The 142983-nt window shown below is 45.2% G+C and overlaps 3 protein-coding genes, 1 long non-coding RNA gene, 1 other non-coding gene and 1 pseudogene across 9 annotated transcripts in view; 2 read left to right on the plus strand and 4 right to left on the minus strand.

Moving 5' to 3' along the window:
* Positions 1 to 2540: 2540 nt before the first annotated feature.
* Positions 2541 to 27430, plus strand: SUMO1 (small ubiquitin like modifier 1). 5 transcript variants are annotated; one of them, XR_006740451.1, is made up of 5 exons: positions 2541 to 2974; positions 17891 to 17965; positions 19374 to 19446; positions 21153 to 21264; positions 22588 to 22659. XR_006740451.1 is itself a non-coding variant. In XM_045575333.1 (5 exons), the coding sequence occupies exons 1-5, from the start codon at positions 2556 to 2558 to the stop codon at positions 26345 to 26347; spliced, it is 708 nt and encodes a 235-aa protein (XP_045431289.1). In that variant the 5' UTR covers positions 2541 to 2555; the 3' UTR covers positions 26348 to 27430. The 5 variants fall into 5 exon arrangements, 4 of the variants coding, with proteins under 4 accessions (XP_045431289.1, XP_045431290.1, XP_036278250.1 ...); XM_045575333.1 differs by lacking the exon at positions 21153 to 21264 and adding an exon at positions 26279 to 27430; XM_036422357.2 differs by lacking the exon at positions 21153 to 21264 and adding an exon at positions 26279 to 27430 and having other exon boundaries at positions 2819 to 2974; positions 19369 to 19446.
* On the minus strand, positions 22774 to 23254 carry LOC118709968. Its single transcript, XR_004985220.2, has 2 exons — positions 23148 to 23254; positions 22774 to 22943 (listed from the first exon to the last, which is right to left on the minus strand). It is a non-coding gene; the product is annotated as an uncharacterized LOC118709968 (long non-coding RNA).
* A 2283-nt stretch (positions 27431 to 29713) lies between the features above and the next one.
* KIAA2012 (KIAA2012 ortholog) lies at positions 29714 to 118708 on the minus strand. The gene is made up of 19 exons (XM_045575472.1): positions 118186 to 118708; positions 116478 to 116744; positions 100971 to 101151; positions 99579 to 99721; positions 96748 to 96916; positions 95740 to 95886; positions 94555 to 94707; positions 88836 to 88911; positions 74410 to 74530; positions 59151 to 59288; positions 53705 to 53777; positions 45187 to 45268; positions 40600 to 40765; positions 38976 to 39093; positions 37831 to 38162; positions 35398 to 35600; positions 33533 to 33705; positions 32497 to 32716; positions 29714 to 30883 (listed from the first exon to the last, which is right to left on the minus strand). Exons 1-19 carry the CDS (start codon positions 118267 to 118269, stop codon positions 30745 to 30747), a joined length of 2985 nt encoding a protein of 994 aa, XP_045431428.1. The 5' UTR covers positions 118270 to 118708; the 3' UTR covers positions 29714 to 30744.
* On the minus strand, positions 38274 to 38377 carry LOC118710087. The gene has a single exon (XR_004985296.1). It is a non-coding gene; the product is annotated as a U6 spliceosomal RNA (small nuclear RNA).
* A 21444-nt stretch (positions 118709 to 140152) lies between the features above and the next one.
* LOC118709213 lies at positions 140153 to 140969 on the plus strand (annotated as a pseudogene).
* Positions 140970 to 142322: 1353 nt separating this feature from the next.
* FZD7 (frizzled class receptor 7) overlaps positions 142323 to 142983 on the minus strand; it is a 5620-nt gene continuing 4959 nt past the window's right edge. The window contains exon 2 of the mRNA XM_036422351.2: positions 142323 to 142983. This exon is cut by the window's right edge and continues 8 nt beyond it. Within this exon, the coding sequence (XP_036278244.1) occupies position 142983 (1 nt within the window). The 3' untranslated portion in view covers positions 142323 to 142982.

Consider the following 142983-nt stretch of genomic DNA (forward strand, 5'->3'; position numbering starts at 1 on the left):
CAATTTGCAATAATGTGGCTGTAATTTGCCCCTTACTCTTCAATAAGTATCAGATGTTTAAAGTTCATTTCCATTCACACACTTCTGCTGCTGAAGCCTAGTTCTTCTCAAAGACTCGAGTTGCTTTGCTCTTAGCCATCGTTCTCTTGACAGTGTTGTTTTGTAGATACTTTGTATTAAAAACCAAGGACTTTTCCTGAAACAAGCCTGGTAACACCTGAAGTTTATATAATATCCAGTGAGGGCTTTTACCTTACTGATTTTATGGAGCTTTTGGAGTTTGTTTTATAATTATATAAATTAGTAACAATGTAAACATTGTATTTGATATTAAAAGTTTAATATTGATAAGATAATGTTGCTGCTTATACCATTTCCTTAGCTGAAGCTAAGTTATAGGCCAGACTCTGTTCATATGAAAATCGTTGCAGTTCCATTCAGGAATTGTTCACTTAAGATTTACATTTTTTCAATTAACAGCAGATCTGAATGTGTTTAGTGGTCAGATGTTTGGGAAATGATACTGCAGAATTTCACATGATTTCCCAAATATTTGGCCACAGAAGCTTCCCCCCCCCCTACTTAACAGTTGTTAATCTGCAAAAAAATAGAATAGTCTTTAATGTGGCAGTGGTTCCCATACTTTTAGAGTTCATGGACCAGTAATATTTCCCAAAATTTTTGGATGGACAAAGATGCTGTTATCTGAAAAATCAAATCACTGTATTATTACTTTTTTTTTTTTCACGAGGACAATTTTAGAACAAGATTGTCCTTTAAATGGAATAAATGTAGCTTTTTGAAAAATAAATAAATAAATAAAAAGACATTTGCAAAAACAAAAAACACTGTTATTCTTCTCATTAGGTTTTTTATTTTTTGAATTTGAAAAATGTGGTCATTTTTTATACAAATATGGTCATTTATGCACTTCAAGGGCTTATTATTTTTTAACAAAAGACATATTTAAAATTTTTCTCAGTTTTAATTTCTAACATGTTAAATATTGATAGTAATAACATGTAAACAAAAGCTTTTTGGAATCTTCAGCAATTTTTTTAAAAAAATATATTTTTATTGATTTTTTACAGAGAGGAAGGGAGAGAGATAGAAACATCGATGAGAGAGAAACATCGGTCTGCTGCCTCTTTCATACCCCCTACCGGGGATGTGCCTGCAACCAGAGTACATGCCCTTGACTGGAATCGAACCCGGGTCCCTTGAATCTGCAGGCCAACGCTCTATCCACTGAGCCAAACCGGCCTCAGCTTCAGCAATTTTTAAAGGTTTAAAGGAGTTCTGGGACCAAAACGTTTAAGAATTGCTGCTGTAGCTGATTTCTACTTACCTTTTGGATTTCAACTTAGATTTTATTTTTTTGGAAACATTTCATGGACATCTGGTTGGATGTAGGTGTCCTATGTGCTCCATTAATAATACCTTAATTATTAGCAGCTCCTCCCAGCTCCATTATATATATCTTATTGATTTTATAGAGAGGAAGGGAGAGAGATAGTTAGAAACATCGATGAGAGTCATCGATCAGCTGCCTCTTGCACACCCCCTACTGGGGATATGCCCGCAACCAAGGTACATGTCCTTGACCAGAATCGAACCCAAGCCGACGCTCTATCCATTGAGCCAAACCGGTCCCGGCTGGATTATCTTTTTATAATTGAATTGTAATGGTTCTTTATGTGTTGTGAATATTAGACCCTAATATATATATATATATATATATATATATATATATATATATATATATATACACACATATATATATATTTGCAAATAATATTTTCTTCCTTTCCTTACGGTTATTTATTCAATACAAAAGACAAGTTTTTAATTTTGATGAAATTCAATTTATCTTCATAAATTGAAATAAATTGTCACATCTAAAAGCCATCCCTAATCCAACAGTAAAACATATGCCTTTGTTTCCTTTTAAGAGTTTTATAGTTTTGGCTCTTACATTTAGGCCTTTGATTCATTTTTAAGTGAAATTTTTCATAAATTCCAAGTTGGTGATCCAAACTCATTATTTTGCATGTGGGTACCCAGTTGTCCAGCAACATATGTTGAAAGATTTCTTTCACCATTGAATTGTCTTGGCACTCTTGTTGAAAATTACACTGATGTGTGAGTGCTGCTTTATTTCCAAATCTCTATCCTATTTCATTTGTCTACATCTTTATCCTCTATGCTTATGCCAGTAGGGCCATTGCATTTTATTATTTATTTATTTACTTTTTTAAAGAAGAAATAATAGAAAGACCATTCTTTAACTCAAAGCAACGAATTCCAGGGTGGGAATGAGCTCCTCCTCCCCCCAAGTTTAGAACTTTTCGGCAGCATCGTTTTCACCAGTAACCACCCAGACTGTGTCCAATGAGATCCTTGTTTTGTTTTGCCTCCTCCCCAGCCCCCCATCAAAGTCACGTGTTCGCGGGGTGAGGGTGGGGGCTGGTTAAGCCAAAACCTTAGCTCTAGGGCAAGGAGCGCTGGTATCCAATCCCGTTTATTTCGGGAGGTGGCCCCGCGAGGCGGAGACAATGGAAGTCTCCGGGCTCAGCCTTCCGAAACGGGCCGGAGGGAGGGGGCGGGGCTGTCAGCAAACCCCAAACCCCGAGGCGGGGGCCCGGACTTTCCCCGGTGTCGGGGGTCCGGAGTTGGGGGGCGTCGGGATCAGACTGTGGTTCACTCACTCGCACGCCCCCGGCCCGCAGCCCGAGCCCTCCCGCCGCGGCGCCCCCACCCCGCCCGCGCCCGCCTCGCCTCGCCTCGCCTCCTCCCCGGCCCGCTCCCTCCGCGGAGCGGAAGTGACGCGCGGCCGAGCGGAAGTGCCTGCCGCCGCGGTGTTGTGCTGTGGGGAAGAGGGACGGGTTTGTAAACCCCGGAGCGAGGTCCTGCCTACCCGAGGCCGCTGCGGTGCGGAGACCCCGGGCGAAGCGCCGTCACCATGTCTGACCAGGTACGGGGCCGGGAGCCGTCTGATGGCGGCGGCGGGGCCTCGCTGGGCCGGTCCGCTGGCCGCCGGGCAGGGGCTGGGGGACGGCGGCGCGGGGGAGGGGAGCGCGGCCGGGGGGAGGGGGCGGCCGGTGCGGGGACTCGGCGGGCTGGGGAGGGGAGTGCCCCGGGGCCCGGGGCGGCGGGGCCTCCCGGGGCCTCGGGGAGCCGTGTGCCCGCCCCTGTGCCATCCCCCTGTGTCCCGGCGCCTGTGGTCGCGGCCCTCTCCAGGCGTCCCCCCTCGCGGAGCCCAGCTCCCACCTCTCGGGGAGGGGGAGTCCTCGGGGATCCCGCCTGCCTCCCTCCCTCGTTAGACGGCTGATTGCTGGAGCAGGGCCCCGGGCCCCAGTTATGTAACGGGAGAGTCTGCCCCGGGGGCTCGGGGGCCCCGGAAAGCGGGGGGTCTCCACTTTCTGGTTCTGGTTCTGCGGACAGTCCCGGCGAGGGGGGCACGGGGGCGGGGGCGGGAGCCGCTGCCGGAGTCGCTGGGAACCTGCGGGCTCCGCTTTCCGTCCGGGTTGTAGCGGGGGACGGGCCGCCGCTGCTCTCTCCTGAGTCTCCTTCCATGTGGGGGTGCCGGGCTGTCGCCTCTTTTCTTGTGCCTTTCCATTTCTCACTCGGGATTGGCTCAGCAGCTCTCCGGTGGTGAGAGAGCACTCGGGGTAATCCAGAAACAAAAGTAGAACCAAACTACAGAAAAGCATTCCCTCTGGGCATGAACGGGGGAAGACTGATACTTTTTAGGGAGCGATAGGAAAGCTTCGTGCCGTCAGAGCCGTCGCAGGACCTTTGCAGAAAGCTGCCTATTATGGCAAAGGGCTCTATTTCGATGTTTAGTATCAAGGATTTTGTGTGTGTGTGTGTGTTTGTGTGTGGAGTTTGCACTCCCATCAGGAGAGCCCGATTGTCTGTGCTAAGTTTTTCTTGATCCTTTTCTAGTTAACCACGCTTTCGGCTAGCTTTTTTTAAGCAATAAGGTGTCTTTGTCTGGCCTTTTGTTTTGCTAAGACGACTTTGAGTTTTGAAAGTAATTTTGGACCTTTCACTTGTTTAGTAATTATCTAGACAACTGTTTTTCTTTAAAAAAAAAAAAACATTTTATTGCCCCGACCGGTGTGGCTCAGTGGACAGAGCGTCGGCCGGTTCGATTCTGGTCAAGGGCATGTACCTTGGTTGCGGGCACATCCCCAGTAGGAGGTGTGCAGGAGGCCGCTGATCAATGATTCTCTCTCAGTGTTTCTAACTCTCTATCCCTCTCCCTTCCTCTCTACAAAAATATTAATAAAATATATTTAAAAAAATACATTTTATTGATTTTTTACAGAGAGGAAGGAAGAGAGGGATAGAGTTAGAAACATCGATGAGAGAGAAACACCAATCAGCTGCCTCCTGCACTCCTTCTGGGGATGTGCCTGCAACCAAGGTACATGCCCTTGACTGGAATGGAACCTGGGACCTTTCAGTCCGCAGGCTGACCCTCTATCCACTGAGCCAAACCTGTTAGGGCTAGACAACTCTTTTTCATTCAACTCCACAATGCACTTGAACTTTTAAATTTAGCACACTTTTTTCCATTAAGCTTTTAACTCAGTTCAGTTTTGTACGACTTGGGCACACCAAGGGAGGATTTTGTGGGTTTGTACTGCTTTTGGAAATGTACGTTTACATTTTTAAAGCGTAGCTATAATGTAGATTAGTTTTGGGTGGATCTTATTACTAACAGTCTAGGTTAATTCCCAAGTTGGTATGGGGATGGCATTATAAGTATCTCCCTAGATAGTTGTTTACTTGGTTGCTAGGGAGGAGAGAACAGGTGTAAATGTTTAGTTTCATCAGCCTTTTATTTTGATGCTCAGAAATGGCTAAGAAATATATTGGGATATACTAGTCGGGTGAAAGAACAATGTACAGAAAGAACTATAAAGTAAATTGTAGAATTTATTGTTCTAGTTTTAATTCTGCTCACTTAAGAAAGACTTGGGAGCGGAAATAAAGGACTTGGGACATTAACAGCTGGCTTTAGCCCAGAGGGTCTTTTTTTAAAAATATGTTTTTATTGATTTCAGAGAGATGGAAACATCAATGATGAGAGAGAATCACTGAACAGCCGCCCCCTGCACGCCCTCCACTGGGGATGGAGCCCACAACCCGGGCATGTGCCCCTGACTGGAATCGAACCTGGGACCCTTCAGTCCGCAGGCTGATGCTCTAACCTCTGAGTTAAACCAGCTAGGGCAGCCCAGAGGCTCTTGCAATTCTTTTCCAGGGTTCCTCAAGCCCAGAACTTTTTGTGGTAATACTAGGACGTTATTTGTCCTTTTCACTCTGATTCTTTCATGAGTGTTGAATGGAGTTTTCTAAAGACTGACATGACTGATATCACAACAAATTAAAATGTGGAAACAGATGTGAAAATCCACTCCTTTCTAGTAAGCCAGGCATTAAAGAGATTTGAAAAATGTTGAACAGTGCCTCTCTTCTCACTAGTTTTGTTTTGAAAACTATTTCTTAAAATTGATTTTAGAGAGAGAAGGGAAGGGGGAGGAGGAAGAGTGAGAGGAAGAGAGAGAGAGAGAGAGAGAGAGAGAGAGAGAGAGAGAGAGGCAGTCATTGATTTGTTGTTCCACTTAAACATTCATTCGTCTTGTATGTGCCCTGACCAGGCAAGGAACTCAAAAGCTTGGTGTATTGGGATGATTCTCTAACCAACTGAGTTCCGTGGCCAGGGCCTTGAAAACTGTTTTAATAAAAAGTTTTGCTAATATATGATGGGCTTATTGTTATTTTAAAATGAATTAATATTTAAAGCATTTGTAAATTTCAATCCCAGAACTGTAAACTGTAATAGGTATAATTAACCTGACAAAAGTTTTATGAGGCTCTAAATAAGTTTTAGGAGCATAAATAATTTTTAAGAGCATAAAAATCCTGAGACCAAAAAGTTTGAGAACATTTTTCTAGTCTGATAGACCAGTATCATTCTATATAATAAAGAGCTGATATGCAAATAGTCATCATGCCCATACTTTGGAACTGCTCAGACACTCAACCCTGGGAAGAGAGGAATGGGGACCAGCCAGAGGGACAAACCGCCTGCCCTGTGGTCCCTGGCACCAGCGGCTGTGCCTGTGCCTGCGGCCCAGGAGAGGAACAAGCTTCCCGCCCCATGGTCCCAGGTGCCTGCCCAAGGTCTCCTGTATCTGCAGCCGACTCAGGCAAAGCTGACCTGGGTCCTGGGTGCCTGTGGCCTGCCAGAGGAGGGAATCCTAGGTCCTGGATGCAGGGTGAGGCAGAGGCAGGGGCGATCAGGCAGGCAGGCAGGTGAGCGGTTAGGATCAGTGGTCCCGGATTGCTAGAGGCAGTTGGACATGCTCCAAGGGATCCTGGATTGGAGAGGGTGCAGGCCAGGCTGCAGGACCCTTCTTCCCCCTGTGCATGGATTTCGTGCACTGGGCCTCTAGTTGTTAATAAGTGGGACCCAGAACAGTTCAGGTTGGGTGCTGTACAGTTCCATGTTTAGGGAGGATGCTAAGGATTTAGGGAGGTAGGAAGCTGAACTTGCATCCTTAAGGGCTTAGGAGAGGAAGTAAGGATCCCAAGTTACTATTGGGCAATATCAGTAGCATGAGACTGATCCATTGTCCCTAAAAGACAATCTTTCTTTAAAGGAAGTTTTATTAGAATGATGTAGTTTTTCAGGCACCTCTCAGGAAGTTATTGTCTGGGGCTAAGATACCGAAATTGAATAATAATTTCAGGATAAATTAGGTAGACATTAAATTCACACAGGACTTAAATTTCTGGGTTCTCCATTAATTAATGAAATATGAATGTTTTTGGAATTTGAGTGAAACAGTTGATTATAATTTTTAATAATTCCAGTATTATCCAGTGGATAGTTGGATCATTATCAAATAATCCTCTAAAACAGGTTTTAAATCCAAGGTTCATGGATCCCAAAGGCTGAAAATCCAGGGAAATAGTATGGAATGTTTTGTGAGTATTCATGTATGTGTATATTTTAGTGAGAAAGAGCCCATACATGATCCCTCAGAAAGTTTAAGAACTAGCCTGTAACAAATAACAGATTTGATTGGGTGCTCTCCTTTAGCCTAATCACCTTGCAGCAATACTAATAAGCACTTATATAGAACCAGAGCTTATTATCAAACCAGTAAGGGTAATCTGTACAAGTATTTCCCTTCCCTGTATTCAAGTTTATAGTGTATCTTTTCTATGCCAAAGCCATCAGTGGCAGCATATACTACAGCTCTTCAGTTCAGGTTTGGTAATTTATAATAATTTGATGACTGATTTGCTTCAAATTCTAACCAAATCTGTTATAACAAGGCTTACTTTTCCCACCCCCACCTTAGGTTGATTGGATTATTTCCTTTAAAAAAAAAATTTTTATTGATTTTTTTACAGAGAGGAAGAGAGAGGGATAGAGAGGTAGAAACATCAATGAGAGAGAATCATCCATCAGCTGCCTCTTGCACTCCCCCCCACCCCCCCACTGGGGATGTGCCCGCAACCAAGGCACATACCCTGACCAGAATTGAACCCAAGACCTTTCAGTCTGCAGACCTACGCTCCACCACTGAGCCAAACCGGTTTCGGCGGATTATTTCCTTTGATTGTTAGTCAGGGATTTGGAAGCATTATGTACTTCTGTTTACTTCTTGGTACCTAACAAACTACCTTAAAACTTAGTGGCTTAAAACAACAGCCTTGTATTTTACTCATAAATCTGCAATTTGGGCAGGACTCCGAGTTGGATTCATCACTGCTCTGCGGTGTGTGGTTCCTCTGGATTACAGTACTCAGGTGGTTGGGTGCTGGCATAACTGGGCTCTTCATGGATTCTCAAGGTCTGAGTGGTCTCAGCTTGTGTTTTTTTTTTTTTTTTTTTAATATATTTTATTGATTTTTTTATAGAGAGTTAGAAACATCGATGAGAGAGAAACATTGATCAGCTGCCTCCTGCACACCCCCTATTGGGGATCGAGACTGCAAAAAAGGTACACGCCCTTGCCCAGAATCAAACCAGGAACCCCTCTTAAGTCCTCCAGCTGACACTCTATCCACCGAGCCAAATGGGTTGGTGCTCAGCATGTGTTCTTTCAGCATGGAGACCACAGGATATTCAGACTTACACCACCTCAGGCCCATAGAGAGAGAGAGTATTCCTAGAGAACCCTGGGTGGAAACCTCAGGCCTAGGACCTATCCTTGGAAGTCACTTCTGCCTTCTGTTGGTCAGGCAGATCACTAAGGCCAAATTCAAGGGAGAGACATTTATGTATTTATTTACTTACTGATGGAATTATTTTAAATTGGGATGTAATTGACATACTATATTAGTTTCAGTTGTACAATATAATGATTCGGAATGTGTGTGTATATTGTGAAATGATCACAATAAGTTCATCACACAGTTACAAATTTTTTTTTTTAAATATATTTTATTGATTTTGTACAGAGAGGAAGGGAGAGAGATAGAGAGTTAGAAACATCGATGAGAGAGAGTCATCGATCAGCTGCCTCTTGCACACCCCCCACTGGGGATATGCCCGCAACCAAGGTACATGCCCTTCACCGGAATCGAACCCGGGACCTTTCAGTCCCCAAGCCGACGCTCTATCCATTGAGCCAAACCTGTTTTGGCAAATTTTTTTCTTTTAAAAAAAATATATTTTATTGATTTTTTACAGAGAGGAAGGGAGAGGGATAGAAAGCCAGAAACATCAATGAGAGAGAAACATTGATCAGCTGCCTTCTGCACATCCCCCACCGGGGATGTGCCCGCAAACAAAGTACATGCCCTTGACCGGAATCGAACCCCTGACCCTTAAGTCCTCAGGCCGATGTTCTGTCTACTGAGCCAAACTGGTTTTGGAACAATTTTTTTTCTTGTGATAACTTTTAAGATCTGCTTTCTTAGCAACTTATAAATATACATACAATTCAGTATTATTAATTGTAGTCATCAAGGGAAAGATATTTTGTTTCTCAATGGGAAGAATAACAAAAGAATTTGTAGTCATTTGTAATCCACCACATTAATTGTATTTTTAAAAATATATATTTTTATTTCAGAGAGGAAGGGAGTGGGAGAGAGAGAGAAACACCAATGATGGGAAAGAATCATTAATTGCTGCCTGCAACCCAGATATGTGCTCCAGTCGGGAATTGAACTGTGATCTCCTGGTTCATAGGTCGACGTTAGACCTATGAACCACACTCTCCAGGCCCCTGCAGTGTTCTTTATATTTCCCTGTTGATGTTTATTGATTTTACTGTAAATTTGAGATAGGAAATATGATGAACTGGGTAGGTATTAGATTCATAATTACACTATTATTTATGAAATAGAGTAAGTATGCTGAACTGTAGCTTTGACTTGAGAGAAATGGTAGTCTGACAGTTACATGAAGTGTTGCCAGTAGATATTGCAAGTATATAGGTTATAACAAAATATTACAAAGAAAATCTGACCTAAAAAATATTTCATTGTATTTTGAAAGCAGAATATGATTGTTATGGTTAGAGTACTCATAAAGGTAGGTTGAATAGTTTCAATTTCAAAGCTATAAAGCAGCCATAAGCTACCTATAGCAGTTAGCTTTTATATGTAGTGTTAACTATTTAGTTAAGTACCTTTCTCCATTAGATTGTTCATTCTTGAAGGCCAGGAATCAGCCTTTATTCATCATTTATTTCTAAAGTGTCCAGTACAGTGACTGCATACTTAGTAGAAATTCTTGAAGTGGTCAGATTCATTCATTTAATAAGTCTATATTAAATGCCAGTATGTTCAAGGCACCATTCTAGACCCTAGAATTGGAAGGTTGCCTCAAAAACATGAAGCAGCAGGTATGTTCCTCTTTCACTTTCAATTCCCAGGATGTTTTGTTATTAAGGGTTGGTTGTCATGGAGTGGTTTTCATTTTCTAATGTTTTTGCTTTATGATCTTTAATTCTATTAACAATAGTTACCTAGTAACTTTATTTCTAAGATCAAATCATTTGCTTCTTCCAGAACATTGGGCTTATTATGGATAATTTTCTCTAAGACTGGTGTAGTACAGTATCTTATTTTGGAATTTACAGAAATTGTGATTCTTTTTTTGGGGGGGGTTAATTAATTCTCTAATATTCTACTTTAAAAAAGACACGTGGGCCCTGGCCAGATAGCTCAATTGGTTGGAGTGTCATTCCCATACACCAAGGTTGTTGATTTGATCCCTGGTTAGGGCACATACAAAATCAACCATTGGAAGCATAAATAAGTGGAACAGAAATTGGTGTTTTTCTCCCTCCCTCCTTTCTTTCCTCTCTTTATTAAAAAAAAAACAGAACACAAACCAGTGTCCTAACTATATACTGGTACACAGATTAGTTTCGCCTGTTTTAATACATTATAACATTATGTAAGGAGAATCATACAGTATGTACTTCTGTGTCTGGCTTCTTTTACTCAGGATTGTTTGGAGTTTTGTATGTTGTTAAATCTCGTTATATTGCATTCTATCGTGTGACTGACTGCACTACGATTTACTTATTCTGCTTTTGATGCACATTTGAGGTAGTTTTCTAGGACCTGTATATTTTTTAAAGTTCCTCTTAATCCTCACGGGAGGACATTTTTATTGATTTTGTTGTTGTTGTTAGAGAAAGGGGAAGGGGCAGAGAAAGAGAGGGAGAGAGAAACATGGATGTGAGAAAAACATTGATCTGTTGCCTCCCCCATACACCTCCATTGGGGCTGGGGATTGAACCTGCTACCTACGTATGTGCCTTTACTGGGAACCGAACCTTTCGGTGTACAAGACTAAGCTCCTCCCAACTGGGCACTCCGGCCAGGCCTTTAGGACCTATTTTTAACATGAGCCAAATGACACCTATTTACAGCACCTCCCATGTCAGTTCAAACTGCTTTTGAACTGAATAACAAAGTCTGATGTATTAGGTTAAACAAATATGCAGCTTATTTTTCTCATGGAACATAAAGTCTGGACATAAGTAGTTCAGGACTGGTAAGGCAGTTCCACCATGCCTTCATACTCCTTTCTTCTTTATCCTTAACACATGTTCACTCTCATGCTTGTCTCCTTGCAGTCCCAAAAGAAGGTTATTTTGTTTCTTTGTTTCAGGCAAGAGAAAGGGATGGAGATAGGGAAGGTGCAAAAGGAAACAATATATCATCTTATATCTTACTATGGGCCCAGTGCACGAATTCATGCACCTTGAAAGGAACAGTGAGCAGTGAGGCTGTGGTGGGCACAGTGGTAGGTCTCAGCCCATCCTTAGCTGATCCTGCCTTGGCTCCCTCGGCCCTTCCAGTCTGCCTCCAGCTGATCCCAAACGCTGACAGCGCCGACTCCCTCCCCCCACACCTGCTGATGGCAGTCGCCCCTCAGGAGCAGGGGGAGGTGGAGAAGCCCTTAGGGGTGATTGGAGCTGGCGCAGGCAGCAGGGGCGAATGACAGGCACAACTGTGGCATGTGGGAGCAAAGAGTTTTCAGTAACCACCAGAGGCTCACCCCAATGACAGTGACTGGTCTGGTGCCCCTGCTCACCTGCTTCACTGCCCCACCACGGCCGATGCCCACCATGTTCTATGTATGCCCCCTGGTGGTTGGCTTACATCACAGTGACCAGTTGCTCTGTCTGTTTGCATATTAGCCTTTTATTATATAGGATTGGCCAGCACAGCATCATGAGGCAGTAAGAGCAGCTGAGAAATATGTTTGTTTTTTTATTAAAATTCACCCGAGGATATTTTTCCATAGATTTTTTTAGAAAGAGTGAAAGGGAGGGAGGGGGAGAGAGACAGAGAGAGAAACATCTATTTGAGAGAAGCACATTGATTGGTTGCTTCCCACAGGTGACCTGACGAGAACCAGGGATTGAGCCTGTAATTGAAGTACGTTCTCTTGACTGGAATCAAACCTGCCACTTTTCAATTCGACATTGTCCACTAAACCAAACTGTCTGGGGTGAGAAGTATGTTTTTTAGCTGGCCAGAATTAGGCTTTCCTTTGTAAGGAAGGAGAAAATGGATATTGGATAGGTAATTAACAAAGTCTGCCATATCTCTAAATCTGTTTGCTAGTACTTTTGGATACACTGAAACAAATTTGTTCCAGGTTTTGCATAGATCCATAGTCTAGGCTCCAACAGGAGGTTTTATAAAACCAGTTCAGCTATAATTTTTAGTTCCTGAGAAGTTGGCTTTGCATATCTAGCATTTAACCACATTTTAGGATTGCATGTAAATTTCCAGAAGATCCAGTATCTTGACAGTTTTACTAAACATTGAGGCTATGGAGCTAAATCTGGTCAGTTTCATTCTAAATCTCTAGTACTGTCTCATCAAGTGTGAATATATGCAGCATAAAAATGAAAGTATATATGTATTTTTGTGTTTTTTGAATTGTGGTATATCCACTGAAGTATGAGAGAATACTTTTTCTTTTAACGTAACCAGGATTCTATTATCACACCTTGAAAAATCCTTGTGCTTTTAAGCAGAGTTCTTGTTGACTTTGAAATTGCACAAATTGAACATTTGTAAATGAGGATTGCTGTTTCTTCCATCCTCTCCAGACTAGTTTTCTTTTCAGATCCTTAGTTGTCTTCTATTTCCAAGCTGTTCCATCTATGTATTTTTTAAAATTAAATATATTTTTTATTTATTTTAGAGAGGAAGGGAGGAGAGATATAGAGATAGAAACATTAATGATGAGAGATATAGAGATAGAAACATTAATGATGAGCTGCCTCCTGCACCACCCATATTGGGGATTGAGCCTGCAAGCTGGGTACGTGTCGACTGGGAATCGAACCGCGACCTGATTCATAGGTTGATGCTCAACCACTGAGCCACACCAGTCAGGCTCCTCTATGTCTTGGAAAGAAGAGTTGATAGGTGTAGTGTCTGATAAATTCCTTCATCATTCCAGTTACCATGATTCATTCTGTGGATGGCACATATTTGAAAATGTGGAGGTTTCCAGTTCCTCTCTTTGATCTTGCATATACATTTCTTTCCATTACCAGTTTCTTCTGCTCTGGGGCTGTGTATTTTTTACAGCCAAACCAATCAGAGTTCCCTGGGATTCTCTTTTCTCTGATGACCTAGTGCCCAGACACAGTGCTGAATGCTTTCACTGTTTTTGTAACTAGTGTGTCATACAATTCTGTACTGGCTGCTTATTTACAGGGGAAAAAGGGAAAGGCATCATACAAAAGATACTGAGATTACTGGAGGCAGACTTGGCGTTTTTGTCCAAGATCACCTCATTTTCCAGACTAGTCTTCAAAGGGAAAAAAAGGCACATGAAAAGTTGGAATACAGCATTAGGCAAGCATGGGGCTGTTAGGCAAGGGGCACAGGCACATTGTTATAGTGCTTACACATTGGGAAGAGATCACCAAAGTGGAGTGACTAGGGAAATAGGCAGCATACTTTTGGAAATTTCAGATACTAGCATTTTCATGTTCTTACAAAATTGAAGTGAATTATCTTTTACCCATGGTATGGTGAATATAAAAAAACTGAAGGTTTTTTATTTGGACTGACTAGTGTGTACAGTAGAAATATGAAACATTAGTAAGGTAGGTACAGAAAATAGTACTGTCATCTTAATTCAACAACATTAAAGAATTGCCTAGTGTTTGCCTGACACTGTCCTATATAATAAAAGCCTAATATGCAAATTGGTCAAATGGCTGACTGAATAGCGGAATGACTGGTCGCTATGATGCGTACTGACCACCAGGGGGGCAGACACTCAATGCAGGAGCTTCCTCCGCAGGCGCCAGGCCAGTTAAGGCAGGTGCCAGTGCGGGTCCCCCCAGGTTGCCCCACAGATTGGCCTTGATCTCCAGCCAGGTCTAAGGACCCTACCTGTGCAGGAATTTTGTGCACTGGGCCTCTAGTAGAGAGTATAAAGATGAAAAAACTTGGATTCTCTCCTTGTAGACTTGTAGGGAAGATAGGACATTCACAATGGTCACAGAAAATATTAACTTATTTAACAAGCACATTGAGTATCTTCAAAGTTCTAGACACTGTGCTTGACTAGAAATACAAAGAAGGTAAGGCATACCAAAAGGAACTCAATCTGCTGGGAGATACAAATATTTAAATATGTGGTTATAAAGGATAAAAGTAAATAGTGTGGGAAGGTTTAGGCAAGTGAGTAGGAACATAATTTTGAAGAAGTGTGCCTGAGTGGTCTCGAAAGGGGAATAGCATAGAAAAGCATTCCAAGTAGAGGGAATTAGTATGTACAGAGATAGTGGAAATAAGGTAGAGTGTGCCATCTTCAAGTAGTTATATGTAGTTTGGTATGGCTAGAGCAAAGGTTAGTATTAGCAAGAGAGAGAGGAGAAGAGGCTGGATTGCTAGACAGACCAGCACAGGAGGAACCAATGTGTGTCAGCTAAGAAGTTAGAATTTAACCCTCTGTCTTAGAGGTAGTTGGAATCATGGGTCACCAGGGAGACAAAACAAACAAAAAACCCACAAACAAAAAACAAACAGGGAATTGTAGACATGGAGTCCATAGGAGCACCAGCATTTAAGGAAATGACCAAGAAGAGGAGAGAGATGGAGGCTAAAGGTGGAGGATTTTCAAGGAAGGAAGTCACCAAGGAAGATTGTTATGTTAGAGTGTTAAAGATGAGATTTGAAATTATCCATTATATTTAGCAGTAAGGAGTTGAACTATTAACATTGGTGAGAGCAATGTCAAGTGGAATGGTGAGGGATAAGCCAGATTACAGTGGGCTGAGAAAGAAAATGGAGATAGCAAGTGCTGAATATTTAAAAAATTTAACATTCATCTTTACTGTTGAAAGTGTTATGGATGTCCCTCCTTTACCCCCATGGAGCCCCTCCATCCAGTTCCCATATTCTCTCCAGGCCTTCCCCATACTATGTCTGTCCATGAGCTCTAAATAAATGCATATAGGTTCATTGGTTAATCTCTGCCGCCAGCCCCCAGCCCTTTCCTTTAAAATAAGTCAGTGTATGGATCTCATTGTCTCTGGACCTTTTTGTTCATCAGTTTATTTTATTCACTAGATTCTACATATAAGTGAGATAATGTGATGCTTGTCTTTTTCTGACTGACTTATTTCACTTAGCATGATACTCTCCAGCCCCTTCATGCTATCTCAAAAGGTAAGAGAACCTTCTCTTTTACATCTGCGTAGCATTCCATTGTGTAACTGTACCACAGTGTTTAATCCATTCATCTACTAATGGGCAATAGGGCTGTTTCCAGATCTTAGCTGTTGTAAATACACTGCTATGAACATACGGGTGCATATATTCTTTCAGATGGGTGTTTCTGGCTTCTTAGGATATATTCCTAGAAGTGGGTCAAATAGTTCCATTTTTAATTTTTTTATGTTTTTATTGATTTCAGAGAGGAAGGGAGAGGGAGATAGAGAAACATCAATAATGAAAAAGAATCATTGATTAGTCCTAACTGGTTTGGTTCAGTAGATAGAGCATCAGCCTGCGGACTCAAGGGTCTCAGGTTCGATTCCGGTCAAGGGCATATACCTTGGTTGCGGGCACATCCCCAGTAGGGAGTGTGCAGGAGGCAGATGAATCGATGTTTCTCTCTCATCGATGTTTCTAACTCTCTCTCCCTCTCCCTTCCTCTCTGTAAAAACTCAATAAAATATACCGCTATTTAAAAAAAAAATCATTGATTAGCCGCCTCCTGCACACCTCCCACTGGGGTTTGAGCCCGCAACCTGGGCATGTGCCCTTGACTGGAATCGAATCTGGGACCCCTCAGTCTGCAGGCTGACACTCTTATCTACTCAGCCAAACCAGCCAGGGCTGTTTTTTTTTTTGTTTTCTGTTTTTTTGAGGAAACCCCACACTCTTTTCCACAGTGGTTGTACGAGTCTACATTCCAGCAGCAGTGTACTAGGGTTCCTTTTTCTCCACATCCTCACCAGCACTTGTTTATTGATTTATTAATGGTAGCCATTGTTGTATTGTTTGCATCTCTCTGATAACGAGGGACGTTGAACATTTTTTTCATCTCTCATGGCCATCTGTATGTCCTCTTTGGAGAAGTGTCTATTCAGCTCCTCTGCCCACCTTTTAATTGGGTTGTTTGTCTTCTCTTGTTGAGTACTTTCGTATGAAGTTCTCTACAACGAGTAGAGAAGCCAATTGAGGAGGGAGTATTTTCAGCTGAGAATAAATGGTATTAAAAGATATGAATAGGTTGCAAATAAGAGCATTAAAGGAAAATGTTAATCCTATTTGGAAGGTGGAGGCATGCTTTGGTTCCTCGAAGAGTTTTTTAAATACTGGACTTCCGATGATGAGGGTGCATTTCCCTGAGATGATTTCAAGAGAGGCTGGGGGAAGGTATATATATTCCTGGTGAAGGAAACAGACTTCAAAGGGCAGAAGGTGGAGAAAGGCCGAGGGGCATTTTCGGGGAACAGTAAATAGTCCAATGTAACAGAATCCTTGGGTTTGCAAAGAAAGTGGTAAGAGAAAAGTGAGAGTCGAGCTTGGCAGGGAGGAACTCTGAGGTGCTGTGGGGTTTAATTCTGTGCCTCAAAGCACTGGAAGCTGCTGATACTTTTTGATCGGGGTAGTGACACAATGAGAGCAGCTGTGCTGTAGAAGGAGCTCTGAAGCCTGTGGCCGATGGCGGGGAAGGAACTCCTGTCCCGAACAGCCTCTGTAGCTACCCTATCTAGGAAATACTGGAGCAAAATGCTCCCTATTGTGCTGACTGCTGCTGGCTGGGGGTGGATTCTTTGTGCTGACTTAAACAAAAGCTTCTTTGCTAACTCCTCACAGGAGTGAAGAGAACTCGGGCTTTGTTGCTCTTTACTGCATGGAATAATCTATCCTTGCCCTCTGTAGATACATAAAGGGAAAAGCAGCTGTTTTCTATGAATACAAATTCATAGAAATGTGGTGGTGAGACTCTCTAGTTTTCAGGTGAAATACTGTCTCGCCAAAGGTTAATTTTGTCTGCTGCCATAATATGCAGTAGTCAGCAAATGTTGAAAGTTCTGCAGAATGCAAAGCAGGCAAGGAAGGATTCACACTAATAAAGTCAATTCTGTTACCTAAGCATTTCCCTAGACACTAACCTGTATCTTCATGTTAAAAGCTACTTCTGGTTTCATAGGTTCTGTTAGATTTTGAATGTTAAAGAAAACTTACTAGTTTTAAGTTATTACCATCATGAGATACCCGGGTGATGGCCTTGTGACTTTATTTGTAAAATACACTATCATTGGTCATATTCTTATCAAGTGTGGATTAGCAGTTTGAAATTGTTACGATAATGGAGTATATGTTTTATTTTATTTTATTTTTTAAAATATATTTTTATTGATTTTTTTACAGAGAGGAAGAGAGAGGGACAGAGAGCCAGAAACATCGATGAGAAAGAATCATCTATCAGCTGCCTCCTGCACACCCCCTACTAGGGATGTGCCCGCAACCAAGATACATGCCCTTGACCAGAATTGAACCCGGGACCCTTCAGTCCCCAGGCGGACGCTCTATCCACTGAGCCAAACCGGTCTCAACTGGAGTATATATTTAAATAAGCAGATAATTTGGTGGCCAAGTGAAAATTTCCATGCTACTGTAGGGTATGATAAGAGATCGGTTTCTTGATTTCTAATAAACTGGTGTTTGGGCCAGTAATTGACTTAGGGTATTTTTACTTAATTGACTGGCCAAGAAAATACATGTTCTTTGTATTCTCAAGTGCATATTTTGTACCCTGAGCTAAAATAATAGGTACTCATAAGTGAGTAATGAAAATAGCATGTTGGAACTTTTATCTTTAAAAGTACTTTTCTTTCAGGAGGCAAAACCTTCAACTGAGGACTTGGGGGATAAGAAGGAAGGAGAATACATTAAACTCAAAGTCATTGGACAGGTGAGTTTTGTTATTTTTCTTGGATTACTTCTTGAATATGTGAATAATTTGTGAACACAGGAATAATTCTGACTGACAAGACAACAAGACTTTGGTTCATGTCTTTTTAAAAAACAATATGTTCTATTGATTTCAGAGGGGGGTGGGAAAGAGAGGCAGGCATTAATGATGAGAGAGAATCATTGATTGGCTGCCTCTTGCATGCTCTCCCTCCTGGGGATTGAGCCTGCAACCGGGGCATATGCCCTGATAGGAATTGAACCATGATCTTACGGTTCATAGGTTGACTTTCAATCACTGAGACATGTGGGCCAAGCTTCTTTAAAAAAAAAAAAAATTATTGATTTCAGAGATGAAGGGAGAGGGAACTGTGAACTCCTGTTTTGTAGATAAATGCTCAACCACTGAGCCATATAGGCCAGGTGGTAAAGATGTTTTATTTTACATTTCTCAGATTATCAGTGAGCTGTAATTTTTGGTCTACTATGTTTATATTCTGCTAGAGGCCCAGTGCAAGAAATTTGTGCATGGTGGGGATGGGGTGGGCAGGGTCCCCTCAGCTCAGCCTGCACCTTCTCCAGTCTGGGATCCCTCAGGGGATGTCCGACTACTGGCATTCGGAAATTCCTCTCACAATCCTGGATTGCTGGCTCCTAACCACTCACCTGCCTGCCAGCCTGATTGCCCCCTAACTGCTCCTGCCCCCCTACCAGCCTGATCACCTCTAACTGCCTCTGCCTGCTGGCCTGATCACCTCTCACTCTCTCTTTCCCCACATACCCCCCTGCCAGCCTGATCACCCCCAACTGTTCCCTCCTCCTCCCCCTTGCCAGGCTTGTCACCCCACGCAGCCTGCTGCTCAGTCATTTGGTTGCCCCTCACCCCCCTGCTGGCCTGGTTGCTTAGGCTTTTATGTAGATAGATTGATTATATGTTCATATTCTCATTTACTGAGATTTCTTATTTTGAAAAAGATTTTAAGATATAATTCACATAAAATCCACTTTAGAGTGTATAGTTCAGTGACTGCAGTTTCGGGGGAGGTCCTTTTTGTTTTGAGTTGCTTTGGGGAGGGGTTTGTAATAATTCAGCCTCTTTTATTTTACATATGTAGGATGGACATGCAATTATGAAGGAATGTATTCTTTGATGCTTTTGCTTACACTGCTAACTTAAAAACACAAGACAGATTGTTTTGTTTGTTTTATTAAGTTTATTTTGAAATGGGTCTAAAGTAATGATTAGAATGTTTTAATAACACCTGTTATGAATACTAAAATAATACTTTGGTGGGAAAATACAAGTAACAAGGTTTGTTTCTGTTTGTGTAATTAAATTAGTTGTTTCAAGTAAAGCAAATAATTTACACAAAGAAGCATAATTTTTCTCTTGTATCTCCTTAGGATAGCAGTGAGATTCACTTCAAAGTGAAAATGACAACACATCTCAAGAAACTCAAAGAATCATACTGTCAAAGACAGGTTTGTATGTTATTGTAGTAAATACAGTGCTTTATATGCAATTCATGTATCTTTATGGCTTACCAATGTATGTAATAAAGGCAAGTACATTTTGGTGATCACTATGAAATTTCCTTGTTTATAACTAGGAATGTTTAGCCATATGTTAAATTTACTAAAATTATCTTTTGTTTTGTCTTTGTTATCCTCACCTGAGGATATGTTTTCCATTGATTTTTAGAGAGAGTGGAAGGGAGGGAGAGGGATAGAAAGAAAAACATCGATGTGAGAGACACATCTATCAGTTGCCTCCCGCACACACCCTGGCTGGGGCTGGGGATTGAGTCTGCAGGGAAGTATGTGCCCTTGACCTAAGGCCCTTCCATCTTTGGGCTGCTCTAACCTGGCTAGGGCAATATTATATTTTTATTAAAAAAAATATTTTATTGATATATATATTTTTTTATAGAGAGGGATAGAGAGCTAGAAACATCGATGAGAGAGAGACATCGATCAGCTGCCTCCCAACACACCTCCTGGGGAATGTGCCCACAACCAAGATACATGCCCATGATCAGAATTGAACCTGGGACCTTTCAGTCCACAGGCTGATGCTCTATCCACTGAGCCAAACCAGTTAGGGCAATATTTTTAAGTACTAGTACTAGGACTACTGGTAACTGCTAATTGTATTCTGTGCTTTCAGTATTAAGGGATTTTTCTTTTTTAACTCATCATATAGAAGTTTATTTAATTTAGTAATACCAAATTCTCACAGATTCTGGCCTTTATGAATTGGATCAATAACAAATTCCTTTAACCTTTCTAGATTCAAATTCAGGCTCCATCACTGTTTGTGAGATTAAGAACAAGTTATGTGCCTTGTTTTCCCCTTAGAAAAATGGGAATATTACAGTGCCTACCCCATGAAGATGAAATAAGATGACCTACATAAAGCTCTTACCATGATGCCTAAAAACGTTTAGTAAATGTTACCCATTATCATTAACAAAAATTATTAAAAAATAAATTTACTTGGAATTAATATATAGATCCACCTTAAAATGGGGTTGTGTCCCAATAAACTCATCATTAGCTGAAAATATCGTAAGTAAAAAATGCATTTAATACACCTAATCTATTGAAAGTCATAGCTTATTATAGCCTAACTTAAACATGCTTAGTACACAGTACCCAGAAATGCTGGCAACACAGTACACTTAACCCACATGATCTCATTGCTAACTGGGAACTATAGCTTGTTGCTGCTGCCCACCATTGTGAGAGAGTACTGTATATCACTAGCCTGGGAAAAGATCAAAATTCAAATTTTGAAGTACATTTGAACCTTGAACAACACAGGGATTATTTTGTATGTTATCTGTATTACTGTATTCTTTTTTTTTTTTAAACATTTAATCACCTTTTTATTTTTTGTTTGTTTTTGTTAATCCTCACCCGAGGATATTTTTCTGTTGATTTTTAGGGAGAATGGAAGAGAGAGGGAAGGACAGAGAGAAACTTCCATGTGAGAGAAACACATCAATTGGTTGCCTCCTGCAGGAGCCCTGACCAGAGCCCAGGCCGGGGAGGAGCCTGCAACCAAGGTACATGCCCTTGACTGGAATTGAACCTGGGACTTCTTGGTCTGAAGGCTGATGCTCTATCTACTGAGCCAAACTCATAAGGAAATATATTTATAATACTGTACACATTTATTGAAAAAGATTCATGTGTAATTGGACTCAAGAAGCTCAAACCTATTTGTTCAAGGTTGAACTATACAGCTTCTACTGCACCTATATCATCACTATTGGACCGTTGTAAAGTCAAATAATCATAAGTTGGGACCATCTTTATAGAGGAGACACCAAGATATGGTTTAATAATTGAATTGTGTTACATGATATTATTAACTCAGGTATTATAGGTTTTCTGGAGGGCTTCTTTTTATAGTTTAAATTAATAACTTACGTAAAAATCACTTTTGCTAGAAGAAAAAGAGATCACTTAGGTGTTAGTATAAGTAAAACAGTAAACATTTCTGTCTCTTCTATTTTTAATGTTAATTGTTAAATCCATAAAAGTCTTATTACTTGGGGCTCAACAAGTTCATCAGCCAATCAGGAATTAGTATGCAAATTAACCCAAACAAAGATGGCAGATTAATTTGCATAAGCAGGTGCTGAGTGGTTGGGGTTGGGGTTGGGGTTGGGGGAAGATGGTGTTCTGCACCGCCCCAGCTGCTCCAGGCCTCTGGGCAATGTGGGAAGGCAGAAAGGCTCTGGGCCAGAGCGAAAAGGTGGCTCCTTCAGGAGTGAAGGTGGTGCTGGCAGCCAGGGGAAGGGTCATGACAGGGGGAAGGGGGGGTGGTGGGAGGTAAATCAATCGAATCGCACCCACCTTGGCTGGCCTGGCGCCAGTGCATGTCATAGTGTGGCCATCCTGAACGTTGTCCAGACGGTCGTTCTGCTGTTTGGTGGTTTGGTCGATTACGCTTTTATTATTATAGATAATAGATAGAGGTTAGCTTACAGATTTCAGAGGAAACTGTAAAATAGTTGTCAAGAATGGAGGCTTAGAATAGATTTAGCCTTAAATTTTTGGCCAGCTATTATACCTTGTCTATACATTTGATTCCCTAGCTGTATAATGAAGATAAGATGATTAACATGTATGATTATGTCTATAAAATACTTAGAACAGGGAGGGTCTAGCAAATAAAAATAAAAAAGTTGTAATTATGATGATAGGATTAACTGTATGGTTTTATGTTCTGTGTATTCTTTTGAAGCTTTTTTTTTTTGTTAAATATATTTTATTGATTTTTTACAGAGAGGAAGGGAGAGAGATAGAGAGCCAGAAACGTCGATGAGAGAGAAACACCAACCAGCTGCCTCCTGTACACCCCCTACTGGGATGTGCCCGCACCAATGTATGTGCCCTTGACCGGAATCGAACCTGGGACCTTTCAGTCCACAGACCGATGCTCTATCCACTGAGCCAAAGCGGTTTCAGCTCTTTTGAAGTTTTTATGTTTGCTTTTTGTGCATCAAAGTTCTTATCTCCTCTAAGATTTGTGTGTGTGTGTGTGTGTGTGTGTGTGTGTATATATATATATATATATATATATATATATATGGTTTCTTTTTTCTTTTTTAGGGAGTTCCAATGAATTCACTCAGGTTTCTCTTTGAAGGTCAGAGAATTGCTGATAATCACACTCCAAAAGAAGTGAGTAAGACGTCTTCTTTGAGTTAAGAAAAATTTTAAATTCTGCATTGAATGATTTGGTTCACTGGTATTAAACTCTCCACTTCTTTTTTGTTGTTGTCGTTGTTATTAAACTGCCCACTTCTTGAATATTCTCTGATTTAAGTGCTATATTATATTATTTGTCAGAGAGAAAAAGAATATTTTGAATTGAAATTCCCATATATTTCCTTCAAAAGTGCCAATAAAAAGAGAGATTGAAAGTAAAATAAGTAAAAGTACTGAGGCTGTCAGAATACACATATCTTTTTTAAAAAATTTATTTAATTTTTTTACTGAGAGGGAGAGGGATAGAGAGTTAGAAACATCGATCAGCTGCCTCCTGCACACCTCCTACTGGGGATGTGCTCACAACCAAGGTACATGCCCTTGGCTAGAATCAAATCTGGGACCTTTCAGTCTATAGACTGACACTCTACCCACTGAACAAAACTGGTCTTGGCTATTACGTCTTTTGGAAGACGGACAGATGTTCCTCAAATTTGGCAGATTTCTGGTACACTTTCCTGGTGATGGTGACCATTATGGTTTGATTTTGACTTTTTTTTAAAAAAAGATTTTACTGCATTTTAGAGAGAGACAAAGTGGGAGAGGGAGAGAGAGAGAAACATCAGTGTGAGAGGAAAACATCGATTGGCGGCCTTTTGCAACAACCCCTACTAGGGATCCAGTTTGCAGCCCAGGCATGTATCCTGACAGAATGGAGCTAGCAACCATTTGGTGCACGTGCCTGGTCAGGGTTCAATTTTGACTTTTGACCATTTTAAGAACTTGATACAGAAACTTAGAATATATATTAATGTATTTGGCTATGTTACCTTAATTTATGTTTTTAAGTGCTTCTGTGTCTTTGTTTTATCATATAACCTGGTTTGTTCTGTTTATATAGTCCTTTAATTTGGGTTTGTCTGACACTTCCTTATTATTAGATTCGGTTTTGTATTTTTGATTCGGTGGCACAGAGTGAAGCTGTGTACTTGTGAGTACATCACACCAGGAAGTACATGGTGACCATTTGTCTTGTGGGTAATACTAACTTTGGTAACTTAAGGTGGTAACTGCTAGATTTATTATAAAGTTACCATTTTTCTTTTTAATTTGTAATTTGTAGGGGAATACTTTAAAATTTAATATTCTTCTTGGGTTATTGGCCAGTGAGGGCCCCTTCAGGTTGGTGTCTGTTTTTTTTAACGTCTCCATATTTTTAAAAGTTTAAAAAAAAAATTTTTTTTTATTGAATTCAGAGAGGAAGGGAAAGGGAGAGAGAGATAGAAATATCAATGATGAGAGAGAATTGTTGGTCAGCTGCCTCCTGCACACCTCCTACAGGGGATTGAGCCCACAACACAAGTATGTGCTCTTGCCCAGAATCGAACCCGGAACCTTTAAATCCACTAAGCCAAACCTGTTAGGGCTTTGTAAAAGTTTATTTGGAAGTGATTTTCAACTTGCAGAAGAGTTGCAATAGTAGTACAAAAAAATTTTACATTCTCCCACCTAGATACACCTGTTTTAATATTGTTCCACCTTTGCTTATTACTTTTCTCCCCTCTTCATCCCCCCCCCCCCCCATTCCCATGTATAAGGGTATATATATCACTTGAACCACTTGGGAGTAGGTTGCATGTCTATGGCCATTTACTACTTAATATTTTATTTATTTATTTGTTTATATTTTACTATTTAATATTTTAGTGTGTATTTCTTAAGATCAAGTACATTTTATGTAACCATAATACTGTTAATCAAAGTCAGTACACTTAATATTATTAGAATACTTTAAGCTACAACCTAATTTTATCATTTGTCCCAATTATGTCTTTTATAATAAACTAGAGGCCTGGTGCATGAAAATTCATGCACTGGAGAGGGTTCCCTCAGCCCAGCCTGCCCCCTCTCACAGTCTGGGAGCCCCCATCGATCAGGGTAAGGTGACGCCCCATCACACCTCTGCTGCTGCCACTGCCGGCAGTGCAAGCCTCTGCGGACCCCGGTTACCTGAGCCTTGGGGGGCCCTGGGCGCTGGGCAGCTGCCATCTGAGGCTTGCCTATGCCTCAGGCGGCCTGGGCATCTGCAGGGCTGAGGGGACTGGGGGACTCTGGAGGCAGGCACATGGAGCAGTTGGGTTCGCCTGGAGGCAGGCCCAGCTTTGCCGTGTGCCTGCTGCCCTGGTGGGGCTGAGGGGCCGGGGCGCCACCATCTTTGAGGTGTGACAGTCAATTAGCATATTCCCTCCTTGTTGGCTGTGGGCACTGCCATCTTTGCATTGGTGTGAGAGTCAATTAGCATATTCTCTCTTTATTAGATAGGATTTTCTCCTGTCACAGGATCCAGTTCTGTGTCAACATATTTTACTCAAGTGCCTTTTTAATCATCTTTAATTTGGAACGTTTCCTCAGCTATTCTTTGTCTTCCGTTACATATATAATTTTAAGGAATACAAATCAGTTGTTTTTCACAAAGTCCTGGGTTCATGTTATGTATTTTTGGATTAGATATTACATAATTGGTGATGTGTCTTTCCTTCTCAGGGTGTAGTATCTGGAGCACACAAAGCCCTTGATGGGCGGTGTTAATTTTGTAAAAAAAAGAAAAGAAAAAGTTTTTATTGATTTTAGAGAGAAGGGGAAAGGAGAGTGATAGAAACATCGATGAGAGAAACTTCAGTCTGCTGCTTCCTGTACACCCCCTACAGGGGGTTGAGTTACAACCTGGGCATGAGCCCTGACTAGGAATTGGACCATGACCTCCTGGTTTGTAGGTTAATACTCAAATACTGAGCCACACTGGCCCAGCAAAATATTATTATTTTTTTAATCCTCACCAGAGGAGATGCTTAAAGACTGGAAGGAGGGAGGGACGGAGGGAGGAAGAGAGAGAGAGAAACAGAAACATCAATGTGAGAGAGAAACATTGATTGAAACTGCAGTCCTGGTATTTGTCCAGCAACTTTTTGGTGTATAGGATGATGCTCAACTAACTGAGCCACTCCTGTAGGCTTATTTAAACTATTAAATACACATTCCATTTTATATATATATTTTATATATATATTTTATATATATATCTATTTTATTGATTTTTTTTTTTTTTACAGAGAGGAGGAAGGGAGAGGGATAGAGAGCTAGAAACATCAATGAGAGAGAAACATCAACCAGCTGCCTCCTGCTCAGCCCTCACTGGGTTTGTGCCCACAACCAAGATACACGCCCTTGACTGGAATCGAACCCGGGACCTTCCAGTCCGCAGGCCGATGCTCTAACCACTGAGCAAAACCGGTTCCGGCCACATTCCATTATATTTTAAACTCCTCTAACGTCCTGTTCAGTAAATAAAAGTTTTATATGGTGAAGAAGCTGGAAAGTGAAATTAAGCAAAATAATATTATAAATGACTTCACTGACACATCTCTGTGTCTTTAGATTAAAGGAACCAGGACTCATCGCCTTAGAACAGTGTAACTATGGATTGCCTTTGTATCCTTTTCTTTAAAACTGTGGCCACATAATTGCAGCCAATTTAAAAAACAAAACAAAACAGTGCTTTTATGTTCTAAAATATTTTCATTTTCTCTTACAGCTGGGAATGGAGGAAGAAGATGTGATTGAAGTTTATCAGGAACAAACAGGGGGTCATTCAACAGTTTAGATATTCTTTTTAATTTCTTTTCTTTTCCCTCAATCCTTTTTTATTTTTAAAAATAGTTCTTTTGTAATGTGGTGTTAAAACGGAATTGAAAACTGATGCCCCCATCTCTTTAAAACATCTGGTAATTTGAATTCTAGTGCCCATTATTCATTATTGTTTGTTTTCATTGTGCTGATTTTTGGTGATCAAATGTCAGCCTCCTTCATATTGCCCTCTCCTTTTGAAATATTACGTGTGTGCACAGGGAGGCCACCTTTTCCAGGACTGTGCATTTTCAGGCTTGTGATATAAATAGAGTCGACCAATGCAAGTGTTCATAATGACTTCTAATTGGCCCTGAAGTTCTAGCATGTGATTGCTTCACTCCTGGACTATGACTTTCAGTGGGAGGTGGAAGTTTTTCAGAGAACTCAACTGTGGAAAAATGACCTTTTCTCAGCTTGAAGCTACTTTTAAAATCTGAAGGTCTGGACCAAAAGAAGAGGAATATCAGGTTGGAGTCAAGATGACCAATGAGGTGAGAGTAAAGACTAACTCCAAAGATGGCTTCACTGAAGAGAGAGCATTTTAAGAATAAAGAAAAATCTTGTCAGAAGATCCCAGAACAGTTTTAATTTTCATTAGCAGTTAATAGAGTTATTCATGCAGAAGTGTGCAGAACACTGCTCTTTTTGATTTTATTTGTACTTTTTGGCCTGGGATTTGGGTTTTAAATGGACATTATCTGTACCAGCTTCGTTAAAATAAACAAAATGTTTGTAAAAATCTTACTAATGTTCCATTTTATTTTTATTGTATAGAAAGAAAAAAATGGCTGAAACAAGATTTTCTTGCATAATACTGGAAATTATTGTTTGTATATGGAACAAATAAATTTTTTCTTCAGTACTGTACAGTGATGATTGTGACTTTGAAGCACTGAAAGTTACTGAAGTGCCTTCTGAATTAAGGATTTAATTAAGGCCACAATACCTTCTTAAATGCTCAGTGTTCTGTGTGTGTTTTTAAAACTTGATATTTCTGTATGGTGCATATATATGACACTTATCCAGTCATGTTGAATAAATGGGCACATCAAAAATTCTTAATTGATTTATATTGATAATTTCAGTTTTTCCTCTAACAAAATGTCCTCTGCTTAAGGTTTGGTATATTTTGTTTATATTTTTCTTTCATTTCTTTATATCTTATATATTTCAAATTAAAATACCAAATTAGTTTCTATTAGGGGGCCTAACCTTTTAAATTTTATTTTTATTGATTTTTTTAGAGAGAAGGGAGACATTGATTTGCTGTCTCCTGCTCGCCCCCTACTGGGGATCAATCCTGCAACCCAGGCATGTGCCCTGACTAGGAATCAAACCATGACCTCTTGGTTCCTGGGTCGATGTTCAACCACTGAGCCACACCAGCTGGCTAACCTCTTAACTGTTTAAGTTATCACAGAATTTAGTATATCTGTGAAAACACATACCGTATTTTTCGGACCATAAGATGCACTTTTTTCCCCCCAGAAGTGGGGGGGAAAAGTCCCTGCATCTTATGGTCCAAATATAGCCTACACATATACTTTAAAAAAAAAGGTTTTTTTACTTGCCCGGCTCTGTGTGCTTGCTGCAGCCACTGTCCATTCCTCCGTGCCCAGAGTGTCTGCCCCGCTCTGTAAACCCCGAGTGGTAGAGGAGTTCCCATGTATGGTAGTCAGCCTCCATGCCCTCGCTGCAGCCATATCTCCATGTCAGCTCAGGTGCGGTGTACGGTAACTGCGTAATCCAAACCGTAATCATCGCCTGTACCCCTTGCTGGCCCGTACTCCGTGCCCGGAAGAATGCCGCGTCTATTCCCCCAATCATTCCTCTCCGCCCTCTGTTGCTGTGCTTGACTACTGGGTAGGCGTACTGTAGATCTCCGCCCACCAGTAAACTCTGCCCTCCGCTGGATGCCCTGATTGATAACGCCGCTATGTCAGAATTTCTCTTCATACTATTATACCGGTAACTGTCAAAATGTTTGTACTGCAACAAACTTCATACCGGTATATTGTATGCAGAGACTTTCTGTGATACCAAACCAATAACATTTACCATAATGTAAAACACTCTCCAGCCTCTTCTCTCACCACTACAATGTGTAGATACCCATAAACTATGTAAAGAAAGCATAGAAAGTCTCTCCATGATTTATGGGTTTACACACTGAACTTTTTGTTTCAGAATCTTTTTTTCTTCATTTCCCTTCTCTAAAAACTGGTGCGTCTTACGGTCCGGTGCGTCTTATGGTCCGAAAAATACGGTAATTCAGTTTCATGTTATCTCAAGTAGAATGCCATCTGAACATTTGAGAAGAGCAAATAAAACCTATCTCTAATGCATTTTATAAATCGTTATAAATTCCCTAATCAGGTCACCTGTTGAAAAATAATTGGCTTGCCTTATAAACCTATATCTGGCCCTATCTGAAAAATTATTTGTATTATACATGTATAGTCTAGGTAAATTAGAGCTTTTAGATCGTCACCTGATATTTATTATATTACTATATGTTTATCAGTGATTAGAAATTAGGCCCATTTGTAGAAAGTATTCATTGAGTTGAATGTTTGTATCAGGCCTGAGTAACAAACCAGATAGGCTATTTGAGCTATTCAGAATACATGAATATGTAGTTTGGTATCTTAATTTTGTTTTCATCTCTGAAGGATCTCAGGACTTAGGTAGTAGAGCTTAGCTACTGGGAAATAACTTTTGTTTGCAGTTAACTGGATTCTTCCAAATGCATTGCATTCTGCTATGGTTAAAATGTGCTTGTAGTGTTGATAAAAATAGGCCTTTCACAGAAATAATTTAATAGCAAATCAGATTTGGACAGGAGCTTGAAGTACATTTAGTGTAGCTACTCTACATAGTGCTTGACTGCAACATCCTAAATTTGTAAAAGAAGGGAGAGAATAAAAGTCAGTAATGGTAATTTCCATGACAGGGATGTTTTCCTTGAGTGTTCTTTCTTATGTTCTTGGTTGAATTATTTGAGATGCTCCTTTTTCATCTGATAAATTATTTTTTTAAATATATTTTTTTATTGATTTTGTACAGAGAGAAAGGGAGAGAGATAGAGAGTTAGAAACATCTATGAGAGAGAGTCATCGACAGCTGCCTCTTGCACATCCCCTACTGGGGATATGTCCGCAACCAAGGTACATGCCCTTGACCGGAATCGAACCTGGGTCCCTTCAGTCCCCAAGCTGACGCTCTATCCATTGAGCCAAACCGGTCTCGGCTCATCTGATAAAGTATTAATGAATGAACAAATGAATGAGTAAATGTGTAAGTAGGGTCAACAAAGTTGAGAAAAAGTGCATGACATTCGCTATGACTAATAGCCAATGTTTGGGTCATTTTATTGCTAATTAAATAAGCATCAAGTCTAATAAGTTCAATAACACAGCAGTACAGAATCAAAATTATGCTTGACTTCTGGATTGTAGAAATGCAGTTCCTGTAGAAAGCAAGTACCTTACAGGCATTAGTGGGAAATTTGAGGAAATCACCTGCAAAAACTTAAGTTTTTCAGCTGTGGACATGAAGTTTAGCATAGGGCAAAGGAAATTTGTGGGAAAGTTCAGGTTCAGATAATGCTTTGGTATCCTTTTGTAGATCTTTGCTGAGGCTCTCATTGCCTTTAATAACCATTCCATAATTAATCCTAGAAACTGATAGTGTGATTTAAAAAAAATGGAACAATTATGTGTTTGATTTGTTCTAACTTGCATTTAAATAGTGACATATGGCTTATTGGACAGTGCAGTTCTAGAATCTATATTTTGAGGGAGTGAGATTATTCTCACAAAACAGCTCAAACTGCTCAAATGAACATTTATCAATTGATCATCCTGTTATAGACATTAGCTTTTAGATTCTTAGGATGAACTGGATGTGGTTTTGCTTTATAAAGACAATATAAAAAAATTCTTACTATATGAATGAGCTCCTCTTAGCAAAATCATAATTTGCATTATAAAATTTCCATTTACTTGCAACTCTTTCAGACACATTAATGAAAATGGACTAGCCTAAGATTATGTTAGTGCCTTACTAAATGAAATTTACTGAAATTCAAACAAGTTATGAAATTTTGGGTCAATTTTAGGCACCAAAGCTTCTGAATTGAATTGATGGTGATGCTAGAGAGGAAAAAGGATTTGGATGAGTGAAGAGTTTTAACTCGGTTGAGTAGTGTATTCGTGGCAGGGAGGATTGTTGGGAATGGAATGAAGTTAGGTGTGGGTTGAGGTGGACAAGAGGAGATGGAACTAACTGGGCTCAATAAGGAACATCATTATAGAAGGAAATTTCTCTCTCTTATCACCTCCCAACTTACATTTTAGTTTTCTTCTAGCCTTAAGATCTGGGTATTTGTAGGAACTGGAAGTAAGAGTAGACCCATGGTCTGGAAATGTTGTGTGCCCACTGCAGGCCATTGGCTTCCATGTGGAGTTCTTGATAGAAACGAAGATGTTTCCTCAAAGCAGACTTTTGCCTAGGGAGACAGCCCCACCCAAAATCCCAATACTGATTAAACATCCTGGGAATGGTCCTTATAAGCTAGGAGGAGAACTTTGGGTTTTAGTCATCAATTAGACTTGGCACTACTGATCTTGCATTTTAGTGTGCATCCTGCATCATCCTCTGTTCATTTAATTACACGTGAGGTTTATAGTATGAGCTTCCTACTGTGAAAGTAAAAGGAAAGGCATAATTCTCAGTTCTTAAAGTTGTATTGCTGGAAGGAACTCCCTTATTTTAGAGGGAAAAGCAGGCCAGAGAAATTAAAGTACCTGGGCCAGTATCACACAACGAAGAGGAAATACAGCCAATTGGCATTAAATTCTAACCCTGGAGTAAGGCTCGACTCACACATCCCTTTATTGCTTGGTTTTCTGTTTTCAGCTATTTGCATAAAACTGCTCAACTTCTCAGATGACCTGTCAGTTTTCTTTTTGTGCAAAATTGGACCTCCAATAGCTTGCTTTTGGTCTCAATATTTAATAAATCCAACCCTACCGCTATGACATGTGGAATACATAATTTTGAAATGGAATCAAGATTTCACTAAAGATCCATTTTGCGCTTCCCATAACAGATGAGGCAAGTCCAAGAGAGGAACAACTCAAGGTTAGGTGGGAAACCTTGAAATAGAATTCTGGCTGCCTTCTCTCTGGTTCCCTAAAGAGCATTAGCTTAGATGCAGCTTAGAGAGTCGATTAAAACCATGTTACCCAAGAGATCCTATTGTCAGAAGGATGCAGTGATCGTGACTATTTATTGTATGAGGGGAAAGGGGGGAATGCCTCTGGCCTGATGACTGGTTCTGGGCCTTTTCTCCTCACCAGGCCCTTGTGAGATCTGGTTTGAGTCTCTCTCTACAACCTCCTCTGGAGGTAGCCTTTATGCCTTGTTCACTTCCTGCCAGCCACACTGTCTTTGATTCTTCTAACATATCAGCCTCATTCCTTTCGTTGGCTCTTTGCCCTTCCTGTTTATGTGGCTAAGTCCATGTCATTCAGATTTCACCTTATATATCTGAGAGGTCTTGCCCTGGCCAACCAATCTGAACTAAGCCCCCTGCAATCCCATCAGAGGTTTAACGTTTCTCTCTATAGCATTTACCGGTACTGCCAGCTAAATTACAAATAGATTTGCTTAGGGTATGTTGTCAACCCCCCTCCCCTAGCAGGTAAGCGGCATGGTAGAAGAGAGAGCTCTTCCTTACTCCTGAATTCCCAGGAGTAGTGTTTCTGTTCTCAGTACTTCTTGAGAAAGGCAGGTGGTTCAGACTTCGGGGGTTGGAGGTTGAAGGGGGTGGAAGGGGAGTGTCTTCGATCTGGTCCTGCCTCTGGCCCTGATCAAGATCCTTCCTGTCCTATAAACCAGAGGACTGAGATCTGCTCTAAACTCCCAGCGTCAATACTAGTTCTGTAAGCCATGAAGAAATTCTGCGACATTGTAGCAAAAGACTATTTTATGTTTTTCAAACTGTGCTCAGGAGAGTGGGAAAACTTCACTTGCCCCAGGGCGGCACAAGTGCCAGCACCCGGCAATGAAGCCCTTGAATAATCCCCGGACGGTAACCATTGCCCACACGCCCAGTACCTGGCTCGTTCCTGGGCTTGTGTCATGGCTTTCTCCAGAGCCAGCCTGGCTGCTTCCTCTTCCTGTTGCCTCCTCTCCTCTGCTTCCAGCCGAGCCTTCTCTTCTGCCTCCTGTTTCTGCCGTTGGTACTCCAGCCGCTCTTCTTCAGCCATTTCCATCAGGCGTCTGTGTTCCTCAGCCAGCCTCATTTCCAGTTCCTGCTGCCTTTGCTTCTCTGCCTCTGCAGAATAGAAAAGGGGCTGGTCTCACCCGGGGTCTCTCTCGGAGAACACAGGTCTCAGGTCCGCCTCCAGCCTGGGATTCCCAGGGATTCCCCGGAGAAGTGTGGCTGCTTGCCAGATCCTCTGTGGGGCTGCCCTTGGGGTGAATTGACTGAGAGGATATTATCAAGCACCTACTATGTGCAGTACATTGTGCAAGGAACACAACACCTTGGGAGAGGATTTTCCAGAGCCGAGTGGTCTTCTGAGGTGGTTTGCAGATGGGTTGAGGAAAGGGGATCAGGTCAGGGTCTGAAGAAACTTGGTGCTTACTCAGCTGGACTGTCCAGTCCAAAGAGTGCCAGATGCAGCAGTTTCTTTCTCTTCTCAAAAGTGAGGCTGTAGAGAGTGCCCACATCAGCACCAGCAGGGCGGCCCTGAAGCTATCCAGAGGTTTGAGTGTTTCCATCTGCTGGGGAAGGAAGCTGGGAGCAGGGCTGTCTCTAATTCAGGCAGCCCCTGAGCAGAGGGCAATGGGAAGGACCAGGTCTCTGTTCAGGGGATTCCTGAATTCAGAGCAGGAGCCAAGGATCGTTTCCACAAGTGAGTTTTTTTTTTTTTTTTTTTTTTTTTTTTTTTTAATCTATCTCAACTCACTATAGTCACACATTTCAGATATCTTAAAAAAAAAAAAAGAAAGATATATTTATAGTGCTTCACACACTAAGAGCCAGGATAGGAATAGCTCCTGGGAGTTCAAATGAACTCCCACAGTGGGAGGAAGATGCCTCTGCCCAGATGGACAGGAAAGGCAGAGAGCTCCAGAACCCCCTCACCAGCGCGCACGGCTTCTTCCTGCTGCTGCTTCCTCTGCAGCGCCTGCAGCCTCTGCTGCAACTCCTCCTGCAGCTGCCGGGCCCTCTCCTGGGCCGCCTGCCGCTGGAGCCACTGCTGTCTCTCCTTCTCCTCCTGCCGCTGCCGCTCTTCCTCTTGCTTCTGTTTCTTCAAGCTGAGAGAACACAAGATGGTCAGGGAAATGGCAGGGAAAACGGGCATCCTCGTGGGCTTTGCAGGCCATGTGGAACATCCCCCTCAGTGGAAGCAAAGGCAAGAACACCTGGCGTGTGCCTGGAACCACAAGCCCAGCTGTTTGGGCACAGCTCCGAGCTCTGGAGCGAGGGTCTTACGTCCCCACAGCTTCCTTTCCCACGTCCATAACATGGATTTTAGAACTCCCAGCTCACAAGGATGCTCTGAGGCAAAAATCACTCTACTGGAAAAACTAAAAGAAAAAAGAGTCAAAAAATTTGAAGATAGTGTAAGAAGCCTCTGGGACAACTTCAAGCGTACCAACATCTGAATTATGGGGGTGCCAGAAGAAGAAAGAGAGCAAGATGCTGAAAACCTATTTGAAGAAATAATGTCAGAAAAATTCCCCCACCTTGTGAAAGAAATAGACTTACAAGTCCAGGAAACACAGAGAACCCCAAACAAGAGGAATCCAAAGAGTACCACAGCAAGACACATCATAATTAAAATGCCAAGAGCAAAAGACAAAGAGAGAATATTAAAAGCAGCAAGTGAAAAACAGTTAATTACCTATAAGGGAGCACCAATACGATTGTCACCTGATTTCTCAACAGAAACTATGCAGGCCAGACGGGAGTGGCAAGAAATAGTCAAAGTAATGAATAACAAGAACCTACAACCAAGAATACTCTACCCAGCCAAGCTGACATTCAGAATTGAAGGTCAGATAAAGAGCTTCACAGATAAGAAAAAGCTAAAGGAGTTCATCAACACCAAACCAGTACTATATGAAATGCTGAAAGGTATTCTCTAAGAAGAGGAAGAAGAAAAAGGTAAAGATAAAATTATGAACAACAAATACATATCTATCAACAAGTGAATCTAAAAATCAAGTGAATTAAGAATCTGGCTGAAACCGGTTTGGCTCAGCGGTAGAGTGTTGGTCTGCAGACTGAAGGGTCCCAGGTTTGATTCCAGTCAGGGGCATGTACCTTGGTTGCGGGCACGTCCCTGGTGGGGGTTGTGCAGGAGGCAGCTGGTCGATGTTTCTCTCTCATCGATGTTTCTAGCTATCTCTCTCCCTTCCTCTCTGTAAAAAATCAATAAAATATATTATTAAAAAAAAGAATCTGATGTACAGAATAAACTGGTGAATATAATAGAACCAGGGGCATAGAAAGGGAGTGGATTGACAACTCTCAAGGGGAAAGAGGTGTGGGAGGTATGGGAAGAGTCTGGACAAAAATCGTACACCTATGGATGAGGACAGGTGGGGTGGGAACCAGGTGGAGGGGAGTTATGGGGGGGGGCGGGGAAAGAGGAACAACTGTAATAATCTGAACAATAAAGATTTATTAAATTAAAAAAAAAGATCGAATGAAACAAGGGCCACAGACAGGTCTAGTGTAAAGCAGACAGTGTGGGCAGGGCTCACCAAACTTTTTCTTGACTAAATCGCAAGGCCCTGCCTGGAAGGCCCCAGGAACCCGCAGGAACCCCTAATGAGCGTATTTTCTCTGGTCCAGATTTTTCCCAGTATAGCTGAGGACAGAGCGAAAGGAGACATGCTGCTTTACTTCGGCGCATGAGCTGCAGAACCAGCTTCAACCCTCAACACAGCCTTTTCCTCTTTCCTAATGTGGCCATGGCCTTGGGCTGCGGCTGGACCCACCGGATCTCCTCCGCGTGGCGTCGCTGCTCCAGCTCCAGCTCCTCCTTCATCTTCTCGGCCCTCTCCAGCTGCTCCTGCCGGAGTCGCCTCTGCTCCTCCTGCTCCCTCCTCTTCCTCTCCACCTCCAGCCGTCTCATCTCGGCCTTTTCCGCTCGCTGCCTGTCCCAGAGAGCTCTCTCCTGCTCCCTCTTGGCCAGGAGAGCCTAAGGAACCAGAGAGTTCTCCGTGTGAAGGACCACAGGGAGTTGGTTTCAGCTCAAGCCCCCGCCGCTCCAGATGAGGTCGTCTCCGTTCTGAGATGGAATCAGTGCGTTGTGTCCACGCTCTGACCTCAGCCGCATAAGCTGCTGCCCCCAGCATGGGCTCTGGGGCCTAACTGACCCAGGTGCAAGTCTCTCTCTCACTTGCTTCAAGATTTGGAGACCGCAGCTTCGTTTCTCCGATACCATCTTTCTCTGGGGGCTAGTACTGGGATTAACTGGATGGTGAAAGCGTCAACATAATGTATGGCACGGACTGTTTGTATGTCTAGCGCTCTCACCCCAAGCTGCACTATCGAATCACCCGAGGAGCTTTGAAAAACTACTTGAGACCAAGCCCCCACCCAGTTCAATGAAATGATCATAGTTAGGTGGGAGGCAGCTAGGGTTTTACAAAGCGTCTCTGATGATGCCAGGGGCAGGCACCCCAGGTTCTAGGTAAAGGCTGTTTACCAGGGGCAGTCTTAGGTCAGACTCACATTTAACTCCAGACAAACCCACTTTTCCCATGAAAAGGTTCTCTTTCCTCCCTGCTGCCTCTTCGTCAGTCAGAGATATGCCCATGAGGGGAAACTTGAAAGGCAACGCTTCCATGCGTATCCAACTTGGGGTGAAACTTCCTTGCTTGATAGTCTTTGCAGAGGTAGCGTGGCACTACGGGTTGACAAAAACAATCTAAGAAATTCTGATAATCTAGCAGTCTCAGAGAAGCTCTGCACACCGTTTGAACTTTCCATCTGCTGTGTAGAGCAGAATTCTGTAACCAAGACAGCTGGGAGGACTGAGACCTATAAAGCAAACATCTTTCTGAAATCCTTATACATAACTAGACATCTGATGCACAAAAATGTGTGCAAGAGGAGGCCTGCCTTCCCCCGGCTGCCAGCACCGGCTTCCCTTCGGCACCTGGGACCCGGGCTTCATTCCAGGACAGGCTTTGCTCCAGGTCGGCTTCCTATAGAGCATATGTGTCAAACACAAGGCCCGCGGGCCAAATCCGTCCCGCCAGGCCTTGCAATGTGGCCCGCACCGCGCTGTCATCACTGCACTCCGGCTGCGTTTCCATCACAATGACAGTTTATGACTGTTCAGTAAACTATTCGGCCTGCGATTTAGGCTGTATTTTAGATTTTGGCCCCTTCTCTGATTGAGTTCGACACCCCTACTATAGAGGGACATCCAGTCTAATTAGCATATTACCCTTTTATTAATATAGATAATCTAAAAGAGCTACAAGCATTCTGATTTTGGAATCAAAAGACCGGGTTTAAGTTTTGGCTTTACCACTCAATGGTTATATAAACCTGGCAACAGACGTTTAGGTCCTTTAAGCCTCAGTGTCCAGGTCTGTAAAGTAGAACTAACTAATCATACCTAAAAGTGTGGCTGTAAAGATCAAATGAGATTCAGCGGAGTTGTACCATATGCATGTAACGAAGGCAAGTTTAACCGCAGTGGTTCAACGGGGTGTTTTTGTAGAGTCTAAGGATACTTTTTATTTTTTACAATATTTTTAAATGCAGTTCAGCACTTTTACCTCCGTGGAAGAAATAGCTGAGGAAAAATTGGCTGTTTTGGTTTTTGAGAATGTACCTGTAAGGTATTAATTTTGGTTAATTGCAGGGATTTTCAAGGGTAATTTTCCTTATACTCACTTAGTTTTTCTCTTAAATACTTGACTTTGGAATCAAGGCCCCTGGAACAAAGTGACTCTTCCTTGCAAAAGCACCCGGGGAGGCAGGTGTGTGGGAGCCGCCTGCGGGCCAGCCATGGGCCACGGAAAAGCATGCTAGAAGGAAGGGATCGCTACTGTCTTTGGAGGCAAGCAAGGCATGAGCTTCAGGCCAAGTCAAGGATATGTGCTTGGTTCTGATGGCCTGAATTCACCTTTTCTTGTAACTGTGAGGCCTGTACTCTCACCAGATGGCTCCTGTGCCAACTTCCGGCTCTTTAAGCTGAGGGGGCGGGGATACATGCTGTGGAAGTTGGGGAGCCTCAGTGTGCATCATTGCAGAGGTCCTTTGCTACCCTATGACTTGGACCAGGTCTGGCTTTTTCAAAGTCAGTAGGCGAGTAAAACCATTCTGCAGTAGAGCCGTTTCTGTAACGGAAGTAGAATGTGGGCAGTGAGGACAGAGGTCCCTCTGGCTGGAGCGAGAACATTGGGGCCTACCTTCGGAGGATCCGCAGGGCTTCTGTCCACTTCGGATTCCGTGTTTCCCGTGACAGCCACAGTCGGCGTGGGCGGGGATCGTCTTGCATCTATTGAAACCTGGCTCTCCTGAGCGTCAGCTCCGGGAGAAAGCCACGGCTCCTCTGCATCAGGGCTCGAAGGAAGGGAACCGCCTTCTTCTGTTCCCCAAGAGCTGAAGACTTCAGACCCACTCAGCTCTGCTGCTGTTTCCCGGCTTCTTTCCTTCCGTGTCCTAGTCCTCTTGACTCCTGATTGTTTTCCTTTGGGAATTAGCTCTGGTTTCTTCTTGGCCTTTGAGTCCTTTGACTTTCCTGGGTGAGAATAGTCAGGGACAGAGGTATGGCTAAGTAAATGTGATCTCTATGCATCCTTTTCAGTACTAAATACACACACACACACACACACACACACACACACTAATATTTAATATGGAATACTTCATAAATTTGCATGTCATCCTTGTGCAGGGGCCATACTAATCTTTGTATTGTTCCAATTTTAGTATATGTGCTGCCAAAGTGAGCACAAAAGGTATATATACATATACCTTTTGTATATATAAAGGACCTCTGCAATGATGCACACTGAGGCTCCCCAACTTCCAGGCCATGTATCCCAGCCCCCCTCAGCTTAAAGAGCAGGAAGTTGGCACAGGAGCCATCTGGTGAGAGTACAGGCCTCACAGATACAAGAAAAGGTGGATTCAGGCCATCAGAACCAAGCACATATATATATCCCAGCTGCCTCCTGCACACCCCTTACTGAGGATATGCCAGCAACCAAGGTACATGCCCTTGACTGGAATTGAACCTGGGACCCTTCAGTCTGCAGGCCGATGCTCTATCCACTGAGCCAGACCTGTTAGGGCTACATATAAGATGTGGGCGTTGTATGATATCATGTATGCAGAGCTCCTACTACAGTGGGTATTCAGTAAAGAGGTGCTAACATTATTACCATTCTCTCTCTCAGTGATCACAAGCCTCTAGGCAAGGCCAGTTCCGTCTGTCCGGGATAGTGACATGACACCTGGGGTCTACTGGTAGGAGACTCAAAACAGAATCTGTTCCATAGGATCCACACTGACTCTCAGTGACAACGCCCAGCCCAGCACACTCGCTTACCAACAACAGCCTTTCTTCCTCTGTGGACCTTTCCTTCTCTCTCCCTGGGGGGCCCCTTAGACTTGTCTGTCTTAGTTCTTTTCTTTCTCTTGACGTTGTCAGTCAACTCCATCTCCTCCTGAAGGTGAACATGGAAGGAAAGAGATTATGATTCAAGGGACCATGATACATGGGGGAAAGGGGGGTAAAAATCAAAGGAAGATTATGTTGAACAAGACGGAATGGCTTTGAATGGGAATGTGTGTGGGTTCCAGATGAAGCAGAAGAGCAGGTCTTGGAGAGTGTGGAGCCTAAGGTTCAGCCTTTGATTTTCAACTGCGAGGTATGATTTCACAGGAGAGAAGAGGAATAGAGTACATTTTATGATCTACCCTCCCCCCCTCTCCCCCCTTTTTTTTGTCTATAGAGCAGGATCAAAGTGAAGCAGTTTTCACCTTTGATAGATGGCTGTTGCCAGGATCACTGGCTAAGTGGTTTAAATCAAAGCCAGCTTTATTCACTGCTGCATCATTTGCTCCCTTTCAGGAAGCCTTAAACTTCCCTGTAGGATGCAACAACATGGAGGCTCCTTCTAAGAGAGGATGGCAGAGCAGGGCTATAGCTACCCACTCAGTACCTATGATATTGTGACATAATAAGAAATATACATTTGGCCTTCCGTCCTCAGTCCCTGGCACAAAGCTCCTAAAAAATTTAACTTTTTAGGAGCATGAAGGAAGTATGTTTTGTTATTCATACCGGGCTCCTTTCAACAACACCTGAGATTATGTTAACGAGGAGACTTTTGGAAAGTCCCTAAGGAGAGGGAACTGGTTACCAAGGGAAGCAACCAGGTGATTAGAGGGTTGGACCTTTTAGCCTCACCCCCCCCCAACCGCAGAGCTGGGAGAAGGGCTGGCGTTTGAGTTAATCGCCAGTGGCCAATGATGTAATCAGCCATGCCTGTGTACTGAAGCCTCCATAAAATCCCAAACTGAAGGAGCTCAGAGAGCTGCTGGGTTGTGGACACTCCATATGCTGGGAGGGTGGCAGACCCCAAACTCCACGGGAAAGAAGCTCCCGCAGTTGGGACCCTGCTATGTATTTCTTCATCTGACTAGTCATTTGTGTCCTTTATCATAAACTTTGTAATAAATCAATTGTAGCAAAAGGAAATGTTTCCCTGAGTTTTGTGAGCCATTCCAGCAAATCATCAAACCTTTGGGAGTGGGGGTGAGAAGCCCCTATTGAAAGCTTGAGGAGCATAGGCAACAACCTGAGACTTATGATTGACATCTGAAGTGGGGGCCGTCAGTGTCAGAATTGACGTGGACACCCAGTTGGTGTCCGAGGGAGTTGGAGAAATGGTTGTTGTTGGACATTTGGTGTCAGAGGTGGTGTAAGTGTAGGAAAACGGAAGTTTCCTTTTGGTACCTTTGTAGGAATTAGAAACAGGCACCCTGTCCTTCAGTGCTGAGGGACAGGACCTGGTGAGCAGGCCAAAGGCTGGATATCAGCTCCGATTTTGCTCGCTTTGTGAGGTGCCTTTACGTAGTAAGCAATCTACACAGCTGCAGTGGGAGCCCTGCTGGGAGCATGAGCCAGGCGGGGCTTTTTGACCAAGCTCCTAGGTCTATACACTCACACGACTGGTGCTGGATGGTGTTTGCTGCTTGGACAACCTTGGTCTAGTCTTCCCTTCTTTCTCTTTTGGAAGAAGAGGTGTGTCAACAGGATCCAGGCCCTCTGGGGACTCAGGCCCAGGTTCTTTGAGTCTTCTGTGTAGATGGAATGCGTCATAATCTCTGCCCCTTTGAAAAAAAGCAAACCAATGGGACCAAACTAAAGAGAAAATTCTGGTGGACAAGGAAGAGAGAATGTGAACCCTGAGCACCTGTTCTCTGTCATTTCACACACCTGGTGGGCCCTCTTTCTGAATAAGGAAGATGAGAAAGTTTGGTCTTCCCTTTTGAGGTTGTCTCAGGCTCAGCTCTAAAACTTAGGTAGCAGGAAAAATAGTTTGCCTCTTTGGGATTGCATACTGACACCTTCACTTGAATGACAGAGGATTATCTACCTGAAATTTCTTCCACCAAAGGCATAGCTGAAAAATAAGGTGACCTTTAAGAAAGATTGCATAAGAAGATGCAACTACTCACCCATTCCTTTCTGCCCTTGGAATTCTATTCTTGGTCAAATTCATCCACTAAAAGGTCAAGTGGATGTGTTAGTTTGAGCTCCAGTAGAATTGTTGTCACTGACAGGGTGCCTTGTGGACAACTGACTTGTTTTCTCTGGGTAAAAAGGTCCTCAGAGACAGCCACATGGATTTCAGGAACAGCACAGCTACAGCTACTGTGTGCCAGGCCTGGTTCTGGGCACTTAATTTTTAGCTACATCGGTATTATATTTATTGTGCTATGCTAGCACAGGGCCTTACTATAGAAACTTCAGAAATATTTGTCAAATGAGGTAAATGGAATTTTCCTATAAATATATGAGTCTTTAAGTCATTCAGTGTCACTCTATAAAAACCCACAGAGGTATCCTTTAGAATTTAGGGCTGGGAAAACATTTATTTCCCCCGAGGAACAGGTATGCTGTAAATGAGAACCACAAACATGACCGTGTTGCTTTTTTCCCTTCCACGTTCAGGAATCTCTGTATCAAGCCTGAAAGTCTGTTCTTTAATCACACTGTCTATAGTGACTTTTGTGGAGTGTTGGTGTTCTTTTTTCTTTTCCTCCTGATTAAACAATTTCCCGCCCCCCCCCCCCCCCTCTGGTTTGTTATTGGAAGTAGTTTAAATCCATTTTGGAAAAAGATGAGGTATAAAAGTAAAAAACTAGTATTCTTCAGAGAGCTGCCTCTCCATTCAAGTGCCCTTCTCCCTTTGTTGGTAGGGAACACAAAGCCTTATTTTTTTAAAAAAATCTTTATTGTTCAGATTATTACAGCTATTCCTTGTCCCCCCCCCCCCCCCATATTTCTCCTTCACCTGGTTCCCCCCCACCCCATGCCCTTTCCCCCCCACTCTTGTCCTTAGGTGTAAGATTTTTGTTCAATCTTTTCCTGCATCCCCACACCCCTTCTCCCTGAGAATTGTCAGTCCACTCCATTTCTATGTCCCTGATTCTATTATATTATATACACCAGTTTATTCTATTCATTAGATTTTTTTCACTTGATTTTTAGATTCACTTGCTGATAGATATGTGTTTGTTGTCACTTTGTTGTTCATAATTTTTATTTTTACTTTTTTCTTCTTCCTCCTCTTGTTAAAGAATACCCTTCAGCATTTCATATAATACTGGTTTGGTGATGATGAACTCCTTTAGCTTTTTCTTATCTGTGAAGCTCTTTATCTGACCTTCAATTCTGAATGTCAGCTTGGCTGGGTAGAGTAATCTTGGTTGTAGTTTCTTGCTATTCATCACTTTTGACTATTTCTTGCCACTCACATCTGGTCTGCATAGTTTCTGTTGAGAAATCAGCTGACAGTCATATGGGTGCTCCCTTGTAGGTAATTAACTATTTTTCTCTTGTGGTTTTTAATATTTTCTCTTTGTCTTTTGCCTCGGCAATTTTAATTATGATGTGTCTTGGTGGATTCCTCTTATTTGGGGTTCTGTGCACTTCCTGGACTTGTAAGTCTATTTCTTTCACCAGGTGGGGGAAGTTTTAGGTCATTATTTCTTCAAATAGGTTTCCAGTATTTTGCGCTCTCTCTTCTTCTGGCACCCCCATAGTTCGGATGTTGGTATGCTTGAAGTTGTCCCAGAGGCTCCTTATACTATCTTCATATTTTTGGATTCTTTTTTCTTTTTCGGTTGGGTGTTTTTTGCTTCTTTGTATTTAAAATCTTTGACTTGATTCTTGGGATCCTCTAGTCTGCTGTTAGATCTCTGTATATTTTTTATTTCAGTCAGTGTATGCTTAATTTCTGATTGGTCCTTTTTCAGAAATTGAGGGTCTTACTAATTTTTCAGAGGTTTCTAGAAGATTTTTGAATAACCTTATAACAGTGGTTTTAAACTCTATATCCAGTAGTTTGCTTTTCTCCATTTCTTTCATTTGTGACCCTGTTTCTTTTTCTCCACATTTTCGCTGCTTCCCTGTGTTGATAGAGTGGCCTTGTGTGCTAGATGTCCTATAGGGCCAGTGGCTCAGCCTCCCCAATTACCTGAGGTGGACACTCTTGGTGCACCTGTTTGTGGGCTATATGGACAGTCTTATTGTAGTTAAACCTTGATTGCTGTTGGTATCACTGGGAGGAATTGACCCCTGGCCAACTGGCTGTGAGGACCAGCTGTGTCTACAGTGAGAGAACTACTATGCTGGAGACATTTATATGAGGCAAGACTTGCTTCAGAAGGGCTTTGACGCTCACTGAGTCTTCCCCCTGAGTGTGTCTCTTATGGATGTGAAGAGTTGTAATCTGGATGGTCTCTCTCTGACCACGAGGTACACTGGCTCTTGGACCTCCAAGGAAGTGAAAGTCAGCCACTGCCTGAGGCCACCCAGCAGGAGTTACAGAGAGATCTGCAGATTCCTCCTCTTCGTTTGGGGTTTGGAAGTGCTCAGATGAGGCACAGCTGTGAAGCAATGCAGGCTGCTGCTTCTGGGCCTTAGGACTTTTGGAAGCTTTGGAGCTCTCTGACCCAACTGCAGTTTGTTAGGTTTTAGGTTGCAAAAAGACAGGCCATTCATATGCAAAAGCTGCTGCACACAGCTTGGGTGGGGTTGTAAACTGGATGGGGTGGGGTCTTAGGGAATCACAGGGCAGAGCAAACAGCAATGGCTGCCAGTCAGTCCTGCCCTGGAGAGGTCCCAGGGTCTCTGTCCCGCAGCCCTGTGCAGGAGCAATGATTGCTGTGAGCACCTCTGAGAGACAAAGTCTCCCTCATGTTCTGGCCTGATGCCAGACAGTCCAGTTTCTCCTCATATGAGTCTGGGTCCCCAGAGTCTCGCCCAGAATTGGAGTTCAGGGCAATTGGGAGCTTGTATCTTCCTCCAGATAGAAAAAAAACAACAGCACACCCAGTTGCCAGCCCGTATCAAGCGTGCCTCCACACCACTGCACCTTTGTGCCTACTACCAGTCTCAATGTGCTTTTCTCTTTCCTTCTAGTTGTAGAACTACCACTCATCCAGCTTTCCCATGGTTCTGGATGGTATTTGTTTTGTCTTTCAGTTGTAGTTTTAATGTGGTTGTGAGAGGCAGCAAGTACAGGTGTTTACCTGTGCCGCCATCTTGGTTGTTTTCCCACAAAGCCTTTTTGACTGGGGAGGGAATGCCTACCCCACCAGGCAGGGGAGGCAGGTTCTCAAGTCCCGGAGGCTCAGGAGAAGCCACAGTAGGTTCAAATTCCAGAAGGAGGTGGAGACAGAGGAAGCACTTAATATATGCTAGCATTTATTGTTAGTATTTAAAAAATATATATATTTTATTGATTTTTTTTTTACAGAGAGGGAGAGAGAGATAGAGAGTTAGAAACATCGATGAGAGAGAATCATCAATCAGCCGCCTCCTGCACACCCCCCACTGGGGATGTGCACATGCCCTTGACTGGAATTGAACCCGGGACCCTTCAGTCCGCAGGCAGACGCTCTATCCACTGAGCCAAACCGATTTTGGCTATTGTTAGTATTACTAGTGTTATTTACTTTACCCAGAGCTGAGTGAATGTTGAGAGGAGAAACCTGGGTGGATGGACAGACTCAGCTTTCTAGGCATATCTATAGATCTCAGTTAAAGGGACAAATGGAGAAAGCTGCTTCCACACTGTTAGAGTGAAATGTCACTCTTCACCACCCAAAGAGTATGGTTTAAATAGGAAACACATCACTGCACCGCCCTCCCAAGAATCTTTGTTTTTTTAGACAGCAGTTTAATTCTGGCTGTCAGAGTATGCTATCATTTGAGGATCTTTAGAAGAAACAGAAATGAATTAAGAAAAAACCCCAACCCCAGCCAGTGTGGGTCAGTGGTTGAATGTCAACCTAGGAACCAGGAGGTCACAGTTCGATTCCAAGTCAGGGCACATGCCCAAGGTTGCAGGCTCCATCCCCAGTGTGGAGCATGCAGGAGGCAGCTGACCAATGATTTTCTCTCATCGTTGATGTTTCTCCCTCTCTCTCCCTCTTCCTTTCTCTTTGAAGTCAATAAAATATATTTTTAAAAACAAAATAAAAGCAGAGAGGTCCATGTCATTCCAACTTTGAACACTTACGCCTTTTGGACAGTGTCTGCCTTAGGCCTCTGGATGTTTTCAGCACTGAGAGGGTCCAGGGTCACTTTCCTTGGCTCTGGGTCTATGAAAACAGAGAGCACCCTTCATCAGCAAAGGACAACGGTCAGTGATCCCAAACATGGAAAAATGTCTACCTGGTAAGTAGTCGACAGCATGCAAATTAGAACAGTGAGAGAAGTTATACCTAGGACATTAGCAAATACCGCAGATGACATTAACATTAGTAAAACCCTTTGGGAAAGTATGTATTAAGAACCAGAGAAATGGCCAAAACTGGTCTGGCTCTGGATAGAGCGTCAGCCTGCGGACTGAAGGGTCCCGGGTTCGATTTTGATCAAGGGCATGTACCTTGGTTGCAAATACTCCCCAGTAGGGGGCGTGCAAGAGGCAGCTGATAGATGACTCTCTCATCAATGTTTCTAACTCTCTGTCTCTCTCCCTCTTTGTAAAAAATCAATAAAATATATATTAAAAAAAAAAAAAGAACCAGAGAAACGGCTGGTCTTTGATTAGGAACTTCACTCCTGGGTATTTATCATAAGGAAATAATTCAAAGGAAGAAATAGTCTTTTGTGCCAACTTATTTATTACAAATTTATTATTAATAGTAAAAAATTAAAAACAGCTCAACAATGGGAAATTAGGGAAGTAACTTATGATGTATTAATTTGACATTTAAAATTATGGTTGCAAAATAAATGAGCAGTATGGAAGTTATGATACAATGACAAAAAATATAAACTATAGTATGTTAGAATTCTGTAAAATATGTATGTAGATGAATAAAGTGTGGAGGAGAAAGTAGAAAAAATAGATGGAAAGGTTTATGTGTACTTATATTTTTCTTAAAATCCTATGAGGTGATAATATTGATAAGAAAATTGATTAAAAACCCCCACAAATGGTGTTGCAGGGGGAAGGCTCATGCAGGTCACACAACTGGTACTCTTTGCTGGGGATGCCAGACCATACTGTGTAGATCTTTTATTTATTTATTATTAATTTAAAAATATATATTTTATTGATGTTTTACAGAGAGGGAGAGAGAGTTAGAAACATTGATGAGAGAGAAACATCAATCAGCTGCCTCCTGCACACCCCCTACTGGGGATGTGCCTGTAACCAAGGTACATGTCCTTGACTGGAATCGAACCTGGGACCCTTGAGTCCTTAGGCCGATGCTCTATCCACTGCTTAGAGCTGTGTAACTTTTAAAATGAGAAGAATGTCTAGACTAAGACTTCATATTGGACTATTGGCTAGATTTTATTTTAGTTACTGTAAACAATTTTTAAATGACAAAAGATATATTGTATTGCAAAAAATTAGGAAAACACGAAAAAGCATAAAGAAGACCCCCCTCCCCCCAACACGCATCATTATTAGAATGACTAAAATGAAAAAGACTGACTACACAGAGTTGACAAGGACATGGAGGAACTGGAATTCTCATACACTGCTGGTTAGAATGTAAAATGGTACAATCACTTCAGAAAATAGTTTGACAGTTTCTTAAGAAATTAAATATTATATATATATATATCATGTCATCTACCCATGATACTTCCAGGTATTTTATCCAACAGAAATGAAAGCCTATGTTCATACAAACACTTGTACACAAATGTACACAGTAATAGTTCATTTGTAATAATTGAAAACTTGAAACAGCCCCTATGTCCATCAACAGAGGAATGATGAACAAACTGGTGTGTACATACAATGCAATACTCTTTCTTTAGCATGGCCGGCTCAGAAAAAGCTGTGTCATTGGGCATCCACTGCCCCCCACAGCTATTTGGAGCAGGGCATGACAGGACCAGCAGAGGGCGCATTTGTATTGACCAAGAGCTAACCATTTTGATTAGAATTTGAAACCCTGTCCGTTTTGGGATGGGAACCACAACAAGGGTGATTTTTTTTCTCTCTCTAGTAAAATAACCTGATATTTAGGAAGTTCTGAAATAAACCAAGGCAGTATTTGGAATTATTTTTACAACTTTTCACTGTTTAAAAAAAAAAATCTGTAAAATATTTTAAGAATGCAGAGTATAGAAAAAATATACCGCATCATGATTACCCATGAACTCAGCGCCTGACCTTGTGAAATCTTAACATTTTGCCATATTTGATTCACATTTCCTCCAAATAAATAAATAAATAAGTAGTCCAAGACTTCATGCTATCACATACGAGGTCACTTCCCTCACTCTCTCCCCCAGAGATAACCATTCTCTTAAACATGGTACTTACCAGTTGACAGGGTTCAAAACATGCTATTCCAAAATATGTCCCCTTGGCGTATTGAATATTTTAAGCTGAAGGACCCCGAGAAACAGCGGGTACAGAAGGGACTCTCATGTCCCTATTTCCCCTGAAGCAGGTCAGGTGAGGGGCCTCCCTTTGGGAAAGGAGCATCCTGATTCCTGGAGACAGCCCTCTCTCCCCCCACGGTTTTATGCTTCCCCAACCTCCTATCCCCCGCCACCGCCACCCCAATTCTCTATACTCTTCTGTCTGTCTCTAAGCAATATCATTTAGCTTTAAAGTAAATTTTAATGTTTTTGCTGAGCAAACTCTTCCAGTTTGCTTTTCTTCCACATCATATTGGCATTTTTGACCCCTCCTTATGACTTTTGGGATCAACTTACCATGTTCCACCAAAAACCCTGTTGGGGCATTTTAAAAATTGGAATTGCGTCCCACCAATTTGAGTGGCTCAGCGGTTGAGCATTGACCTATCAACCAGGAGGCTACGGTTCGGTTCCCGGTCAGGGCACATGCTCAGATTGCAGGCTCAGTCCCCAGTGTAGGGTGTGCAGGAGGCAGCTGACAATGATTCTCTCTCATCATGGTTCTCCCTCTCCCTTCCTCTCCAAAATCAATAAAAATATTAAAAAATGGGAATTACATTGAATTTATGGATTAATTTAGGGAGAATTATCATCTTTATGATAGTGATCTTCCTATCTATTATATACAGCATTATATAGAAAATTGTATGTATCACCAAAACCGGTTTGGCTCAATGGATAGAGCATCGGTCTGCGAACTGGAAGGTCCCAGGTTCAATTCCAGTCAAGGGCATGTACCTTGGTTGCGGGCACATCCCTAGTAAGGGGTGTGCAAGAGGCAGCTGATCGATGATTCTCTCTCATTGATGTTTCTAGCTTTCTATCCCTCTCTCTTCCTCTCTGTGAAAAAATCAATAAAATATATTTAAAAAAAAGAAAATTGTATGTTTTTAGGTCTATTTTTATTTAATTTAGTACAATTTTATAATTCATGAAACTGACATGCCCTTTTTTAGATTTAGTGCTAGGATATATATATATATATATATATATATATATATATATATATAATTATATTTTAAAATTACATTTTCTCTGCCTTCCTACATAAACTATACCACTGGATAACTAAACAGTAGAAGAGAGAAGTTTCTTTTTGTAAGAGTTTCCCAAATAATAAGTGAAGAAAGAATGACAGAATTTCACAATCACTATTTTGCAACCTCTCATGGATGAAGAGACAAACAAATATATATATATATTCAAGTATATATATATATTGTATATATATATTTAAAAAATATATTTTATTGATTTTTTTACAGAGAGAAAAGGAGAGGGATAGAAAGCTAGAAACATCAATGAGAGAGAAACATCGACCAGCCGCCTCCTGCACATCCCCCACCAGGGATGTGCCCACAACCAACATGCATGCTCTTGACCGGAATCAAACCTGGGACCTTTCAGTCTGCAGACTGACGCTCTATCCACTGAGCCAAACCGGTTTCAGCTAATTGTTTGTCTTTTAATAGCTTCTCTCTGTAGAGCCTCTCGGATTTTCCATGTAAGTGATACTATTGGGAATGATGACAGTGATACTTCCTTCTTTTCATCCCTTTCCCTATTGTGCTGGTTCAGTGTTGAAATAGAAACAATGAGCAAGGGCTTCCTTATCCTACTCCCGTTTCTAAAGAGAATACATCTCAAGTTCTACCATTGAAGTGTGATGTTTACTGCGAGTTTTGGTAAGTAATTAAAAATATATATTTTTTAATTGATTTCAGAGAGGAAGGGAGAGAGATAAAAACATCAATGATGAGAATCATTGATCTGCCGCCTCCTGCACGCCCCCTACTGGGAATCAAGCCTGCAACCTGAAAATGTGCCCCGACCAGGAATCAACCTTGACCTCTTGGTTCATGCATTGTCGCTCAACCACTGAGCTATACCAGCGAGGTGGTAGATACTCTGTCAAAATCAGGATCTTCTAGTCTTAGTAAGATAATAGGTCCGTTTATAAATTTATTTTTCCTTTTGCATCTATTGAGGTGATCCTAAAGTTTTTCTCCTTTCACCTTTTTTTTTTTTTTTGAATATATTTTTCTTGATTTCAGATAGGAAGGAAGAGAGAGAGAGAAACATCAGTGATGAGAGAGAATCATTGACTGGAAGCCTCCTGCATGCCCCCTACTGGAGACTGAGCCTGCAATCTGGGCATGTGCCCTTGACCAGAACTGAACCTGGGGCCCTTCAGTCCGCAGGCAGACACTCTGTCTGCTGAGCCAAATCAGCTAAGGCCAGAAACATTCTTAAGGAGGCATCACTTCCTGCTCTGGAGGAGAACTTTCTAGAAGGAAAAATGAAGCAGGAAGGAGCGGGTAGGTCATCTGGGTTGCTGAGAGGTAGCAGGCTCTTCGAACCCAGTACCAGGGCTCAGATAGCAGAGCCTGGCGGTGTCCAGTGACTGCGCAGGCCTCGCCAGAGCAATCCAGGGATTGGGGAGCCCCGACCAGCATCATGAGGCGACACTGGGTGGTCTCACCTTCCAGGCTGCAGATTCGAGGGGCAGGGGCATGGCCTCTGAGCACACACTTCTGGTCTCCACAGCTTGGAGAGAAACCTTTGCAACACTGGCTACCTTCACTGCTTTGCACCGGTGGGGAGGTCAGTACACTGTGTCTTCTGGAGCGGTGTACTCCTGGGGGCAGAAACTGCCCCTGAGCTAAGGCCGTGAAAACGAAACCACATTGAACTCAACACCCACAAGCTCTGAGTAGAGACTTGGATTGCCTTGGTTTTAATAATTAGCTGCAATTTGCATAATTGTCTTGACCTCTAGACCTCAACTTCATTTATCTGCAATATAAAATGATTTCTAGAGATTTTAAACAATCTCCCAGATTCTTGCTGGCTTAAACAACTGCTGCCATAACTTTGTGACGTTTCTGACTTTGTACCTGTTTCCTAATCAGAAACACACGGATGTAGTTACAGCTCTTTTAAAAAGCCCACGGCTGGAAGTCATAGGAGCCTGGGTTCAGACCTCACCCCCTCCGTTTAGGGACTGTTGCCTTGGGCAGGTTGCCTAACCTCTCTGAGCCTCATTTTCCTTATCTGTGAAACAGGGATAATGTTCTTTATCGCATAAGGTTACCGAGAGGCTAAAATCAGATAAACTAGTACCTATCAGATAAACTAGTGCTAACCTTTCGCAGGATGCTGAGGCTGGTAAGGCTGCTTTCCCAGATTGGGCCTGCTATCCACACCTGGATTTAAGCAAAAAAGGACGTACACAGCCAAAACTGCTTTGGCTCAGTGGATAGAGCTTCAGCCTGTGGACTGAAGGGTCCCGGGTTCGATTCTGGTCAGGGGCATGACCTAGGTTGCAGGCACAACCCCAGTTGGGGGGCGTGCAGGAGGCAGCTGGTTGATGTTTCTCTCTCATCGATGTTTCTGGCTTTCTATCCCTCTCCCTTCCTCTCTGTGAAAAATAAATAAATAAATAAATAATATATATATATATATATATATATATATATATATATATATATATATAAATTTATATTTTTATTTTTTTTTTATTTTTTAAAGGACTTAACACAGAGGACTCAATCAGTCCCCCAGAGCAATCCCCATCCCACTGAGACTGATTTGGAAAGCAAAGAAATCATCATGGTCCTGGCCGGTTTGGCTCAGTGGAGAGAGCATTGGCCTTCGGACTGAAGAGTCCCAGGTTTGATTCTGGTCAAGGGCACATGCCTGGGTTTTGGGCTCAGTCCCCACTATGGGGTGTACATGAGGCAATTGATCAGTGAGTCTCTCTCATCATTGATGTTTCTATCTCTCTCTCCCCTCTCCCTTCCTCTCTAAAATCAATACAAATTATATATATATATTTTAAAAAAATAATCATGTTACTAACTTAGAGCAAGTCCCTCCTGACAAAGTGCAATCCATGGCTACTAAAATTGAAGTTTTAAAGAAATAGATGGATAGCTAATCTTCCGTGAGTCCTTACTCTGATTCAGGCATTCTTATAAGCACGTGACGCGTTCACTCCTTTATGTCACAACCACCCCATGAGATAAGTACTGTCAGTGTCCCCATTTTACAGAGGGTGGGGGGAAAGCCCAGATAAGTTCAGTAACTTACTCAAGCCCACAGAGTTGGTAAGTGGTGGAGCTGGGGTTTGAACCCAGGGAACCAGGCTCCATAATCCGTGCTAGTGATCACCGCTAATACTGCCTAAACAGTACCCTCTAACCCTTCCACACCCACGACTTTTAAAAGATTGGAAGTTCTTTTGAAGCATTAGTATTTATCACTCCTGAGAGGCAAACGCCTTCCTTTGTGTCCTGCTGTGACACTTCGCTGCGTTGGCTTTATGTGGTCAGCCAGCCTGCCCCGCGGTCAAGAGGCAGGCAATGAGTGTGACTGACTTGGTTGTTGCTCAGATTTGGCCATGTTCTGAGCTGTTTGACCCCGGCTGCCCTTGGCGGGGACCTGAGAGCCTGTCAGCGTTCACATTCCGCACGTGGACGGAAGGCCTGAGGCCTGGAGCGAGTTTCCCCGTCTGCCGTCGCTCAGCTGTGAAAATGGAGGCGGCAGGATGCTTGTGTTAGCAGAAACCTCGCTTCAAAGCTCGACCAAACCCAGGGATGGGGCTACCATAATATCGTATCGTCTCACATCCAGAGCAGTGGAACCTTGTGAAACGAGCATGAAAATTATTTTTGTCTAGAATGGCAAGTGCCCTGACCAGTTTGGCTCAGTGAATGGAGCACCAGCCTGTGGACGGAGGGGCCCCAGGTTCGATTCCGGTTAGGGGCATGCGCCTTGGTTGGGGGAAAATCCCCGGTGGGATGTGTGTAGGAGGCAGCTGATTGATGTGTGTCTCTCATCGATGTTTCTGGCTCTCTCTCCCTCTCCCGTCCTCTGTAAAAAAATCAATAAAATATGTTTAAAAAAATAGAATGGCAAGTGAAAGTAATAGCAAAAGATGTAAACAGAAGGGAGACCAGGTTTAGGGTGAAGCCCCAGACCCATGTCGGCACATTCATCTCCAGGGAGCTCCTCTGGTCTCTCCCCCCCACGGGGTCCACATGCCCCAGGGAGAGCCGTGGTGTCGTGTCAGATTGGCAGCCACTGTGGTCTCCCACTCCAGAGGAAGACCCACTAACTTCGCTGACTCCTCAGGCAGCCTTGTGGTTCCAGCCTCAGCAGCGGGCATGAGGCAGAGGCGGAGGTGGAGGTGGAGGCAGCCCTACTCCAGAGCCCATGCTCTGCACTCAGCTGCCGGGAGCGCTGCTGCAGCCTAAGCAGAGCAGCTGATGTGAATTAGGAAAGAAACCCCAGGATGAGGGCATGTGGGCAAAGGAGCCCTTCTTAGCGGGCACACTCAGGCCTGCGTGCATAGCTCAGTGGGCAGCGCAGGATTTCAGCTCACGCTTGCTCCCTCTGCTAGACGCCTTTATGCTGCAAACTACAAGCAGAACCCAGGGGGCCCGCCCAGCTTTTACTCCTTGAGTCTCTCACGCGTGCTTTCGCTCCTGTAAGAAGCAGGAGAGAGAGCAGCTCTGCTCCCTGAGCCTAGGCCACGCGGCGCCCCCAGCAGCACGCACGGGTCCCCACAGGGAAGAGCTTAGTGTCTCGCTCAGGGCCTGGGGGTGTGAACTATGCCAAAAGCCCAGTTCCGGGCCCAATATTTCCTAGAATCATCATCACGATGAAATGGAGCTTCGTTTTGGGAGGAGCCCACCTCAAGCAGCTCTGGGTCTCTCAAGGTGCCGTTCCCCATCTGATGATGGGATGTCATCCCTCCAGGCCGGGAACTGCACCTCCCTCACCTGCATGTCCAGCCCCCGTGAAAGCAGGAAGCACAGAGGAGGAGGTGCCTGCGGGGCCTTTTTGTAATGTCCCCCCCCCCCCTGCCCCCAAGTCTCCACTCCCTTCCATGCATCTGCAGCCACTGGCAGGAAAGAAATGGTTCGGTAAGTAAAAGCATGCTATTGCCCATTGGTTGGCTTGTGATGCATTAAGAACCCTTCAGAGTCAGACTGAACACTTTGGTCTGCATTCTGACTCCAGCCCATGACCTGGGAGGAGATGGAAGGGCCATTCCCCATCAGGTCTGTGAGCAGGGCCCACCTCCTCCGGCAGTCACTGTGGTAAGATCCTCGAGCCCAGCCCCGCCCTGTCTCTACCTTGGGTGTCCGGATGGTCTCCTCTGAGGGGTCCTCCTGCTTCTTCACGACAGTCCCGTTCGCCTTCACTTTCCTATTCGGTTAACACACAACAAGAGCACAGAAGACCAAGTAAGCGCCAATACTCCAGCAGTCCACGCCTTTTGGTAAAAAGGAAGCCAGTGTTCTTAGCTGTTTCTTCTCTTTGTGTGTCATCTTATTTTAACTGCAGTGTCCAGGAAGTCTGCCAGCAGTGTGAACGGCCCTGAAAAGCCACGGCGGTGAGCAAGTTAGGTTCGTTTTCCTCTTCTGGGAGGCTCATCCCCTTCACCTGGGCAGGGCTCGATGCCTGGCATTCACAGGTGTAAACGGGGTGGGGTGGGGGGGCGTGTGAGGTGGGGTGGGGTGAGGGGTGGCAGGAAGAAGAATGTCATAGGCTAAGGCAGTGGTCGGCAAACTCATTCGTCCACAGAGCCAAATATCAACAGTACAACGAGTGGAATTTCTTTTGAGAGACACATTTTTTAAACTTAAACTTCTTCTAACGCCACTTCTTCAAAATAGGCTCGCCCAGGCCGTGGTATTTTGTGGAAGAGCCACACTCAAGGGGCCAAAGAGCAGCATGTGGCTCGCGAGGCGCAGTTTGCCGACCACGGTCATAGGCTAAGGCCAGCTGGTGGAAGGCAGCGGAGAGCCTCCTAGGACGTGAGGGAGGACCCGTGTGATGAGCGCAGAGACTGAGAGCCTGGGAAGGGTGGGGAGGAGTCACCTCCCAGGCCCTGAGGGTAGGGTAAGGACTTTGCTTTTTATCTTGGGAACAAATGGAAGGCACTGAGGGCTTAAAGTCAGGGAGGGAGCAAAAGGGTGAGGTTGGCCTTTTGTGGAGTGCCCAGGATTAGCATGGGTTGGGTTCCTTATCACATCTAATTCCCTCTTCCTTCTGTCTCGGAGCCGCACAAACTGCTTGCGGTCCCACCGTCCAGACCTGCATGACTGGGGCTCCCAGTCCTGGTTGCATATTAGAACTCCTCACGGAGCTTTAAAAAAGACGATTCCCAGGACCTAACCTCAGACATTAAAATCAGGCCTCCTGCGGCTCAGGCTTTTTGAAGGCTTCTTGGCTGATTCTAATATGCAGCCAGGGTTGAGAATCGGGGATCTTCTCTGAAGTGTTGGAAGGGCGGCTCTTTAGTGGCCGAAGAGATGTGGCCAGTAGAGCCAGTGACCCCAGGGCAGCTCCGAGTGTCTGAGGAACCAGCCCTTGGCCTCCGTCCCCTGGTTCTCTGATTAGCCCACAGCTCCACTTCAGCGGCAGGGAAGGAAGGAATCTGGTGTGGAGGGCCCTGGAAGTCTCTCCTGGAAGCCCCTTTAGGGACAATCGGTTTTTCAGTTTGTTACCAAAGCCCACGCTGTGTTGGGAAGAGACAATTCAGTTTTTGCTAATTTGTTTGACATTCTCCCCTCACCTGAGGGCTTTTTATCCATCATGTTTCTCACTTGGTAACTTAGTGTTTGTAGCTATGAGATAGTCAAACATAGAAAAGCTGGATCAGCTGTGAAGCCGGTTTGGCTCAGTGGTAGAGCGTCGGTCTGCGGACTGAAAGGTCCCAGGTTCAATTCCGGTCAAGGGCATGTACATTGGTTGCGGGCACATCCCCAGTAGGGGGTGTGCAAGAGGCAGCTGGTCGATGTTTCTCTCTCATCCATGTTTCTAGCTCTCTATCTCTCTCCCTTCCTCTCTGTAAAAAATCAATAAAATATATAAACAAAAGAAAAGCTGGATCAGTTAAGTAATTTTCTTTCTTTTGCACTTCTATTCAAGGAGACAAAGCAGATTTGGCCTAATGCAGTAAAAAATTCACGCCTGGATACATGGAAAAGTTTAAAAAAAAATATTGCAGGAACAACCTGCCTCAGTCATACTACAATGCTGAGGTAGAAGACTAGAAAGAAGCTAAATTAAAAAAAAAAAATCTTGTTTATACTAGTAAATCCTTTTAATCTAACAGGAAATTGGGTTAAAAAGGAGAAATAAGCATCCCCCTTTGGAAGAATTTTGAAGCCAAGGGGATAAACCTTGAATCTTAACAATAGGCTACAAGCCTTCTGTGGCAAGAAAGAGTCTCCTCATTTCACAGATGGGAAGGTGGAGGAGAGAGTCAGGGATTTGGAAATGATACTTTGGTGAGTCCCTGTTATAGTCAAGAAGAAATAGCCTTGCCCAGCTGGTGTGCCTCAGTAGGTGGAGTGTTGTCTCATGCACTAAAAGGTCGCCAGTTTGCTTCTTGGCCAGGAAATTCAAATCCCACCTCTGCTCCTTCTGGCCAAGTCATTTGCTGCTCTTCATCTGCTCACCCAGCTCAGGAACATCCACTCAGGATGTGTTGTGTGCCAGGCACTGTGCTAGGCACCGGGGTACCAAACTGAAAGACCGATCTGTAGGAAGCTCACTGCCTTAGGGATCTCAGCCACTGCACTGCAGGGTACAACGTTGTGACAGATCATGGCAGATTTCTGCAGCACCTCAGAGGCGAGGCTAAATTGGGCCGGGGAAGGCTTGTCACCAGTGGAGCAGGCGCTCAGTCCTGCCGAGAAGGGCAGGCAGGGCAGTTCCTGCGGAGGAGCTGCGGCTGCTGTGGGGGTGGTTTGATGTGTCTGCAGGGCATGGACAGTGGGGCTCAGACACGAGCCAGATATTAGGTGGCGCAGTTTAGAGTTTTAAAAAGAAACCCTGCATTTGTTATATTTTTCTATTTATAAAAGAAATACACCTTTGATGCTAGGATTTAATGGGAAGGCAAACGGGGACGTGGTGAGGAATCTCAAGCAAAGCAGGGCTATGACTAAGCTGAATTTAAAAGGCGCACTGGCAGCAGCGTGGTATCGCAGGGCTGGGGAGGGGGCAGGCTGGGTAGGATGGAAACACAAACTGCCGCACTGAACCCAGAAAGACAGCTGGGGTGCGGATCTGGGAGTCGGCGGTCTGGGCTGACGGCCTGACTCCCACCTGCACTTCTTGCCTCACAGAACACGCACGTTATTTAACCTCTGAGCCTTAGTTTCTTCACACGACAGGGGTGGGCCAGGTGACCGTGAGTCTGTCCTTGGAGAAACACCTGCTGCCTACCCTAAGGCATACCACCTCATCTAAGCATGGTACTTCGAGGCCCATAGCAGGCTTTCGTAAGGAACTGTGGGAAGGATGGAGAAGCATGGGGTGCAGGAGTCAGACATGGGGTTCTGGCAGACTGGGAGCCAGCTCTGTGGCCTGTTGTTGAACTCAGCCTTTCCATCTGTGAAATGGGAGTGGTGATAAGTATTGTACAGATTTCTTAAAAGGCTTAAGCAAGAAAATACATCAGGAAATTCTGTGTAACACCATGTAGCAATGCATCTAAAAGACTAATTTCAATACCTTCTTAATGATGGGAGAAAATCAGTATCTCATTTGAAAATTTCAATTTCAAGATAGTACAACGTTTTATGGGTATTAAAAAGAACCCATGCTTTTTCTTTAAAAAAGGAAACTGGTTTATGAACAATTAGAAGGCATCTTGTGAATAAGATGAAAATATATTTCAGCTAGTGTGGCTCAGTGATTGAGCATCAACCTATGAACCAGGAGGTCATGGTTCGATTCCCAGTCAGGGTGTGCTGGAGGCAGCTGATCAATGGTCTCTCTCATCATTGACGTTTCTGTCTCTCTCCTTCTCCCTTCCTCTCTGAAATCAAAACAAATATATTTTTAGAAGGTTAAAATATGTTAAATCCCACCTCCTCTCCCAGGTTCTGACACCAGAACAAAGGAATACAATTAAATTCCTATACAATTCACATGTTAAAGCCCATTGCATTTGGAGACAGCGTTGTTAAAGTGGTAAAATGAGATCATCAGAGTGGGCCCCAACTCACCATGAGGTAAGGACACTGACAACCCCAAAGGGAAGGTACATCGAGAAGAAGGCTGTCTACAAGCCAATGAGAGGCCTCAGAATAAATCAGACCTGCTAACACCTTGATCTTGGACTTCCAGCCTCCAGAATTGTGAGAAAATAAATTTCTGTTGTTTAAGCTACTCAGTCTATGGCACCTTGTTATATAGACTACTATATAACTAATATAATAAATACTAAATCAAGGCAATTATTTCGAATGCTTGTAGCAGATATCTTTTGTTGCCAGAATCATCCTCTCTTATTCATATTTTAAAGATCCAGTTTTCCTTTGTGAGACACTTCTCTCCTCCCCACCGCTCGTCCCTGTGGTTCTAGGCTGGGCCAATCAATGTATTCCATTCACCTGGCATGTTGATTCATTTGGGCATGGACATGTGGCCCAAGTCGGGTTAATGAGACTCATTTCTAGAATGATCTAGAAAAGAGAAGCAGGTGGCCACCTTGCCACTGCAGGGAAGAGCCTATCTAAAGAAACGGGGAAGCAGAGCCTAGCCATACAGAGAAGATATTTGGGGCAAATACAGGATTCTGAATCAAAGCCCCACCTTGCAGAGTTGAGATGGGAGTTGACCAGAGAAGATGCAACATGAGAACCCTGGATCAGCTGAGGCAAGACTCTGCAAAGTCTCTGACCGTCTATAGCACTGGCTAAAAGCCACAACATGTGTATTTGGTTTCTGTCTTTCCTAGTCACTTCTTATCAAAGGGCGGGGATTTTGTCCTCTCTAGAGGGTAGCATGAAGGACCTAAGACCCTTCCATCCCAAGCCTTGCTTGATTCCTGATGACTTTCTTTTATTCCATGGTCATTTATTTCCAGTTCATCGAGCTGTGAGGTGGGCAAGAATGGGTAGAAAGAAGACCCTAGGCCAGAGGGCTGTGGGATGAAAAGGGGGATCAATGTATGGGGCATGTATTGGCCACCTCCCATGTGCCAGGCATGGTGTTAAATTGGGCAGAAAGGAGTATTGCAAAGGGGGGCAAATGACATCTCTATATCAGGCACTCAGTACCCTCCCTAAACTATTGTAGGTGTGAAGCTGAGCTTGAGAGAATAGGAAACAAGATGAGACATCCGGAATAGGATTTGCAGTTGACTTCTAAATAGCTAACCCAAGAACTAGTCTTCTCTACAGTAGGAATATCGGGTCTACCAAGTTGCAGTGGTAAAACGGTAACAGTGACTTGAACTGCTATTAAGATAAAGTGAATTATATTTGCCTGTTTTATTATGAGGCGGTTCAAGTTCAAGGTTATCCTTCCTCCTCTCTGTTCTCTGTCCCCCACCATCCCAACCAGACTCCCAACTGATTTGTCCCTGGCGGCTGGCTGCGATTACTGTCCTAATTTGTTCTTTCTTCATCTGCCTCAAACTGCCTATTTTCTGTCCCTTCTGATAAAGCAGGAACTCTGAGGGACTTCTGAAGCTGTTTTGTTCCATGCAGAAGTGTATTAACCGGAACGCCTGTGTGTGTGTCTACAAAACCCCTCGTCCTCTCAGTGTGAGATCACCTTCAGGAACGGTGTCATGTCGATGTGCAGCTTGCGCGTGTAAAATTCCTTTCTGTTTGAACGGATCAGCCCTTTATTTATACAACTTTGAGGCTCTCCTGCCTTCTGAGCTGCTGCCTCCGAGGTCTGCGGGGCGGCCTGTGAAGAGAAGCAGAAAGCCCACCTTTCAGAGGAATGATACCCAGGGCGACCAGAGTGAGTCTAAATCCCCAAATATTTATAGAAAGTGATTTTTCATCGTTGGAGCACTAATAGTAACACCTATTTTTACCAGGGAAGACACAGGGGACCACATGTACACAGAATAACCCGAGGCTGGTTATTAATTCATACCCAGCGCTGGTGCAACGGGAAAGTGGAGGAAGGCACCTGACTGTGTTCCAGGGTTGTCATCACTTTACTTAATCCTCACGACAGCCCTGTGAGGCAGATACTCTGATTCCCATTTCACAGATGAGGAACCAGAGGCTCCAGGAGGTTAAGTAACGTGGCCAAAGCCACACAGCTGAAATCCCCATCTTCCCAAGACTCCTTTGATACTTAAAAAATATATATATATATGTATTTTTATTTATCTCAGAGAGGTAGGGAGAGGGAGAGAGAGAGAGAAAGAAACATCAATGATGAGAGAGAATCATTGATTGGTTGCCTCCTGCACGCCCCACGCTGGAGATCGAGCCCGCTATCGAGGCATGTATCCTTGACCGGAATCGAACCTGGGACCCTTCAGTCCGCAGGCTGATGCTCTACCCAACGAGCCAAACCTGCTAGGGCTGGTGTTGATACTTCTATATTAAATCTGTCTTGCAGCAAATAGAGTTATAGCAAGGTTCTGGTTTATTTCCAAATGTAAAACATGTTTGCCATGTTAGGAAGAGTCATTTGAACAAATCGAGCAGAGAGGGAAGGAAGAACGGGCTAGAGGAGTCTGGGAGGTCCCAGGGGCTCGGCAGTCTTGGGGCCATGCCTTCTCCTGTGACCACACGTGCAAATGGTACCCTGCTTCCATGCATACCCAGTTGGATCTGAAGTTGCTTTCCAGCCCAAGCCTTTCCAGCATCCTGGGTGATGGTTCTGAGGTGCGAACCAGTGTCCCTCCTCTGCTCAAGACCTTCAAAGGCCTTTGCCCTCGGGATGAAGGCCAACCGGCTACAAAGGTTCGCAAGACCCTTCCTGCCTCATTTAGTCATTCAACTGCTATTTACTGAGCGACTTTCCTCTGCCCGGCAGAGCAGATACCGCAGCGCAAGAAGCAGAGAGAAGGCGCCACCCTCTGACGCTGCACATGCATTCCACGGAGAGGGAGGAGATTATGAGCAGGTAGGCCATACGTTATGTCTGAAGGTGCCTCGTGATATAAAGAAAAAAGAAAGCGAAGAGAGGAGCGAGGAGTGTTGGGAATGGAGTGGAGGCTGCAGTGTTAAGCAGGGTTGTCAGGGAAGGTCCCACAAGAAAGCCATGCTGGAGCTCCGCAGAGGGCGAAGGAAGGGTCTGTGGGCCTCTCTGACGGGAGTGCTCACAAAGGCTCCTCTCAATGCTGACCGTTCAGTTCCTGGACAAGGCCAGCAAGCACACCCTGCCTTCTCCTGGGAACATACTCCTCTCTCCATTCCAGTTCCTTCTCATCCTTCTGGTCTAGCTCATCTGTGCTGCCCATGACATCCCAGGGCACTGAGCACTTCCGCCAGTGTCTGACCCGGGCTGGGAACTGAGGCTGCAACTGAGGCACGTGCTCTTGACCGGAATCAAACCCGAGACCCTTCATTTCGCAGGCGGACGCTCTAACCGCTGAGCAACCAGCCAGGGGCACTTGATACATATTTGCTGAACGCAAGAATAACTATCGCATTGGGGACAAGCTACATGCTATGGCCCAGCTCAGTTCAAATGCAAAGGGCCAGTGAAGACACCTTTACGGGAAGGGTGTGTCCACGTCCAGAGGCCTGTCCTCCGGCGGCTCTGGCCCCTCATCCCCAGGAGGAAAGTGCTTTTCCAGGGCTGATTTTCTGGGGCTGCATACATCAGTGTCATGAGATCACCCTGGGCGTGGATTTGATCATTTCCATATTTTCTAGGAGACTCTCTCTCTCAGAAGTCTGTTTCTCTGGGCTGTCAGTAACATTCCCTCCCATAGCATGTATATTACTTTTAAGTCTTAATGATGAATTAACAGCCATCATTCCAATGAACATCCACACCCTTTTCCTTTGTTTTGAAATATGGCTAGAGTTAAAGAGTTTTCCGGACAAACACATATCCACTTTTTTTGTTGTTGTTGACATCTCAGCCATATATCTGATTAGCTTCTCTGGGTGAGATAGCCATTCCCTTGTTTCTAGATCAAATGATCGCATTTTGTCCAAGTTAGAATCAGCAAAGCATTTCAAGCTCTCTAGCTTACAAAATCACTCATGAATCACTGGGTGGAATAACAGAAACCTGACAATATTGATTTAAGGGGAATTACTCCACTATCTCCAAGAGACAACTCTGTGTTGGGCTGGAGGACAAACAGCATAGCCAAGACCAGTCCCAACGGCTGGAATTACCGTAACTCCTCATGTGGGGTTCAGAATGAAGAGTGGGGAGTTGGGAGGCTTTGAGAAAGTCCCTTCCAAGCACTTGGCCTATAAATCTTTTGATAAAACAATTCTCTTGACTCCATGGCTCATCTCTCTAACATCTAGGGCCATCAATTCCAGCTTAATGGAATGTTTTCAGAGAAGGCTCTGTCGTCACTGGAATGTGAAGTACTGTTTGCTTATTATGTTCAGGAGTTCTAACCAGTAAATGATAGTGAAAGGGGGTTTGGGAGATGAACTGTATAGAGAGGATTCTGAGAGGTAGTGAGAAGAGGAAAAAAAGTCAGAAAATTGGAACCAGGAAAGAAAGCTATGCTTTGGGGCTGTTTATTTTTAAGAAATATATTTTTATTGATTTCAGAGAGAAAGGGAGAGGAGGCAGAGAGATAGAAACGTCAATGATGAGAGGGAATCACTGATCTGCTGCCTCCTGCACACCCCACACTGGAGACTGAGCCCACAACATGGGCATGTGCCCTGACCGGGAAATGAACTGTGACCTCCTGGTTCATAGGTCGATGCTTAACCTCCGAGGGATGGTTTTTCATTGATTCATTAAATTGATATTTACTGAGTGATAGTGTATGTGTCAGACAAACACACACATGAATAAGCAAGATTTTAGGGAGTGATAAATCTAAGGAGACAATGAAATGATGACAGGATGGAGGTTGGTGGGGTAGGGGTGGGACTTGCCTTTGGGTGACCAGGAAAGACCTCTCTGAGGAGGTGACCTTTGAGCAGAGAGCTGGGTGACAGTTAGGAGCTATTCCTGGAAGGGTCTATCCTTAGCACTCTGTGTATCTTATTATTCAGAGGCAGAACCAAGCAGGGGTTCTTTGAAAAGGAAAGTAGAATTTCTGATGTCTGCCTGTTCCACCCCAGCCTCCCGGGCCACCTCCCTGACCATGCGAGGCACCCCTCTGTTTTCTGAGCCATCATAATGGACACTTGCAGCTCTCTGGCTATTTTGAGAGCAAAGACTGCAGAATAAGTAGTGAATAGAAGACAAGGTCTCGGAAGGTGCAGAAGGGAGAAGGCAACACAAAGTTAGGCCGAAGGGTGAAGATGGGGGAAGTAGGAGACATCAGAGACACCTGGAGCTTTTTTTGTTTCTTCTAGAATCTATGTGCATGCTGTAGTGGGGGCAATCACAACACGGAGGGAAGGGTGAAATGTGAAGCAGAAAGTCAAAACCCCTTCCTTCACCTGCACATACTTTAGTATTTTTATGTCCTGATAAAAATGCCTGGAAGCCGTTCCCTTCAGTAAATGAAACAATGAAGATTAATGAGCTAATGGGGTAGAGCTGATTTGAATTGCACAGAAGGTGTTGCATAAGTTCTTGGCATTTAAAACGTTATCTGACATTTAAAGGGAGAGGGCTGCTAATGAATTCAAGATCTAACACTCCGAGAGACTGAGCTGTGGAAAACCCAGGATGATAATCTTGCTGTAAACATGATGTGACTCAGTGGAAAGCCAGAACAAAAGGGAGCCATCAGCTGTATACCCATATCCATATGCACACACACACATATAGTGCAGCCAAACTTACAGAGGATGCCCTCAAATTAAATAAACATTTCCTTTCTTAATCTTGGATTATAATATCTGAGCTATGGACTCAAGGAGAAATGCTTCTCCCCAACCATTTTTCCTCCTCCTTCAACGTGTGTACTTTGTTTTATTTTTATTTTTTAAAATCTATTTTATTGATTTTTTACAGAGAGGAAGAGAGAGGGATAGAGAGAAACATCGATGAGAGAGAATCATCAATCAGCTGCCTCTTGCACACCCCCTGCTGGGGATGTGCCCGCAACCCAGGTACATGCCCTTAACCGGAATCGAACCCGGGACCTTTCAGTCCGCAGGCCGACGCTCTATCCACTGAGCCAAACCGGTTTTGGCAACGTGTGTAATTTGAAGGGTCACAACAGTGGGCTGGCTCTACAGTCATTGGGATATCTTACCACAAGGAGGAAAGGAGATGCTAAACTAAGGTGACCAGACGTCCGGATTTTTAACAATTTGTCCCGCATCCCTAAAACGCCGAGGGCCACGGGACAAATTGTTAAAAATCCGGACGTCTGGTCACCTTATGCTAAACCCAACCAGCTAGCTCTCCACCCAGGGCCCCCCCCCAGAGCCACCGAAGATACGGATCGTCTCTCAGGCCTTCCTCTCCCCTCGCTCCTTTCTAATTGGGGTTCCCCGTCTCTGAAGCGGCAGCTTAGTGGCTCCAAGAAGAGCTATTGCCTCTCATTAACGAGGCTGCAACACTCTCGCTGCTAACTGCCTCCCACGCAGCCAGCGCACAGCTTCGTTCTCCTGGGAGCAAGCTGCCAAGAGTCTCTGGGAACCTGTGGGCAAGCTGAGCTGGAGGAAGAAACAGAAGGCGGAGGGCCTCGGGAGCCAAGATCTGAGATGTGCCGGGGCACACACCTCGTCATTATCTTCACGCATGGAGGGCAGGGCGGGGGGCCGTTGCCGAAAGCCTCATGTGGTCTCTCAGGTTGCCAGATGGAACCTCAGTGCACACAGGGCGCGTGGCCCCTCCTGGGAGCGAACAAAAGGAGCGGAGCCGGTCTCTCCTTAGGGCTCCTGGGCCCCCTGCTTGGCGGAGAGTCTGTCCCTCCACTTCCCCGGGTGGAGCAGGGAGGAGGGCTCTGAATCCCTGTGGGGATGGATAGATCTGAGAGACTCGGTTATTGGGACTTGGTGGGAAAAGAGAGCTGGGATTCTGAGCTTCCCCTTGATGGGGGGGTGGGGACCAAATCCTGGAAAGGGCCACTCCTGCCAGGAGCTGTGCAAGTGTCCCTGTGCTTGGCCTCCTCAGGCTGTTATTTCTTGCCCGTGGCAGCCTGTGGGCCTGTCAGTGGGCAGTAGGGTTGGGGTCACAGGTGGGGCTGAGGGGAGCAGGGAACTCTTTGGGGCTCAGCTGGGCTTCCTGGAGGGATCTGAGTGGACCAGTGGCTTCTTATATTCTTTCCACTTGGAGGGGACCTCGCTTGTGCAAGGCCGGCCTCCCTGGCCATGCCCAGGTCCTACTCGGAGACCTCATCTCTAGGTTTCCTGGGCCTCTCGGCATGGCTTCTTCATGGGGAGCAGAAGGGACTCCAAACCACAGGGTGGCCCCACTCAGCACCAGCCTGCTCGGTGGTTCCCGTGCCAGCCCCCTGGGCTCCTCATGCTCCTCTTAGCCACCTGCCGTCCTGGCCTCCTCCTCACCCTCTTGGGCAATTTGGAGCTGGTGAAATGGGCTGAGGGACAGCGTTAGGGCAACTCCAGGAGATACAGTTTGCTTGGAAACCAGAGAAGTGCTTTCTTGTTCCTCCTTGTCATGAATGTTGGTCTCCATCCACTTTTGTACTCGAGTCTAAGCCTTAGACTCTAAGGAAGGAGATTTACATCCGGAGTGTTCAGCACCTTAGCAGAAGAGCTAGCAGACATGAGGCCGGGAAGAGAAAGGCTGCAGCCTCCAGACTCAGCTTTTGTGAGGGGACTCACTGGGTAGCTTTTGCCAAGTTGGTCAGCTTTCCGTGCCTCAGTTTCCCTACATCACTGTCCTCCTCGGGGAGTTTTTGAATCATGAAACCCAGGACACTTTGATTCCAGGGCTTCCACGATCTGGAAAGAAGTCTTATCTTCGAATTCTAATTGATATTGTTCTCAGTTTAATTAAGTGCTTTGTTGACACAACAGAATCATTGTTTATCTGGCTTAGCAGGAGCTGGAGGAGAAAAAGTTTCAGCCAAAAGAGTGATCTCTCCTGCCCCAGGGGAGGTGGGAAGGAGCTTTTGCAGTGAGGGGGCGTATGGCTGCATTCAGGCTGGGACTTGGCCTGGTTTGGAGATGACGCACCCTCCACCCTCGTTTAGTCTGGGAGGTGGGGGTGGGGGGTGTGAGGTGGGGACGGTGAGGTGGGGGGTTGGGGGTGTGAGGTGGTGGGTAAAGGGTGGGAAACCAGAGCAAGTCCCTAGCTCCTTCTAAGTCCCAACTTTACTTTAACCCCAATTTGTGGTTTTCCTTGTTATGTTGGCTCTGGCGTGACTTTTTCCAATCTAACAACAGAGAGCTAGGGAATCTCAACTTGCAAACTGATCCCACTCTGAAAAGGTCATTTAGAATCAGTGGATTTTCACGAGAAAAAGATAAGTTACCTGTGGTATTTGTATTCCCATACTGGCCCATAAAAGCTTATCTAAGCCATAATTTACTGGACAAGGAGTTGAACTAGCCCCGGTAATGCTGGACTGAGGAGGCTGGGAGGCAAGGAAGAAAGATGTCCTTTCCCTCTCTTTCCTGCCCCCTCCCTCCACTGGCAGGCTCCCCCCCAACCCCCTGTCCTCTGGCCTCTAACTTTTTCTCAGCAGCTCGTGCTGGGGGGCTGGGGCCCTGCTGATTCCCTGTCCCTCCTCCCCCCACCCCCCCCGCCCCTGGCCCTTAGGTGCTGAGCAGAAAACGATTAAAAGAAGGTTTACAGTGAAATTTCAGAAACCCAGAGGAGTCTCAAAGAGGCAGAACTGCAAGCAGTGAAACAAAATTTCAGACTGTATGGGGGTAGGGCTTGGGAGAAACAGTTGGTGGGTTGGCTCAGAGTCCTGCCTTTCAAGCTTCTCTCTATCCATCTCCGAATCCTTTGATGGGACACAAGCTCCAAGCTCTGTTTTAGAATGGCTTTCAAGGCAGAGGGCGGGGGATGGAGTAATAGTTACTGTTGTAATTTATTGGGATTGCTTAGTGACAAGCATTGTGCTAATCCTGCTCCATATGTTGTTTCATCTAATCCTCGTCATGACCCCATGAAGGAAATATTATCCTTTACAGATGAGGAAATGGAGCCTCGGAGCACTAAATAACCCGCCTGCCACCTGAGGGACAGTGCAGAAGGAGCTGGGATCTCAGGGCAGCTCCATGGGGTTCCCAAACCAGTAGGCCTCTTGGTTAGCACAGGCCGCATGCTAAATTGGGCTATGCCTTCTCATCTGCAGAGATGGGGGTAATAACTATATCTGCTTCATAGGGATGCTGCAAAGGCTAAGGGAGACAATGCTAAACGCTTCGCATCGTTAACCTCAAACACGTTGGCTGTTATGACCACTTAAAAGTACCCTCTCCGGACAACGGCGAGGCAACTGTTGAAGCTTATGACAGGTACATGGAGATTCATGACACTATTCTCTCTACTTGTGCATATGCTTCAAATTTTCCAAAATAAAAATACAAAAGAAAAGGAAATAGCTAGGCACATATTATGTGTCTGGTTGGAACCAGCAGCCAGCAAATCAATAAACAAAGATGTACTGGAATAATATAATAATATAATAGTCTAATAGCAAATCAATAAACAAAGACTTACTGGAATAATATAATATAAAAACTCAACAAATGAAAGCCTTGATTTTGTCATTAGAAACAAATTCCTCTCTGTAAATTATCCTTAAATTGTCAATGAGATTCTTGGGTTGACAAAGTAATCCTGTGGTTGAACCAAAAGATGAAGTTTGCTTAGATCTTCAAAAAACCTTTGCAAAGTTTTGCAATGCAAGCTGTTTAGGTAACCAGGGAGAGAGAAGGGGGAAGGAGCATGGCACTTGGGAAAATGCTGTCCCAGGCCTTTATTTTTTTAAAAATATATTTTCTTGATTTTTTACAGAGAGGAAGGGAGAGGGATAGAGAATTGAAACATCGATGAGAGAGAATCATCGATCAGCTGCCTCTTGCACACCCCCTACTGGGGATGTGCCCGCAACCAAGGTACATGCCCTTGACTGGAATCGAACCTGGGACCCTTCAGTCCGCAGGCCGACACTCTATCCGCAGAGCCAAAAACGGTTTTGGCTGTCCCAAGCCTGTAGAAATGAGGAACACACGGTGGGAAATACAGCATACTTCCCTAGATGGGGAAATGCAGACCGTTAATTCTCCTACAGACCAGCCCAACCTTACCTATCAGCCTCAATCCGCACGCAATCCAAAGCTTTCCCAGAGGGTGAGATACCAAATGTGGCAACCAACAGAAGGAAGCATCTGGCGAGTGTGGGATTGTTAGGGAAATGTCATCTGAACTCCCAAATCATTATCACTGGAAATAAGACGAGCACAATCTCCAAATCCAACTTAGAAGGTTAGGGGCTTTTTCTACCCGGGACATGGACCTTCTGTTCAACGGAAGATTTATCTATCCCACCCAATGGCTACCCTGTGCTGTGCTAAACGCTAAACACGTGGGATACAAAGGTGAGTAGGCAATTTAGAAAGAAAGTCTGTCTTTACAGAAAGTATAGCCCGTGCTTTTAGACATCAGTCAAAAAGTTCAACAGAAGGTAGGGTATCAGAAGGACACTGAAAAGGCTATCTTTGTACCTTTGTACAAAAACTTAGTGTGTCTACAGGTGTGTGTGTGTGTGTGTGTGTGTGTGTGTGTGTGTTTTCTTTGTCCTGCAAGAGGAAGGCTGAAAGGCGATATGAACACCATCTGTGAAGCCACCGAGGAAACAGATGGGGTAAACATAGGTTTATTCAGCCTAAATCCCAGTGCACTAGAATTACAGGCCGCTCTTTGAAAGCCGAAAGAGGTAAATTTAGACCACATAAGATCAAATATGAATTTCCAATGTTGTAAACTCATGGAACCTGAGGTCAAGAGGTAATCTGGGTGGAAATAGAAGTGGCTTTGTGGAATGGGGGAAAGGGACACGAGTCCAGTGCCACAGGATTTTTAGGACACTACCAGAGTTCTAACCCCTGCAAAGCAACAAAACCGAGCCCAAGAGAAAGCCTGTGAGAAAGGATGTTTGCTCTCTCTAACAGACAGAAAACGGACTCTGAAATCTGGCGAGGTTTCTTACTTTAAACAAAGAGACGCAGCGGTTCCTGGGTAAGCTAACTAGGTTTGGGCTTGTTCTCTGATACTCTTCACTGACAACCTCTCTGACCTGACAGCTCTATAAGCCAGGGGGCTCCGGGCCCCTCCCGCCCAGGGTTACATAGAGCGACCTGGACGGAAAGAGAGTTTTATACTTTGAGATGCAAACTTTTCAGAAAAAAGAGGCAAGTTCATTGTTCCCAAGGCCTAGGGTCAGAGGCATAAAACGCTGAAAGGGACTGAGATCCTTAAAAGGAGAATTCTGATAGCCCTATCCAACAATCTAATAAAACCTAATGAGTGTTAATTAACTAACAGAAGTTAAAAAATAATGGCACTATGGTGCTGACCCTTATTTAGTTTTCTGTACACTTGTTTTCTGTGACCCCTCAGTCACGTTAAGCCAGACTTAAAACCAGGTGTCCTCATGATCTATTTTTCCTTCCTTACAGGGAAGATTTTGAAAAAAATGAAAAACAGGCAGACTAAAAAAACAAACAAACAAAAAAAACCTCAACCCAAACACATCCCTAATTTCAAATTAGCATGACTGCACTTTTTGGATGAGTTATATGCAAGTCTTTTCCTTATAGATTCATTTAAAAAATATATTTTTATTGATTTCAGAGAGAAAGGGAGGGAGGGAGGGAGGGAGGGAGGAAGAGAGAGAGAGAAAGAGAGAGAGAGGGAGAGGGAGAGAGAAACATCAATGATGATAGGGCATCATTGATTGGCTGCCTCCTGCACTCCCCGTACTGAGGATCAAGCTCGTAACCCGGGCATGTGCCCTGACCAGGAATCAAACAGCGACCTCCTGGTTCATGGGTTTATGCTCAGCCACTGAGCCACACTGGCCAGGATATACATACATTTTAAAAAACATATTGCAGCAGTCATGGTTGATATCACTTTGACTTCCATTTTAAAAATCAAATTGGTAGTACTCAACTGGCTCCAGGGGACATTTGGCGAGGCCTGGAGACATCCTTCGACGGTCGCCACTGGGAGTGTGTTACGGGCACTTAGTGAGCACTACAACGTGCAGGAAACCCAAGCAGCAAAGACCGTCTGGCCCCACATGCCCGTGGTGCTGAGGTTAAGAAACCCTGTATCATACAATACCATTGGCATTAAATCACAATTTCTAGTTGGAACAAGCATCGTTTTAATGCCTGAGTTAAACCCCTCACTAAGAGGGGAATCCGAGGTGGGCTTGTTTTCCATTTTTCTCTGTTATAGATAATGCTGCAATAGACATCTTCGCTCGCTTTTTTCCTGCTGATTTATTCCTTTAGGATAAGTTCCCAGAAATCAGAAACCCTGAATCAATGGCTAAAAATATTTTTTCAGGTTTTCACAATTTTTTTAGGTATTGCCATTTTGCTTTACACATGGATTGAAACAAATCACACCCCACCAGTAGGGTGCGAGGGGACACACACATCTCAAATAGAGCACTGAGGTCCAGGTTGCCTCAATTTGCATTTAAAGTGCCACTCAGGAGGAATATTTTTCCATACTTGCTCTCTATCACTGTTTCATTGTTTGCCTTTTGCTTATTTTCCCGGGTTCTCAATGTTTTCCTTTTATTTATTTTTAAAATATATTTTATTGATTTTTTTTTTTTTTTTTACAGAGAGGAAGGGAGAGGGATAGAGAGTTAGAAACATCGATCAGCTGGCTCCGGCATACTCCCCACTGGGGTTGTGCCCGCAACCAACGTACATGCCCCTGACCGGAATCGAACCTGGGACCTTTCAGTCAGCAGACCGACGCTCTACCACTGAGCCAAACCGGTTTTGGCTCAGTGTTTTCCTTTTAAAATTGAACAAGATCTTTACTGAGTATAGATAATAATGCTGTTTTAGTGAATGCAATTATTTTTAAACTTAAAAAGTTTTACTTTCACCCCCACACTCCCTCCGGCATAGATATGTTAATGTTTCCTCCTAGAATTTTCATTTACAATTTTAATACTCTTGTTAGGGGCTGGTCACCTCACCCACTGCAGCCTCTGCACAGAGAGGCCCTGGGGAAGGCGGACTAGCTGGCGATTGATGTCAGCCACCAGGTAGGAACCGCGCTGGTCTCCGACCGCATCCCAGGCACGAAATTTCTCTTAATCAAACGAAAGGCCTTAGGAGGTGCCACAGGCAGGACGGGGAGTACGTGTGAAGGGGACGATCACATTCCGTGAGGAGCTTGCAGGACCCGCATTAAAAAAGGGCACCAGACCTTCAGGACCTCAGGACTGGCATTATTAACATGCAAAAAGTGCCTTATAAATACTTGATTCTGTTCGCAGTGGGGAGGCCGCTCGTTTGAAAGAGGAAGTGGGAGCTTGGAGTTGAAACACGTCTGCTTGTCTCCTTTTCCTTTTTTCCTTGCTCCTTTCATCTCCACATTTCCCCTTGTAGTTTTCTGCCCCCGCCACTCCCTCAGACTGACCCCCCCCCCCCCAACTCCTAGGGAGTGGTTGATGCCAGTTGCTCCTCTCATTTCTCTTTATGGATGTCCCTCCGAGGCCCTGGTCGGTCGCCAGGTGTGGAGGGGTGTCTCAGGAGCTAGGCCCACGATTTGCCATCCTGTGTATTGGAGGCAGGAGTCCCAAATCCTCCTGCCCCCTTCCCAGCGCAGACCCCACTTAGGAAAGGCACAGCAGAGGCACTTAAATCCAGGCAGTACCGCCTGGCAGGCGTGGCTCAAGGGCTGAGCATCGGCCTATGAACCAGGAGGTCACGGTTCTGTTCCAGGTCAGGGCACAGGCCCGGGTTGTGGGCTCATCCCCAGGGTGGGGCATGCAGGAGGCGGCTGATCGACAATTCTCTCATCCTTGATGTTTCTACCTCTTTCTCCCTCTCCCTTCCTCTCTGAAATCAATAAAAATATATTAAAAAAATAAAATAAATCCAGCCAGTAGGGGGCATCCGGAGGCAGCCTCCGGAACCTTATACATCCATGAACCCAGTCACGTCTCCAAGCACCCGCTGGCTTTCTCTCTTACCCACCCCCCAGGAGCAATCTCCCAGTTCTGGGCCTGTGACTTCCCCCCACAGCGTGGGGGTGCCGAAATATCCCACCTTTGGGGTTTCTTCTGCCCTCGCAGCCAGCACCGCGATAAAAATGTAAAAGCATTTCATGTGACTGAACTCCTAATATGGGAAGACCCCAGTGAAGGAGGGGGAGGACGAGTCAGTGGGGAATCGGAGAGAGGGAAGGAAGGAAGAGCAGAAACTGCTGAGGCTGATAAAGATCAATTTTGTGTGATAGCCCAGCCGGCTTCAGCGAGGAAGGCGACAGCGAGCGGAATCCATCAAGGTGCGTAACTGAAATCTGCTGGGCAGAAATTTGTTTCTAAATCCTTTCCAGATGCTTTATAGTAACTCGAAATTAGTCGTTTACACGGGGTAGGCTGAGGAAGTAGTTAAAACCGAAGTCAGTGATTAATCTAATAAAGGGCCATTAGCCTCATGAAGTCTGGGAGGGGGGCAGGGAGGACACCACCCCCTCTCCACCTCCATCTTCTGTGTTTGAGGGCTGGGGGGGCTCCCTAGCCTCTTCCTGAAGGGGCTTTCCTTTGGGGGCTGCTGCTAGAAGGAAGAAGGCAACTGGCTCTGGGGGGATCGACCCCCCTCTTTTCACGAAGGAGGCACGTGACCTTCTCAGAGCAGCTGGTTTTGCCTCAGCCTCACGGGCGACCCCAGGGTCAGAGTGTCAGACCCTCGGCCTGGAGTTCCTCTGACAGCAGGTTAACAATGCCGTCTAGGACCTAATATGACACATCTGAGCCCCTCTCATGGCAGGTGACGTTAGTTCTCCTGAAACAGCCACGGGGCTGGGCGAATTTGGAGTGTGTTTAGGCCCAGGCGTCTTCAAACTACGGCCCGCAGGCCACATGCGGCCCGCAGAGGAGTCTGATCCGGCCCGCCAGGTTTTTTGGGCAGTGAGCGCAGCCGAGGTGTTACAGTAGGAATTAGTAGTTCATATAGTCCGGCCCTCCGGCTCTCTGAGGGACCGTGATCTGGCCCCCACTTTAAAAAGTTTGAGGACGCCTGGTTTAGGGTATGTGAGGTATTCGCAGGGCCTTTGGAGTTGTGGAATTACCTAGGCAGTGGATCCCAGGTTTGATTCCGGTCAAGGGCACAAGCCCGGGTTGTGGGCTCGATCTCCAATAGGGAGCATGCAGGAGGCAGCCGATCAATGATTCTTTCTCCTCACTGATGTTTCTATCTCTCTCTCTCTCTCCCTCTCCCTTCCGCTCTGAAATCAATAAAAATAGATTTTAAGACAATAGATAGCATATTATCTTTTCCATTGTTACAGACTCTCTTAAAAAAAGCTTCTTGAGCCGAGACCGGTTTGGCTCAATGGATAGAGCATCGGCTTGGGGACTGAAGGGACCCGGGTTCGATTCCGGTCAAGGGCATGTACCTTGGCTGCGGGCATATCCCCAGTAGGGGGTGTGCAGGAGGCAGCTGATCGATGACTCTCTCTCATCGATGTTTCTATCTCTCTATCTCTCTCCCTTCCTCTCTGTACAAAATCAATAAAATATATTAAAAAAAAAAAAAAAAAAAAGCTTCTTGAGCCCATATAAAGTGTGTCTTCAAAGCGGGAATGTAAAAAAAAAAAAAGCAAACGTTGGTTGTGGTTCCTCAGTGTGGGAAGGGGTGGCTCAGCGGAGGCCTGACCAGGCCTGGGTGTCTAACAGGGAGAGTTCAGGTCCTTCCGGAGCCAGCTAATCGCACAGATGAAAACAAACACGACTTTTATCAGACTTAAAAAAAATCTATTAAAACGTACAGTTAAGATTGTTTTTTAATGAGTGTGAGGGAAGAGGTGAAAGTCGGGCTGGGGCAGGAAGTGGGAGATAAGAGAGAAGAGAGATCAAGCGTGCTGGCTGCCCAGGCTGTCCCACCAGGGATGGACCTGAGGGGAGGGAGGCGGGCTGACCTGTGTCAGGGTCTGGGAACCCTGAGCAGCAGCAGGAATTCCCCTGGCCTTTCTCTCCAGAGAGAGTTGGAAGACAGTTCCAGCCTCAAAGCTTCACATGAAGGAACCAAATTGCAAATATTTGGGGACATATGCCTTGGAATCACTGGTAGATATTCCTACCCCATCCAGATGCAGCCTTTTTCTCCTTTCTTCAAGGCAAACATGTACTTTTTTTCTGGATAGGCCCCCCCCCCCCCCCCCCACATACACATTAGGAATGAGAATTGGAGTGGAAAAATGGGCCCACTGCCATGAAGTCTTAGTGCCTCCAGCCTCCATGGATGGTACCTTTCTTTGTTCTTTGTTCCCTCTTTGGTGTTGCAGAAATGAGGGAAAAGCCCATTCAGCTTATTCATGAACGTGAAGAGCCAGACAAAATATTCCAAGTCTATGAGCTAAGGAACCTCTGTGATTTTATAGTTCATTTGTCTCATTTTATTGATGAGGCAAACGAGGCCCAGAGAGGTGAAGACTCTCATTTAGGGACGCACAGCAAGCCAGGACAAGAACCCAAACGTTCTGACTCCCCATTTCCTGCTCATTTGAAATCCATATTGTAGTCCTAGCCGGTATCTCAATGGTTTGAGCATTGGCCTATGGACTGAAGGGTTCAGGGTTCAATTCCAGCCAAGGGTACATACCCAGGTTGTGGGCTCAATCCCCAGTACGGGGCATGCATGAGGCAACCAATCAATAATTCTCTCTCATCACTGATGGTTCTCTCTCCCCCTCTCCCTGCCTTTCTGAAAACAATAACAATGTATCATAAATAAATAAGTATACATATAAATAAATAAAATCAATACAGTACCTGCTTCTCTGGCTTTTGAGTCAAAGGTGAGGTTTCATTAAAGACCATGTGAAGGTCGATTCCGGATTCAGTGTTTGCTGTGGTAGAAATTAGAAAAGAATCAAAGTTGTCAGATGTAGGTCTCATGAATTTTTATACATGCCATATGCATGCACACCCAGTTCATATGTGTAGGATTATAAACACACATACATACACAGATGGCATTCATATCTACTCAACCAAGAATACCCATAACCTCAATAAGCAGTCTAAACACCATGTTACATATAGTGTTAAGGCATATTCACATTTCTCTTCTTGTTTTGGTTGATCTTTGAAAGAAAAATTAAATCCTTTGTGCTACTAAGACTCAAAGCTGAAATTAAAAAGGAAATATTGATGGGAAAAATCTGCTGATGCTGCTGAATATAAATTTTGTATGATAGCACTTCACAGAAGCAGGAAAATGCTTCTGCAACCTTCCAGATCGAGAGATCAGAGACGTCCCCTTTCCCTCACGGTGTGTAGATCTCAACAGGAGAGGAGGGGTGTGATGCCAAAGGCCCCCCCCCCCCCCAGGAGCAGGCGCCCCACAGACACAGACAAGGTGTTGGCATGTAATCCACACGCTTCTCCTCTGCGGTTGTACTATTTCTGCTCCCTACAGGTGTGGAAACTGAGGCTCGGAAGGTAAAGTCACTGACTCCAGGTGGTATAGCTAGTGAGGTGTTTTTTAAAAATATGTTTTTTATTGATTTCAGAGAGGAAGGGAGAGGGAGAGAGATAGAAACATCAATGATGAGAGAGAATCGTTGATTGGCTGCTTCCTGCACGTCCCCTATTGGGGGTTGAGCCCACAACCTAGGCCAGCATTCCGATCGAGTATTGAACCAGGACCTCCTGGTTCAGAGGTCAACCACTTGGCTGGGCGCTAATGAGGTTTTGAGCCCAAGATTGCCTGATTTAAACCCCAAGCTGCCGAGGGATAGGGTTTATTTTATTTTTCCTCCTTCCTCTTAGAAAGTAAATTTAATGTTTATAAAGGAATGTTTATTTGAGGAACAAATTTAGCCAGGCACACGGCTCCTCTGTCAAAGGAGTTTAGCCTCTTGTGTGGGACGAGTGTCCAACGAGAAGTTCTTTCCATGCCTGCTGCTCACAAGTAGCTCTTGTAGGAGCCTGCGGCCACATGCGACTCTGCTTCTTTGTCTCCCTGACCTGAATCCTCCAGCCACGCCTTGTGGGCTGACCTTCCCTCCTCTGTTGTTTCTCAGCTGTCCTCCTCTGCCTCCTTTGAAAGTGGCTTCTGTACAGATTTCAAACGTTTACAAATTGAAAACAGCTGGGGAAACTGAGGCCCAGAGAGTGGTTTCCTGGGATTGGCTCAGGGCCATACCTTGAAATAGCCCCAGACCGGATCTCCTGATTTAGCATCTTGTACTTTTCCCTCCTCTGCCTCCTGCTAGCCTCACTGGAGCTTGCCACATCCCAGCTGCTTGGCCCCCGGACAAGTCCACCCCAGCAGAATCGGGTTGCAATGAGGTTCATTTCACTGTGGCTTGAAAGGAACCACGGGTCTCTTCAGAAATGAAACTTATAAATCCTAACGCATAAGGAAAGCTCTCGCAACACCAGGAGAAGGAATCAGTCAGCCAGAGTTCAAGCAATGTAAACACATTTCTAGATAGGAGGCTGAAATATCGCTTAAGACTTCTCCATCTCGTGGGTCAAGACCCTGATAATTTACGGAGGCCTCAGCTGTCGAGGAGGAGACGCGAATCAAACCGCATTCCTGAGAGATAGAGCAGTGGGGGTGGTGAAACTTTCTCTCTGGACAATGTGGGAAGACCCGCCCCTGTTATCAGGCCCAAGAAACGCACTCATCGACCAAGGCAGACGCCTGGCTGTGAACCCAGGCCCGGCTCCTTTTCATCATCGCGGAGGCGATGTGACAGTCACAGACACGGGGGCACAGCCTTCAGGCCGGCCGGACACTGGGCACGCGGGGTCTTTCTGTGATGAAGATTTCTGCCACCACAGAGATAAACAGAAGACACTTTCCCTCCCTGGCTGCCCAGCATCAGGCCCGAGCAGACCTTCAAATGCGCGCATTAATCTAACCACAGGCTTTTAGCGAGGAGATAGCCTTCCCTCCAGATAGCGGGGCGGCCCAGAGATGACCCTGACGAGATGGGGTCTCTTCCCCAGCCTCCCCTGCCTTCCTCACGTCATGGGATCCTTCACCAAACACTCAAGACGTGAATAGCAGGGAAGAGCATCTGATTCCAGTCTGGGAAGACGATGCCTTAGCGTTTCCTTCTATTTAAACCTATGCTGACTGTGTTTAATTGCCAAGTTGTGGTTCACTGTTTTCGTTAAAAATGAAAGATAGTCATTTGTGCTCTGGCGGGTCCCATCTGGTTTCAGAGTGGAAACCGAACTCCAGAGGGTCACCTTATCAGGCAAAGTGGGCCACCTGGCCCCTCCGTAGATGCGTGTCGGGGCTTGGGAGACAACATCAGACTGGTAGGCTCCAAAGAGGCCCACCGTTCTGTGGTCACAAGGGCAGTAGCTTTTGGAGGTGCCGGCAGGGGCCTCTCTAAAGCTGTGTAGGGCCTTTTCCCCTCTGAGGCACGAGTAGCCTTTGATCATGAGCCTGCTGTCATGGAACTTCCCCCACACTTGCAGTGGTTCATCATTGGGGAGGGGTCCATTCATTGCCAGAGGGACCTCAGGGAGCAGCGTGGCCTTCTCAAAGCTTTGCACACGGACATACAGCAGAAGCCAATAGGAGGAGGCCTAAAAATCGGCCTTCGTACCTTCATGGTTTTTATTTTGGTCCAAAATGGACAATGCAAAGGCAAATTCCAGATTATTAAGAAGAAATTCTTTCCAATATAAACTAAACCATAAAAGGAGGGATAATTCTGGTCCCTTTATATAGCCCAGCTGACCTTTCCTTAGGACTGCTATCTAAAAATACTTATTTCATATGAAACGACCCAAGATGTCTATGACCTATAGGGCGTTTGTTGTGTTATAATAAATCTCAAGCGTGCTTGTTTAAGGTAGGAGACTGAGACCCAAGATGGCCTTCTGGTATTGTCATTATCAAATTCTTGGGGTAAGATTTAATCTTCCAGGCTGATGAGGAGGGTGAGACGGGCATATCAAATACTTGCTCAAGACCTGAGAAAGTCTCCACGCTAAAGACACCCCCCCACTCCCCAGGGAAATCTATCAAAGAAGCCAACTAGACAGATCTAGAAGATATGAGTCATTCTGAATTTAAATATGGAAATGCAATAAATGCAAGAGGGATATTTTTTTTCCAATTTGGAATAACCGTTCTTTTACTTATGTCTTCGTAGACCAAGTCTAGCTCAGTCTCAAGGGTCTGGCTTTAGCTTTGGGAACACCAACTTCTCTCAAAAGTTCATAAATTATTTTTTATGGAGAGGTCCAGTGGTACATGGCAGTTTACCAAGCCCCAAATGGAACGCAAGCTAGATGGTGGAATTTAAATTTGACTTGTGTAGCAATAACAACAACAACAAAAAATCAGCTACATGAGAAACCCTCCAATCAAGATATATCATAAGATTAATAAGGATACTGCTGGTGGAAGAATGTATGGAAGAAGGGAATTAAAAAAGAGGTTGAAGGTAGAGCTACATACAAAGTGGCTAATCCATTTAATTCACGTGGTGGCCTTAATGGTGCAGAAAATATTATTCTTGCTCACTTGCTCTCAAACAAATATAGACATCTGGTCTCCCAGCCTCTAGTCTTTTCCCCTTCAATCCATTCTTTATATAGCTGGGAAAATCATTTCTCTGAAATAAAAATCTGGTTAATTCAATTCCCGTGCAAACAGGATCTCAAAGCTTTTGGGATAAATTCTTCAGTTGCTGGCTATGGCTCTTTATAATTCAGTTCTTGCTCACCCCTCCAGCTGAGTTTCTCACCACTTCCTCCCCTACGTGTGCCCTGGGGCCCAGGCATTACAAGCTGCTCTCACTTCTCCCATGCTGCCATTTTTTCTAACCTTCAGATGGCCTCTTTCCCTGGAGCCTCCTTTCCTCTTCTCCACTTGGCCACTCCCTACAGATATCCTTAGAAACTCAGCCAGTGTCCTCTCCTTCCAAAACACCTCTCAACCTCCAGGCGGAGGCAGCTTGTGCTCATTCTTAGCTCTAAGCACACTCCTCTACTTTAAGGCATGGACTTCGTCTCTCAACTGCATTCTTGTACCTAGCACTGTATTTGGCCTTAGTAGATGGCCAATTAGTATTTATTGAATGAATAAAAAATCTTTATGTGCTCTGTAAAACAGACTCAGTGTGAATGTACTTGACACTACTTTACCCTTAAAAAATGATTAAGTTGGGCAAATTTTATGTTATGTCTGTATTACCACAATTTAAAAATATGTTGGGTGTTAGGAGGAGATGAGAAATTGTGCTTCAGGCGGAGGGAACAGTATTTTCAAACAACTGGAAATGAGAACAAGATTTGAGTTAGCCTAATTAGGTCTTTTAGTGACTAGGAACAGAGAAGAGAAGGAGTAAGTTTTCTTTCCTTTCCCTGGACGTAGAGTTTGTTATGGGGCCATTCTGAAATAGTTTGTCTTTGGCATTCTACCATTTCCCTTTCTGTACTTTTCTCCTTCTTCTGCCTCCTTCCCTGTATAGCTAATATCTTCTATTAACCCAAGCCCTCTGGGGCCTTGTACCAGTCTGGCATGTTTCAACCCTTAAACTCTACTCACCCTAAAATTACCCACCTTTGTTTCCACCCCTATCAGAAATTGTAGTCCCTCGGCAGAGCTGTTCTCATCTAGGTTGCAAATAAATAAAATTTTACTAAAGTGTAAATGACTATTAGCCTCTCAGTATCAGTACTTTGAGAGAATACCTCTGAATTCAAAATAAGTCTCTTACTAGTGAGATTTAAATAGAACAGCAGAAGTGAAGTTATAATATTTTGGTCATATTAGGAAGAATATTCCTGGTCTGGAGAGCTACCTATCTTGCTGGAAAATCTGTCTCAAGAGTTTGGGCCTCCAGAGCAATTTCTTCTTTTTTTTTCAGCTTCTCTCCTTCTCCCATGTCTTTCAAAGTTGCAAATCATTTTCAGTGTTAGCCACAAAAGGGGAATTGGTGAGAGAAAAGGACAACAGAAGCCAGTTGTTTGCACGGGGCATTTTTAAGTCAGGAACTTCCTAGCGCACATGTGTCAAACACAAGGCCCGCGGGCCAAATCTGTCCCGCCAGGCCTTGCAATGTGGCCCGCACCATGCTGTCATCACTGCACTCCGCTGCGTTTCCATCACAATGACAGTTTATGACTGTTCAGTAAACCATTCGGCCCGCGATTTAGGCTGGATTTTAGATTTTGGCCCCTTCTCTGATTGAGTTCGACACCCCTATCCTAGCGTCTCACATATTGTCAGATGGAAACGTGGCTATGTAGACAAACATCACCACTGACCCTGGGGAGTGGTAAAAAAAAAATAAAAAAAAAATTGCAGGTTCCCAAGGTTCAAATCTCAGCCTCACCACTGAGCTGTGTGACCTTGGGCAAGTCACTTAAGCCCTCGAAGCTACATGGTCCTAGATGGAAAATAAAGATAATGGAATTTATCTTACATCATGGCTGTGAGGATGAAGTGAAATAATGAGTGTAAGGCACTCAGTGCAATGATTGGCATATCAAAGGTAGACAACAATGGTAGCTATCATCCTGATCCCCCTCCTCCTCCTCTTCCTCCTGCCCCTCTTTACTGAAGGCTTCTAGTATTTAAGAGCTGCTTTGACCCATTTCCAACCAATGAGAGAGAATGAGCAGAACTGACACGGAAACTCCTCCCACCACGGTCAGCCTCTCCACCCCAGGAGAGGACAGGATAGGTACTATAGAATACCAGGCATCCGAGCATTTCTCTGCTGACGGGTTCTGAGACTGGCAAGCGTATGACTGTGCCCTTTTTTCCTTCTAGTTTTGCAGCCTCTGGCAAAAACAGTTCCCTCCACTCAGCTCTGGCTCCGGCCCTTCCATCTATGGCCTGGCTTCCTGTTCCTTCAGCAGGTCCCTCACTCAGGATTCATTGCTGCTCGTCCCAAAATAAGCAGTAAGGAAGACCACACACACATTGCTATTAATCAAAACCTATTTTTAGGAGAGAAAGCCTCTGCATAATCATCCTTTCCCGCTGGTCTGCAGCAGAAGCAGCAATGGCTGTGGGTGGAGGTTGAGTTACAAAGTGAACCTATACTCCTAGTTTTTGCTTAATCCTCTATGGGGGAAACAAAATAGGAAAAGAAGCTCAGAAGAGGCAGAACTGGCCTCTGGCCTCCATTAAAAAAAAAAAAAAAATTGAGTCAAAACCAGTTTGGCTCAGTGAATAGAGCGTCGGTCTGGTCTACAGACTGAAAGGTCCCAGGTTTGATTCCCATCAAGGGCATGTACTACCTTGGTTGCGGGCACGTCCCCAGTGGGGGGGGTGTAGGAGGCAGCTGGTCGATGTTTCTCTCTCGTCGATGTTTCTGGCTCTCTCTCTCTTCCTCTCTGTAAAAAAAATCAATAAAATATATTTAAAAAATTGATTTCAGAGAGGAAGGGAAAGGGAGAGAGAGAGAGAAACATCAATGACGATTGAGAATCATTGATCGGCTGCTTCTTGCACGCCCCCCCCCACTGAGGGTCGAGCTCGAAACCCAGGCATGTGCCCCTGACTGGAATGGAAGCTGGGACCCTTCAGTCCGCAGGCCAATGCTCTATCCACTGAGCCAACCAGCTAGGGTTCAGTCCTCCATTTAAAAATACAAGCCTGAGCAGAAACTGGTTTGGCTCAGTAGATAGAGCGTCGGCCTGCGGACTGAAGGGTTCCAGGTTTGATTCCGGTCAAGGGCACGTACCTTGGTTGTAGGCACATCCCTAGTGGGGGGTGTGCAGAGGGCAGCTGATTGATGTCTGTCTCTCTCTAATCGATGTTTCTAATTCTCTATCCCTCTCAATTCCTCTCTGTAAAGAATCAATAAAATGTTAAAAAAAAAAAATACAAGCCCGAGAGTCTTTCTCTCAGACAGTTTCCCAGTTTGAAGTTGTGCAGGCTGAGCTGTGCACAATTTTAGGAGCCAATAGCATCTCGTTCTAATGTGAATTGTGCAGCATATGACCTGCAGAGCCCTCAGGACATCCCTGGAAATTCTCTTTCCTGGGCCAGCTAAGCACAAGCCCTGGTTCAACCCGACTTCTCTTCTCCCCCAATACTTACACTCAGACCAGCATACACAGGGCTGACCCTGAGTAACTCATAAGCGAACCCTCTTTCCCACTTACTGCTATATTGGGGAAGAAATTATGTATTTCTGGAGGTCTAGGTATGCAATAATATGCTCATGAGTCAAATGATACAGACGAGAAGTACAGGTGACTTTTCCAGGAAAATCTAAACTTATAGGAGATGTTGACTACTAGTCCCCTCATTTTCATGGCTGAAATGTGAACTGACAGATTCGTACCAGTAGGCTGAACAGCTGTAAGAGTTTTAGCTAAAGAGTGTGAAAAAGTCTTGACAAAAGCTCTTTTCCTTGCCCTAAGACAGGGGAAACACAAAGTGGATGCTTTGATGCGTAAGCCTCGTAATGAATGGGATGGCTTTGAAAATTCCTAGATGCTTAAATGGAGAGAAGGTGGACTTAGGGCTTAAAAGCATTGAAGAACACAATATTTTAATTTAAGATGTTTAAGGGAGAAACCCTGCAAGGACCATGATGCCCAGTTTCTGAGAGGGGAACTCTTGACAGAGCAAGAGCACGAAACAGTCACCGCTATGACCCAGGCTCCCTGGAGGGGCCCAGGTGTGCACAGCAGATGTGCCCGGAGCCCCGTGCACACAGCAATGGTGGGATGACAGACGCAGGCGCAGGTGAGGGCCCAGCCTCCAGTTGAAGTGTGACTACAAGGGCTGGGCCAGGGGAGACGCGAGGGATTCTAGCCCATCTGATTACAGCCAAAGAGACAGGCTGCTGCACAGGCCTGATGAGCTTTTGTGCGTGTGAGCTCTCAGAGTCACCATGGGGGAGAATTATTCTCCTAGCTGTCCTTGTCCATCACAGGAAAATTAATTAAAATGATGCCATATCAATGGCCCTGGAGGATTGGGATGTCAGACCAGAGAAAGACTGGTGTGTGTGTGTGTGTGTATGTGTGTGTGTGTGTGTGTATAGGTAGCAAAGGGATCAGATGAGTGGATGGGAAATAAAAGAATAGTTTTTACTAGGAAATTGTATGTATGTGTGTGTGTGTGTGTGTGTGTGTGTGTGTGAGAGAGAGAGAGAGAGAGAGAGAGAGAGAGAGAGAGAGAGAAGGAGAGGTGAGATATTAAGGAGATAGCAATAGTGAGGAAAAGGTTTAGGAAATCATAGAAAATTCAAACTGCAAAAATATTTCTAGATCATCCATCTACAGTAATATCTACTAAAACGAATTTCCCAACACATGTCCGTATGTATTTATGCTTTGTTGTCTCATAACTGGTGATAACCACACTAGAGAGGTGGCCAGAAATGAATGTCTGGGTTATTGGTTTACCCCAGTGAGGTGGGGCTTGGAAGAGCTGCTCTTTGTTGCGTTCCCACCTTGGTGTGTGCGCCCGCGCCTGCGCGTGCACACACACACACACACACACACACACACACATAGACACACACACACACAGCCACACACACACACATATACACACACACACACAGCCACACACACACACACACACACACACACACACACATAGACACACACACACACAGCCACACACACACACATATACACACACACACACAGCCACACACACACACAGCCACACACACACACACACACACACACACACACACACACACTAAGGCTCAGTGCGGCGGCTTGGCATTCTGAGAACCAACACCGGAGAGAGGGAAAAGCCATAATTAGTGTTAATTGTTGACCCTCCAGTTCCAGAATAGATGCTCTGGAGAATGGGAAATGAGAACAAACATCAATTATTGAGGAAGGGACCTTGGAGACAGACACTCTGGATTAAAAGGAGAGAGATAAATTGCATAATGAATGTTAATTTTCCCTCAAAGAATTGAGTGCCCGGTGGCAGGGAGGGAAGAAGAGGCTAAAACAATCATGAAAGAGAAACCTCCGTGTGTGCCGGGTGAGAGGGGACCGGTGGGTTATACAAACACTTTCCATCACTGCTTCCGCGTGCCCTTGGCCTCACTCACTGCTCCCGAGAAATGCGCTCTCAGGGTTTTCCTCAGGACTCATTACTCACCACAGGGTTCTGCTAGGAAGCTCAGCCTCTTCCCCGAGAACACCCAGGCCAGAGGACAGCCACCCTGCATTGCTGACAGGCGTGGAGGCACGAGACACTGGGATTTGTGTTTTATGTGCCGGGGGGAGTTTGACTTAAAATGAGGGAGGCGGCCGGAGCTGAGTACCACTCAGGAGAGGGCTGTGCCTCATGGGAATGACTCAGGCTCCAGGGACTTAATTGCTGCTTTATCTCAATTAAAATAGACGAGACACACACCCTCTCCCCAAACTCATCCTCTCAACTGGAAGTGAAAACAGAAAAAAAAGGTGATTTGAGCAGAAAATAAGAGATGAGGATTGTAGCTGATTTTGTCAAGATGCTCTACAAACAGGCTTGTTGCTGCTGCTCCGATGCAGGGCGCTGGTGGCGGTCCCACAGCCCATGGGTCGCCTGGGGACCTTCCCTCTGTATCTGTCCATGGTCCTTATCCGCTAGCATCTGGACCAGTGGTCGGCAAACTTCGGCTCGAGAGCCACGGTTTGCTGCCCTGTTGACCAATGAGTTTGATGACCACTGTGTAAGGCATTACCCTTACCCAGAAGTTTTGACTTCAGGTTAAAGACATTAGGACATTATTAAAACTTTTTAAAAGTGTTTTTCCCTAAGGCAGTCGTCGGCAAACTCATTAGTCGACAGAGCTGTTGGAAAGCCACAGTTTGCAGACCACTGGTCTGGATGATTCTGCAGTAGCCCAAGCTCACGACCTTTTCTCTTGCGGGTTCTGCATGCTGGCGCACACGTTGGCTGGTGGGACATCCCTTCTCAAACGTCTGTGACTCCTTATTGCCTGAGAAGCGGCGTTTCGGCTCTCTCCTTGCATAGGAGGCCTTCCTTGGTCTGGCCCTGGCCTGTCTTTCAGCTCCCACCCCACCATGAAGCCCCTCCGCAGTCCATTCGGCACCCCGTCCTTCTCCCACATCATCCCATACGAATGAATGCCCTGCTTTCCTATCTCTTCGTCTTTGTTCATGCTGTACCCTCCGCTGGTTATGCCTTTCCGTCTTCTCTTTATCCACTTCGACTCTTTCTCAAAAGTCAGTGCAAATGGAGATTCTCTGGAAAAACCGGCTCCCGTCCCCTAGATTAGAATGAACCGCTCCTTCCTTGAACACCCCGACTTCTGTTATTTAGGCATCTCTTACAGCACTCATCTTGCCTTATAGTTGTCAGTTGCTTGAGAATCTGTCCTCAGACGGACTGTGGGGTCCTTGCGGGCAGCGGAGTTTCAAAGCAGCGAAATGGTTTGCCCATGGTCACAGGAATCATGGTGGTAGAGTCAAGACTGAGAAATTTTAGAGTTCTTTCCTCTTCCTCACGCTGCCTCATCTAAAGGACTGTCCTTTACATGCCAAGCATCTTCACCAGAGCAGTCGCTGCTGAGAGAAAAGCTACCCGGGAAAATCATACTTTGTCAACTGTCCCACCAACACCGAAGGATCCTTGTACCCATGGTCCCCACCACCAACATTACCACACATGACAAATGGGGAGAACAAAGAGGACGTCAACCCGGGAGCATATGTTTGCCCCCCAAAATTATCAGTGTTTTGAGAGCAGCTGGGATATTCTTGGATCCTTTATCTTTTTGTTTAGCAAATTGCAGACCACCAGGAAATGACACCATGTATATTATCTATTACTGGAGACACGTTACCTAAATCTAGTGATTTAAAACAACAAACTTTTGTATCTCACACAGTTCCTGTGGGAATCCGGGAGAGGATTAGGTGTGTGGTTCTGGGATAGAGTCTCCTAGGAGGCCGCAGTCCCTAAGTCAGCTCGGGATGCAGTCCCTGGAGGTCTCTGATGCGGGAGCATCCCCTCTACAGTGGCTCACGCACAAGCCTGCAGAGCTCATTCACTCCTCATGACATACCTGGTGGTTGGCTTTCCCCAGAATGAGTACTCCAAAAGGGAAAGCAAGGCAGAGTGCCTTTTATTTTTTATATATTTTAAAATCTTTATTATTGAAAGTATTACACATGCCTCTTTTCCCCTCATTGACCCCTTCTAGTCCATCCCTGTCCCTCCACCTCAGGCCTCCACCACCCCATTGTCGATGTCCATGGGTTATGCATATATGCATACAAGTTCTTTGGTTGATCTCTTTCCTCCCACCCACCCTCCCCCGCCTTCCCTATGAGATTTGGTCGTCTGTTGCATGCTTCTATGTCTCTGGGTCTATTTTGTTTGTTTATTTCGTTCATAAGATTCCACATATGAGTGAGATCATGTGATACTTGTCTTTCTCTGACTGGCTTGTTTCACTTAGCATGATTCTCTCCAGGTCCCTCCATGCTGTCTCAAAGGGTAAGAGCTCCTTCTTTTTTATTGCTGCATCCTATTCCATGGTGTAAATGTGCCATGGCTTTCTTATCCACTCATCTACTGATGGGCACTTGGGCTGTTTCCAGATGTTAGCTATTGTAAATTGTGCTGCTGTGAACATAGGAGTATATACATTCTTTCTGATTGGTGTTTCAGGATTCATAGGATATATTCCTGGAAGTAGGATCATTGGATCAAATGGCAGCTCCATTTTGAGGAAACTTCATACTGTTTTCCATAATGTCTGCACCAGTCTGCATTCCCACCAGCAATGTGCTAGGGTTTCCTTTTCTCCACATCCTCGCCAGCACTTGTCATTTGTTGAATTGTTAATGGTAGCCATTCTGACGGGTTTGAGGTGATACTTCATTGTCCTTTTAATATGCATCTCTCAGATGATCAGTCACTTTCAGATTTTTTTCATGTCTCTTAGCCATCTTTATGTCCACTTTGGAGAAGTGTCTATTTAAGTCCTTTGCCCATTTTTAAACTAGATTGTTTGTCTTCCACTTGCTAAGTTGTGTGTGTGTGTGTGTGTGTGTGTGTGTGTATATATATATATATATATATATGTAATATTTATTAATTTCAGAGAGGAAGGGAGAGAGAGAGAGAGAGAGAGAGAGAGAGGGAGAGAAACATCAATGATGAGAGAGAATCATTGGTTGGATGCCTCCTGCATGCCCCCTACTGGGGATTGAGCCTGCAACTTGGGCATGTACCCTTGACCGGAATCAAACCTTGGACCCTTCAGTTTGAAAGCTGACGCTCTATCCACTGAGCCAAACCAGCTAGGGCTTCTTCTATATTTTGGATATTAACCCTTTATCAGATGTATCATTGCTGAATATGTTCTCCCACAGGGTGGGACAAGTTCTTCCCCCCAGGCAAGAAGCTGCCTCACTGGTAAAGATCTGCAAGAAAAAGAAGTCCTCCTCTGACTGCATGAGGAAGACTTGGCACAGGAAACTGGGGTGTCTGCCTTCTGAGCTCTAACCCCAGACCCTCCAACCCTGGCTTCTGCACACACAGCTCCAGTCCACTCTGCCCTCCCCCTGCCTGAGCCCAAGCTGAGTGGCTGCACACACAGTTTTATGTGTTGGCCCCTTAAGAGGGTGTGAGCTGTCTCTCCCTGGCAGATAGCAACCCCCTGCTTTTCGCAGCCAGCTGTTATGTGGGCACCGGTCTCAGTTCCTTGTGCTCTCTGCTGGGGAGCCCAGCTTGGGGATTAGACCCCAGATTCCCAGGGGCAACCCCCCAGAGCTGAGATATCTCTCTCTGGGGCTTCAGGTGCTGCCTGTGGAGGCCCAGGCAGGCCTTTCTCACCTCCGCCTGTCCTAACAGTCTCTATACGGTCTCTGCGTCTTGTCCTCAGGTATCAGGGTTCTCGGCAGCTAGACCTCCGTGGATTATGCAGGACGGTTTTTCTGTATTTCAGTTATAATTACAGTTTGGTTCTGCGAGTGTGTCAACGTAGCTGCCACCACTCCGCCGCCATTTTGGAACCGGAAGCGCCTTTTGTGACGCAGTCGGCGCAGTCACTCACCTCACAGCCGGGAGGTTCTATGTTTTCCCCGAGTGGCCGCTGTGTCTGGCCCACTCTCAAGAGGGGGAGAATTAAGCTCTCTCACTTTATTAAAAATGTATGTTCTGCTGAAACCGGTTTGGCTCAGTGGTAGAGCGTCGGTCTGCGGACTGAAAGGCCCCAGGTTCGATTCCAGTCAGGAGCATGTACCTTGGTTGCAGGCACATCCCCAGTGGGGGGTGTGCAGGAGGCAGCTGGTCGATGATTCTCTCTCATCGACGTTTCTGGCTCTCTATCTCTCTCCCTTCCTCTCTGTAAAAAAAATCAATAAAAAAAGAAAATGTACGTCCTTACAAGGGTATTTCTTGGATCACATGATCTCACGCATCTAGAGGAAATAATGAGCAACATAAACTGATGAACAAAAACAGACCCAGAGAAAGAGAAGCAGCGATCAGACTCTCAAACCTCAGAGGGAAGGTGGGGGTAAGGGGGAGAGATCAATCAAAGGACTTGGGTGCATGCATATGGGCCTAGCCAGTGGCATGGACAACAGGGGGGTGGGGGCATATGTAGGGAGGGGTTTGGGATGGGAATGGGGGGATGAGGACAATAATGTGATACCATAATCAATAAAATAAAAATAAAAAACCAGTATCTCAATAGCTCAAAGAGGAGGAAGAACTAAGCTTAATAAACTTTTATTAATAAAACAAAGAAAAAAATGTATAGTTATTCATTTCAGAGAGGAAGGGAGAGGGGGAGAGAGAGAAACACCCATGATGAGAGAGAATCACTGATGAGCTGCCTCCTGCACACCCCCACGCGGGCATGTGTCCTGTCCGGGAATTGACTGTGACCTCTTGGCTTATATTGGAATAGATTGACCTTCAACCGTTGAGCCACATCATCTGGGCTAGGCTCTCACTCTTAAAGGAACAAGTGTCAGAGGATTTTCAGACACCCGGGGATGGGCAAAAGTAGGTTAAGAATAATAACAAATAGCACAATAACTGATGAATACGTAATAATACAGAGAATAGACTGTTTAGTGTACTCATAGCTACTTTTGCCCGCCCCCAGTATTTTAAAACCCTGAGCCCAAGCTGAGTGGCTGCACACACAGTTTTATGTGTTGGCCCCTTAAGAGGGTGTGAGCTGTCTCTCCCTGGCAGATAGCAACCCCCTGCTTTTCCAACAAGAGTTGCAAGAGACAAGGATGCTAATTACCGTAAGTTACTGAAAACAGGACATGTTCTGGAGGTGAAAATCCATTTAGGACAAGAACCAGTGTGAATTGGAAATTCTGAAAGAGATCAGGAATTTAAATTTACATGGGAACTGAAGTCCTAAATCATTAACATAGCTATCCTTGAACTTCCTGCAGTAAAAAATTTCTGAACAAAAGAACTTTTGAAAGAAAACTTCTATTGCTGCTGCTGCAATTAGGACAATAGATTCAAATATATTTGAATCAAGACTAAGCAATTTAGAGGTCATATCCAGTATTTTAACTTGTATCCTTCCAAGTTAACTTTTCTCTTCTTTTTTTTCTTTAAGTCTCTGAAATTTTCTGAGTGTTGCAATGCCCCAACATGACCAAGAGGGTCAAATTCCATCTCCAATCTTCAGATTCTCTCCCCCCCCCCCCCTTTTTTCTGAAGGTTTATATTCATCTCTCTATTCTGTCTGAAAGCAACATATCATGACCTAATTGCCTAAGAATTTATTTCCAAATAGATGTTGACAAAGTCTGAAAGTCTCAGAAAGACAAGTCATCATATTCATTCCTTTTACTGAAGATTTTTTTTTTTTTAAATTAAAAAACAACCACCATGAAACAACAAACTATGATCCCCAAAGAACTTTCCTTTGTGGCACCTGGAGTATTCAGTCGATCAACAGCATGTCTTGAACAGATGATAAAAATAAGAGGTTCTCTAGGACTCATCCATTTGGGAGCTAAACAGAAAACAGATGAGGATAAATACAATAATCACAAAAGTGGGACTGAGAGAGAGGAATGATGGGAGGCTACATCCGGGCAGCTCTATGTGATGAGATGGATTTATGAAGGAAAATGTCCCAGAAAAGATAAGCCTTGCCCTAGAACTTAAATTATATTCTATTTGGGGGAGTTTGGGCAAAGGCTGGGAGGTAAGAGCAGAAAGACAGAATGTTTGGGGCTTGATCGCCAGGGTAGGCCTGAGTATAGTGGGAGCTGAGATTGGACGGGTAGGGAGAGGACAGTGATCAAGGTGGACCCGAACAAACTGAGCTGCAAAGAGTTTGGTGTGGTTGGAGCAAACCCTTTGCAAGATATAAATTATTTTTTCCAGTAAACTGCTTCTTAAACCAAAACAAGACAAAACAATAAACTTTTCCTATTAATAGACTCTTAGAAAGCTAGATCTGTCCTATGGACCTTGTAGGGAGATGTGGGTTTAAGGTCCTACTTCACCTTCCAGGGCAACTTCCAAGCACCATTAAGACTAAAAGTCCCCCGTCCCCTAAATGAAAAATAAAAGTCCGGCCTGTGTGGCTCAGTGGTTGAGTGTCGACCTATGAATCAAGAGCTTACGGTTCATAAGTACATAAGCACATGCCTGGGTTGCAGGCTCGATCCCCAGGGTGGGGTGTGCAGGAGGCAGCCGATCAATCATTGATGTTTCTATCTCTCTTTCCCTCTCCCTTCCTTTCTCTGAAATCAATAAAAAATATATTAAAAAAAAAAAAAGACTAAAGACTCACGGAGGAAAGGCCAGAGAGGGGCGGTGACTGATTCATTCATTCAACAAGCTCACCATGAACACCTTTCGGTTGGAAAGGTAAGTTGGGTTAATGTTCACGGGGTGGGACAAGATGGCAGGCAAGTCTCCGTTTATTCAGCATGAGTTTCATTTCTCTCTCTCTCTCTTGTAGAAAAGTTATGAAAGGCTTTCCAGCGGCACGTACTGTGATCCTGCTATGGATGCATCAGGCACTGTGCTAGGAAGGGGCCAGGGATGTTGAAATGACTGAAGCATCCTACGGACAACGTGACAGCAGACTTAAATCGTCCCTCTCCTGCTTCTGACTCCTGCTTTGCCAAAAGGGGAGCGATTTCTCCCGGAAAAGGAGAGCACAGAAGTGCAGCAGGTGAGCAGACTCACATTTGCTTTCCAGCTGTTGCACCAGCTGTGTCACAATGACAGTGGCCTCCACCTGCCTGACTCCCGCCCCCGCCACGTCGGAACCACGTTATTTTTAGACTCCTGTCACGATGATGGAAGTGCTTGAGCACTGAATTTGGAACCAAATGCAGTCCGGTTTCTGGAAACCAGGTCCTAGGTGGCCAGGTCAACCACAACAAGAGACACAACGTGAAACGTGCAGCCATAAACAGGGAGCGTCCCAGCAGCTGTCCGTGGAGGAGGCAGGTCTCTCCCTCCAGAGGGGATGAGGAACTTGGACACAGCGAGGAACCGACCCAAAATCATCTGACGACACAGAGGACAAGCTAGGGCTGCTCAGCTCTCTTGGCCCTGAATCCACGCTCTTCGTACCAAGCCAGCCATGACATAACCCACCAGCCGCGCGCAGACCGCGCTCTCCCGCAGCCAGAGGCCCGCTGGCTGCGCGACTCCTGCACAGACGCCCTGATGGTTCCTGGTGGTCGACACTCATCACCCTCTGACTTCATTTTCCTCCCCCCTTTGCAGGGTGGCTGCGGCCCAGAGCCGGCATCTCCTTTTTTCCAAGAAGGGGACGTGCCAGAAGGGATTCTGGAAACGGCCTTGCTCTCTGTCAGGAGCCAGATGATTCACAGCCATGAACCAACACACACCTCACAAGGTTGCCCGATCGGATTACCAGTTAGCCACCTCCACCTCCGGAAGGCGCTCGCTCGGAGAGAGGGGAGAAGGTGGTGTTTGGTTTGGGCACATACCAGCAGGCCTTTATCTTTCCCATCAGGCATCAGCACGGCCCATCAGCCCTCCTCCGAGCCGTTGCGCGGGACTTCTCTCTCCAGATGCTCAGCAAGAGGGAACTTGTTGTGCAAACATTGGGTTATTATGTCTGAGCTACAGAAGCGCCTCTGTGTCAGCGAGAGGGAGAAACCGGCTGACTCGCGTCTGTGTTTAATGATGTCTCTGCCGCCGGGAAGTTTTGGAAGCTGCAGGTAAAGCGTTTCCCTGTGAAGAGGAGGCTGGCCTGGGATTTATTGTCTTACTTCCCCCCGCCAGGAGCGGCTCGCTTCGGGTCGGCCCGGGAAGGACAGGCAGACGCCTCCTCCGTGGACCCGGCAACAAAGCCCACGCAGGAGCAGTGTTAGCCCCAGGGCGGGGAGGGCGGCTGAGCCTGGCCTGTGCTGCCCAGATCTGGTGGGAAAAGGCTGCTGTGCTCAGGGCCCGCTGGAGTCCAAGGTCAGCCCTGCGCCTGGGGTTCAGAGAGCAGGAGCCTCGTTAGGTGCTTGTCCTCTGGAGGTGAAGGTGGGATGAGCAGAGCAGGCTGCCACTAGCTTACAGCATGACTTTGTGTCTGGAAAAGGCAGCCCTTTGGGGCTCAAGCAGCCCTCAGGGGCCAGGCGAGGCTGGCGAGGGGCACCTTGCGTGAGAAGCACAGCCCTGGGCACAGGTTGTGATGCCAGCCTCTGCCCCCTCTCCTCCAGCATGGCCAGCCATGCCTCAGACCAATGCTGGGGCCGTTCAGTGGCTCCAGGGGCTCAGGCCAAGGGGAGAAGGAAGCTGGATTCCTTCAGTTGCTTAGAAAGACGGAAGGTGCTTGTTTACCCTCACCTTCCCCATCCCCAAGGCAAAGGGTCAGGAGTCGAGTTGGCCACCAGCGAAGTAGACGTTTACAAGTACACAAGCACACACACGTATACACAGAGGCATGACGTGCATGAATGAAGACACAAGCACATATTTATACAGAGATGTGCACACACACATGTATATAGGCATGTCCACAAAGCAACCATGCACACCCCACACATGCAGCTGTGCATGCATGTACATATATGTATACCACCCATGAAAAGGATATACAACCTCAATGCATACCCATTGTTTGCAGGCATACATGCGTATTATCTGCCTTCTTCATACATGTGTCCTCATACACACCTCCACTTATATACACCCAACCTATACACCTGAGATTTCAAGCTGCACTCTTGTCATAGTCATGGCTCTGGCATTCATTCTAGAGATTTGCCCTTTATAAGGATGGCTGGGTTAGAGAGTGTGTGTGTGTGTGCGCTTGTGCATGTGTGTGCCTGTGTGTGCGCGTGTGCGCATGCGCGCGCGCGCGTGTGTGTGTGTGTGTGTGTGTGTGTGTGTGTGTGTGTGTGTATGTGTGGTGTGTGATTCGTCCTGGGCTATACAGCCTCCCAGGGGTGCCCTTGCTGCTGTCATGTGGTGGCCAGTGTGTGGCTTGTTTGTATCAGAACTAAGAAAGCAGCAGTGGCTGCGAGTGTAAAGGGAAGGGATTGCAACAGAGGGGCTCTGTCTCTGAAACGGTTTATAAGTGACAACCACGTTTTGGGGGAAACGGGAGAGAGCTGCAGGGAGGAAGGGGATTTAATTCTGCCCATTTCAGCCTTAAACAGAGAAGCTGTAAACACAATGGAGGCATGTGTTTAATTATGGACCTATGCACTTAATTTATGATTGTAAGATGTCAGTATACATGTTCGGAAGGGTGTGGAGACAGAGAGAGGAAGAGGGCGAGGGAGAGAGAGAGAGACAGAGAGAAGGAGGAAGAGAGAGAGGGAGGGGGAGAGAGGGAGACAGAGAGTTAAATAAAGGTATCTGTCTCTGGGCGAGCATGAGCTGACAATGGTGAAAGTGAAAGATGCGGTGACTGTTGCTTCCTTGGTGGCTGGGTCCCATGTGCCCGGAGTGTCTCCGCAGCTCTGAGTGTGATTCCACCCGCTAACAGATGCTTTTTTCACATTGTCTGCCGCCCAGGCGCACACCGCCTCCTTCCTTCGTCTGGTGCTCCACCGGGGAAGCAGCCCAAGGCTGCGAAGAGGGAGGGAGAGCTGGCTGGGCTGCAATTTCTAGAAAATGGCCTGTCTGTCTCCAGCCTGGCACCTCCCAATGGGATTTTCAGGGGCAATTTGGACTCGAAGCAATTTTAGCTTTATGAGCTGCTTTTAGATCAAAGCCCCGTGGAAGCTGTTACTGTACTGTCTTCGCATTGTTGCTCTTGTATAAGCATCTTAGTCTCTGAGACTGTCAGCTCTTAAGAGTGAGAACGAAGCCACAGAGGGTGTGGCCTTGGCCTATCTCACCCTTCAATGAAAATTGAAGCCTTGCAGAAACCGGTTTGGCTCAGTGGATAGAGCGGCGGCCTGTGGACTGAAGGGTCCCAGGTTTGATTCCGGTCAAGGGCATGTATTATACTTTGGTTGCGGGCACATCCCCAGTTGGGGTTGTGCAGGAGGCAGCTGGTCGATGTTTCTAACTCTCTCTCCTTCTCCCTTCCTTTATGTAAAAAATCAATAAAGTATATTTTTTTAAAAATTGGAAGCCTTCTTTCTCTGTGCACAGACCTGGGCTCTGCCCCGGGCGGATGCCGCCTCCTCCAGGGAGTTCCCCTCCACCCCCAGCCCCTCTAGGCTCCCTGGCCCCTGGGGGCTATGGCTCGGGGCTGAGTTGTCTGGCAGACCCAGGAGCGCGTCTCCCTGAGGGGTGCAGGGAGCTGTGGCATCACACGCCGCGCCAGGCGTGACGAGCGGATAGGGCAGCGTGGCGGTTGGTGCCGGTGCAGCAAACCCTTAAACATGAACTGAACACGAATCCCACTGACGTTTTGGAAACACGGCCGATTCCCCCTTTCCGTAGGGTGGGATCAGATCCCTTACATCACTGTTGCCTGGTGGCCCTGCAAGATGGTTAAGATGCACCTGAGGCCACAGACAAGCCAAGCCGGGGGCTTCCAGGCACCCTGGGGTGATTACCTGGTCCTTCTGCTGGCAGTGCTCCCCTGGGGCCGGCGGGGCTGCGATGGGCTGCCGTCCTCAGGCCGTCCGGGCGCCTCTGGCCCTCTGGACTCTTTCTTCCCTCCATTGGGGATGGCGGTGGGGTCACCTTCTGTGCCGCGGCACCTCCATCTTCAAAGCAAAAAGAGAAAAAGCACGAGTGAGAGGACTTCGAAGTCAGCAAGAAGGAGAGGCAACCTCTTTTCTGACTTGGTTGACAGCCCCCAGTGTGCAGGTTGGTTTATGCCCCTTGTTCTTGGGTTTGTCTTTAAAAATACTTTTATTGATTTTAGAGAAGGGAAGAGAGAGGGAGAGAGAAACATCGATCGGCTGCCTTCTGCATGAAGGCGTCAGAAGGCCCGGCTCCAATCCCAGCCGGGCCACTTCGGGTCGTGTGGCCCCAATCAAAGGGCTTATCTCGCAGCATTCTGATCTGTGAAAGGAGGGTAGGACAGCTGTAAGGAAGACATGAGACACTAGGTGTTACCGGTTAAAGAGAGTGCCTGGCACAGAAGGATTCAGAAGGATTCAGAAGTCCTTAAATATTAATGCCCACCCTCTTCTTCGGATGGCCACTGGCCAGAGATGACCTAACACTTGTGTGGTACTGTCACCAGGCACTTGCTCTTTGGAAAAGAGGCTCAGTTTTCTGAGAGAAGGGAGGGGGGGGCGACGTGTTCTAAATATGGCCGTTACTTCCCTCCTCTCCAACACATGCAAATACACACCCACGTGTGTAATTCCAAATGTTCATGTGATGTATTGAAAAATTGGAGTGAAGAATTTTATTACTGCTATTATGGACTTTTTAATGAGTAACTACAGACTCCTAAAGAGATCAGAAGTGAAATCGTATTGTGAAAAGCATAGGATAAACTATAGAGTATGCAGCAGTTGTAGTCAGTTTGGTGCTGTTTTACATCTGCGACCAGAGATGATTAAGTGTCAGGAGGGGGATGAGCTAATGAGTGACGGATGAACTAGGCACCAGGCTGGCTTTCCCGCTGCGTGTTGGGTAAAGCAGCTGCTGGCCCAGCAAAAGCCATCGTCAAGTGGCCGCGTCCCTCCCAGCCTCCTTCTGCATGGCCGAGGACCTTTCTGTGCTTCGCCCGGCTTCCCTCGGGGCTGAGATTCCTGGGGAGGCTGGAGGGCGGGAGCAGCTACCTTGAGGCGAGAGCGTGGCCCTGTCCACGTCCACCGGGAGACCCGCCGTTAACTCCGCCGGCCTTTCCGAGGACGCGTGCTTCAGGGGAGGCCTCCGGGGAGGACTGGGCTCCTCTGTTTCTGGTCCTGACTCAGCAGGCGCAGCACCTGGGAGACGAGGAGGAAGCCAAGTTGTGGTCAATGCCTGTGGTTTTTGCCAGCTGCCTCTTCTTGGAGGGACCCATCTCTTCCTTGCTTGCGCCACGCGGTTTGGGGGGAGCTGTGTCCATTCCCTGCACCCGTGGATGCACACGGGGCTGAAGCCTGGCTAAGGAGAGCACCTCGTCACCTTAGCCCTAGTGACTGGGTCCAGGGTGGGCACGTAACGCACTCAGAGGCCATCCTGGTACTTTTGTAAGAGCGTTTAGAGGCATAGCCTTTATTTATTTATTCAATTTTAAACGGCTCTGCAGTTTTAGTAACCATTCAAGTATAGAAGCATCTGGTAAGATCAGGACAGAATTGGGATTTAAAAGTGTTTTCACAGAGCCAATGCAGTACTAGCCATGGACCCAGCACACCAAGTGAAGTAGAAAAGATACAAGAAAAATAGCTACATTAGAAAGGCCTCAACACTTTAGAAAAGGAATAAAACCCTTTCAGTTTCTCCTCTTTATTCCCTCAAACGGCATCATACAGTCCGGATTTATCTATGGTCCCACATCAGCTTCCTTTTGAGTGGGGGTAACAGGTCGGAGGTTGGCATGGCATTGGGGAGGCCATCTTTACCTCCCCATGGGGACAGCCTGCTCCAGGCTAACAGAGATGAGAGAGTTGGACAGATAGCGCCCAGATGGCACTTTCTGAGGCCCTGATCCAGCTGAGCCTGGAGCTGGCTCATCCGGGCACCACCCAACGCCATGAGCGAATACCTGACTGTTTTGCTTAAGACGGTTTGAGTTAGGTTTCTGAAACTTGTTCCTGGCCGGCCTGAGTCCCCCCAGGAGCACCCACCCACAGGGGACCCACCTCCTTGGGGCACTTTCTCCTTTGCGGGGTGCCGGGTGTGGAAATGAATCTCCCCTGGGAAGACGAGGAGCTCGGCTGGGGGCGCTCTGCCTTTAGATCGGTCCTGCAGGGGGTCCCGGACTCCCGGTGGCTCTTGGGAGATGGGAGGTAATTTCGAGGTCTTTGAAGCCTGGAGAAAATGCAAAAGCAAAACAAAGACCAACATGGCAGGCAGTCAAAGCCGGCTGCCTGCAGGGACAAATGGCATTGATCTCACTGGATCTCTAGCACCCAGAGCTGCTGGTGGGGGGTGGGGGGTGGGGTCCCCATGGCTGAGAAGTAAAGCTAACCAACCTGGGACCCCGGTATCTGACTAGAACGGGAACTCAGCCCTGCCCTCGTTAATCCAGCCTCTGACCCTTCTCAGAAGTGTAAACGTGATTAATTCAAGAGCCTTTGAGAGGAAAGATAGTCTTTCCTTCTCTTGCAACTGGGGAAACGGAGCCAGATTGAAACGATAGAGCTGAGATTTCTGTGTTTGGAGAGGGAGAAATCTCAAGGATGGGAGAAAATCAAGGAGCAGACCATTAATTATGCAACCATTTAGGTAAGAAAGAGCAGAAAAGAGGAATATACATTTGTGTTTGCTTGCCTTACACAACCTCTCTAAGCCTCAATTTCTTCCTCTTGTAAAATGGGAGCAATCATACTATCGACCTCAAAAAAGTGCCACGAGGATTAAATGAGCTAGCGATGTGTAGTTACAATAGTGTTTGGAACTGAGTTCATTTCTATATTTCTTTGAGAGTAGACTTGTCTCTCATTAGGGTTTAATACTCCATCTCGCCACTAGCAGAAAATCTATGTATCTATATTCTGTAATCTGAGCAGAGCTAAAAAGAATCACTGTCTGTCAGAATCAGCCACAACTTTAGCCCAGTTTTTGTGGCCAAACCCCTCCCATCCCCAGACAAATGGTGTGTGTGTGTGTGTGTGTGTGTACAGAGATAGAAACTCTAGGAATGGTACTTAAAGACTACTGTTTCCAATTATCCAGAAGTTGCCGAAAATTTCTCCTTTTAGTTGCAGCTTTTAACAGGAGAACTTGGCTCTATGAAATGTATATGCGTGCTGGGTTTCAGGGAGCTCAGTTTCACAGGAGGAAAAATAAAAAACGTTCCTCACTTTTTTAATGCTCCAAAAGAGAAAAACGATCAGAAACACACGTAGGCGTCCCACATGTTTAGAGTTGAATAAGGAAGGAAATTCAACCCAATCTATGCAGAGTTAATATTTATAATTCGGAGACAGTAAGAAAATGATTGACCAAACGCACGCATGCACGCACATAGAATCTCTATGTTCCTGGAGACTTCACTGCCCTGGTGCCAGCTGCCCACCAACTGCCCCTTTCTGAATACTGACCTTGTGCGTTCTGTGTGACAAGGTTTGCATTGAGAAATCTACGTGAAAACTCAAATGACTTGTGTGAGGTAGGGCTGACAAGCCAAGCCTTAATTTCTTTATTTTAATTAAAAATTTACAGTTTTAATGTAGTGGAAAATACTGCTCTCCTCTGTAAACCATGCGCGTGGGTTGAGGGAAGGGACTCATGTCCGCTGGGCTGATTCAGTGCTGGGCTGAGCTGGTGTGAGATTGGGGAAGTGCCTCGGGCCTGGGGGACTCTTGCAGGTCATGCCTGCTGCTTTCTCCTGGGAAGACGGAAGCCCTGCTTGGGTGGCTGGAAAGGTTAAGGTCAGGACACAGGAACGCAGAGAAAATCCTGCACAGCCTCCCTCATTGGCACCAGAACCACCCGGAGTGCCTGTGGCTCCTCCAGGGCCACTTCAGATGACACGAGTCTCCACAATTAACTGCCTTCCCAGTCGGACACAAGATACTTTCACCAAAACACATCATGTCCTCTCTTCCTTGCATTAGGCATATGAGGTTGGCGAAATTATCCATCATGCAGACGAGATCATTTTTGCTCAGAGGGGGAGCGACCTGCTGAGCTCACACAGCTGCTTTGGGGCAGAGCATTCTGGTCCCCTGTGGGTTCCCACTCAGCATGGGTGCCTCCAAACTACCCCAAACCCAGATAGACATGCAAGGAGGGACCAGGCCAGAGACAGCGAATAACATCGCTAAGGAAGAGAGTGTCCTTGATTCCTGAAGGGATTGTTAAATCTGTAATTTTACCCTACATTTTCAAAGGTGACAGACCCTCCATTATGCAAAACCACTGCTGCATTTAAGATCTCTAGCATTTTCTGTTTGAAGTGGATTAATTACAAACTCAAATTCTGTTCTTTTTTTTAAAGTATTTTTTAAAAATTGATTTCATAGAGGAAAGGGAGAGAGATATTGAAACATCAATGACGAGAGAGAACGATTGATCGGCTGCCTCCTCCATGCCCCCCACTGGGGATCAAACCTGCAACCCTGGGTATGTGCCCTGATCGGGAATCGAACTGTTACCTCTTGGTCGATGCTCAACCACTGAGCTATGCTGGCTGGGCTCAAATTCTGTCCGTACTCATTTACAGATAACCCGCAGCCCCTTAGAAGAACAAAGGATTCTGTTGCCGCTAGAGAGTGCAGTAACATCAAATGGGTTAAGGTGGAATTAGCGGCAGCTAAAATTCCTTGGACTTCACTATTTTCAACATTTATCACTGCAGCTTTTTCCAGCTCCACACGGTGAGGTCAGAGTGGGTAAGACCAGTTCTCTGTTTGAGACCTCCCTTTCAGTCACCTCGTTCCTAAATGGAGATGAGTCTTTTAAGTGCATGCTTGCACGGGTACACCCCCCCCCCACACACACACACTCACACATGCACACACACAACCTTTTTCTTCTTCCTGTCCCCAGGTGTGTGTTTTTCTGAGTCAGTGGCAGAGGCCACAGGAGGGAAAAGGCATCTTTCAGCAGGAGGCTCCTGTGACCAGTGGCTGCCGCCGCCCGTGTGGAGTTTCATGTTCCCTTGTTTGTCTGTAGAAACAGGATGGGAACGAGAATTTATTAGTTGCAGGTATGGGGAGGGACACGTTGGCTTTTAGCTGTTATCATTTTGGGGTTAACGGGAAGAGGCGAAGAGAATGATGGAGCACTGAGACAGCCATGGCTTTGGATGGGTGGGTTCAGGGAGCCCTCATCTCATAGTCTGGTTGGGGTCTTGCTGGCTGAGAGAGGTGATAGAGAGAATGGTAATAATAATAATAATAATAAACAATAATAGGTGATATATATTGAGTGCTAAATATGGAAAAGAATTGAGCAAAGTATTTTACATACATTAACTCAATCCCCACAGTAGACTTATAGAGGTGTTATTATTATCCCCAATCTACAGATGAGAAAACTGAGCCTCAGCAGGATTAAATAACATGCTCAAGATAATAGCTAGAAAAGTGGGGAGTGGGGGGAGGGGGAAAGAAGGGGGGAGAATTTTAACCCAGGCAGTCTGATTGCAGAATGTTTGCCATTGAGTTCTAGACAAAGAGCCTGTCAGTCCCATTCCCACCTTAGCTATTATTATTATTAATAGAACTTTGGCTGTTATTATTATTATTATTATTATTATTATAAAATATATTTTATTGATTTTTTACAGAGAGGAAGGGAGAGAGATAGAGAGCTAGAAATGTCGATGAGAGAGAAACATCGACCAGCTGCCTCTTGCACACCCCCTACCGGGGATGTGCCCGCAACCAATGTATATGCCCCTGACCAGAATCGAACCTGGGACCTTTCAGTCCGCAGACCGATGCTCTACCACCTTAGCTATTATTATTATTAATAGAACTTTGGCTGTTATTATTATTATTATTAAATATGTTTTAATTGATTTTAGAGAGAGAGGAAGAGAGAAGGAGAGAGAGATAGAAACATCAATGAGAGAATCATCAGCATTGATTGGCTGCCTCCTGCATGTCCCTCACTGGGGATTGAGCTTGCAACTCAGGCATGTACCCTGACTAGGAATTGAACTGTGACCTCCTGGTGCATAGGTCAATGCTCAACTACTGAGCCACATCGTCTGGGTTTAACTCATTTCTTTTTTTTTTTAATTTATTTTTTAAAGTATTATATATATCCCTTTCCTCCTATTGATCCCTTTGACTGTTATTTTCTAAGGGAGTGGCATAAGGAAGTGACACTCAACCGGCATCACTGTTCTCAAATGAACTCTGCATGATTAGGTTCACTCAATTCACAAGCAAGACAGTTGGCTTCTTACCGCTGAGATCTGCATTCCTATTGGGGAAGGAGTTGCCATAGGATGTAATGGGTTTGTCACTCATGAGCCAAGCGTGATCAATGTGGGCGTGCCCAGAGGCCCTCCTGGAGGTTTGCAGTGTTTTTTCATTGTGGTTTTCCTTTGAAACCTGCAGACGATGGTGGTTCTCTATCGATGTGTCCTAAGGAAAGACAGACACACATTTCTGTCAACAGGCTTTGTACAGGAACAGAGCAGGCTCCTTTAACAGGCAGAACTTGTGGCTAGACTTGTGGCTCCAAGGAAGAAATCTCCCCTGTAGCTGGGGAAGAAAAACATGGTTATAAAAGCAAGATCTCTAAGGCTGTTTATTACAATAAGACATTTTATTATGGATGAAAGAAAGAATGACATTTAACTAAGCTTGACATTTGATATATAAGTAGTGTTTTTCTTCTTCTTCATCTCCTTTTCCTTTTTCTTCTTTTCTATCAAAATAATGTCTGTCTTTTTGCATCACTGAGTAGTGGTGCTCAGCAGAATTTTCTAATAACATAAAGACAAAGGCAAGTCTATATATTTGATCAGATGTCAAAGGAATGGGAAGTGGACTATTAGGTGAAGCTTTGTGGTAGCTTCTGCTGGCTTTTTCTGTATGCTGTTCACCAATATGACCTAGGTGGACTTCTGTGAGAGGATAGTATTTGGTGGCCAGGACCTCTTTGGAGTATTTCTTCCTGAATGGAATACACAACAGATAAGGGAGCAGGGGAGGTAATACAGAGAAACTTCTCTCCACAGCTCAGAAGGAAGCCCATGTATGCAATCAAGAAGCCCATGTTATCCTCTAGCTGTGGGTAGCAGCTAATGTGGTCATCCAGAATAAACATGGACCATGGCAGCGTTTTCCTGTTACAACTCCAAAAACTCCAGATAAGGATTCACCAGAACCAAAGGCTCCAAATAAAATGAATGGAAACGGTTATAGAGGCAAGAGCTCCCACCCAGCGTCTTCTAAACTTCTTCTGCTATAAGAGATGGTTGATAACTAAGATTCCATCATTGTTGCATATCCCTGCCCATGTGTCCCATAGCTAGCTCACTCTTAGAGGGCTGGTGTGAGACCTCGAGAAAATACAAAGAAGTTCATCCATCATGTAAAGATGGGTGACAGCATGTTGGGAAGCCACGTAAAAGCACAGCTACCTTTGGACTTCCATCTAGTATACCCACCAGGTCTTGGTAGAAGATGCACAGTCCTTTGTGTGTAAAAAATCTGCCTGGCGACTTCCATGTGTGAGACCAGGGGAAAGCTTGGAGTGGGCAGGATGCGTGGGCAGGCCACAGCGGGGGAACGGCCAAGAGCCCCACCTGCATCCTTCTGGGCTACAAGACTCCATGTTTGGAGGAACAAGTTGGGCAAACCAACAGGGCAAAAATAAGTAAATAAAAATAAAAGTGAAACAGTAGTGTCATTGACTTTATCCACCATGAAATTCCTCTTTCCTCTACACTTCCATTTGTGGCATTCTCCCCATTTCCTGTTCTCATTGGCATCAGACACATTTATTTAAGACAAATACATTTATTTAAGATAGGTGCATGGTTGTCTATGCTGCTCTGAACCAGTCATTTTGTACACACACACACACACACACACACACACACACACACATATACCCCTTAGAGTTCAGAAAGCATTTTTACATTTTAACTCATTTAATTCTCAGTAACCTTGTGAGATATGTCTGATGACAGCTCCATTTCCCAGAATAGGTCATTCAGGCTCAAAATTAATTAAATTTCCTGGACAGGCTCACCACAACTAGGAAGATATAGGACTTGAACCAAGACTTTTCCAATTCTATGTCCAAAGCTTTTTTTTTCTTTTTTTTTCTTCTTTTTTTCTTTTTTCCTAGAGACTACAGCTAGATGAGGTGAAAAGTCTAGGGAAGATCTGTGATTAAACAAGTTTGGAAACCCATGAGTTAAAGTTAAACTGGCTACTTTACCTACAGAACTTCTCGAAAATGGTCCATAGTTAAGTGTGCACCGTGCCTCTCCACGAGGAGAAGATGGCATGCCGCATTTCCCAGATGTATTTGACCATGAAACCCTTTTCATTTTTCACGGAGCATCTGGCAGTGCTAGGGCTCTACAGGTGGCACTTTGGGAAACAGTGGTCAACAGGTTCAAAGTACTCTTCTCTGGAGGACCCCGAGAAATGGCGAAGGGAGGGTGCATTCCTCTGGAGTCAAGAAGAACAATGACAGAGGGTAGTCCATCTGAAATGGTACCTCTGCCTGGGTTTCATCTTCCTACCAGAGCTGCTTCCTGAGTGGCGGCAAGAGTCCCCTGATGGCTGAGTTATTGGCAACAGAGCCCTGGGCCCTGGGTCCACCAGCCCCAGCTTCCCATTCATCGAGCCCTCCTGACCTACAGAGGTGAACTGTAGGTCAGTTTTGTGACACTGGGGATTGGCATAGTCTTGTTAGCTGCCTGTCTTCTTGCTTTTCTGAGCAAAAGTGTTGGTCAAGGCCCTTGTTGCTCCTGCCTCATCTCTGCTAGAGCCAGCCATCAGCCAGGTTTGAGGAATAGAACTGCCCTTCCTCAAGGGTTGAGTCTTCCTCTCTTGGACTCAGTTTCCTCCTCTGTATAACGAGGATACTGAGTTCTTGCCCTCGCTTCTTTGCAGAGTTGTATGGAGCTCAAATCAGATCATGAATGTGGCCAAGCCCTCTGTAAACTGCGAGGGACTGGTGGATAACAGTGGTGTGACTATGGCAGAGGGACCTGCAGCCTTGCTCTATTGTCGTTGAGGCTCTGGGTCTGAAGCCCTTGGTTTCCTGGCTGTCTGCTGGTTGTTTACTTGTGGAAAAACCTCTGCCAAGAGCACTGTGGTGGGTTGGCTGTTTAGCTCTCCGAACTTACCCTGTCTGCACAGCCCTCAGGAAGAATCTGAGTCAACAGATGACTTCGGTATGGTTAACGAATCTTTCATCGATGGTTTAAAGGGTCCTGCAGCTATTTTCATCACTTACTCAAAGTAGATTTATTGCTGAAACAATCTGGCAAACCTTTGCGTGGAGCTGCTTTCATAACACCTCCACTCTCCGCAGGCAGCTGGGTGGAACAATGTGGGGTTGTCTTTCAGCCGGGGACTCTGGAAGCCTTCAGAATCTCTGTGTGAGTTGGAGCGCTGGGCTTCTGGAGGCTCCCAGCCAGCTTCACCTTCCCTCTCTCCTCTCCAACCTTCGTCATTCCCATCCTTGCTGTTGTTGGGTCCAGGGCCCGGGCCCACTTGTGGAGCTATTCCATTCCTACAGCTCTCCTTCCTGCCTCTGCCCATTGGCTCCCAAGGCTACTTTGGGGCTGAGCTGATGCTGAGAGTGTTGGTGGAACAGATACAGACTTAAGCTGAGGGTCAGAGGAGGCTACTCAGGTTTTTGTGGCTCAGCGAAGCCTGAGGAGCCCTGGAGACCCAAGCCCAAGGCCACATTAGCCCTGCCCTCAAGAAGACTTCAACTCCACACAGGGTGTGGCATTAAAGACCTTTTTGTGTGTTCCACAATGATCCTTTGGGGTTAAGCCCAAAGGACTTATTTCTTTAAGTCCATCCTTCCGGGTCAGATTAACCTAGAACTACATTTCTGAGGGAAGAGGAAGTAGAACTTGGGCCAAATGGCTACACCCCTATGACAGACTCTCTAAGTTGTGGGGAGGGGACTTTGTGGATCAGGGAATATAAAGAGGCATTCTTCTCTGGCTGTCTCCCCGGCGATTTTGATTTTATGACTCAATCCATGTGAGGGGAACCAAGATTCTTCTCAGTAAACATCAGCTCTGGCTCATTTGTTTATGCTTAGTAGAAACAGGTTTGTAAGGAAAGTATCAGAGGGTTCAGTTTTGAAAGGAGACCACAAAACTTGGTCTTTTTATATTTCAGATATGGATTCAAATTACATGAATAATGTAATTTGTGGTAGCAATTTAGAGCTCTTAGAAAGCTTTTTTTTTTTTTTTTTTTTTTTTTTTTTACCTCTATTCTCTCTCATGATTTTTCACAATCCAGAGAGGGTGGAATCCATATACCGTTGCACTCATTTTGCAGATGAGCAAACTAAGGATGCAGGGAGCAAAAATGACTTAGTCAACATCACATTGTTGGGGGTGTCTAAGACTTGTAGCCAGGACTTCTGCTACTTTCCCAAATAGAGTATCTGGCAAAGAGAGGGAGGCCAAGGGGGGGGGGGGGGGGATGACGTTAAAATCAATAAAACCATCAGTCAGGGTTCAAATTACAGACTGAACTGTTCTTATTTCTTAACAAATTGACTTTTGGTCCTGTGATCATGGGCAAGTTGGCATTGTAATTAATTAGTAACTATGCTTTAAAAAGACAGGCTAAGGAGGTCTATAACATGTCTTGAGCACTTACCATGTGCCAGATACTGCATTATCCTCTTTAACTCCCACATCTAATCCTGTGAGGTAAAGGCAGAAATGGTCATCTCCATTTAATAGATGAGGACAACTGAGGCCCAGAGAAGTCACATGGCTTGAAATCTGGCTCTAATAGCCAGCATATTCAATCACTTATTCTATGTTTTCTCATTGTTTTCTGCCTGATTGTGTCTTCTTAATGGGCAATGTTCAAAGCCAAGACTAGTGTTGTTACCTCTAAGACCTCATTGAGTGACGGTTATTCCTACCAATAACTACTCTTCAGGATACATCAAGCATTCTATGCTGCTCCAAGACACTCATCTTAATGTACCAAAGAATCTGAGGCCACAACAGGACCTTTTAGGTGTACCCCCCAAATACCATCTCCTGCCCCTCTTCCCTTCATTTTGGATTCTTCAAGGTACATGTTGATGATATGGTCTTAAATATTTGGATTTTTAACACCTTAAAATAGAGTTTTCCAAAATAAGGTCTAGGGATTTTGGGTTTCATTGTCCTCACCTGTAAAACGAGGTGTCAGTTAGTCTAGACCAGCACTGCCCATACTTTCTGCAATGATAGAATATTCTATATGTGTGGTCCAATATAGTCACCATTGGTTGCGTGTGGCTAATGAGCACTTGAAATGTAGGCAGTGCAACTGTGAAACTGAGTTTTAAAATTTTATTTGAACTAATTTATATCTAAATTGCCACAGGTAGTTAATGGCTACTGTATGGGACAGTACAGGTCTAGGCTCTAGATTTTATTTATTTTTTTTAAAAAAATATATTTTATTGATTTTTCACAGAGAGGAAGGGAGAGAGATAGAGAGCTAGAAACGTCAATGAGAGAGAAACATCGACCAGCTGCCTCTTGCACACCCCTTACTGGGGATGTGCCCGCAACCCAGGTACATGCCCTTGGCTGGAATTGAACCTGGGACCTTTCAGTCCGCAGACAGACACTCTACCACTGAGCCAAACTGGTTTCAGCTAGGCTCTAGATTTTAGATGATTTCTTAAGTCTGTTCCGTCTTACATTCCTTAATCCTGTGGTTTTGTGGTAATATCCTAAGGAAATGTACAGACTTTGGAGGCAGAGTCCTCTATTGTGATGACTGTTCTTCCTCTTGCTAGGTGTATATCTTGAGCAAGTCACTTAACCACTTTGAGCTTCAGGTTGCTCATCTTGGTAGTGAACATAATAAGACTTCCCTCATGACTGGACTGAAAATTATTGTGAGCTGTCCGTAAGCTGTTCAGTACTATAGGGATTTTACTTGTCAATATTATTCTTGAGAACTTGAAGTGTTGAAAGAGCCAGAAGTTGCCTTTGCTAAGGGAGATGGGGAAAGATAACTGGGTAGCACTAATGGACAAGGAATAGGGCCTTAGCTAGTACCAGAGTTTGTAAGAAAAGACTATCACAATCAGGCATGAAGAATGTTCAGTTTTCCTCTAGTCCTGTCCATTTGTTGGTGCAGAAGAAATGGCAAACCTCCAAGTGGGCACTGGCAAATTCCTCTTATCCCAATGGATTTGCCAAATAAAATGTGAGATGTCCCAGTTAAAACTGAATTTCTGATGAACAATGAATACTTTTTATTAGAAATATGTACCAAATTGAAAGTTTAATCCCCCCCCCCCCGCCCCTGCACTAAGTCTGACAACTCCTTCTAAACCCCAACCATTTCCCGTTTTCACTTTTAAGCCTTTATTTACAGAGTGCTTTAGGGATCTCTGTTCAGCAGAAGGGCGGCTGCCTCCCTCCTGAGTGGATTGTTGTGCTGGAGAGCCACCATCTTTCAGAGGAAGAGGCCTCGCAGTTCCCCTTCCTGGAAGGTCCAGGATCACCTTGGAAGGGGAACTAAGGAATGTGGGGAAGAATGTGGAGCCAGGGGTGTGGGGAGCATCTGGCTTCTGGTCCCAGCTCTGCTTTTGGCTGAATAATCTTGGACAAATTACTTTGCCCCTGGGGCCTCTTTTTCCTTACCTTGTAAAAGAGAGAGATTGAACAGAGGGATCTGAAGTCTCTGAGTGGGGAAGGCTGGGAAGAAAGTTCTACTGGGGGCGTGGAGTGTGGGACTGCTGAGAGGAGCCAGAGTGAAGGCAGGACTTCCCTTCCTCCCCACACGTATGTCGCTCTGCAAATGTGGGGAGGAATAAAGGGATAAAGGGTGACAGGTATGGAAGAGGCTTGCATGCTACTGAGCCTGCGCACCTTTTGCTTTAACACAGAACGGGCCTGAAATGCTGGTGTTTGAAGCCTTGGTGGAAAGTTCTCTCTCCCACCAGAGCGTGAGGCGGGGCAGCTCAGGGTGCACCCGCTCCCATTTACCCACTGCCCTGTACTTTGGAGCCGCACGTGGTGTCAGGGGCCACGTCTGCAAGAGACCTTGAGGCTTCGAAAGTAGAGGTACAGTTGCCAAGGGTCTGACCTACTCCCTCTCTGGGGACACCGGCCAGAAAATGGCATGGCTGCTGAGCCAAACCTCCCAGTGACACAGGCTGGTTAGCACCACCCTCCCCAGAGATCCAGGGGCTCCTGAAGGGGCAGCGACACCGGGAACAGAGGCCTCTGCCAACAGAAATAAACCGAGAGCCCGCAGAGGCAAGCTCTAAAAGGCCCCTACGGGCTTGCAGTTGGAAGGAGAAGGGAAAATGAGAAATGCCAGATCCCATCTCGGGCTTGAGCATCAGAAAAGGATCAAGAGCCTCAAAAGAAAACACATTACTTAGGTCAGCCTGTGAAAGTCGTTTTAGTGGCCCTGCGCGGCGATGGGAGAGCCAGCTTGACAAACCAGCGTTGTCATTTAATGTTTGTGACGTGAATAACGGGAGAGACCAACTCCGTCCGTGTTCACGGGGATCCTGGCATCTAGCAAATACCTGGCTCTGCTGACTTTCATTTCAGCCAGGGAGAGCTTTCTGCCAAACCCAGGCCTCCTGTGCAAGACATCACGGGGAGTGAAGGCGAATAGGAACATCGAACACTTGGCCAGGGAATTTTATGACACAAGAACTTTTACCTCATTATAATCCTTTACGGTGGATGAGTTAATATTCTAACCACTTAAATGATGCAGGCGCTCTCTAATGATGATCAGTTAAGCGCAGGAATAGCCAATTTGTGATGGCTACGTTGACATCTCTCCCCACCCCCGGGTCCATGGCAGACACCACCGATTAATTACGGCATTCTTGACTGATGAACTGATTGTGATCTCAGAATCCTTCTCTTGAAACATTTTTTCCGAAAGCGGAGGCATAATTTATATATAGCAACATGCACAGCGTTTAAATGTCCCACTTAATAAAATCTGACGATTGTATACACCTTTGTTACCACCACACAAAACAGAACCTAAAACGTTTTCATCATCCTGGAAATAGAAAACGTTTTCATCATCGCGTGCCATATTCTGGCCAGTGTCGCCCCACCCGCCAGATCGTCATTGCTCAGGTCAAGAAGCCACTGGCCTGAATTTCCTTGCCCTGTCCTGCCAGAATTCACCAAGGAAGGTTTATGGTTTAAAGAAAATATAAAAACCTGCTTGGTGGGGGAGAGGAGGTTTGGGACTTGGTTCTGCTGAGCAAAGCTGTGGTTTGCTCTCATTCTGAAGTGTCTAGGACATGGGAATGCCACAGAAGGTCAGCCCACATCTGTAGCTGCGGATTCAGGACCACCAGCGAGACTCTTCAGATCCAGAGGAGGCTGGGAAGCCAAGTCCATAAGATGCGGGGATACCTCTGCTGAAGAGAGAGAAACAGGTATCCAGGACATTCATTCATTTGTTCACTGGTCCATTCATTCATTCCTCAAAGATCTACAATGCACCAAACCCTGTGCCAAGCACTGGAGGAAAAAAGGATGAATAAGACAGACTGATGATTCATAAATAAATGAAGTAACACATGAAAGAAAGCACGGCTTATTCAATTGGCTTTATACTCTAGGAATTTTTAAATTAAATGAATTCTTGGAACCCAAACACAGAGCATCAACTGGCCCTTGATGTCTGGACAGTTTTTGTGGCAGGTACTTCAAGTGCAATAAGAGCCTGAAAAATTCAGCCCCACATAAATTTTGAGGCGTTTTCCAGAGAATAAGAAAGAAGGGATTGTAGGGAGAGCAGCGCAAGCAAAACGACTCAAGTTCTTTCACTCACTCCGTTCTTTCCTTTGGTCAGGCACCTCCTATGTGGCCGACACTGTGCTGAGCCCTGGAATCAGGGCACCATTAGACCCAAGGCCATTTCTGGGTGAACGGGAACTTCCTTTCCTCCTTCTAAATCTTTGCTTCAAGCGACTTTGCTGTGAATGCAGCAAGAGCAAGTCTCCTCTACAATGCTCTGGCCTCTATGCGGAGGGCATGACACCCTGTTCCATCTGGACAAGAGTCCCTTGTTTTCCTCATTAGTGGGTGTTTCTGAAGCCCCCGCTTGGTTCTGGAACTTTCCTGGGTAGTGTGCTCAGAGGTGCTGGGAGCTGCCCCAAAGAGTTAGAGAATCTGGGGTGTCGTTTTTTGCTTAGACATTGAAAGCGAATCTCGGCTTCTGTATTAGTTTCCTATTGCTGCTAAAACAAATCAGCACACAATGCGACACACATTTGTTATCGTATGGTTCTGGAGGTCAGGGTGTGGAATGGGTCTCACTGAGCTAAAACCCGGAGGGAGGAATCTGTCCCTTTGCTTTTTCCGGTTTCCAGAGGCTGCCTGCCTTCCTTGGCTGCTACCCCTTCCTCCACCTCCAGTCAGCAGCTTTGGGCAGAGTCCTCCGTGTGCTGCCATCTCTCTGGCTCTCCCTTCTGAGTCCTTCTTCTGTTCCTAAAGGGCCTTGTGATTGCGCTGGGCCTTCCCAGATAATCCAGGAAAATCTCCCGTTTTAAGCATCTGATTAGCAACCTTATTTCCCCTTTGCCATTTAACTAATATCCACAGGTTCCAGGGTTTAGGCCATAGACATCTTTGAGGGGCATTATTCTGCTTACCCCAGCTTCTTTACATTTTCTCTCTCTATTTTTCTGGTTTCTCTTAGTAGTTTTTCAAATGATGCCTGTGAGGTTTGGTTGATAAATTTCAAATCTCATTGGATCCCTAAAGCACTGAGAGAAACCCGAGGCCTGCTTAGGGCTAAAAGAAGACCAGTCAGGGTTAAATTGATTCACTCATTTCCAACGTGTAGAATAATATGTCAAGTAGAAAAAGCAAGATAGAAGAGAGAATGCATAGTACAATTACAATCTCACAAAGGTTTATTTTATAGATGAGTATTTGTGGTGGAAAGATTGGAAGAGAAAAAAAGATTGGAAGAGAATCGTTAAAACTTTAAGAACAGCCGAAACTGCTTTGGCTCAGTGGATAGAACTTTGGCCTGTGGACTGAAAGATCCCGGGTTCGATTCCCTTCAAGGGCATGTACTTTGGTTGCAGGCACATCCCCAGTAAGGGGTGTGCAAGAGGCAGTTGATCGATGATTCGCTCTCATCGATGTTTCTAACTCTCTATCCCTCTCTGTAAAAAAATCAATAAAATATATTTTTAAAAAATTCTAAGAACATTGGTATCAGGATGTTGGACATAAGATTACTGTTAGTTTTCTTCTTTTTTAAATAATATAAAACATTTTGGTAATATGGTTAGATTATATTTATACATGGACAATATGTTAAAAAATTATCCCATTACACCCACCCTCTTCTCATACATATTTTTCTATTCCTTTTCCAACATCAGCTTGGACCATGAACCACCCATCCAAAAGTTACTCTCAAACATAAAAGGAGACAGAAGGGAGCCGGGAAGGGAGGTCCTGGGATGCAGACATAAACAACAGCAGGAGGCTGGCTCTGCCGGCTTCAGACCTCAGACGCTCAGGCCTGCCTTGGCTTTGCCAACCAACCCCAGCTTCTGGTTTCTTCTAAAGTGAATAATTAGTGGGCATGGCCTGGCCTCTTATCCCTACTCTGTGGGGAGAGCTTTCTTTAATGAGGGACTTGCTCCTGCTGCTCACCTTCCTGGCGCCCACCAGGCCTCCGTAGGCAGAGGGCCAGAGAGGACCCCCTGCGCCTGTCCCCATCCCTGAGCTGGTTGTATGTCACCCGCCCTGGTGCTGGCAGGCAAGGGATTTCAGAGGATGGCAGCACCTGGTGCAGGCGGTGCTGCCACCCAGCAGCTATGGGGTGGCAGGTGCCAGAGTCCCCAGGAAGCCAAGAAAGGCCCAGACAGCCAGCTGCCACCTTACCCCAGAGGGTGGCCAGCCTTTGTGTGCACGAGTTGACAGAGAGGTAAAGAGAGAACCCCCAGAAGCCCCAGGGCTGGCGGGCAAAGCCCTCCACAATTTGACTCCGCCCACTTCTGGTACAATTTCAGCTAAGACTACACCTCTCTAATCACCCTTCTCTCCTCTGCCTGCTTTCCCCTCTAAACTTCCACTCACCTATGCCTGCCAGGTCCCTGTCCACCTATTTTTACCACAAGATTCAGCTCAAATTCTCCCTCCTCAGAGACAACACTCTAGATTTTCCTAGTAAGAAGCAATCACAATCCCTACCTTTTTTATACTCTGCCAGCATATTAATAAATGTAGTCTAGCTCGGCGGGTGTGGCTCAGTGGTTGTATGTTGACCTATGCACCAGGAGGTCACAGTTCAAATTCCGTCAGGGCACAGCCGAGGTTGCAGGCTGGATTCCCAGTAGGGGGCATGCAGGAGGCAGCTGATCAATGATTCTCTCTCATCATTGATATTTCTATCTCTCTTTCCTTCTCTCTTCCTTTCTGAAACCAATAAAAATTATATTAAAAAAGAAAAAGAAGAGTGGTTTTAACTTTGGGAATGTTTGAACAATGTCTTTCTGTTAAAAAGAAAAACAAAACAACAAAAAACCAAGCAACAGATCTGTGTGTACCTGGTATTTAGAAGTGTGAGAACTCTGACATCTAATCTCTTGACTTAGCATTTATCTTTGCTCATTAGTAAGTTAGGTCATCAAGAGAGCTGAAGAGTAGGTGTAGGTTGAGCTATAAAACCCAGACATATTGCCACATGCATCTCATTAGATTCATATATAGAAATGGAGGTGATGTAAGATGCCTTAAAAATTTAATTGCACCTCCCAGTGACAGCCTCGGTTCTCACAGGTCTGAATGAAGCCTACATTTTGTAGGCTTCCTGATTCACGGTTCAGCCAGTATGGATTCTTCTGTAAGCAGCACTACTTTATCCATTAGCCCCTTCCTCCACCCCTCTTCCTCCCCATTTTGGCTCTTTTACTAGGAACATGGTGTTTTTAACTCTTGAGCTATGCTATTTGGGCAAAGAAATACTGATCCCACAGAGCAGATGGTGTGGTCATTGGTGGGCTCAGTTTACAGTGGTTTCTAGTCCATTTTCCTTCCTGCTCCCACCTGGCTCTGCAGCGTCAGCCTTGCTCTCTCGTTCACTGCCTGTTTCCTTCGAAGTCATAGATGTGTGTTTTATTTTAAAAGTTCCCTGACTTACCTACTCTCAAGTTCTGGTGTGATTACCTACCCACTTGCATAATCTCGAGTGAATTACTCAAACTTGCTGTGCTTCAATTTCCTCATCTCTAAAATGGGATAATAATAGTATGTACCCCCAGTATTCATAGAAAGCATACATAAATTATACACGGAAAGCACTTAGAACAGTGGCAGGAGCATAGCAAATACTCAAATATGTTAGTGGACTTTGGTATTTTTATTTGTGAATATTATTTTGTAACTTCCTTTTAAAAAACACGCTGTGAATATTTTCTCATGCTATTTGTGACTAATACATGATTTTATTGCCATTCTATGACTGTGTCATAATTTATTTAATCAAGGTTCCATTGTCATTTTCAATGTTTTATACAATAATAAGTAAGCCTGTAGTAAACATTCTTGTGCATAAATTTCTGGGCGCATCTCTGATTATTTCCTAAGGCACATTACTAAAAGTAGAATGATGAATCAAAGAATATCAACCCTTTTTCAGGCTTTTGCCTAAATGCCTTCCAGATATGTCATGTGAATTTGTGCTCCCAAAGCATTAGACGGTTCATTTCCTCACAACCTTTCCAGCACCGGATATTATGGTTTCAAAACTTTCTTGCCAGGCTGTAGTTTTTATAGTCATATGGTGCCCCATAGTTTCCAAAGCTCTCTTCTTCTGAGATTTTCATAAAAAAAAAAAAAAAAAAATCTCAAGCCCCTTTTGAGTTACTTCTGTAATTTTAATCTACGAAGTTTATCATAAACTCTTGCCCTGTTACCTTTCCTAACCTTCCCTTCCTTATTTCTTCACGCCATTTCTCTTCTACCCGTTGGGAGTTAGACTGCAGTGTTCTGTTTGGGTCAGGTATGTGTTATAAACCTAGTAGATAAATACTAGAGGAAGACAGGCGCTTTCTTTTTTTCATTGAGCCCAACCTAACCAAAAATGAATCAGTCCACAAAAGACTCATCTCCTTGATAGTAATAGGAGACTTGTTGCCCAAAATATTTAAGCCAAATAGACAAGTGTCTGAAAGCTGTGGAAGAGGTACTTCTTTGGCAGTAAGTTGACCCACATATTAGTGTCCAACTAGGAAAACTGAAACCCCTGTAAATCTTTAAATGTAGAAGAAATTTAATTCTGGGGATTGATTACCCAGATGACTAAAAGCCAAAACGATGATGAGGTAACCCTGAGATTAGTAACATTAGGAAGCCAGCACCACCCTTAGCCTGAAGGACAGAGGGGAGCGCGTGGGTCACCTGGAGGAACTGGAGCCATAGGGGGCCTATCTGTTGGGAGCTGGACCACAGAGATGATGCAGTGCTTCTCCCCACCGCAGGTAGAGCGGGAGGGGAGAAACACCCTGGCTTTGCTCCTTCTCCAATCTCCTTCCAATGTCTTCCATTGGCAAATTCAGTTAGAAGCCAGTGGACCCAGCTGTCTGTAGAATTATATGTAGTCTGTGGTCAACCCGACCGTGCTGCAGAGCAGAGAACTGGGAGGGTGAAGAGCGGGTGTGAGCGCCAAGAGGCCGAGGCCTGCCACGGTGAGTGCTGGAGGCCCTTCCAAGTCCACGGATAATAGGGCCAAGTGCAAAGCATGCTTGCCCTGGAGAGGTAGGCAGTCCTGAGTATGAATAGTGGCTTTGTCCTGTACTAGCTCTGAAACGTTGGCCAACTTCATTAAATTGAAGTTAAGTTAAGGGAGGTGTGAGAGCTTCATTTACAAAAGCAGGGGACGAAGTGGGGGGGGGGGAGACAAGAAAAACTGTATCTCACGAGGCCTTTGTAAAGATTAAATAAAATAATTGCTAAAAAATAATATTAAGCATTCAACAACAATTCACTTCCTGTCATTCAAGAACTTATGATTGTAATGACATGGTGTCAGATGGGTACTATTGGGGTGATCATTTAGGTAGTTATATAAATGCCTTGTCCACCTGAAACTAATATAATATTGTACATCAACTGCATTTAAAAATTAAAAAAAAACATTTAAAAAATATATTTTATTGATTTTGTACAGAGAGGAAGGGAGAGAGATAGAGAGTTAGAAACATCGATGAGATAGAGTCATCGATCAGCTGTCTCTTGCACACCCCCACCAGGGATATGCCCGCAACCAAGGTACATGCCCTTGACCGGAATCGAACCCGGGACCCTTCAGTCCCCAAGCCTACGCTCTATCCATTGAGCCAAACCGGTCTCGGCTAAAAAAAAAAAAAAAAAAAAAAAAAAAAAAAAATTTTTAGAAAAGAAAAAAGGAAGAATTTTAAGACAAAGGACAATTGGGCATTTGGTCAAGGTCATTAAGGTTCTCTCTATATTGAAAGAAAGAAAAGGGGCAGAGGACCCTTTCCTTCCAGAAGTTCTGTCGAGGGTCAGGTAGGTGATATATTGCCCAACAGTGACACTGAGAGATGATCTAAGAGCATTGAAAGTATCACCCATGATCAATTTCTTCATTCCACAAACATTTATGGGTCCTCGCTATTTTCTGGAAGTGATTTAGACATGGTCCTCACATTCAAGGAGATGGCAACAGGTGGGCAAAGAGATAAATCAAAGTGCATGGCGGTGTAGGGATGTGTACCGAGGAGGGAGCAACGGGAAAGCTTTGCCTAAGGCAGCAGGAGAAGGCTTCAGTGAGGAGATGACGTTTGAGTTGTGTTTAGAAGGAGGAGCAGTTGTCCAGCTGTAAAAGCAAGGTACAAGGGGACAGTCACGAACGAGAGTGACTTGTTTGGGGGACGGGGAGCTGGTCACTTGGGTAGAGCCTTGAGAGGTCCACAGACAAGGTGGAGGTACGAACCAGTGGCAGACGTGGCTAAAATGGAGGAAAAAGTCAGCGTGTGAAGGGCTTGGTTTAAGAAGCTCATTAACGACTTAATTCTGTGGGGAACAAGAGGCCAGCAGAGACTTTGAAACCGTGGAGGAACGCATCATCTGTAACTTAGAATTTCTTAGTGTGACACATGTTCCCAGCCTCTCTCACCCATGCAGCAGCTACATAGAGCAGGGGCCATGTGTCCGCCTCGAAAGACATGAGAAAGCATGCATCAGGAGAAGGAGCACAGGGGCTTTTCCTTAAAATTAAACCCAGAGTGGAAAAGCGTCCTTAACTTATCCTGCAGAAGCTGAAGGGCTCAAGGCAAATATTCCCAATGTTCTGGCTCCCGTTTCTACGAAGCCGAGCACATCAGAGGGGCGAAGCTGCTGCCTGTGGTTCTGAGGCCGGATCTCATGGATTTGGGGGGAGTGTTGGCTGGCCTGGACCTGCCTGAATGCTGAAAAGGACTTGTGTTCCTCTGACGGAGAGGAAGACACAAAAGGATGAACATGTCATCCTTTATGCTTCTCCTTTCCCTTACATCCCCTCATGTAGGCCTCGTGACCGCTGTGTGTGAAGAGATGGAGGTTCGAGCCCAGCACAGAGGTGAAGAGATGGAGGCGGAGGGTTGCCTGCCTTCCCTGGGATCTGAGGAGGACTTAGACCCAAAGCTGCCAGTGGATTTCTAGCCATGCAGACCAGTGCCTTCCCGGACCCCCCCCTCCCCCCCACAGTGCTCTGCCTACCTGTCTCCTTTCCTGAGCCAGGATGGCTTCTCTGAGGTCCCGAAAGGGGTGCCACTTAGGACCCAGCCTTTTCCTGTGGCCTTTTCTCCTCTCTCCGGGCGTCCATGCTGACAGGGCTAAACCTTCTGAGTAGAGGATCAGGACACCCTTTCTGGTGCTGAAAGTTTTAGGGAGTGAGAGGCTCCATGTGTGCTGGGTGGGGTCGCCCTTCTCCTGCGGTTTGCAGACCAGGGCATAATCTTCTGGAGACTTCCAGTTCAAGTAATCCTGCAACAGAAAGAAACCACCTCGATCGATTCACTGTGGACAGCACATTAAAACAAATTTTCTTTTAATTATATTTTTATTGCTTCCAGAGAGGAAGAGAGAGGGAGAAGGAGAGGGAGGTAGAAACAGCAATAATGACAGAGAATCATTGATCGGCTGTCTCCTGCACACCCCCTGCTCGGGATGGAGCCTGCAACCCTGGGCAGGTGCCCCGACCGAGACTCGAACCGTGACCTCCTGGTTCATAGGTTGACGTTCAACCACTGAGTCACTCGGGCCGGGCTGGACAGCACTATGATAGCAAATTCTGCGCGTGCAAGGCGTGAGGCATGTTTTTAGGTGGCTGGTTTTCTCTGAGTTGATCACGTGGTGCACGAAACATAGTCACTCTTCTGAGCAGCTGGTTTCACATCTCAGAATCAGCAGGGCCCAGGGCACGGTCCTGTTTTACCCCACATAACCAACGTTCGGGAGGGCCACTGCTGCCTCGAGGCTTAACCAGGGTCCAGGGTAGGTTGCAGGCCGGTTAGTTCCCGGTATGCAAGTACGTTGTCAGCACTACCAAGGGCAGCAGACAACTTTGACATAAGACCTGGGCTCTCTGGCAGTTTAAAGAGGAGAACGCCATTCCACGCCATCACTCCCGCCGGACGCAGGGGGAATGTCTATGCATTCCAGATGCCGTGTAACTTTATCTAATTTGGCTACTTCGGAGCCTGTAAAGTAGTTACATGTCTTGTAAGAAAGTAAATGCCATTGTCCATAGACGTGCTTTGAAACTCTATTTGTCTTTCAATACAGCGAAGGTCAGACATCGTGACAAACTACCGTGACAATGGAAATCTCTGTGCGAGCCAAACGTTTTCAAAATACCTCCAGTGGATTTTTTTTTTTCTTTTCTTGGCAGAACTCAACGAAGTAAAATTGCAGCACAACAAGGGAATTCTGCCACCACTTTAAAATGAAAAAAAATTTTTTTTCTTTGGCCGGTATTAAATATGAGTCCTGTGGGTTTGAATTCCAGAAAGTTCAAGGAAGCCATTGAAATGACAAGAACACACACAGCCTTCCGACCACAGAGCACAACTCTGAAGACCAGCGTGCCTAGAACCCAGGTGGAGATTCTGGTCTTGAACCAAACCATCCGAATTCTAGACAATCTGGAATCTCCATCAGCCTAAAGCAAGCGAGGCTGGAGGTTGGTGTGCGGGAGGAAGCGAGGGGGTCCCCGGGGCAACCTCGGGGTGTCAGCAAAACCACCTTATTTTCTCAAGTTTCACCAAGCAGGGGAGATCTGCCACTGACCCCCACCACCACACCAACCCAAATATGCATGGCTCAGCTCCAGATGGAAAAAGAGAGCATTCCTCCCGCCCTCCCCCCCCGGCCCCACTCCCCCTCCAGTCCCCCCACTATGCCCTGATTCCGCTGTAAAACTCACCTCTGGTTCAAAATAGACTTCTACCTTCTGTTTGTTCTGGACCCACTTGCCATGTCCCCGGCTCAGGGGAGAGAGTGGGAGCATGTTTTCCCTCTGACCACCCTTCTCAAGGGCAGTTCATCTTGGGTTTGAAGGCTGAAAGCTGGTCACACCTCAAGGTTTCCCGAGCGCAGCAGGGAGCCCGAGAAGACCACAAACACTGGGCCTTTTATGAAGGGCATTTCCCCCTCATACAGCGGCTTCTTAGGAACAACCGGCCACACAGCTCAGACAGTGTGCGTCTTTGTCGGCAGAAAAAATAAATTGCAAACCCAAACTCCTCAAGCCCCGGATTGTCTGCTCTCTGGGCAACCGCTCCCTCCCCTCTGCCTGTGCCCTTGTTGTGCCTGGTCCGGTTGCTCTGTTACCTGCACACCTACAACACCATCCTTCTCTCTGCAGCGGAGGTTGTTTCCCGGTTGCTATGGCAGCGCAGGGAAATGCAAGTCCCTTAAACCAGCCCAGGCAAGGCGGAGACTGCCCAGGGCAGCGTCCACACACCGGGAGAGGGAGGGTCAAACGGGCACTGAAGGGGCCAGGCTCAGATTTCAAGTCCTGCTTGGGGGAGGGATGAGGGCACGCTGAGATCTTTTTCCTGTCACCACAGCGCTCACCTTGTTTCCAGAGTGTCTTCTTCCTTCTCTGGATGCGAGAGCCTTTCACTGTCAACCCACGTGCACGCATTCGAGGAGCTGCCAAGGTCACCGAAAGCGGCCTGCGAAGCTTTCCTTGGCTGAGCTCCAGCACCTCTTCCACGGCACACGAGGCCCTTTATGGTAGCTGCGGCTTTGCACGAGTGAGTGTGAGGCCCTGGGACTCTCCAGATAGCGTTGCATCCCTGCTTACCACCTAGGTGAAGGCCATCTCCAGAGAGGGGCTGCTTGGGAGGTACGGTTGAGGGCATTGGGTTGCCACAATGGCTGGAGGCCAATACTGGCATTGAGCAGGCAGGGGCCTGGGATGCTGAGGCTCTGTGGTGTGTGAGACTGTCCCACGTAATGAAGAGTCGTCCTACTGTGAATGCTGGTAGCATCCCTTGTGAGAGACACTGCTACGGCCTAGGCCGCTTGGCTCTCCTTGATGCTGACCCTGTGAGGACAGGAGGCGGGTGGGGGGCGGGAGAGTCAGGGAACAAAAAGTTGCCTTTGCTGTGATCTATGGCCCCGCTCTGGCCTGTCATCTGTCAGTGAACCTCCGTGGCAGCCTGTGGGAGTGTCCCCCGGGGGCCTGCACCAAGGAGTAAAAGAGGCCGCAGGCCCAGTTACCTTTCAGATCTCCCTCTGAGGCTCAGCCTTTCCCAGGAAGCAGGCTCCAGCCTCCTGAGGAAGAAAGGGAGGTCATGCTGGATAATTAGGTTGGCTTACCATAGGGAGTCAAGACAGTGAATGTAGAGGCTCAAAACTTTATTGTGGAATTTAGTCAAAATCACAATAAATACAATTTCAACATCCATTAGGATGGCTATTATGGAAACCAACCCCCCCCAACAACAACAACAAGAAAAACAAGACAAAACAAAACAAAAAAAACTCAAAAAACAAACAACAACAACAACAACAACAACAAAAAACCAAGAAAGAAAGAAAGAAAGAAAAAAGAAAAGAAAAAGAAAACACCCAAAAAGCCAACATCAGAAAAGAACAAGTGTTGCTGAGGACAGGGAGAAATCGGGACCCTTGTGCACTGTTGGTGGGAATGTAAAATGGTGTAACTGCCATGAAAAACAAATAGTATGGAAGTCCTCAAAAAGTTAAACAGCCTGGCTGGGTGGCTCAGTTGGTTGAGCATCATCCTGTGCACTCAAAGGTCGCTGGTTCCATTCCCAGTCGGGTTGGGGATTTGGTCTCTGGATAGGAGGCAACTGATCAACTGCTTCTCACATCAATGTTTCTCTGCCTCTCTCCCTGAAAAATCAATAAAAACACATTTTAAAAAATTAAACATAGAATTATTTATGAATCAGCAATTTCACTTCACAATTCCACTTCTAGATATATAATCCAAAAGCAGTGAAATCAGGGATATTAAGAGATATCTGAACACCCATGTTTAGAGCAGCATTCTTCACAATAGCCCAAATGTGAAAACAATCCAGGTATCCACAACAGATGAATGCATGAGTGAAATGCAATGTACACACACAATGGAAAATTATTATTATTTTATATTTTTTATTAATTTCAGAGGGAGCGAGAGAGATAGGAACATCAATGATGAGAAAGAATTATTGATCGAGTGCCTCCTGCATGCCCCACACTGAGGATCAAGCCTGCAACCTGGGCATATGCCTTTGACCAGTATCGAACCTGGGACCCTTCAGTGTGCAGGGCAATGCTCTATCCACTGAGCCAAACCGGTTAGGGCTAATGGGATGTTATTTAGTCTGGAAAACAATTTCTCCCAGTCTCTTCAGAGGAAATTCATTCTCTGAGACCACCTGATTTGGAAATGTGAATTCCCTCGTACATGGTGGACCTGGCCCCAGGAGGTGACCTTTCTGAGTCTAAGTTAAGTGAACATCTCACCTGGGACAAAACTCAGGTGCTTATCTCTCCCAAACACTGTGGCAAGGCTACCAGGCCTCTAGGGTAATATAATACATGAGCAGCCAGACCATAGCCCTTCGCGGGCCTCCCCTAAACGGACGTGTTTACATCCACACTGGTTAATATGGACAATGAACAGATGTACAGATCAATTAATAGACATTTAAAAGCATTTACTCAGTCCCCACAGCGGTTTATGGAAAGTGCATTTAGAAAGCAATCGAGATTATTGCTACTCTAAAGTGCTTGGGGATCCCAGATGAAAGGCCCTGTAGCTGGAAAGTATTTATAACGCCAGAAGAACCCCTCCACACCCATGTTATATAACACCACCCCCTCTCCTGGCATGCTCGACCTGTCAGCCGGCGCGGCCTGTCTGTTTAAATGGCACTGTAAATCCCACAGGGTGGAGACTTTGTTGTTATCCCTTGTAAAGCATCATGATAGCTATGGTGCTCCAAAGAAATAGGAACCACATGAAACAAAGGAAAGAGATGTTGCTCTGGCCATGCCCCCACTTCATGTTCAATGGCCACGTCATGGCACTGCAGCCAGGAATCAGTCCCTCGCTCCAAAGTGCTTGAGGTCAATGGATGCTCCTCTGGGGAAGTGGCTTATGGGATAGTGTCAGGATTCTCAGACCCTTTCATTATTTGTTTATTTATTTATTTTGTTAATCCTCACCTGAGGATATTTTTCCATTGGTTTTTAGGAGAGTAGAAGAGAAAGAGAGAGGGAAAGATAGAAACATCAGCTTGAGAGAAGCACATCGATTGGTTGCCACCTGCACGAGCCCTGTCCAGGGCCCAGGCCAGGGAGGAGCCTGCAACCAAGGTACATGCCCTTGACCAGAATCAGACCGAAGACTCTGATCCCCAGTCCAATGCTCTATCTACAGAGCCAAACTGGCTAGGGCTCTCGGCCTCTTTTAAAGGGCAGTGTGAACGTGTTTTCTAGGAATTGCATCCACCTGCAGGGAAGTCTACAAGAAGAGTCCTTGGTACCGTCCTTGGTACCCAAGAGGAACGATCAGTGCACGGAGAGGCATAAGGATGTGCACAAGCCCCTGAGCAAACCAGAGGTGGAACGGGAACTTGTCCAAATTTGGTCCGAATCCCAGCCTGCTGTTCATCCCACTTCTGCCACAGAGTAGTAGCATCCATTCGTAAGACACTGCATCCTGGTTAATACCCAGCAGTGAACAACTGCTGCGACTGAAGCCACCACAGCATCTCCTTCAGCCACGAAGCTGGTGACTGGATACTGGGTCTGTGTCTGGCTACTGGGCTGCTCCAAACAATCTCCCCAACCTTGCTTCTCCTCACTTTGCCTTGCAAATCTAGGTGCAAGGTGACCTAGGAAGGCACATTTTCAGCTTTCTAACCTACTGCACGGGAGGGAAGGTGGAATGAAGGCAGATAGAGCCGTCCATGGTTATCTACCATAAGCACCAAAGACAGACACGTTGTTTGAGAAAGTCAAAACGAAGAATTTTTAAAAATATGGGCGTGTATATGACAGTCGGCATTCCCTTCCATTATTAAGATGCTTTCCATTGGCTTGTGTTTTATACTCCCAACTAGACTGCAAGTCTCCGGAAGGTAAGGACTAGATCCTGTAAGTCTCAGCACGCTCCATAGCACGCCTTGCGTAACATTACAGCTGCATACAGACGTGTTGCTGTCTTTCTAACACGCCCAGAAAAATGTGTACTGATCTTGCAGCCAGTAAGTAAGACACATGAAAGAAGAGAGTTATGTCAAAGCCTGTTCTAGCAGCTGGTAGTTTGCTGATAGTACAAAGCGTAGAGCCACAGGTTAAAGACTCTGATTAATGAAAACTCGATTTTCAAAGACCGGAAGGGCACCGAGAGAATTAGCGTGGAAGAGGCAGCCTTCTGAACTCGATGGATGCTTCCAGACTCTCGGGGGACGAGTTACCCGGCTTGTTCAGAGACGAGGGCTCATTTCTCACGAGGCCAGGTCAGGTTTGAAAGAAAAGGCGAGCGGTGATAAAGAATACGCTGCAATCATAGCAAGTGTCCTGACGGTTCTCTGCTTCTTTCCTCTCCTCTGAGAATAAATGGTGACCTAATGGCCTGCCTCCATCAGGAGGGAGGGGACTGGAGGTCTATTTACTCTAGATCTTTCTGAAGCGTTTGCTTTGGGAGTCTAAACTATTTATTATGCTTTTGTGCTGGGCTTCATTTTTACTAGTGGAAGTGCTCACAATAACTGCGAGCTTTTAAATAAATCCATGGTGGGGAGACAGGACGAGTGGAGAAGAAACAAAAACCACACATTCTTGCTTCTTCTGTAAAATGAATCGCTAGAGTTCACCTTGTGAAGCCAGGAGCGGGTAACCTCCCTGCCTGTTATCTAACCCCGCTGTGCAGGAATGGGGCCCAGGAAGCCTGGACTTAGGATTGATGGGGGAGAAATGAGGGTGAGAGGGGAGTAAGGCAAGAGGGCCATATCCTTTGGGAGGCAATCCCTTTTCCAGAGGCCAGAAGACCAGCTAGAACTCTCCGCAGGTTGAGAGGCATCCATAGTGTTACCGCAGGCGTGAACAGATGTGAGCAGTGCCCTCGGAGGAGCCTCATGCTCCTGGCCAGCCCCCGCTCGCTTGTGCCCACCTCTGGTGCCAGCCCACTCTACAGCAGGAGGTCCGGGGGAGTGGTCCGTCCAACGGTACATTGCAAAAGGAGATGCTGATAGCAGGGCAGCTTTTCAGACTTCACGATAATCCTTCTCTTGACTCACTGTCTAGACGTAGTTCGGTGCACAAAGGGTTAACGGGCCTCACAGGACTCGGCTGCCAAGTACACTTAATGCTCAGCCCAGCACTCCCAGCTTGTATTCTGACGCTGCTGGAGTGGCCTGTTCATGGCATCTGGTTCCCTGGCAACAGCTTTCATTGGCTCAATCAAAGCCTTTTCTTCTCCAGAAAGCTCCTACTGAGACACCCACCACCACCACTAATCACCATCTTAACTGGGGTTTAGGATGCAGCTGGTAGGGAAAGCAGCATCTGTGGCTGAGAGAAGGTACGGCAATGGACTGGCCGGACACACCTGCTTGCCGCCGCCCTCGCCCTGGAGTTCTACGGGCCCACGTGGAAATTACCTGCTTTTCCACCCGGGCGGACACACAGGCTGGGCCGAGAAGTTTCCCCGGAGGAGCCTGAGGTCTTTGTTCGGCAGAAATCCACGAGCCCCTGTGGTTCATGACCAGCTATTTCCTGGGCCGATCTGAGCTGGAAGTGCGGGCTCTGTGCTCTGACAAGGGGCGTCGCTGAGCCGAGGGAGTTCCGACAAGGAAATCCATATGGTGGGAGGCTTGTCCCGGGTCAGCCGCAAGCTGGGGAGACCGCCTGCCTCCACCAGGACCGGGGAGGCCTGCAGCTGCTCCACCTGCCCCAAGGGGTCTGGGCAGCTCCAGATTGGCTCAGAAGAGCGGCGAAAAGTAGTTCTTCCCGCAGCTTTTGGGGGAAATGAGATTCTCTAACAAAAGTGAGCATTTTTAGGAGAATGCTTTAGTTTTACTGAGAATCCCTTTGAGTTTTCTTGTTTGTCTAGGCCAGTGATCGGCAAACTCTTGTCAACAGGGCCAAATACCAACAGCACGACTATTGAAATTTCGTTTGAGAGCCAAATTTTTTAAACTTCTTCTAACACCACTTGTTCAAAATGGACTCACCCAGGCCGTGGTATTTTGTGGAAGAGCCACACTCAAGGGGCCAAAGAGCCACATGTGGCTCTCGAGTTGCAGTTTGCCAACCACTGGTCTAGGGAATCAAATCTGTTCTGTTGTGAAAGCGGTTCTCCCTTCTGGTTCACTCTATCGACCTATTTCCTCCATTTTATCTTTTTCTCAAGTCAAATTTTGTCCTATGCATGTGTACTCACCGAAATCTAAACAGATAGCGTCATTCAGGAACTAAAAGTATTCAGAATTCATAGTAGTATGTAGAAAAGATGTTGACTTGTGTCCTGGCCATCCACCCTAATATTTGTGCTGCCCTAACTTTCTGGTTCCTCAAAAACAAAAACAAAAACAAAAACAAAAACAAAAATAAAAACAAAACAAAAAAACACCCAACAAAAAACAAACAAACAAAAAGAACCCCACAATCATCCTGGTCCGAGTGTTGAAATGCAGCGGGACAGTTGACAGTTCAGCACAGAGGGGGTTTGTGGCTGCTCTGCTGGGGAAGCGAAGGGCCTCTCCTGTGTGGGGGCGCGTGTGTGAACAGCTGTGTGATCTACCAGCCTGTCCGCAGTTCAACACCAGGAGGGTTCTTGGTGGTACTACCTCACAGCATGTGAAAATATGTTAAAATATGGAGGGCATTTAACAAAAACCACATACATTTAAGAACTATTTGGGGACCAGGCTGGTTCTATTTCTTATGAGATGTGTAATGAGAAAATTCTTATCCTCCGAGCCTCAGTTTCCTCCTCTGAAAAATGTTGACAGTGCCTCTCGCCCTAGCCAGTTTGGCTCAGTGGATACAACATCAGCCTGTGGACTGAAGGGTCCTGGGTTCGATTCTAGTCAAAGGCGTATGCCTGGGTTGTGGGCTTGATCCCAGGACGGGGCATGCAGGAGGCAGCTGATCAATGATTCTCTCTCATCATTGATGTTTCACTCTCTCTCTCCCTCTCCCTTCCTCTCTGAAATCAATAATATATATACATATATATATATATATATATATATATATATATATATATATATATTTCTCATATGGGATTATCTCGAGGGCCAGGAGAAATGTGCCAGGGCCCCACACTCACAGATTCTGATTAATATATTCGAAGTAAGGCCCTGGCATTGGAGAACCACAGATGCAGCAGATGGAGGCTCTCTCTGGTTATTTTTTAGGTCGAGAAATTCCTTGAAAGTCAGAGGTTCTTAGGAATGGTGATGAGGAGGAGGTAACACTTATAAAAACAAAATTCTCTTATTTCTTCCTCAAATTTGGGAGTTACAATAGATTGTAGCCCAGTGTGATGGAAGCATTCTCTCCCTTGAGCCTTTGCAAGATGGGTCTCAATCAAATAGTTTTCTGTGTCTGTTTTTTTCATTAATTCATTCATTAAAAAAAAAAAAAGACAGACAGAAAAACTTTTTCTGAGCACCTTCTATATGGATGTTTTGGTAAGAGATAGTGTAATAGGGAGAAATAGGTAAATGGTATAATGCTCAGGAAGCTCACAGCCTGGCAAGGGAAAATAAGGGAGCTGTATGATGCTGGGCGTGGCATGATTAAATAGTAATCACCTGAGTGGTTTTTCCCTGGGGGAGCCTTAATGATGAGACACAGGAAGTTGCAAGATACTCTGATGTGGGGGACACATCAGATTCTAAGCAGGAAACAATTTTTTATCCTTCCCAACAAAGGGTAGCACCCTCTGATTTAAGACCAAGAGAATTTAAGACCACAAAGCCCTTGGTATTAAAATTTATAAAATACCATGCTGCCTTAAAAAATATATCTTTATTGATTTCTGAGAGGAAGGGAGAAGGAGAGAGAGATAAAAACATCAACGATGAGAGAGAATCCTTGATCGGCTGCCTCCTGCAGGCCCCACACGGGATTGAGCCCACAACCGGCATGTGCCCTGATTGGGAATAGAATCATGACCTCCTGGTTCATAGGTCAATGCTCAACCACTGAGCCACAGCGCCCGGGGCTACCACACTGCCATTTAGCAGAACAGACAGCAGGCATTTGTAGGGCATATTTTCAGGAAGAAAATCTTTGAACACATCAATTGAAAGATGCTTGGTACTTAACGGCTGTATCTGGAGTAAATAAACATGTAAACAAAAACAGAACTTTTTGTGGTTGGTAACCAGGTGGGTGACCCAAAGCAATATGGAGCACCAGGTCTGGAGAACCTGCAGGAAGACTCCAAGTAGATCCTCAAATGACTCCTTTGGTGTCACTGTTAGGAGTTTTCATTAATTCTTTGGGGTGTAGAAAGAGGAGACTGGTATCAGAACCGCTTGTATATGCCTTGGAAATAATTCTGTATAAAATATAACATAGTGATTGCAAATATGTTTCCTATTATGTGTTAAATCCAGTCCAGTTGGTAGGGGCTGCTTAGAACACACGATTGAGAATAATTCTGCAAAGTCCTGGCCCAGCAAAAAAAAAAAAAAAAAAAAAGAGTTTCGTGGCTGATTAATTATGCCATCCATAGGTGAGGGAGAGTGAATTGTGAGCTTTGCCAACGCTATGTTATAAATGGTACAGAATTCTCATTAATTAAATGTAGGCTGAGGCATCTAATTGTTAGTCATTTGTGTTTCCTGTTTGGTTAAAATCACATTTTTATCCTACCCTTAATTAAATGATCCCTCTCTGGAAGGCAAACAGTTTCTCTTAAAAGTCCTCCAGAAGGTTCTGCAAGATATTTGGCACCCGAGGGTGACTTTGCAATGAACGAGCTGATCACACCAACCTCCCTTAACTTTAGAAACGCTGCCATTTCTCCTGAGATAGCTGTCAATTTTCATTGTATGTAATTACGGTGCCCAGTGTGTAGTCTGGCAGCCCTCCTGTGTTCTCTGAAGTGCTTGACTGTTGTTTGGCTAGAAAACATGAAAGTGTAGTCCTGCCTTCAGCAATAAATATTTGCTTCACTTCTTGTAAATGTGCCTTGCTGAATTCTCCCATGGGCAGCTGATAACAGCTCTGTCTCAACTTACTCTCCAGCCAGCAGGGGCAGATTTCTTCTGACATAAGTTGTAAGTGGCACCCCAATTTTAGAAGTGTTGAGACGTGAACAAATAAGAGCCTGGGAAGAAAAGGAGTACAGCAGATATCTAAAGGAGATAAACGCTGAGTATCCAAGTCAAGATTCCAGGGCCCAGACTGAGCAAGTAAAACCAACAGCCTTTCCCTCCTCCCTGCCTCCCCCGCTGCCCAGGCCCCTTGCAAAATAGTGTCTCACCTGGCTCAGCAGTATCTGGGGGTGCGGCCTGTAACACACACAATACAAGGTAGAAGGTAACACAAGAAAGTACTACAAGATAGAAAGTATGAAGTAGTGTTAACAAAGGGATGGAAAATGCTGTGGGAATCCAGAGGGACAGAGTAGTTCTGCTTGTCTAAATCAGGACAGAGGAGCAGGTGGCAGTCAAGCAGTCGTTGAAGAATCAGCTACTGTGGTGGTCATGAAAAAACACCTCTCAGATCTCTAGCTGCGAGGAGCATAGTTGACTGAGGGTCCCATTTGCACATTTTGAAGTCCATCCCCGCGTTTGCCCTGATGTTGCCCTTCCCACAGGCTTGGTCTTTTTTTTTTTTTTTTTTTTTTTTTTAATATATTTTTATTGATTTCAGGAAGGGAGAGGGAGAGAGAGAGAGAAACATCAATGATGAAAGAGAATCATTAATAGCCTCCTGCACACCCCCTACTGGGGATCGAGACTGAAACCTGGGCATGTGCCCTTGACCAGAATCAAAGCTGGAGCCCTTCAGTCCCCAGGCCAATGCTCTATCCACTGAGCCAAACCAGCGAGGGTGGGGCAGGTTTGTTCTTGAGAGACAGGCAGATATAGGACTCCTCTGGTGGGTGACTTTTGCTCAAGGACTCCCTAGCATTCTTGCCAAACATTTTTAGAACTGCACAAGAGTCTAAGATAATTCCATCTCAACTTCCTTCCTTCCCCCTCTCCTTCACATGCTCAGACCTGTCCCTGGTCAGAGAGTTCTGGCTCCCTCCTCGTTGCCCCTCCAGGAAAATGTGATTTTCCAAATAAATCTCTCCTGTCTTGATGTCTACTTCTTGGAGGACCTATTGTATATGGACACCCAATGCTTGTGGAGGTGCCAGGTAGGTGTCCTCAACATATTCCCAATGTACTGTTTCATTTGCTTTGTTATTTCCCATCCTTCCCTCGGCTACCACTATGCTTTAGAATAGGGGTGTCGAACTCAATCAGAGAAGGGGCCAAAATCTAAAATCCAGCCTAAATCGCGGGCCGAATGGTTTACTGAACAGTCATAAACCGTCATTGTGATGGAAACGCAGCGGAGTGCAGTGATGACAGCGCGGTGCGGGCCACATTGCAAGGCCTGGCGGGACGGATTTGGCCCTCGGGCCTTGTGTTTGACACATGTGCTTTAGAAGTTGGCACTATTGGTTTTTCTCCGGAGAAGAGATATTTCAGGCAATAGGAAGTGCCCATAGGAAAGTCCAGAGGGGAAAAGAAAGCAGACCTAGAGGAAGATTAGAAAGATGTCCTAGTTTTTCCTTATTATGCTAATTATTTCTTTAAACAGAGTTTATCTGTGTGTGTTTTTAAATGGTTAATTACTATTATGATGATATTGAGCTGCATCTTAGAACAAGCATGATCAGAGACCTAAAGGCATTAGGATGCTTTTGCTGCCTCTCATTTCTGAGGCCCATCAGCTAGCTACCAAGGCTCCTGGACTTACATCCTGCAGCCCAGGCACCCGAATTCCAGTTCCAATTCCTGGTGGAAAGCTCAACTTGGCCCAGCTTGGGTCAGATACCCACCCTCACAACAATTAGTTGTGTTCAGGGGGACTAGGTCAGGGAAGGATCGTGGCTAGTCCATGTTGGACCAACCTGGTAGAGTCCATGGCTACTGTGTGCATGCTGGATGTTCCCAGAAGGAGGGTTGCTGCAATGATTATGTGTAAAGACTTGGCCATCTGTTAGGCCTTCAGGATCAAACCATGCTTTGAAGTCCTCACTTCCTCTTTCAGGACCCCCAGGCTCTATCTTCCTTCTTACCTAAACTCCCTATAAAGAAAATGAGATTTTTAATTTAGAGCTTAGAGTAGTGAGGACCTGCAAAACGTGTCTCTGCTTTTAAGTGGGTTATGGATTATTTTCATTTTGCCCCTTATTAAATTCCCATGGGATGCACTAATTTTTAGCAAGCAATTGCTTTTGGACACTTGGAAGCACTGGGAAGAGAAAGCTCCGGCACTCCCCACTTCCCCTTCATTGCAGCTCTTTTTTTGGGTGACTTCATGTCAGAATGTCAATGCTATCTCAAAGTCCTCCCTGTTGGCTTCTGAAGCCAAGGCCTTTGGTGAACTCAATGTTTTAGGACACAGTGCAGGTAAGATTTTGGAAGTGTCCTCCATTATCTTGATGGCCAAGCTCAAAGCTGGGCTCCTCATCCGGCCCCTGGTGCAGCTGTGGTGTCTGCTGCCAGCTGAGGCTGCCTTTGAAAGCTGGCATTTTGCTGGAACAGACTCAAGCCCCAATGGCAGACTTGGGTTGCAATGGAAAGTAGATTCCAGCACTGTCCCTGGAATGTGAACTTTCCCTGGAAACTTTCCAGGCTGCCTCTTAGAGAACAGCAGGCATCAACGTATTCACACCAGGAGTCAATTAAAGAAACCCAAATTATTGCCATTCCAATAAACAACGATCTCTCTTCCTTTTCAACTAAGCTTGTTAAGATGGCCTAAAAGCCAGGTCTAATTACACAATCGGATTGCATAATTCTGATTAGAAGCTTTTTGTCTAATTAATTTTCTCCTGCAATCCAACTTATTTTTAGTAAATGTTAAATATGTATTTAAATAACGTTAATGCATATTCCCCTCCCCAGAAAAACCTACTGGGATTCTCTTTCATTTATCCTTCCTGCTTTTTAATGAGGCACGAATGTTCCTAAGACACATTCAGACAGGGAAAGAGGTAGGAGAATGCCACACCTTCAAAATGTAGCCTGTGATATGAATACGTGTATCTCAGGTACAAACACACAGGTCAGACATCATAGGTTGGGGTGGGGGTCACCTAAGATGGTTCTGAGTAATTGTTAAATGTTTGATCCACTGGAGGAACGGGGAGGAAGTAAAGTGGTCAGGATGATAGTAGTTGATTATAACTACAACTTCCAAACTTGTCTGAAATAGACCCTCCAAGGCACTCATTCTTATCAATTATCTTTCTCCTGCTTCTTCACTCCCCCTGTCCTCTCTCTCTTACAGTAAATACAATTTTATCTTCTCAAGGTACATCTCTGTCCATCACGAAGTTGTGAAATCTGCAATCCCAGTGGTTTAAATACTGACCGTATAGATAATAGAATGTGTCATTCACATTTACTTAGTAGTGTCTGGTATATAATAGGAAGGGGGAAAGGATGGAAGGAGAGAAGATTTAGTTAGGATTTAACAATCTCTTTAAAAAAAAAATACCCTGCTAGTTGAAAAGTACAACTGATGAAATTTGTTGAAACTTAATTTGACCAAATGTTGTGAGCACTGGCTAATATATGTCTGCTACTTTAGTATGTGTGCATGAGGGCTGGGTAATTGTGGGTGAACTCTTTTTCCTTTGTAGTGAAATTTCTTAGGGCTCTGAGTTAAAATTCTATGTTATCCTCATGTTGATGAGAATTACTGCTGTCATTTTAGGTGTCTCTCAGTTTCCTGCCCTTGTCAATTCTGATGATGAAAAAAGCTCCCTTGAAATAATAATAATAAAAAAAACCCACACAAATTCCCATAGAACTCAAGAAACTCCTTCCCTCATGCTTTTTTGGCCTTTCTTTTTTCTTTTCTTTCTTTTCTTTTCTTTTTTCTTCTTCTTCTTTTTTTTTCTCCTGGCGGTGGTGGGGAGAACAGAATGTTAGTTTGAAGCATTTAAGTTTGATTACAATTTAGTAATTGTAGAAATGACTTTTCTTTTTGTTACTTTCAGTAAGTTCTGAAACCAATGTATTTTCTCCTTTTTTTTTTCTTCCAAATTGGCCAAGAACAGCAGAAGTAAAGGGGAAAATTCTACGTAATCATTCCTAAGGGATAATAAAAAAATCACAACCACCAAACATGAAGTAAGATTTCTTTTTCTATCAACAAATCTGAGTAACTCACATTGACGTTATGCACATGGGAAAGGAGGAATTCCCTACAGATGATTGCTTTAACGTGTATGCACAGGAGATTCGGGGTCACTGCTAGTAAAGAAGGGAGCCTTTAATCAAATGTGGCCAAATGATCTGTTTGCACTGCTCAAAGGAGATGAGAGGGCCCACTTATCAGAGAGTCCCCAACACCAGTCACCAGGAGACCTCCCACACTCTTTGCCTTCGAGAAAAAGCCCAATTTGGCCAAACAGTAGATAAGGAAGAGAACTCACCTCGGGCTGGGCCGCTGCTGGCCGGGCTGAAGTTGGATAATGTCTAATAATATCTCGTGTTTACACAGGAACCTTTTTCTGGGGGCAAAGTGCTTTGCCAGCATTATCTCATTAACCTGTCCTCTGACCCTAAAAGTGACCACATTTTTTACTGGGGCTGAGGTTGAATAGAAGAGAAAAAGAACAAAAGAATCCAATGGCAAAGCTAGATATGGGAATCCAGGTCTCTACATTTCCGGGCCAGGTTACTCATCGTCATTCTGAGATGAGCAATTAAAGCCCATTTCCAAATGATGGCTTGACGTGGCCTCATTTAAAGAGGAGAAACAATTCTGTTACCCTTTTCTGTATTTAGTTGTGTCCAAAGAATTGGTGAAAAATCCTAAATACTCTACCTGTACCTTCTAATTGAGGAGCTCTTAATCTTGGTTCCATGGTTTTGGGGAGGTAGGAGGAAGTTGTCTGCAATCTTGAGTGTATATGGCCAGACGTGCGTAATTTCTGGGAACTGAATCCATAGTTCTATCAGATTTCCAAAAGGATTTATGATTTCTTGAAAAGAACCTCTGGGTTCTTTGTTTTGTTCTCCAACTGTAGAGAGGAATTATCGCCAGGCTACAGCAAAGCTAATATTTAGAGTTCCAACTCTAGGTTCAGCTCTAATCTAGTTATGTGGTCATGGAGCAGGAGAAGTGGATCTTGGCTGATAACCTATAAATCATATTTCTAAGGTTTCTAACTAATATGTTAGTTGGCTCCAAATAATTTTCCTCATGTGTTCCATTCGTTCATTTTATTTATTTATTTATTTAATCCAAAAGACAATCACTGAGGGTACTACTTTCCTATGGCTGCTTTATCCGATTACCATGCACTAGGTGGCTTAAAACAACAGAAATTTATTCTTACAGTTCTGGAGGCTCTAAGTCAGAAATAAGATGTCAACAAGACACGCTCTCTCTGAAGGCTCCAGGGAGGAAACTTTCTTGCCTCGTCTAATTTCTGGTGGTTGCCAGCAATCCTTGGTGTTTTTTGCCTTTGAGACATGTAACTCCAATCTCTGCCTCTGTCATCACATGGCATCCTCCCTGTGTGTCTTTCTTCCTTTTTATAACAATTAGGACAACTGTTATGTTGGATCAAAGGTCTACCTTACTCCAGTATGACCTCATCTTAACTATATTAACTACATCTGACCCTATTTCCAAATAAGGTCACGTTCTGATGTTCTGGGAAGGACATGAATTTCGGGGAACACTAACCAACGCAGTACACTGAGCATCACTTTGTACTGGATGTTCTGCTGAGCACTAGAAATTAAATATAAAACAAATCACTGCTTAGGCACTAATAATACTTAATGATCTTGTATGATTTTTTTTTTTTAAACCAGTAATATCCCTTCTTCTTGGGATTCCTTTTGTTGTACCAAGATGATGTAGGAGTGTCCCAGGGTGATGATGCGATATCTATGTCTTCATTCTGATTTTCTTCTGGATCCACATTCCTGTCCATTTTGGCAGAGAGCAAGAGAGCTGGAGCATATCCAATATGTGCTCGATTAGTTTTCAGCAGTTGAAATAGCTACAGATTCTTCCTTTCATCAAAAAATGAATTCCTGTGATACATGAGTATGTAGGCAGCTGTAAACGAATCAGTGCAGAAATGGTGGGAGATGAGGCTGGAGAGCTTAGTAGAGATTACGGAAGGCCCTGTGTGCCGTGCTTAGGATTTTAAACAAGGAAGAGACAACATCGCAGCTGCATTTACCATGATTCCTCTGGCACGAAACGAAGGAGAGGAGGGACCAAAATGGAGGCAGAGAGACCAGGTAGGGAGCCTTTCTAGTGATATAAGCAAGAGATGGTGACCATGTGGAGGAACTAGAATTCAAGTCGGTTGGCCGAGTATGGGGGCTAAGAAAGAGGACAGAGCCAAGGATAAAGTTGAAATTGCTGACAGAGTGAAATATATGGCACCAGCTTTTGGATCTCAAGCCATTGCCCTTGTCCCGACAGTTCAGGATGCCTCTTAAACACCAACCGCCTACAGGGCTGCATGCAGGGAGGCAGGAAAGCAAGCCAGTCTCCAGCAATGGCAGAGGGAGCACCAAGTGCCTTGTAACTACTTCCTCTCCCCTGAGGCAAGTCCTAGGGAGGAGCTAAAATAACTGGCTTTCTGATAAAAAGTGCCTGTTTTGCTTTATTCTTCCAGCAATGTTAATGGATAGGATTTTATTTATTTATTTATTTGTTTGTTTGTTTGTTTGTTTTTTTGATTTTTTTACAGAGAGGAGGAGAGAGGGATAGAGAGCTAGAAACGTCAATGAGAGAGAAACATCGACCAGCTGCCTCTTGCACACCCCCTACCGGAGATGTGCCCGCAACCAATGTACATGCCCTTGACCCGGGACCTTTCAGTCCGCAGACCGACACTCTACCACTGAGCCAAACCGGTTTCAGCATGGATGGGATTTTAGACATCCAGTTGTGCTTATCCAGGATGCTCAGGTATGGAAAAGGGGTAGCTCAGGCTGACGGTGACAGAGCCCATGTTGGCTGGGAGATATTCCTGTGTCCCTTGACCATCTTAGCACCATCCACTCAACAAACGAGCTGAAGTTATTTCCCCGAACTGGAAAACCAGTGGTGACTTTTTTCATGCTTGGAGGGAGTCATTAACTCATCTTTTCCAAACAACTCCCAAACTCCTTCGGGAATCTGTTCTCATCTGTCAGATCCCCCATTTTTAGGAAATCTTGGCGAACAGATATGGTGAACCCTTGCAAGCACATTCACTGTGTTATCTGGACTTGGATGTTGATATTCTGGAGTCACTTTGCCGTGAGAGGGGGGTGTCTTATCAAGCTCCCCTGCACCCCTTTTATGTAAAAATACAATGAAATGAACTAAATCCAAATCCACTCTGGCTCCACACACCTATGAGCTTACCACTGGTGGCCATGGTCTTCCTGTGATCTTCCGATAAGTGGGATGAACCGAGATCATGGAAAAGTGGGTCTGATTCCCTGCTGACAAGGCATACATGTCTTAGAATAAATGTATTTCACACCGCCCACCCCAGACTAATCACAGTTTTAGTGGTGTTCCAAAAAAACAGAATGGATCTACAGATACCAACAATTTAGCATTCACGGTTGGAAAAGAAAGTAGGAAAAGGGTTGCACTGCAGTGTGGGGGTCAAGGGTTCTTGGACAAGTTTCTAATCTCTTGGTGTCCCAGCTTTCTCTGTCTTTAAAATGGGGTTAATAGTTTCTATTTCAGAGAGCTGTTGAGGGAATCAAATAAGACAAAGTGTGTAGAGTGAGTCCTACACTCCATGTATGTGTCTGGTACATCAAAACCCTCAATTAATGTTCTTGCTTATTATAACTCTGGGATAAAGGGAATGCGAGTAATGATGGAAATTCACCTAAAAGTTGTCAAGGGAATGACGAATCAAGGTGTCAGTGGCTTAGAAGCAGGGCTGTGTTCAGAATTTTTTCTTGCTATCTCCCCTTCCTGGCTTTTCCCTTTGATCTTTTTTTTTTTTTTTTTTTTTTTTTTTTTTTTTTTTTTTTAATGCATTTCATCTTTGTGTTTCCCTTTTCTTGGTGCAGAGTGACAGGTAAGAAAGATCTCTAGGTTAAAAGAAGTGTCCCTGAGGAAAATGAGGCTGGCTCCATTCTGATTTTTCTTGAAGGCTGTTCCTATGCAAAAGGCTAACACTGGATTGAATTCTTTTATTTTCTTAATCAAATAGCCAGGATTAAGAGACATAGTAATGTCTACTCCTGCATACGCAGTAACCTGTTGAGTAGTTCTATTCATCAACAGAGTCCAAACCTGGTGTTCTGACTAGTGGAACACTGTGCTTTGTCATTTAACAACCAGAAAAGGCAAGTTAGGTAGCATTCTGATTGGACAGCAGAGATTGCGTTTAGATTTTTTTTCCCCAGTAGCCACTTCAACTGCTCAGTTATAAATATAAGAGTGGTGGTGAGCTCTGAATGGGGACTTAGATATCTGAAGTAGACATTTTGTACAACTTGTGGACCCCATTCACAAGGTGAATGGAGGAATTGTATATTGCCTTCCTCTCGTCCAGGATCAGTAGTCGGCAAACTCATTCGTCAACAGAGCCAAATATCAACAGTACAACGAGTGAAATTTCTTTTGAGAGCCAAATTTTTTAAACTTAAACTTCTTTCAATGCCACTTCTTCAAAATAGACTCGTCTAGGCCATGGTATTTTGTGCAAGAGCCACACTCATGGGGCCAAAGAGCCGTGTGTGGCTTGCGAGCCGCAGTTTGCCGACCCTGGCCCAAGATGAACTAACTGAATTTCCTTGCTGTTTCATTTAACTCTTGCAGTGAAATATGAGCCCGCTTTTGTAGGGGGAGCTCACCTAAAGTAGATTCTGCATGAAGAACTTGAAAGTTTAATTTTCAGCTTTCTTTTTGTCAGCCTCTTGTGCTAACAGTAAAATAAGACTTCTCTGTGACTGGAGAGGTTCGTCTTGTTTGAAACATTTGTTCTTGTTTTCCGGGGCTCTTTTGACTTTATCAAGCCATTTGGCTTCTGAAGAATGGCGCAGAAGCACTAGCAAATGCCTGCGGGGCTGGAAGCTGGGGGTACTGATGGCAAAATCATATTGCCGAGAGCTTTCTACTCTCACTGAAACATGAAAATACTTCCTGGCGCTGAGGATGCCTCCTCAATTTCATTCTGTTCTGATGTAAATTCTTTTCCTGACTTGTTCTCACGTCAATCCTGGGCTAATTAATAATAACAGAATAGAAGACATTAAGACCTTCGTAAATACTTGGCACGTGGTGATTAGGGGCATAGGCTACTGCCAATTTGCTGCTCTGAGCTCACCTCTCAGAGCTTAAAAGAGGGAACAACGGTACCTACCTCATCAGGTGTTGTGAAGAATAAATGAGGTAATTATATATTAATACTGAATGCTGGTATTTATCACTTATTAGATGCCAAGTGCCAGTGGTTAGGGCTTTGTGTCTTAACTATTAGGCCATATTGTGCCCAGGGCTTAGCGTATAGTCAATGTTAAAAAAAAAAAAAAATGTGAGGAATTATAAAGATCATGATCATTATCACCCAAGTGTGAACAGCCAATCTCACTGCCCTTGGCAACATGTCTGTTCAATCATGCTCCCTTTCACAAAGCTCCTCTCAGCGCCTGTCTCTCCCCTAGCCCTCTTGACTTCCTCTGTACGAGGCGGGTATAGGGTTAAGCCTTGGACTGACCTGCTGGCAAAGCCGCAAACAAGTCCCAGCTTAGAGGGCACAGCCCTCTTAAGCTTAATCTTGTGACTGTTCCCTAGATCTTTCCTGGGTAGCTAATGGGCTGTGGGAAGTGCAGCAAATGCTGCCAAAACAAGTGAAACATACAAGAACGTTGTAAATTATCTTATTTACCTCTGACTATAAAATAAAGGCTCAGCTTGCAGTCTGGATCTGTTCTGTGGTCTCAGTCAGGCACAGAAGATCCACCTAGACCCAGCTTATTCTTTTTGTCTGTCTTGTCTTCATCCTTCGCCTGCCCTCCCTCAGGCTCACCGAACCTTTGGCTCTGCTGGCATGGCACATTCCTCTCCTTTTAGCAACACCGAACCTCCAAAGCACACTGTTTTGAAGGAACACCTACAGATTCAGAGTCCTTGGGAGACCTGTGTGTTCCTTTGTGGCCTGGCCTGGCCTGGGATTACTCATACCTTGAACAAACTGCTTCTAGCCTCATGGATTCCTGTCTTCAGAATATGACCAAGGTCTAGCTGCTTATTTGTCACTAGTACTGTAGGATCATGGGGAGAAGGAGACAGGTTACCTTGGAGATATTGTAATAAAGCAAGTATCCCAGTAATGGGAGTCACATGAACTTTTTGGTTTCCCATTACATGTAAGTGTTATAGTCACACTGTAATGTAGTCTATTTTGTGTGCAATACCGTTATGTCTAAAAATACGATATTGCTAACCATCATCTGAGCTTCAGCAAGTCAATCTTTTTGCTGGTGTTACCTTCAATTTGTGAAAAATGCAATATCTGCCAGGCTCACTAAGCACAGTGAAACATGGTATGCCTGTGTGGTTTGCAAACACAAAGGAAGATGTCTTTAGTCCACTCAGCACTGGAGAGACTAAGTAAGGTGAGAAGCATATGCTTAGCTCTGGCTAAGGCTTGGGAAACACGTTCCAGAAGCCAGTGTGCTGTACCCAGGGCTTAGCACAGCACCCTGGCACGTCCTAGTTTCTCAAGAAACACTTTGTTGGCGCTGAAGATAATGTGTGATTTTAGCTCAAGGACTTGTTCTCTATGTCTGCTGCAAGCCAGGGACCAGCTGCCGCCCAGTCTCTCAGCTACCCTAGACCTGGGAACTGGAGCTAAATGCTACGACCCATTTGCTTTCCTTTGGAAACGAAAAAGTAAATCTGGTGTTAAGCTATGTCACATGAGTGTTCATTGCTGCTGCTGCTATATTTCTTATTCCCTGTCCTGCCACACCTCTCCCCTAGATACTTTCCCCTTTGAATTGTCCTCTAGAATCTGCAAGGCCCAGCTGAAGTCTGGGGATACTATTCTAAGGGTGAAAAGCTAATCATCTGAGCAGCTCGTTTTCCTTCACGATGGTATGGGACTTGTTGCCTCACTGCCAACTCCCCAAACGTTTGTCTCTGCCTCCCAAGTGGCCCCTTTTTGCTCCTAATATGCCTATCTCTCAGGGACCACTTCTTAAACTCTAAACGGAATCTAAGGCCAGGGCCAATGTGTGCGGCATTGAAGGTGGGCCTGAGCTCCCCAGGAGCTCCTGCCAAGTGATGTAGGCCCCCAGAGAATGCACTTTGGGGTCTGTCACGGTAGCTTCAATTTTGTTTTGTTAGTGTCAAGTCTTCTGAAAGAGCTTTAGGGACAACCACCTTCATCTTCAAGATGGGAATGATTCCACATTATAGGGCTGTTATAATAACTGTGAGGATAAAGTCAAGTAATGAATGTGAAAGCAGCTTTTGAAAACAGTAAATGCCACCACATGTCAAGTAGCATTATTCTAACTAACATTTGGGCTCCATATATTGCCAAACTCGGTCTAGAAATAAAATTAGTTGCTTATTTCTCCTTGGGGATGCCCTCCTTACCCTGAGCTATGTGGCAAGTTTTTCAGGTGGACCGTGCCTCTTGCTTTTATCTGTAAGCCCCCTGGTCCCTGTCATAACACCTTTTATGTAGTGGCCACTTGGTCAGTGCTTCTCGAACTGGGTCACTTACAAGTTATTACTGTCTTGGTCAAACTTCCTTTCCGCACCTGTGGCACTAATTGAGAAATTTCCAAGTGACTGAACCTTCTCTCCCCCGCCCCCGCCCCCCAATCTAAGAGAATAAGAGACACATGTGCGTTTCCCAAAGATCTGGCATTTTTAACGGTACCCTTTTAACTGGTTCACTTTTGTATGAAATGTGAGGAACACAGATTCAGATGTAAGAAGTGTCACAAATTGAAGAGTTGAAGAATCAAGTTTTATGATACCAGTTTCACGCCACTCAGGGTGAAACAAGAGAAAAATAGGCCAGATCTACAAATTGTTTAAGTCCACTTTGGAGTGTGTTTGGTCCCTTCTAGGATTTCCTGGAGCCCTGGAGACTGGTATTCACCATCCACATATGCATATGTAAAAATATACCGTCTATAAATAGCCACCTGCCTTTTCAGTGAAATTAAAGATGGGAGAGTTGGAAGAGAATTTCCTGGTATAATTACAGGGTTTAAATCTACAGCTGTTACACTTCTATAGTTCTACTCAGAGAATCTCTAATATCACTATTTTCTACAAGCACATTAAATTTTTTTTTTTTTTTTTTTACTTTTCCTCTAGCAGTAAAATGCTATCAACAGGACATTTATTCTTGCCAAGATTGCTGACATACCTACTTTAAAAGATTAGGTGTTGCATGTGGTTCTTTTGTAGACTAATTTTATTTTATAAACTGCAGAAAATTTTCACAAGAGTTTCTGCTCCTTATCTAGGGATTAACACCAAACTCCTGCCAATATTTTTCTTAACCTTTACACGTGCCCTTTCACAAACACTCTCCCTCACATATTTTCTGCTTAGATGCACCTCCTTTAAAAAATCCCTGAGCTTCTAAAGTCTTAGGTAAGAATCAACCACAGGCTGCATGCGCAATTCCACTCTTGCTTCTCTGCCCCATGTGTGCAGCCCGCCCCCCGCCCCCCCCCCCGCCCCCCAGCTTGAAGATTTGAATAATTGGTGCAACAGGCCTGGATGATCCAGAAATCTTAGAAGGAAGAACTGAGGAATGTGTGCTTTGGTGAGCCTTCTGATGCCTTAATTTTGGGGAAGATAGAGAATGTTGATTACGTCCTCTTTGCAAGGTATGGGAGGCAGCGTACCACCATGCCTTCAGAAGCCATCTGGGCTCTGAAGGAGGAGGCTGGGTTCGTGTCGCAGTGCCCACAGCTTGCAGTTCCTTGAGGGAAGAGCCATCAGCCCGGCAATGTTATTGACCAGTTTATCCCAGGACCACCATGATGGCCTCCGACTCCTGTGATGGGAGTTGCTCCTGTGCCAGAGGAGTGTGCCCTCCCCCAGAGGCTGAGCCGCTCTGCCAGAGGTCCTCCCTCTCAGAGATGGCTAAGAAGCTAGGACACAGGTGCCACTCAAGAGGGACAATGCTCACGACTGAAGGACTCGTTATAGTTCACGGACAGAAAGCTCCATGTGTCCCACCTGGGGCGGGGGGGGGGGCGGATGTCATCAACATGACTGCAGTTCCAGAGGTGTTTCCTGCTAAAAAGGCTGGACTTTGCGGAGCAAGTATCGCCATGGCAACATTGCTGGAAGGATCAGAAGTGGTTTCAGGGGACCAGGATTTAAGGCCCTGAAAAAAAAAGATGCCAATAAAATTTACTCCTCGCTGCCCTACCTCAGAGAGGGTCCACGGAATGGTCAGAAACCATCCCTGACCTGAAGGATAAGGCCCATTTCTCTGTGCTATTACATTAAAATAGCATGGCTGCCCAGGAGATAAGGAGACTTTCTCATTCTAGTCATTTGGAAATCCCTGCTCAATTAGGAATGCGGAGAAGCTCTCATGCCCTTGGCCGCTAAGGAAGAGCTGGTGGTCAGACCATACCAGGCCGGTGTGGATGATGCTTCTGAAAGGCAGGAACTGCTTCAAAAACAGAGGGAAAGCCAACATCCAGGCAACCTCTGGAAAAATTCCACCACCTTAGAAAAAAGACAAGAACACACCATCCCTCTTCCCTCATTAAATTCATGACAATAAAGGGTGAGGGTGACATCCAATGTCCTATGTCACCAAGGAATATGAAGACAAAACGGAACTCCAGCTATTGGTGTCACTGTAAATCGGTACAATCTCTCTGGAGAGCAGTTTGGTGAAATGTATTAAAAGGCTAAAAAGTGCTTACACTTTGCTATGAAGGTGACTGTATTCCTCTTATCTTTAAAAAATTAAAAAATGTGCACACAGAACTATATATAAAGCAGGATGTTTAATATAGTGTTAGTTTTAATAGCGACTATTCAAAACAAACGGAATACCCAAAAATTGGAGATAAATGATGGTTTCGCTCTAATTAGATTGTGAAGCAGCCAACTGAAGATCATGTTTTTATATACTATTTCATTCATGTCCTAAAGAATTGGTTGCTCTACACTATAAAATGAAAAGAAAAAAAACCAAAACCATATGTAAGCATCTTAGAGTACTAATTTTGTTTCAAAATTCTAATTAGCAGGCTCACACACATGGCTGATGTGTTTATAAATGCACACACACACACACACAAAGGCTAGAAAAAAATAATCATTTGTTATTGTATTTTGGGGGTATCCTGGATAATTTTAATTTTCTTTATATTTTTCTTCACATTTTTCCCCACATGAATAGACTCAAATAGTAAAGTTACTTCAAAAATAAAAATTACTTAGAAGGAAAAAAGGAACTACATAAGGACAACCACAACGTGAGAGGAATTAAACGGAGCACTTTCATCTCTGCTTACAAAAAAGCAGGTAGTAATTTATTCATTCGCAGCCTTTGTTCCCTCACTAAAGACCGAGGCTGTTCCCTCTCTCTTCCCTCTCCCAGAGCCCGGAGGCCCGGGCGGTGCTGGGAGAGGAGGGGACACATTTCCAGGAGCGGCCAGGCCGCCCTCCCCAGCAAGGGCCCAAGTGCCTGTAGCAGTTCATTTGTGAGCAAAGACCCTGTTGGGAGCCTCCCACCCACCCTGAAAGCAAACATCCTTCACAGGCCCTATTGGTGTGGTGCTGGAAAGGGCATGCTTTAACCCAGAAGGCGTCATTTTATGGACAAAAACTGGATAAGCCTTAAGAGCCTGGAAGTGGCTATTTTTTGCCTTCCCGGATGCCCAGATCTTCCCAGGTGAGGCTGACCTCACCCCCACTGCGAGGCTCAGGCCCGGGAGGATCAGAGCCGCGGGCTGCGGAGTGCGGCCGGTGACTTCCTCCTCCTCCCGGGGCGGGCCGTCTGTCGCTGGCTTGCACCCTGTGTATTTGTGAAGCACACCAGCCATGTGTGCGAGCCTGCTAATTAAAACAAAAACAGAACTGTTTCTGTGGGGCTTCAGAAGTGCAGAACCTTCGGGCCGAAGAAGGGAAGGAAAACAGCAGCAATCAGGCTACTGCTGGGTCTCCAGGGCCACCCGAGAGTGAGGCAGCTGTACTGTGAAAGGCCAGGAAACAGCACCTGAATTAAAGAAGAGAGGCAGGTGGGGGAAAAAACCCAAACCAACAACAAAAAAGCTAGCAGGCTCGGAATTGGAAGTATTTAGAATGCCTTTATCATTTCCCCGAGGGACTGTTTGATGGCGAAGGCTTCTCAGTCTAATCTGATTCCAAAGTCGGCTTCTGGGACGAGAGGGAAGAACAGCTTCGGTGTCTTCGGAGGCTCTCCCTGGGGTGAGGCCTGCAGCCTGCTCCTGCCAGAGCTGCTGAGTCACGGCCACCTCGGGGAGTCACCTCCCCTCTGGCT

Source organism: Pipistrellus kuhlii, unplaced genomic scaffold, assembly GCF_014108245.1.
Source record: "Pipistrellus kuhlii isolate mPipKuh1 unplaced genomic scaffold, mPipKuh1.p scaffold_m20_p_7, whole genome shotgun sequence".
Taxonomy (NCBI): Eukaryota; Metazoa; Chordata; class Mammalia; order Chiroptera; family Vespertilionidae; genus Pipistrellus; species Pipistrellus kuhlii.

What these genes read in the sequence shown, in the direction of transcription:
- SUMO1 (XM_045575333.1), top strand. Translation starts at nt 2,556, where the DNA reads ATGGAAGTCTCCGGGCTCAGCCTTCCGAAACGGGCCGGAGGGAGGGGG. An exon ending in CCGTCACCATGTCTGACCAG is followed by an intron (nt 2,975 to 17,890) that starts GTACGGGGCCGG and finishes CTTTTCTTTCAG; the next exon opens with GAGGCAAAACCTTCAACTGA. An exon ending in ATAATCACACTCCAAAAGAA is followed by an intron (nt 22,660 to 26,278) that starts GTGAGTAAGACG and finishes TTTCTCTTACAG; the next exon opens with CTGGGAATGGAGGAAGAAGA.
- KIAA2012 (XM_045575472.1), bottom strand. Translation starts at nt 118,269, where the DNA reads ATGCTCCCACTCTCTCCCCTGAGCCGGGGACATGGCAAGTGGGTCCAG. An exon ending in AAGTCTATTTTGAACCAGAG is followed by an intron (nt 116,745 to 118,185) that starts GTGAGTTTTACA and finishes TTTCTGTTGCAG; the next exon opens with GATTACTTGAACTGGAAGTC. An exon ending in TGGCTCAGGAAAGGAGACAG is followed by an intron (nt 101,152 to 116,477) that starts GTAGGCAGAGCA and finishes GTCTTTCCTTAG; the next exon opens with GACACATCGATAGAGAACCA.